At 42.9% G+C, this 105,620-nt stretch overlaps 3 protein-coding genes across 3 annotated transcripts; all 3 read right to left on the minus strand.

The window, feature by feature from the left end:
• Window positions 1–9,101: 9,101 nt before the first annotated feature.
• On the minus strand, window positions 9,102–11,366 carry tmem70 (transmembrane protein 70). The gene is made up of 3 exons (XM_041897008.2): window positions 11,056–11,366; window positions 10,530–10,641; window positions 9,102–10,408 (listed from the first exon to the last, which is right to left on the minus strand). Exons 1-3 carry the CDS (start codon window positions 11,230–11,232, stop codon window positions 9,960–9,962), a joined length of 738 nt encoding a protein of 245 aa, XP_041752942.1. The 5' UTR covers window positions 11,233–11,366; the 3' UTR covers window positions 9,102–9,959.
• A 27,509-nt stretch (window positions 11,367–38,875) lies between these two features.
• Window positions 38,876–42,020, minus strand: LOC121580952 (retinol dehydrogenase 10-B). Its single transcript, XM_041896177.2, has 6 exons — window positions 41,589–42,020; window positions 40,316–40,551; window positions 40,012–40,110; window positions 39,762–39,907; window positions 39,501–39,632; window positions 38,876–39,235 (listed from the first exon to the last, which is right to left on the minus strand). Exons 1-6 carry the CDS (start codon window positions 41,851–41,853, stop codon window positions 39,064–39,066), a joined length of 1,050 nt encoding a protein of 349 aa, XP_041752111.1. The 5' UTR covers window positions 41,854–42,020; the 3' UTR covers window positions 38,876–39,063.
• Window positions 42,021–45,324: 3,304 nt separating this feature from the next.
• LOC121580951 (potassium voltage-gated channel subfamily B member 2-like) lies at window positions 45,325–85,811 on the minus strand. Its single transcript, XM_041896176.2, has 3 exons — window positions 85,431–85,811; window positions 83,311–84,009; window positions 45,325–48,433 (listed from the first exon to the last, which is right to left on the minus strand). The coding sequence occupies exons 2-3, from the start codon at window positions 83,887–83,889 to the stop codon at window positions 46,580–46,582; spliced, it is 2,433 nt and encodes an 810-aa protein (XP_041752110.1). The 5' UTR covers window positions 83,890–84,009; window positions 85,431–85,811; the 3' UTR covers window positions 45,325–46,579.
• Window positions 85,812–105,620: the final 19,809 nt, after the last annotated feature.

A 105,620-nucleotide genomic window follows, 5' to 3' on the forward strand; every position in this document is an offset into this window, starting at 1 on the left:
TGATCAATCATGTATTTTTCTTGTCTAAACTGTATTTGCACACAGCTATGTATAAGGCTATTTTCTACTAATTTTACCTGATGCTCCATACATTTTTTGCCCAAAATTATGAGCTGTTATTACTGTTTAAAGGCAAAGTAACAGTATTTTTATGTATGATTGTATTTTTCTAAAATGTTCTAAACTGTATTTTGGAAAACTAGCCTGGAAACTTTTGGAAAAAGTAACTTACAATTTGATAGATATTTTTAATTAGTAATTTTAATATCAATTCAATATTTATGAACTGCTGCCAGGCTTACAAAGAATATCACTGAATACAAAATAAACAACATTAAGCTATATTGGACAACTCGTTTTGATATTTATGATCTTCTGATCACAATGACTTTAATAGATTTTAGGGCAGTTGTATCTGTCCAATTTGATGTGTGATCTTGTGTGAGTGGGGGCCAGGTTTCTTCTGTCCTTTATCAGAAGTTGGATCAGTGAAGGTAAGGAGGCTATCTGAAAAGAGACACATCAGATTTGACCATAGAGCTACAGGTGTTAATACTCAAACGGCAATGATATTCAAATCAGTTGTTGACGTACGTTTTATAGTTCTCTCCGACACCCTGACATAACACTTTGAATTGTCTATTGTTTTCACTCAAGCATACGGATGTAATACTTCAAATGATTAAACTTCTTATTAACGTTGGTGGTGAGAGGAACGGGGGAAATCCCCTTCGCTTAAATTGATCTGCCATAGCAGCAGGCATACTATTTTATTAGGAGCAGTCTAACCTCCCAGAGTGTGAAAAATTGGCCCTTGTCTGAGGGATTTTGGCAGTTATCCTGAGACTAAAATAGTGTACAACAGCTGCTGCTGGTAGAGTGTCACATTTGAAAGCACTAGAAGAGGTTGTGGATCTCTTTCTGTATGTACTCTGCTCACATCGCAGTGTGTATGAGCGAATGGAAGGAACGTCACTGACAAACTGTTTTTGTTCCATTCTCTTTGTGTTTCCAAACAACCTCTGTAATTTACAGTGGTTCAGAGGAAATGGCCCCAAATAATGAATGTATTGCAGCCATGGCAACTCATAATGTTCCTCTAGGGGAGAGAGCCTACCAAGAGTCCATAAGCTTTGAAGCACTACAACGTTTCCCACTTGAGAATAGTATTCTATTTTTCATTCAAGTCCCCATTATGTCTCCAATTTTCTCAACAGTTATTACGCCATTACTCCAAGCATAAGCCTGGACTGGTAGAGCATACTGATATCACAACAGGAGTAATATTAAAAATACATTTGTCCATACACTAACCATAAGGAAAATGTTAGAATGTGAAATTACACATGGAAACTGGAAAAAACAAGTAGGATTCTAGCAGATTCTGGCATTGCATCAATTAACTTATGCCAGAAACAGAATTGCATATTGCATTTACACTTTGTTGGAAGGAGACCTGTTTCAGACAATAAATCCTATGCAGGTGTTATATTCTTCCCAGATGCACTCCTAACCAACAATATCTTAATGAATCTACTCTATAGTACTGCTCTCATCAGATCTTTGGTCTCGACTGAGGTCTCGTAACGTATAGTCGTAAACGTATAGTCCGTGTGCAATTTCAGATATATTTTAGTGGGAATAGCCAAGGTTAAACAGCGTTGGTTACAGGCGTATTGCTGGCATGTGAATGTGAGACAGTGTCAAATCCCAAACATCTCCAACTATACACACACTCTCATATTTCAAGTTAATATATACATATTAAAAGGAAATAAGTGAATATCAACACACACATTTCACATGTATTCATTAGTTGGTGTTCCATGCTCGGAAAAAGTTGCATCTACTCCGCCCTGGTCAAAAGGGCAGCCGTTACACCTGTAATACATGTAGGAGCTGCTCAGCAGATTCCCCCCCATTAGAGCTAAATTGATAGGCCACGGGGGTCAACGCTCTGAGGTCGTCCCGTCCGCCCGGTGGCAGCTGCTCTTCCCCATCAGCAGCGCAACATTGCACCCACCCAACGACTGCCTGCGGGCTGCTTGCTGCCACTTCAAACCCAGCTAGACTGTCAAGTTTCTCACAGCCAAGGCCCACTTATATATAGACCACCTTGTTGGATTGCCCCAACCAAGTACGTCATTCAGTTACATATGGTTTCACCTGCCAGGCCAGGGCTCTAGCCCTGCAATTAAATAAACACTGAATATCATTATCATTGTTACTAACAAGAGGAAGGAGCTGCAGCTACTGCTTAATTCAAATCATGTCATAACACAAGAGCACAGATATGTTAGCCCTTAAATCAGATCTCAAAATCATTGTTGAATTAAATCAATGATCCATTTGTGGCAAGGTTCCCTAGCAATCACACACAACATAGCAAATATTGCAGTAACATATAAACAGCCAATTTAACTGATCATTACAATTATATCAATAAGGTCCAAAACAGTAGTGTGTCCTGGAGTTTTTTATATATCTGAGTATTGCTCCATCCTTTCATGTTTGGTTAGAGCAGTGCATACAGAAATCAGATCTGTATCAGGTCAGTTCCTCAATGAATGACAATACTCAGCAGCTGAAAATGTGCATCCCCGTGAGTTACAGCGGAGGACCAAAATGGTCAGCTGGTGGGCTTGGGTGGGGAGTCAAGGAGTAGGTAGTGTCTCTGGGCTTTCCTTTCTGGCTGATCCTCACAGGCTGAAAATACAGTGCCTTCAGAAAGTATTCACACCCCTTGACTTTTTCCATGTTTTGTTGTGTAACAGCCTGAATTTAAAATGGATTAAATGTAGATTTTGTGTCACTGGCCTACAGACAATACTCCATAATGTCCAAGTGGAATTGTGTTATTAGAATTTTTTACAAATTCATTACAAATGAAAAGCTGAAATGTCTTGAGTCAATAAGTATTCAACCCCTTTGTTCAGGAGTAAAAATGTGCTTAACAAGTCACATAATAAGTTGCATTGACTCACTCTGTGTGCAATAATAGTGTTTAACATTGTTTTATGGCTACCTCATCTCTATACCCCACACATACAATTATCTGTAAGGTCACTCAGTCGAGCAGATTCAACCAATAAGACCAAGGAGGTTTTCCAATGCCTCACAAAGGGCACCTATTGGTAGATGGGTAAAAAAAATATTCATTTAAGCATGGTGAAGTTATTAATTACACTTTGGATGGTGTATCAACACACCCAGCACTACAAAGATACAGGTGTCCTTCCTAACTCAATTTTCGGAGAGGAAGGAAACCGCTCAGGGATTTCAACATGAGGCCAATGGTGACTTTCAAACAGTTACAGAGTTTAATGGCTGGGATAGAAGAAAACTGAAGATAGATCAACAACATTGTAGTTACTCCATAATACTAACCTAATTGACAGGGTGAAAAGAAGGACGCCTGGACAGAATACAAATATTCCAAAACATCCTGTTTGCAACAAGGCACTAAAGTAATACTGCAAAAAATGTGGCAAAGCAATTCACTTTTATAAAGTGTTATTGTCAGGGTGTAAAATGTGCAGCGGTAGGACGGAGTCAGGCGCAGGACACAGAACTGAGTACACAACGTACTTTACTCTGAAAAACAAACACTAATTTCTACCCAGGGAAAACATACCAGCTCACAAAAGCGTATGACACAACACAACGAACAAACACACACAAAACCATGTGGGAACCAGAGGGTTAAATAGGGAAATAATCATCATACAATGGGAACCAGGTGTGTACAAACAAGACAAAACCAATGGAAAACAGAAACGCAGATCGGTGGCAGCTAGAAAGCCGGTGACGACGACTGCCGATAGCCGCCCGCACAAGGAGAGGCACCAACTTCGGCGGAAGTCATGACAGTTATGTTTGGGGCAAATCTAATACAACACATAACTGAACACCACTCTCCATATTTTCAAGCATAGTGGTGGCTGCATTATGTTATGGGTATGCTTGTAATCTTTAAGGACTGGGGAGTCTTTCAGGATAAAAAAGAAACGGAATGGAGCAAAGCACAGGCAAAATCCTAGAGGAAAACCTGGTTCAGTCTGCTTTCCACCAGACACTGGGAGATGAATTCACCTTTCAGCATGACAATAACCTAAATCACAAGGCCAACTATACACTGGAGTTGCTTACCAAGACAACATTGAATGTTCCTGAGTGGCTTAGTTACAGTTTTGACTTAAATCGGCTTGAAAATCTATAGCAAGACTTGAAAATGTCTGTTCAGCAATGATCAACAACCAACTTGACAGAGCTTGAAGAATTTTTAAAAGAATCATGTGCAAATATTGTACAATCCAGGTGTGCAAAGCCTAGAGACTTACCCAGAAAGACTCACAGCTATAATCGCTGCCAAAGGTGATTCTAACATGTATTGACTCAGGGTCGTGAATACTTATGTAAATTAGACATTTCTGTATTTCATTTTCAATACATTTGCTAAAATTTCTAAAAACATGTTTTCACTTTGTCATTATGGGGTATTGTGTGTAGATGGGTGAAAAAAAGAAAAAAAATGTAAATGGGTATGAATACTTTCTGAAGGCACTGTATGTCCATGATTTGTCCTAACAGTAAAAGGCCATTTTTGAATGAAACAAGATTACATTTCCTGAATGACTAATTCCATAGCTAAATAGTCCTATAAGATATTTTGTTGTTTGTTTCATGACTATGGGATACCACACTGGCTTGTTTCTCTTTTCACTCCTTTCACTGGACTTACAGTGCACCCTAGTGGATTTAGTCATCACAAATATTATTGACTCAATATCCTGACACAAGTATATGACGTTTGTTGGCATGTTAGGTTGGATTTGCAAAATTAGAAACTTTGAAAGCTTGAGTTACTTTGTCTTAGTTGTCTCTGATCAGGAATAGCATACATTGTAATGCAGTAGTATTTTAAAAGCTTTGCTGGACGCAAAAGTTTTTCACAGTTTGGGTGTCGTCTAAATTCCACAGTTCGAAGAAAACCTCATAATTCACCTGTAATGAGACAAGATAATGGGACAACATATTAATAACTCACATTCTTATTAATAACATGTCTCAAAACCCTTCACAGGGAGGTGTACCGTGGGAGGGTAACTAACCATGGAGGCAAAGCTATTTGTGTCTGAGAAAATATGTACAGTCAGGTCAAAAAATATTGGCACCCTTGACAAAGATGAGCAAAAAAGACTATAAAATAAATAATACAAATAATGAGCTATATTGTATGCACATTTTTATTTAATTATTATATTCTTTTATTATTTTATGGGGTTATGTTCTGCATATGCATCTTTGTTTTGAGGCAAAACCCAACACTGGTGTGCATGGCCAAAGAGCTCTATTTTCATGTCATCCAACAAATGTAAACACCTGTAGTTTGCTAAATGGCCTTGGCACTTGGATTGGAACCAGTGCTATCATCAGATTACATGAAAATAGAGCTCTTTGGCCACACACAACAGTGGTGGGTTTTGCATCGAAAGAAAGATGCATACTCAGAAAAGAACCCCATACCTACTGTAAAATATGGTGATGGATCTTTAAGTCATACCACAGATTCTCAATTGGATTGAGGTCTGGGCTTTGACTAGGCCATTCCAAGACAGTTAAACCACTTGAGTGTTGCTTTAGCAGTATGCTTAGGGTCATTGTCCTGCTGGAAGGTGAACCTCTGTCCCTGACTCAAATCGCTGGAAGACTGAAACAGGTTTCCCTCAAGAATTTCCCTGTATTTAGCGCCATCCATCATTCCTTCAATTTGACCCGTTTCCCAGTCCCTGCCGATGAAAAACATCCCCACAGCATGATGCTGCCACCACCATGCTTCACTGTGGGGATGGTGTTCTCAGGGTGATGAGAGGTGTTGGGTTTGCGCCAGACATAGTGTTTTCCTTGATGGCCAAAAATATACATTTTAGTGTCATCTGACCAGAGTACCTTCTTCCATATGTTTGGGGAGTCTCCCACATGCCTTTTGGCAAACACCAAACATGTTTGCTTATTTTTTTCTTTAAGCAATGGCTTTTTTCTGGCCACTCTTCCGTAAAGCCCTGCTCTGTGGAGTGTACGGCTTAAAGTAGTCCTATGGACAGATACTCCAATCTCTGCTGTGGAGCTTTGCAGCTCCTTCAGGGTTATCTTTGGTCTCTTTGTTGCCTCTCTGATTAATGCACCCCGTTGCCTGGTTCGTGAGTTTTGGTGGGTGGCCCTCTCTTGGCAGGTTTGTTGTGGTGCCATATTCTTTCCATTTTTTAATAATGGATTTAATGATGCTCCGTGGGATGTTCAAAGTTTCAGATATTTTTTTATAACCCAACCCTGATCTGTACTTCTCCACAACTTTGTCCCTGACCTGTTTGGAGAGGTCATTGGTCTTCCTGGTGACGCTTTTCTTGGTGGTGCCCCTTGCTAAGTGGTGTTGCAGACTCTGGGGCCTTTAAGAACACGTGTATATACAGGTGCAGCTCAATACATTAGAATATTGTGGAAAAGTTAAGTAATTTCAATAATTCAATTGACAAAATGAAACTCATATATATCGTGGATTAATTACACAAAAAGTGAAATAGTTCAAGCCTGTATTTGTTTAATCTTGATGATTACGGCTTACAGCTCATGAAAACACAAAATTTAGTATCTCAGAAAATTAGAATATTGTGAAAAGGTTCAATATTGTAGACTCAAGGTGTCACACTCTAATCAGCTAACTAACTCAAAACACCTGCAAAGGTTTCCTGAGCCTTTAAATCAGGGTTCTTCAATTCCGGTCCAGGAGGGCCGAAACACCTCTGTTTTTCATCCTCTCCTTCTAATCAGGGGCTAATTCAGACCTGGGACACCAGGTGAGTGCAATTAACTACCAGGTAGAAATAAAAAACAGAAGTGTTTCGGCCCTCCAGGACCGGAATTGAAGAACCCTGCTTTAAATGGTCTCTCAGTCCAGTTCAGTATGCTTCACAATCATGGGGAAGACTGCTGACTTGACAGTTGTGCAGAAGACAGTCATCAACACCCTCCACAAGGAGGGAAAGCCTCAAAAGATCATTGCTAAAGAAGCTGGCTGTTCACAGAGTGCTGTATCCAAGCATATTCATGGTAAGTCGAGTGGAAGGAAGAAGTGTGGTAGGAAAAGGTGCACAAGCAACAGGGATAACCGGAGCCTTGAGAGGATTGTCAAGCAAAGGCCATTCAAAAATGTGGGGGAGCTTCACAAGGAGTGGACCGAGGCAGGAGTCAGTGCATCAAGAGCCACCACGCACAGACGTATCCAGGAAATGGGCTACAACTGTCGCATTCCTTGTGTCAAGCCACTCCTGAACCAGAGACAACATCAGAAACTTCTTACCTGGGCTAAGGAGAAAAATAACTGGTCTGTTGCTCAGTTGTCCAAAGTCCTCTTTTCAGATTAATGTAAATTTTGCATTTCATTTGGCAATCAAGGTCCCAGAGTCTGGAGAAAGAGTGGAGAGGCACATAATCCAAGTTGCTTGAAGTCCAGTGTGAAGTTTCCACAGTCAGTGATGATTTGGGGAGCCATGTCATCTTCTGGTGTTGGTCCACTGTGTTTCATCAAGTCCAAAGTCAACTCAGCCGTCTACCAGGAAATGTTAGGGCACTTCATGCTTCCTTCTGCTGACAAGCTTTATGGAGATGCTGATTTCATTTTCCAGCAGGACTTGGCACCTGCCCACACTGCCAAAGGTAGCAATACCTGGTTCAATGACCATGGGATTACTGTGCTTGATTGGCCAGCAAACTCGCCTGATCTGAACCCCATAGAGAATTTATGGGGTATTGTCAAGAGGAAGATGAGACACGAGACCCAACAATGCAGACGAGCTGAAGGCCGCTATCGAAGCAACCTGGGCTTCCATAACACCTCAGCAGTGCCACAGGCTGATCGACTCCATGCCACGCCGCATAGATGCAGTGATTCATGCAAAAGGTGCCGCAACCAAGTACTGACTGCATGTACAAGAACATACTTTTCAGAAGGCTGACATGTCTGTATTAAAGTTCCTTTTTTCACTGGTCTTATGTCATATTCACATTTTTCTAATTTTCTGAGATACTGAATTTGGGGTTTTCATGAGCTGTAAGCCGTAATCATCAAGATTAAAACAAATACAGGCTTGAACTATTTCACTTTTTGTGTAATTAATCCACGATATGAGTTTCACTTTGTCAACTGAATTATTGAAATTACTTAACTTTTACACAATATTCAAATTTATTGAGCTGCACCTGTATACTGAGATCATGTGACACTTAGAATGCACACTGGTGGAGTTTATTTAACTAATTATGTGACTTCTGAAGGTAATTGGTTGCACCAGATCTTATTTAGGGGCTTCATAGCAAAGGGGGTGAATACATATGCACGCACCACTTTTCCGTTATTTATTTTTTAGAATTTTTTGAAAAAAGTTATTTTTATCATCCCACCACCAATTTGGACTATTTTGTGTATGTCCATTACATGAAATGCAAATAAAAATCAATTTAAATTACAGGTTGTAAGGCAACAAAATAGGAAAAATGCCAAGGGGGTTGAATACTTTCGCAAGCCTCTGTAGCTCAGTATTTGTCATATTTATTTTATACAGTCTTTTTTTAATCAAGGGTGCCAATCATTTTGGACCCGACTGTATATTTTTACAATACACAGAATGTGGTTTTCCACAGTAAGAACTGTACTCACTTTTGGGAACCCATCATAGGCCCTGAGATAAAAGGGAATGGTATCATGTAGGGATTCTGCAAAGGGGTATAGATCTACAGTATCTGTTACTCACACGCAATCACCAGAAGTTAAACAGTATACCATTTCTAAAAACTGGAATAGATTATCAATATACATCTTAGTATTTCTGATACATACCTCCTTTGAGAATGTTACATATTTTCAGATCCCGCAAAAGTAATCCGTCTTGGAAAATTCTAGGTACTTCCAATTGTTATACCGGACACATACCTTGAAACCAATGTGGCTCAACTGAAACACTGAAAGTTAAAATAAAGGATATTGTGTGTTAGCTATGGGTAAGGTCCAAGGCTGATTGAACTGTCAAGAATGCAACAAGACTAGAGAGTGTTTACAATGTGTATTGAAAATTAAATCAACTTAAATTCTCACTTGAAATCACTGAGTAGGTAACTACATTCCATTGCTGCAGGGTGACATTGTCATAGAAAAATCATACATTGCCCCTGGTAAAAGAGCGTCAGATTAAATACAGCAAACACAATTTCCAGACACCTAGTAGTTCCTATCTAGTAACAGCAATATACTAGCTTTATCTAAAACGTTCTGATTAAATTCCGTATAAAAAGTTTTACATTCTTCTCTATTTGGTCACACTAGATAAGTAAATAGAAAGGGCTGTCCTACCATGCCAAGTATACCAGGCTTCAATACTTTCTGAAGAGCAAAGTAATCTTCTCTGTCCACAAGCAGCCAAAACACTTAAAACAATACTCAGGATTTGAAACATCATGGTAATTATGTAAAATGTAAATTTATTGCAACTGACATTGATAGATACTCAGCAATGGTTTGACTGACTGCCGGTCTCCTGTTTTCATGCAATATACAAACTGCTCGACAGTGCCCAAACTTCCTCAAACAATGAGTAGGATCTTGTCATTTTTCCAACAGAATACTGGCAGTGTTACTCTGAAGCAGAAGAAAGGGACATTACCACTCAAACCACAGTCTTGTCAGAGGTGAAATGTACTTTTCCATAAGCTTTGTTCAAAACCTTTTTTTCTCCATAATACTCCTCTACATCTGTACATTACCTTTTCCTAGTCACCAACATTTCAATGGTCTTCTCTTTAATATGCTATTGTGACTACACTTTAAGTTAGTCGTACATATACACACACACACTCACAACCATTCCATACAGCAGTTGACTGCCATTGGCATTATCTGTACAAATCAATTAACTTTTATTTGGATTACCATCCAAGTCTTCCGTATCAAATGAAAAGGGCTGGTCGTAACCCATGAGGTGGTTATAGTCATGAGGAAGTGGGAACAGCATCGGGTTCACAAGCATCGACTTCTTGTCGGCATAGAATGTGGTGAACATTTTGCTGACACCCGGTATCTTGACCTCACTCTGACGGAACACAGTCTTTTTCTCCATCAGGAGGACATTGTAAGTGACAGCTGTGTACGTGTCAGTGTCCTGGTTGTGGTACAGGCGGACCACGTAGCCTTTGGTGATGATGTGGAGGAGGATGGGAGTCAGGAATGTAAAGAAACCGATGACACCGCAGAAGGCACCTTTCAGCACCAGACCATGAACGCTGATGCCCGTCTTCAGAAGTATGTATGGCATCACGCACAGGCTGGCCCCGCTACTGGTGTAGGAGAACATCTTCACCCCTGCAACAAACAGACAGAAAATACAGTATTATTAAAAGGTGCAATTTATGTTTAGTTATGCAATTATATCAACGATGTTGATGATGGTGGTGATAATGAGATGAGGGTAATAACGTAATACCTCGAACAGCGTTGCCGAGGTTCCCTGAATAGATCAGCTTCCCCTCTTCAGAGTGGCAGGTGGAGGATGTACAGAAGCTGCGGACCATCCGCTGTATAGAGGTTAACTGTACCTGGGCAGAGACGGACACAAATGGGAAACTATTTATTTCCATTCAATGTATGCTACAATTTATAACAAATAATGTATCAGTTTAAAATAACCTCCATTCATGAATTACTTTTTAGAATGAGATCTTGAAGAATTGGTTATATTATTGCATCATCCAATCATGCATGGGAGTTGTAGAGATTAATTGAATACCTAATGCATTTTTTAAAAGTTAACGCACTTGCCTGTACAACCAGGCTAATCTGCAGAGCAAGAAATCAGACATAATTTATAAATTGCAGCACTATCGAACGCAGAGCCAATAACTAGCTAGCTAGCTAACATGACATTATCGCTAATAGGACATCTATTCCTTGAATGGAAGTAGTGTTATCTAGCTGATAAATGTGTGAGAGGACAGTATAAAGCCAAATACCTCGTTAGACACATTGTTGAGAAACGACCTTTCGACAGTGTGATGCTCTTGGGTCTTCAATGGCAGCCTTCTGGACGCGTAAGTAGCAGGCCTCCCAATTCGGAGGGCAGCAAGTTGGATACTAAACGTTTGCGAAATACCAGTACGTAATCCACGTGCAAAGTGAAGTTGAACCATTATAAAATCATAAAGTTAAGCCACCTTGGCTAGCTTCTTTGCTAACTGAAGCTAACATACACAACAGAAGACGACTAAACCAGCCCACTTTCTTATTCTGTCCGGGAGGCTATACGGACACGTGACCATAGAGGCCGCTAGTGACCTTCTTCGATGAGGTTTAACGGCAGTTGGCATTCAATAAATGTTGCATTACCGCCACCTACTAGACTGGAGTACAACTCCCTTAAACTTTGCTTGAAAAAATAAATAAATAAACAAATACATTTTTTACATTTTTAGTCATTTAGCAGACGCTCTTATCCAGAGCGACTTACAGTTAGTGAGTCATTATTTTTTAAAATTATTTTTATACATATTTTTTTTACTGGCCCCCCGTGGGAATTGAACCCACAACCCTGCCGTTGCAAACGCCATGCTCAACCAACTGAGCTACATCCCTGCCGGCCATTCCCTCCCCTATCCTTGACGACGCTGGGCCAATTGTGCGCCGCCCCATGGGTCTCCCGGTCACGGCCAGCTACGACAGAGCCTGGATTCGAACCAGGATCTCTAGTGGCACAGCTAGCACTGCAATACAGTGCCTTAGACCACTGCGCCACTCGGGGGACAAATACCCTACCATCTAACACTACACTCACAAAAAAAAAAAAATAATAACAACACCACCCTACTCAACTATTTCAATCTATTTAGTCCTACCTCAGGCCAACAACCTGAAAGGATGGGACACCACCACTTAACACACCCTGTAACTCTTCTGATGTCAAGTCTCGCACACCCAAATACCTCTCTGCAGCTCCCACCACAACCTACATTTTCGGAGACTTATATTCCATCCCTGCAGTACAGTTGATAACCATTGCTATAAATGCTAAAAATCCAATCTTACTGAAACATATATCAGTTGTTGGTTTATCCATCTGTACTGGTACAGATCTACTATTCACACCACTCCTCTCAGGATCCCTCCCCGTTGACCCATCCTCCTCTACTTTCTTCACTGCCTCAGCATATGACAACTTATGCACTACTCTAACACTGGAAACCTCAACCTGCATCTCTCGCACGGCACATTTCTGATCCCGAGCCCCATGGCCACCCCTACAATTAACACATACCACTACTTTCCCCAATGCTACACACTCCTTTGTCTCATGCCCTTCTGCACACTTCTCACACCTAGGAACCTCCCTCCTACACACTGCTGCCACATGCCCATAAGCTTGACACCTGTAACAACGTAATGTATTCGGCACAAAAGCTCGTACAGGATAACTTATACATCCTAACACGTCTTTGTCGGGCAAAGACTCAACATCAAAACTTGAAAGAACAGACAATGACTCTTTTGTTTCACCACTCGCGCCACCCTGTCTGCGTCGCACCAAACAACGAGCATCACAAACCTCGGGAATCTTCCCCTTCAGTTGGTCAACTTTTACATTTACTGCTACCCCAGTTAATCACTCCTTTCAATGGTACCCTTTTCTTGAGCGCAAAACAATTCACATCTCTTGCCCCCATTCGTTTAACGCGGAGGGCCTGCTCCCTCTGATGAGCAGAAACACAAGCAATTATCACAAGACCACTTCTGGTTACCCTCACCGATTCCACAGCACCCAACTCTGTTTTCACCCACCCTGAAACCACAAATGGATCAGCCAAAAGACAAGGTTCCACTTTTTCCAAAAACTTCACTCCTACGGTCACAGACTCATCTTTATCCTGACCCTTGGTGCAATCCTTTGGCTCCAAGAACTTCACCACACCTACCACCTCCGATACTTCGCCCTCATTCACTTCCATTTCTCCTCCTGTCTTCAGCTCACTCTGCTTATACTTTCTACCATTCTTCTTTAACAAACCATCTCCCTTTTTTCCGCCATTTTTAACCGACTCAATCTCACCCTCTTCCTCCCTCTCTCTCTTAGACCTCCTAGGCCTCTCTTTTTCCCTCCATTCCTCCACCGTATTCCAAGTATACGTCTCCTTATGATAATATTGCACTTCTCCTGACATACATCTTGTTCTTGCCTTCTCAAGGGACACCATTTAACTAGCTGTCACAATCTCCGTACAATCAGCACGAACCCCTCGGGATGTAGCACTCAACAGTGCATCCCACAGAGCGCGACTTGATGTTCTTCTTTATCAATATCTACCGCAACGCTTTTCCATTTCAAATAAGCGCGCTCTTCCAACCACCATCCACCGTCACTCGTTGCGCTCTATCCGGACTATTTGCATTGTCCCCCCCCACCCCACCCCACCCCACCCCCTCTTTTACGCTGCTGCTACTCTCTGTTTATTATCAATTTTTTTATTTTTTTTTAACCTTTATTTAACCAGGTAAGCCAGTTGAGAACAAGTTCTCATTTACAACTGCGACCTGGCCAAGATAAAGCAAAGCAGTGCGATAAAAACAACAACAACACAGAGTTACATATGGAATAAACAGAACGTACAGTCAATAACACAGTAGAAAATCTATATACAGTGTGTGCAAGTGTAGTAAGTTATGGAGGTAAGGCAATAAATAGACCATAGTGCAAAATAATTACAATTTAGTATTAACACTGGAGTGATAGATGTGCAGAAGATGATGTGCAAATATAGATACTGGGGTGCAAATGAGCAAAATAAATAACAATGTAAATAACAATATGGGGATGAGGTAGTTGGGTGGGCTAATTACAGATGGGCTATGTACAGGTGCAGTGATCAGTAAGCTGCTCTGACAACTGATGCTTAAAGTTAGTGAGGGAGATAAGTGACTCCAGCTTCAGAGATTTTTGCAGTTCGTTCCAGTCATTTGCAGCAGAGAACTGGAAGGAATGGCGGCCAAAGGAGGTGTTGGCTTGGGGATGACCAGTGAGATATACCTGCTGGAACGCAAATACCTGCATACTACGGGTGGGTGTTGCTATGGTGACCAATCAGCTAAGATAAGGCAGGTATTTGCCTAGAAGTGATTTATAGATGACCTGGAGCCAGTGGGTTTGGCGACAAAAATGTAGTGAGGGCCAGCCAACGAGAGCGTACAGGTCACAATGGTGGGTAGTATATGGGGCTTTGGTGACAAAACGGATGGCACTGTGAAAGACTACATACAATTTGCTGAGTAGAGTGTTGGAAGCTATTTTGTAAATGACTTCGCCGATGTCAAGGATCGGTAGGATAGTCAGTTTTACGAGGGCATGTTTAGCAGCATGAGTGAAGGAGGCTTTGTTGCGAAATAGGAAGCCGACTCTAGATTTAACTTCGGATTGGAGCTGCTTAATGTGAGTCTGAAGGAGAGTTTACGGTCTAGCCAGACACCTAGGTATTTGTAGTTGTCCACTACCCGCTGAGAGTAGTGATTCTAGTCGGGCGGGCGGGTGCAAGCAGCGTTCGATTGAAGAGCATGCCTTTAGTTTTACTAGCGTTTAAGAGCAGTTGGAGGCCACGGAAGGAGTGTTGTATGGCATTGAAGCTCGTTTGGAGGTTTGTTAACACAGTGTCCAATGAAGGGCCAGATGTATACAAAATGGTGTCGTCTGCGTAGAGAGTCACCAGCAGCAAGAGCGACATCATTGATATGCACAGAGAATAGAGTCGGCCCGAGAATTGAACCCTGTGGCACCCCCATAGAGACTGCCAGAGGTCCAGACAACAGGCCCTCCGATTTGACACATTGAACTCTATCTGAGAAGTAGTTGGTGAACCAGGCGAGGCAGTCGTTTGAGAAACCCAGGCTATTTAGTCTGCCAATAAGAATGCGTTGATTGATAGAGTAAAAAGCCTTGGCCAGGTCGATGAAGACGGCTGCACAGTACTGTCTTTTATCGATCGCTGTTATTATATTGTTTAGGACCTTGAGCGTGGCTGAGGTGCACCCATGACCAGTTCGGAAACCAGATTGCATAGCGGAGAAGGTACGGTGGGATTCGAAATGGTCGGTGATCTGTTTGTTAACTTGGCTTTCAAAAACTTTCGAAAGGCAGGGCAGGATGGATATAGGTCTGTAACAGTTTGGATCTAGAGTGTCACCCCCTTTGAAGAGGGGGATGACCGCGGCAGCTTTCCAATCTCTGGGGATCTCAGACGATACGAAAGAGAGGTTGAACAGGCTAGTAATAGGGGTTGCGACAATTTCGGTGGCTAATTTTAGAAAGAAAGGGTCCATACTGTCTAGCCCAGCTGATTTGTAGGGGTCCAGATTTTGCAGCTCTTTCAGGACATCAGCTATCTGAATTTGGGTGAAGGAGAAGCGGGGGGGGCATGGGCAAGTTGCAGCGGAGGGTGCAGAGCTGGTGGCCGGGGTGGGGTAGCCAGGTGGAAAGCATGGCCAGCCGTAGCAAAATGCTTATTGAAATTCTCGATTATCGTAGATTTATTGGTGGTGACAGTGTTTCCTAGCCTCAGTGCAGTGGGTAGCTGGGAGGAGGTGCTCTTATTCTCCATGGACTTTACAGTGTCCCAAAACTTTTTGGAGTTAGTGCTACAGGATGCAAATTTCTGTTTGAAAAAGCTACCCTTTGCTTTCCTAACTGATTGTGTATATTGGTTCCTGACTTCCCTGAAAAGTTGCATATCGCGGGGCTGTTCGATGCTAATGCAGTACGCCACAGGATGTTTTTGTGCTGGTCAAGGGCAGTCAAGTCTGGGGTGAACCAGGGGCTATATCTGTTCTTAGTTCTGAATTTTTTTGAATGGGGCATGCTTATTTAAGATGGGGAGGAAAGCACTTTTGAAGAACATCCAGGCATCCTCTACTGACGGAATGAGGTCAATATCCATCCAGGATACCCGGGCCATGTCAATTAGAAAGGCCTGCTCGCTGAAGTGTTTTAGGGAGCGTTTGACAGTGATGAGGGGTGGTCGTTTGACCGCAGACCCATTACGGACACAGGCAATGAGACAGTGGAGGTGTATTTAGAGGGTCAATTAGTCAGGATGATATCTATGAGGGTGCCCATGTATACACATTTTTGGGTTGTACCTGGTAGGTTCCTTGATAATTTGTGTGAGATTGAGGGCATCTAGTTTAGATTGTAGGACGGCCGGGGTGTTAAGCATATCCCAGTTTAGGTCACCAAGCAGAACGAACTCTGAGGATAGATGGGGGGCAAGCAATTCACATATGGTGTCCAGGGCACAACTGGGGGCTGAGGGGGGTCTGTAGCAAGCGGCAACAGTGAGATACTTATTTCTGGAAAGGTGGATTTTCAGAAGTAGAAGCTCAAACTGTTTGGGCACAGACCTGGATAGTATGATAGAGTCTGCAGGCTCTCTCTACAGTAGATTGCAACTCCGCCCCCTTTGGCAGTTCTATCTAGACGGAAAATGTTGTAGTTTGGGATGGACATTTCTGAATTTTTGGTGGCCTTCCTAAGCCAGGATTCAGACACTGCTAGAACATCAGGGTTGGCAGAATGTGTTAACGCAGTGAATAACTCAAACTTGGGAAGGAGGCTTCTGATGGTAACATGCAAGAAACCAAGGCTTTTACGGTTACAGAAGTCAACAAATGATAGCGCCTGGGGAGTAGGAGTGATACTAGGGGCTACAGGGCCTGGGTTAACCTCTACATCACCAGAGGAAAAGAGGAGGAATAGTTTAAGTATACGGCTAAAGGCTTTAAGAACTGGTCTTCCAGTGCGTTGGGTACAGAGAATAAAAGGGGCAGATTTCCGGGCGTTGTAGAATAGATTCAGGGCATTATGTACAGACAAGGATATGGAAGGATATGAGTACAGTGGAGGTACACCTAAGCATTGGGTAACGATGAAAGCAATAGCATCACTGGAGGTACCGATTGAGCCGGTCTCCACTTGTATGGGGGGTGGGGCAAAGGAGCTATCTGAGGCAGGTTGAGCGGGACTGGGGGCTCTACAGTGAAATAGTACAATAAGAACTAACCCAAACAGCAATAGGCAAGGCATATTGACATGGGAGAGAGGCATAACACAATCACAGGTGTTATTCGAGAGGGCTAAGACAACAACTGGTAATGGCGCCGAAAGTTTGGGCTGAGGCTAAACAGATAAACAGTATGGGGTACCGTGTAAAGGAACAGTCCAGCAGGCATCAGCTGTGTAGCTGAGTGATCATAGGGTCCAGTGAACAGCAATAGGTAAGTCCGGGAGCAGTTCGTAGGCTGCTACAGCACAGGTGAGCAGGAGGCACGGCTGTTGATTGCGCGTACTAGCGGGCCGGGGCTAGCAGATGGATCTTCGTGGTCATCACAACGGGAAGTCTGTTGAAACCACATCAGACGATTATGTCGGCAGACCAGTCGTGATGGATCGGCGGGGCTCCGTGTCGACACTAGGAGTCCCGTCCGGTTGACAGAGAGGTAGATAGCCGGGAGATGGGCCTGGCTCGAGGCTAGCTCAAGGCTAACTGGTGTGTCGGGACAGTGGTGATTAGCCAACAACAGCCATTCGGTTGCAGCTAGCTAGTTGCGATGATCAGGTGTTAAGGTCCAGTGATTCAGTGATTCCAGCAGAAAATCCGATATGCTCTGGGTCGATAGCACGCTGTGCAGACTGGCCGATAATTGTCCAGGCTAGAGCTGGCTGGTAGGTAGTGCAGGCCACGGACAGTGGTGAAGACCGCTAACGGTGGCTAATAGCAAGTAGCTAGTTAGCTGGCTAGTTTCAGCCATAGGTTCTTGATAAAAGGTATAAAGAAATAATAGAATCCGTTCCACATTGGTTGAGGCGGGTTGCAGGAAAGTATATTTAGTTAAAGGATGGAAAGTGAGATAGAGAAATATATACGAAAAAAAGACAAAAAACACGAATATTTACACGAGGACACAACAGAATTCACGACCGCACTGCTACGCCATCTTGGATCAATATGCATAGTCACTTTAACTCTACCCACATGTACATATTACCTCAATTACCTCGACTAACCTGTGCCCCCGCACAATGACTCTGTACCGGTACCCCCTGTACAGTGGGGGAAAAAAGTATTTAGTCAGCCACCAATTGTGCAATTTCTCCCACTTAAAAAGATGAGAGAGGCCTGTAATTGTCATCATAGGTACACGTCAACTATGACAGACAAAATGAGAAAAAAAATCCAGAAAATCACATTGTAGGATTTTTAATGAATTTATTTGCAAATGATGGTGGAAAATAAGTATTTGGTCAATAACAAAAGTTTCTCAATACTTTGTTATATACCCTTTGTTGGCAATGACACAGGTCAAACGTTTTCTGTAAGTCTTTCTGTAAGCAGTGATGTTTTGGGGCTGTCGCTGGGCAACACGGACTTTCAACTCCCTCCAAAGATTTTCTATGGGGTTGAGATCTGGAGACTGGCTAGGCCACTCCAGGACCTTGAAATGCTTCTTACGAAGCCACTCCTTCGTTGCCCGGGCGGTGTGTTTGTCAGAGTGACCAGGAGTGGTCTTATTTTGATTAATTGTATTTCTGAAGAACATAGGAAGATTGCAGTGAGCCTCAAAAGAATCCGGACAACAGAAGTTTTGTGTTTTGAACTTCGGAGTAGAGCACCCGTCAAAGGAGTCATCTCAGGGGTGACGACGGATGTTCAGGTTGAATACCTGAAGAGAATTCCTGGTGTGGATCTGGTGTGGTTGGTGCCCGGCATCTGACCCGCTGGTTGAATAAAGAAAATGAGCTAATACCTATGCATTTGAAGCTTGGTTATGTAAGATACGCTGTAAGATACGCTGTCCTCAAACCATTGCAGTGTAAGAATTGTAAAAGATTTGGCCACGTTTCAAGTGTGTGCAGACGGACAGAGTATACTGAAGAACGGTGTGTAGAAGGACGACGGTGTTGCAATTGCAGTGGGGATCATGATCCCGAATTCCTGGAGTGCCCTGTAAGGGTGAAGGAGATTGAGATGGCAAAAGTTAGAGCGGTCAATTGAATCTCGTATGCGGAGGCGATTAAAATAATTGATAAAACAAGTGATGCTATTGAAGATATGGTAGTGGATGCACCACAGCCTGTAGTAAATGTTTACTGCCAGTCAAAATATACCCTGTGTGTTAAAAAGGTAGATTTGGTGGTGTTCATTGCCACAGTTATAAACTGTATGGCACAAGTCTCAAAGAAGTCTAAGAAACTGGACATTATTGTGGATTTTACATCTGAAGACTTGCAAGGGGTACTGGCGCTGGAAGACCCGCCCTCCCAGGTTCCCCTTGAGCCTGTGTAGGGATCAGATCTGTTTTATTTTATTATTATTATTATTATTATTATAATTATGAATTATTATATATATTTTGTTAAAATATATTTTACCCCCTTTTTCTCCGCAATTTTGTGATTTCCAATTGGTAGTTACAATCTTGTCTCATCGCTGCAACTCCCCAACGGACTCGGGAGAGGCGAAGGTCGAGAGCCATGCATCCCTCGAAACATGACCTGCCAAGCCGCACTGCTTCTTGACACACCGCTCGCTTAACCTGGAAGCCAGCCGCACCAATGTGTCGGAGGAAACACAGTCCAACTCAAATCAAGTCAAATTGTATTTGTCACGTACACGTGTTTAGCAGATGTTATAGCAGGTGTAGCGAAATGCTTGTGCTTCTAGCTCCGACAGTGCAGTAATATCTAACAAGTAATATCTAACAATTTCACAACATATACCTAATACACACAAAAAAAGTAAGGAATGGAATTTAAGAAAATATACATATATGGACAAGCAATGACAGAGCGGCATGGACTAAGATACAATAGAATATTATAGAATAGAATGCAGTATATATATGAGATGAGTAGTGCAAGATATGTAAACATTATTAAAGTGACTAGTGTTCCATTTCTTAAAGTGGCCAGTGATTTCAATAGGCAGCAGCAGCCACTAATGTGCTAGTGATGGCTATTTAACAGTCTGATGGCCTTGAGATAGAAGCTGTTTTTCATTCTCTCGGTCCCAGGTTTGATGCATCTGTACTGACCTCGCCTTCTGGATGATTGCGGGGTGAATAGGCAGTGGCTTGGGTGGTTGATGTCCTTGATGATCTTTTTGGCCTTCCTATGACATCGGGTGCTGTATGTGTCTTGGAGGGCAGGTAGTTTGCCCCTGATAATGCGTTCGGCAGACCGCACCACCCTCTGGAGAGCCCTGCGATTGCGGGCAGTGCAGTTTCCATACCAGGTGGTGATACAGCCCGACAGGATGCTCTCAATTGTGCATCTGTAAAAGTTTGTGAGGGTTTTAGGTGCCAAGCCGAATTGGCTCTGTTGCGCCTTCTTCACCACACTGTCTGCGTGGGTGGACCATTTCAGTTTGTCGGTGATGTGTACACCAAGGAACTTGAAGCTTTCCACCTTCTTCACTGCGGTCCCGTCGATGTGGATAGGGGGGTGCACCCTCTGCTGTTTCCTGAAGTCCACGATCATCTCCTTTGTTTTGTCAGCTTGCAGGCTCCTGGTCCTGTTTTATTGTTTAACAAAAATGTTGTTTTATTTAGTTCTGTTTATTTACTAATTTTTTGGTATTTTTTTGTAGTTTGTTAAATTTTTGGGGAATCCTGTTTCCATCCCGCACAGTAGGTGGCGGGATGCACATTAAATTGTGCGATCGCTAATATACCATAGAAGAAGAAGAAGATGGCGCTGCCCATGCTGTCACAGACGCCATAATGGCACGCATACAATGATTAGGCCTCTTTCCATCTCTGACACACTCTTTTCACACCATTTCCCCCGGTGAGCGGTTCTATACATCACGGTGGGCGTAGATTTAGGCGCACATCTAATGAGGTCGAGAACGAGCCTAGCACAGTGAGGTCGAGAACGAGCCTAGCACAGTGAGGTCGAGAACGAGCCTAGCACAGTGAGGTTGAGAACGAGCCTAGCACAGTGAGGTCGAGAACAAGCCTAGCACAGTGAGGTCGAGAACGAGCCTAGCACAGTGAGGTCGAGAACGAGCCTAGCACAGTGAGGTCGAGAACGAGCCTAGCACTTGCTCAAATACAGATCGTGGAATCTATTCAACACACTGCTAAGCCATAGACTAGGCAACAGGTTGGCATTTACTACCGCAGGGATGGGCAACTGGCGCCACCCCCTTTTGAAGGTTCTCGGATCAATTCCCCCCCCCACCCCCACCCCCCCCTGTTGCGAGTTATAATAGTAGAATACACAAGGTGCAATTTAGACATTTGGTTGTGCATCAGCAGTTTTCTGTTGTTATGTCAGTCACTGATAGTCAGTCAATTAGCCAATGTCAGCAAAAAAATATGGATTGCTAAATTCGTTTATAGCTATCTAAACTTGTTATCATGGTCGAATTACCGGCCGGGGGGCCCCATTGATTTTCTTAGTTAGTCTCACTCAGATATTATATTAAAAACTGCAAACATTTCTCTCCATCCTATGGCAAAATGTGTAGAATTGCAGTAAACTTGCTTTAAAACTGCAACATTTTCTCTACACCCCAGGGCAAAATGTGTATATTTACACAAAATGTACTCTAAAACTTTGTTGTCAAGAGGAGGGCCACTAAAATGTTTTGCTCTGGTGTGTGTGTGGGGGGGTATGGATGTGGGTACGCAGACCCGCGAGCAACTGCGGCCCCTCATGATGAGTTCAAAGATGAGGTAAATAAATGTCATCGCTTAATTCACGTTATGTTTGCTATTTCATGCAGTGACAGAAGAGAATTTCTAATTTGGCATTGTTTAAAGTTGAGAGATTATCATTCACGCAAGGTAATGAGACTGGTGTGTAAGTACAGTTGAAGTCAGAGGTTTAAATACACCTTAGCCAAATACATTTAAACTCAGTTTTTCATAATTCCTGACATTTAATCCTAGTAAACATTCCCTGTTTTAGGTCAGTTAGGATCACCACTTTATTTTAAGAATGTAAAATGTCAGAACAATTGTAGAGAGAATGATTTATTTCAGCTTTTATTTCTTTCATCACATTCCGTGGGTCAGAAGTTTACATACACTCAATTAGTATTTGGTAGCATTGCCTTTAAATTGTTTAACTTGGGTCAACCGCATCAGATACATGGCCTACATATAGTAAGACAGAGCAGTGCTGTCTAATAGCTCGGATGCTATTTTGGACCAATTATGTATATACAGTGAGGGAAAAAAGTATTTGATCCCCTGCTGATTTGTATGTTTGCCCACTGACAAAGACATGATCAGTCTATAATTGTAATGGTAGGTTTATTTGAACAGTGAGAGACAGAATAACAACAAAACAATCCAGAAAAACGCATGTCAAAAATGTTATAAATTGATTTGCATTTTAATGAGGAAAATAAGTATTTGACCCCTCTGCAAAACATGACTTAGTACTTGGTGACAAAACCCTTGTTGGCAATCACAGAGGTCAGACGTTTCTTGTAGTTGGCCACCAGGTTTGCACACATCTCAGGAGGGATTTTGTCCCACTCCTCTTTGCAGATCTTCTCCAAGTCATTAAGGTTTCGAGGCTGACGTTTGGCAACTCGAACCTTCAGCTCCCTCCACAGATTTTCTATGGGATTACGGTCTGGAGACTGGCTAGGCCACTCCAGGACCTTAATGTGCTTCTTCTTGAGCCACTCCTTTGTTGCCTTGGCCGTGTGTTTTGGGTCATTGTCATGCTGGAATACCCATCCACGACCCATTTTCAATGCCCTGGCTGAGGGAAGGAGGTTCTCACCCAAGATTTGACGGTACATGGCCCCGTCCATCGTCCCTTTGATGCGGTGAAGTTGTCCTGCCCCTTAGCAGAAAAACACCCCCAAAGCATAATGTTTCCACCTCCATGTTTGACGGTGGGGATGGTGTTCTTGGGGTCATAGGCAGCATTCCTCCTCCTCCAAACATGGCGAGTTGAGTTGATGCCAAAGAGCTTGATTTTGGTCTCATCTGACCACAACACTTTCACCCAGTTCTCCTCTGAATCATTCAGATGTTCATTGGCAAACTTCAGACGGCCCTGTATATGTGCTTTCTTGAGCAGGGGGACCTTGCGGGCGCTGCAGGATTTCAGTCCTTCACGGCGTAGTGTGTTACCAATTGTTTTCTTGGTGACTATGGTCCCAGCTGCCTTGAGATCATTGACAAGATCCTCCCGTGTAGTTCTGGGCTGATTCCTCACCATTCTCATGATCATTGCAACTCCACGAGGTGAGATCTTGCATGGAGCCCCAGGCCGAGGGAGATTGACAGTTCTTTTGTGTTTCTTCCATTTGCGAATAATCGCACCAACTGTTGTCACCTTCTCACCAAGCTGCTTGGCGATGGTCTTGTAGCCCATTCCAGCCTTGTGTAGGTCTACAATCTTGTCCCTGACATCCTTGGAGAGCTCTTTGGTCTTGGCCATGGTGGAGAGTTTGGAATCTGATTGATTGATTGCCTCTGTGGACAGGTGTCTTTTATACAGGTAACAAGCTGAGATTAGGAGCACTCCCTTTAAGAGTGTGCTCCTAATCTCAGCTCGTTGCCTGTATAAAAGACACCTGGGAGCCAGAAATCTTTCTCATTGAGAGGGGGTCAAATACTTATTTCCCTCATTAAAATGCAAATCAATTTATAACATTTTTGACATGCGTTTTTCTGGATTTTTTTGTTGTTATTTCTGTCTCTCACTGTTCAAATAAACCTACCATTAAAATTATAGACTGATCATTTATTTGTCAGTGGGCAAACGTACAAAATCAGCAGGGGATCAAATACTTTTTTCCCTCACTGTACATTGCCTTCGGAAAGTATTCAGACCATTTGACTTTTTCCACATTTTGTTACGTTACAGCCTTATTCTAAAATTGATTAAATAGTTTTTTTCCCGTCATCAATCTACACACAATTTTAGAAATAAAAAAATCTGGAAATATTGTAGTATTGAGACCAGTACTTTGTTGAAGCACCTTTGGCAGCGATTAAAGCATTGATTCTTCTTGGGTATGACACTACAAGCTTGGCACACCTGTATTTGGGGAGTTTCTCCCATTATTCTCTGCAGATCCTCTCAAGTTCTGTCAGGTTGTATGGGGAGCGTTGCTGCACTGTCACGATCGTTGAGAGACGGGTCGGACCAAGGTGCAGCGTGAAAAGCGTACATGTTTATTAACTAAATAAACATTCAACAAAACAAGAAACAACGTAACGTGAAGTGAAGTCCAAAGGGCTATACACATACCAGCCTAACAGGAACAAGATCCCACAATACACAGTAGGCAATAGGCTACCTAAGTATGATCCCCAATCAGAGACAACGAGCGACAGCTGCCTCGGATTGGGAATCATACCCGGCCAGACATAGAAATAGAAAAATAGAACATCAACATAGAATTTCTAACATAGATTTCCACACCCTGACTCAACAAACTACAGTTCTATAGGTCAGGGCGTGACAGTACCCCCCCCTCCCAAAGGTGCGGACTCCGGCCGCACAAACTTGACATGACAGGGGAGGGTCCGGGTGGGCTTTCAGCCTCGGAGGCGGATCCGGCTCCGGGCGTGACGACCTCTTCCTCTCTGCCTCCCCGTTGCACCCCTGGTCTGGTCTGGACCTCGGCGCGATGCTTCCCCTCTCCTTCCTCCCACGATGCACCAAGCCCTGTCTGGACCCTGGTGTGGGAGACCCCGAACCTGGAGAGGGGCTGACGTCTGGGCCTGGATCGGCAATCCTCCCGCAATGCACCGAGCCCTGTCTGGACCCTGGTGTGGGAGGCCCCAACCCTGGAGAGGGGCTGACTTCTGGGTCTGAAGTGGAGCCGCTGACCGGAGCTGAACTGGCCCCCGGTGGAAGGGAACAGGACTCGCACCGGTGGAGCGGACTACTCTGGCTCCGGAGCGGAGCCGGACTGGGCACCGGTGGAGCGGACAGCTCTGGCTCCGGAGCGGAACCGCTGACCAGAGCTGGACTTGGCACCGGTGGAGCGGACTGCTCTGGCTCCGGAATGGAGCCGCTGACCGGAGCTGGACTGGGCACCGGTAGGGCGGACTGCTCTGGCTCCGGAGTGGAGCAGCTGACCGGAGCTGGATTGGACCCCGGTGGAGCGGAATGCTCTGGCTCCGGAGTGGAGCAGCTGACCGGAGCTGGACTGGACCCCGGTGGAGCGGACTGCTCTGGCTCCGGCGTGGAGCAGCTGACCGGAGCTGGACTGGACCCCGGTGGAGCGGAATGCTCTGACTCCGGAGTGGAAAAGCTGACCGGAGCTGAACTGGACCCCGATGGAGCGGACTGCTGCGAGGAGCAGGAACGGGCCGGGCCGGACTGGAGACACGCACTACAGGTCTGGTGTGAGGAAAAGGAACGGGCCGGGCCGGACTGGAAACACGCACCACAGGTCTGGTGCGAGGAGCAGGAACGGGCCGGGCCGGACTGGGGACACGCACCACAGGTCTGGTGCGAGGAGCAGGAACGGGCCGGGCCGGACTGGGGACACGCACCACTGGTCTGGTGCGAGGAGCAGGAACGGGCCGGACTGGAAACACGCACCACTGGTTTGATGCGAGGAGCAGGAACGGGCCGGACTGTGGACACGCACCAATGGTTTGGTGCAGGGAGCAGGTACGGGCCTTACAAGACTGGATACACGCACCACTGGTTTGGTGCGAGGAGCAGGTACAGGGCTTACCAGGCTGGCGACACGCACCACTGGTTTGGTGCGGGGAGGAGGTACAGGCCTTACTGGACTGGATACATGCACCACTGGTTTGGTGCGTGGAGCAGGTACGGGGCTTACCGGGCTGGCGACACGCACCACTGGTTTGGTGCGGGGAGCAGGCTCGTTCCGCACTGGAGGTCTGGAGCTTAGAGCTGGCACAACCCGTCCTGGCTGGATGCCCACTTTCGCACGGCACGTGCAGGGCGCTGGCACAGAACGCACTGGGCTGTGAACGCGCACTGGCGACACAATGCGTAGGGCTGGCCCAGGATATACTGGACCGTGGAGGCGCACTGGAGAACAGGAGCGTTGAGCCGGCACAACCCGTCCTGGCTGGATCCCCACTTTCACACGACACGTACGGGGCGCTGGCACAGGACGCACTGGGCTGTGAATGCGAACTGGCGACACAGTGCGTATCTCTGCATACCTAGGTTCCTCAATGAACACACGCTCCTTCTGTTGCCTGACCAGCTCCTCTCTCCGTGCCTCCACTACTTCCTTCGCCCTTTGAGCTTCCTGTAGCGCCTCCCTCTGAACGAATAACTCCTGCTCCCTCTGAGCTAACAGCCCCCGTAACATGGTGGCCTCCTCTCTCAGGCTGCTCCAGTCCTTCTCTCTCTCTCGCCAATTCTCCTTCAGTGAGGACTCCTCCGGGAGCCCCCACGAGTTAGGGAACAGAACCTCATCGTCGTCGTCATCCTCCGACTCCTCCGTGTAAAACGGTTCCCATTCCTGTTCCCATGGTCGTAGGGACTCCAACTGGAACCCCACCGGGTGCAGTGGTCAGAGCTCTTCTCTCTCGATCCCCGACCACCCCTCTAGCCCCCCCAAATTTTTTTAGTGGGGTTGCTTCTCGGGCTTCCTCAGCGGTTGGTCCCGTTGGCATTGTTGTTGACCCTCTCTTGCCAGGGCTTGTACCTTCGCCCAGGGTCCTTTCCCAGCGAATATCTCCTCCCATGACCACCATTTGCCCACCTGTGACAAAGCTATTCGCTCCGCCTCGGCACGCTGCTTGGTCCTTTTATGGTGGGATCTTCTGTCACGAACGTTGAGAGACGGGTCAGACCAAGGTGCAGCATGAAAAGCGTACATGTTTATTTACTAAATAAACATACAACAAAACAAGAAACAACGTAACGTGAAGTCCTCCGGCTATACACATACAAGCCAACACGGAACAAGATCCCACAATACACAGTAGGCAATGGGCTACTTAAGTACCGGTATGATCCCCAATCAGAGACAATGAGCGAATAGATGTCTCTGATTGGGAATCACACCCGGCCAAACCTAGAAACACAACCTAGCACTGCAACATAGAAATAGACTAACTAGATCATAAACATAGAATATATAACATAGAAACTCACGCCCTGACCAAACCAACTAAGACAACAGGCCTCTCAAGGCCAGGGCGTGACATTCTCAGCTATTTTCAGTTCTTTCCAGAGAAGTCCAGGCTCTGGCTGGGCCACTCAAGGATATTCAAATCAAATCAAATGTTATTTCCCACATGAACCGAATACAACAGGTGTAGACTTTACAGTGAAATGCTTACTTACAAGCCCTTAACCAACAATGCAGTTTTTTAAAAAATTAAAAAAGACTTAAGTAAAAAATAGATAAGTAAAAAATAAAAAAGAGCAAATAATTAAAGAGCAGCATTAAAATAAAATAACAGTAGGGAGGCTATATACAGGGGGTACAGAGTCAATGTGCGGGGGAACTGGTTAGTCAAGGTAATTGAGGTAATATGGACATGTGAGTAGAGTTAAAGTGACTATGCATGAATAATAAACAGAGTACAGAAGCAGCGTAAATTGCAATACAAATGGTCCGGGTAGCCATGATTAGCTGTTCAGGAGTCTTATGGCTTTGGGGTAGAAGCTGTTAAGAAGCCTTTTGGACCTAGACTTGGCACTCCGGTACTGCTTGCCTTGCAGTAGCAGAGAGAACAGTCTATGACTAGGGTGGCTGGAGTCTTTGACAATTTTTAGGGCCTTCCTCTGACACCGCCTGGTATAGAGATCTGGATGGCAGGAAGCTTGGCCCCAGTGATGTACTGGGCCATACGCACTGCCCTCTGTAGTGCCTTGCGGTCGGAGGCCGAGCAGTTGCCATACCAGGTGGTGATGCAACCAGTCAGGATGCTCTCGATGGTGCAGCTGTAGAACTTTTTGAGGATCTGAGGACCCATGCCAAATCTTTTCAGTCTCCTGAGGGGGAATAGGCTTTGTCGTGCCCTCTTCACGACTGTCTTGGTGTGTTTGGACCATGATAGTTTGTTGGTGATGTGGACACCAAGGAACTTGAAGCTCTCAACCTGTTCCACTACAGCCCTGTCAATGAAAATGGGAGCGTGTTCAGTCCTCTTTTTTCCCCCTGTAGTCCACAATCATCTCCTTTGTCTTGATCACGTTGAGGGAGAGGTTGTTATCCTGGCACCACATGGCCAGGTCTCTTACCTCCTCCCTATAGGCTGTCTCATCATTGTCGGTGATCAGGCCTACCACTGTTGTGTTGTCTGCAAACTGAATGATGGTGTTGGAGTCGTGCCTGGCCATGCAGTCATGGGTGAACAGGGAGTACAGGAGGGGACTGAGCACACACCCCTGAGGGGCCCCGTGTTGAGAATCAGCATGGCAGATGTGTTGTTGCCTACCCTTACCACCTGGGGGCGGCCCGTCAGGAAGTCCAGGATCCAGTTTCAGAGGGAAGTGTTTAGTTCCAGGGTCCATAGCTTAGTGATGAGCTTTGAGGGCACTATGTTGTTGAACGCTGAGCTGTAGTCAATGAATAGCATTCTCACATAGGTGTTCCTCTTGTCCAGGTGGGAAAGGGCAGTGTGGAGTGCAATAGAGATTGCATAATCTGTGGATATGCAAATTGGAGTGGGTCTATGGTTTCTGGGATAATGGTGTTGATGTGAGCCATGACCAGCCTTTCCAAGCACTTCATGGCTACAGACGTGAGTGCTACGGGTCGGTAGTCATTTAGGCAGGTTATCTTAGTGTTCTTGGGCACAGGGACTATGGTGGTCTGCTTGAAACATGTTGGTATTACAGACTCAGTCAGGGACATGTTGAAAATGTCAGTGAAGACACTTGCCAGTTGGTTAGCGCATGCTCGGTGTACACGTCCTGGTAATCCGTCTGGCCCTGCGGCCTTGTGAATGTTGACCTGCTTAAAAGTCTTACTGACATCGGCTATGGAGAGCATGATCACATAGTCATCCGGAACAGCTGATGCTCTCATGCATGCTTCAGTGTTGCTTGCCTCGAAGCGAGCATAGAAGTGATTTAGCTCGTCTGGTAGGCTTGTGTCACTGGGCAGCTCATGGCTGTGCTTCCCTTTGTAGTCTGTAATAGTTTTCAAGCCCTGCCACATCCGACGAGCGTCAGAGCCGGTGTAGTATGATTCAATCTTAGTCCTGTATTGACTCTTTGCCTGTTTGATGGTTCGTCGGAGGGCATAGCGGGATTTCTTATAAGCGTCCGGGTTAGAGTCCCACTCCTTGAAAGGGGCAGCTCTACCCTTAAGCTCAGTGCGGATGTTGCCTGTAATCCATGACTTCTGGTTGGGGTATGTACGTACGGTTACTGTTGGGACGACGTCATTGATGTACTTATTGATGAAGCTAGTGACTGATGTGGTGTACTCCTCAATGCTATCGGAAGACTCCCGGAACATATTCCAGTCTGTGCTAGCAAAACAGTCCTGTAGCTTAGCATCTACTACCACTTCCTTATTAACCGAGTCACTGGTGCTTCCTGCTTTAGTTTTTGCATATAAGCAGGAATCAGGAGGATAGAGTTATGGTCAGATTTGCCAAATGGAGGGCGAGGGAGAGCTTTGTACGCGTCTCTGTGTGTGGAGTAAAGGTGGTCTAGAGTTTTTTCCCTCTGGTTCCACATTTAACATGCTGGTAGAAATGAGGTAGAACGGATTTAAGTTTCCCTGCATTAAAGTCCCCCGCCACTAGGAGCGCTGGCTCTGGATGAGCGTTTTCCTGTTTACTAATGGCCTTATACAGCTCATTGAGTGCAATCTTAGTGCCAGCATCGGTTTGTGGTGGTAAATAGACAGCTACGAAAAACATAGATGAAAACTCTCTTGATAAATAGTGTGGTCTACAGCTGATCATGAGATACTCTGCAGAGGGGTCATATACTTATTTCCCTCATTAAAATGCAAATCAATTTATAACATTTTTGACATGCATTTTTCTGGATTTTTTTGTTGTTATTCTGTCTCTCACTGTTCAAATAAACCTACCATTAAAATGATAGACTGATAATTTCTTTGTCAGTGGGCAAACGTACAAAATCAGCAGGGGATCAAATATTGTTTTCCCTCACTGTACCTCAGGCGAGCAAAACCTCGAGACTTCCTTAGTGTTAGATTTTATGCACCAGCTGTTGTTTAAAAATAGACACAGACCGCCACCCCTTGTCTTACCGGAGTCAGCCGTTCTATCCTTTTTATTTATATATACATATATATATATTTTTTTGAAGTCGGAAGTTTACATACACTTAGGTTGGAGTCATTAAAACTTGTCTTTCAACCACTCCAAAAATGTCTTGTTAACAAACTATTGTTTTTGCAAGTCGGTTAGGACATCTACTTGTGCATGACACAAATAATTTTTCCAACAATTGTTTACAGACAGATTATTTCACTTATAATTCACTGTATCACAATTCCAGTGCGTCAGAATTTTATATACACTAAGTTGACTGTGCCTTTAAACAGCTTGGAAAATTCCAGAAAATGATGTCATGGCTTTAGAAGCTTCTGATAGGCTAATTTACATCATTTGAGTCAATTGGAGGTGTACCTGTGGATGTATTTCAAGGCCTACCTTCAAACTCAGTGCCTCTTTGCTTGACATCATGGGAAAATCAAAAGAAATCAGCCAAGACCTCAGAAAAACATGTGTAGACCTCCACAAGTCTGGTTCATCCTTGGGAGCAATTTCCAAATGCCTGAAGGTACCACGTTCACCTGTACTAACAATAGTACGCAGGTATAAACACCATGGGACCACGCAGCCGTCATACCGCTCAGGAAGAAGACACATTCTGTCTCCTAGAGATGAACGTACTTTGGTGCGAAAAGTGCAAATCAATCCCAGAACAACAACAAAGGACCCTGTGAAGATGCTGGAGGAAACAGGTACAAAAGTATCTATATCGACAGTAAAACGAGTCCTATATCGACATAACTTGAAAGGCCGCTCAGCAAGGAAGAAGCCACTGCTCCAAAACCGCCATAAAAAAGCCAGACTATGGTTTGCAACTGCACATGGGGACAAAGAACGTAGTTTTTGGAGAAATGTCCTCTGGTCTGATGAAACAAAAATAGAACAGTTTGGCCATAATTGTTATGTTTGGAGGAAAAAGGGGGCTGCTTGCAAGCCGAACAACACCATACCAACCGTGAAGCACGGGGGTGGCAGCATCATGCTGTGGGGGTGCTTTGCTGCAGGAGGGACTGGTGCACTTCACAAAATAGATGGTATCATGAGGAAGGAAAATTATGTGGATATATTGAAGCAGCATCTCAAGTCAGGAAGTTAAAGCTTGGTCACAAATGGGTCTTCCAAATGTTCAATGACCCCAAGCATACTTCCAAAGTTGTGGCAAAATGGCTTAAGGACAACAAAGTCAAGGTATTGGAGTGGCCATCACAAAGCCCTGACCTCAATCCTATAGAAAATGTGTGGGCAGAACTGAAAAAGCGTGTGCGAGCAAGGAGGCCTACAATCTTGACTCTGTTACACCAGCTCTGTCAGGAGGAATGGGCCAAAATTCACCCAACTTATTGTGGGAAGCTTGTGGAAGGCTACCCAAAATGTTTGACCCAAGTTAAACAATTTAAAGGCAATGCTACCAAATACTAATTGAGAGTATGTAAATTTCTGACCCACTGGGAATGTGATGAAAGAAGTAAAAGCTTAAATAAATAATTCTCTCTACTATTATTCTGACATTTCACATTCTTAAAATAAAGTGGTGATCCTAACTGACCTAAGACAGGGAATTCTTACTAGGATTACATGTCAGGAATTGTGAAAAACTGAGTTTAAATGTATTTGGCTAAGGTGTATGTAAACTTCCGACTTCAACTGTATGCCGATAGTTGACAACCTTGTTTTACTCCTCTTGACAGTTTAAACTTTCTGAGAAATAGCCATTATTTACTATTTTACAACTAGGGTTACTATAAATGAGTTTAACCCATTTTATAAAAGAGATTCTCCTAAATTGAAATGCTCCAGGCATTCATATGTAAACTCCAGTTCTACTCCAGTTCAGCCATTCTATCCTGCCGATGTGGCGTTTATCCTGCCAGCTGAATGTTATCCATGTCGTCATTCAGCCATGACTCGGTGAAACATAAGATATTACATTTACATTTTACATTTTAGTCATTTAGCAGACACTCTTATCCAGAGCGACTTACAGTTAGTGAGTGCATATGCTCTACCCACTGAGCTGCACGGTTTTTAATGTCCCGTTGGTAAGATAACCTTAATCTTAGGCCGTCCAATTTATTTTCAAATGATTGAACATCGGCTAATAGGATTGATGGAAGAGGTAGTTTACTCGCTCGCCGTCGGATCCTTACAAGGCACCCCGACCTACGTCCACGATATCTTTGTCTCTTTCTCATGCGAATGACGTGGATTTGGGCCTAGTCGGGTGTCTGTAGAATATCCGACTCGTTGAAGAAGAAATCTTCGTCCAATACGAGGTGAGTAATCGCTGTCCTGATATCCAGAAGCTCTTTTTGGGTCATAAGAGACAGTGGCAAAAACACACATTATAGTACAATTGGTTAGAGGGCTGTAAAACGGCAACCATCTTCTCCGGCGCCATTCTCAGAGACTTGTCCCGACGCCACTCCTGCGTTGTATTGGCTGTGTGCTTAGGGTCGTTGTCCTGTTGGAAGGTGAACCTTCGCCCCAGTCTGAGGTCCTGAGCTCTCTGGAGCAGGTTTTCATCAAGGAGCTCTCTGTACTTTACTCCGTTCAGCTTTGCCTCCCAGTCCCTGCAGCTGAAAAACATCCCCACAGCATGATACTGCCACCATCATGCTTCACCGTAGGGATGGTGCCAGGTTTCCTCCTGACGTGACGCTTGGCATTCAGGCGAAAGAGTTCAATCTTGGTTTCATCAGACCAGAGAATCTTGTTTCTCATGGTCTGAGAGTCTTTAGGTGCCTTTTGGCAAACTCCAAGCGGGCTGTCATGTCCCTTTTACTGAGGAGTGTCTTCCATCTGGCCACTCTACCATAAAGGCCTGATTGGTGGAGTGCTGCAGAGATGGTTGTCCTTCAGGAAGGTTCACCCATCTCCACAGAGGAACTAGAGCTCTGTCAGAGTGACCATCAGGTTCTTGGTCACCTCCCTGACCAAGGCCCTTCTCTTCCGATTGCTCAGTTTGGCCGGGCGGCCAGCTCTAGGAAGAGTCTTGGTGGTTCCAAACTTCTTCCATTTAAGAATGATGGAGGCCACTGTGTTCTTGGGGACCTTCAGTGCTGCAGAAATATTTTGTTCCCTTCCCCAGACCTGTGCCTCGACACAATCCTGTCTCGGAGCTCTACAGACAATTCCTTCGACCTCATGGCTTGGTTTTTGCTCTGACATGCACTGTCAACTGTGGGACCTTATATAGGCAGGTGTGTGCCTTTCCAAATCATGTCCAATCAATTGAATTTACCACAGGTGGACTCCAATCAAGTTGTAGAAACATCTCAAGGATGATCAATGAAAACAGGATGCACCTAAGCTCAATTTTGAGTCTCATAGCAAAGGGTCTGCATTCATATGTAAATAAGGTATTTCTGTTTTTTATTTGTATTAAAGTAGCAACAATTTCTAAAAACCTGTTTTCGCTTTGTCATTATGGGGTATTGTGTGTAGATTGCTGAGAAAAAAATAATATTTAATCAATTTTAGAATAAGGCTGTAATGTAACAAAATGTGGAAAAAGTCAAGGGGTCTGATTACTTTCTGAAGGCACTGTAGACATGGAATAACTGGCCACTTTAATAATGGAACACTAGTCACTTGAATAATGTTTACATACTGCTTTACTCATCTCATATGTATATACTGTATTCTATTCTATTGTATTTTAGTCAATGCCACTCCGACATGGCTCATCCTAATATTTATATATTTCTTAATTCCATTCTTTTACTTTTAGATTTGTGTGTATTGTTGTGAACTGTTAGATACTACTGCACTGTTGGAGCTAGGAACACAAGCATTTCGCTACACCCGCAATAACATCTGCTAAAAATGTGTATGTGACCAATACAATTTGATTTGTTAGAGCCTATTTGTTCCTATTCAAGAAATAAGAGGTAGGCCTACCTGTTTGACAGACAAAATTATAGTCTACTTATCCATAGATTTTGTCAGCCAATTCCTTCAGTCACCATGCACTCCTTAAATATCTCAGTGTCAGTGAAGGGCTTGGTGTGTTAAGTTAAAACCAGGGCTGTTGTTAAAGAAAATGGCTAAAAGCATAGCCCTACCCCTTGTTAGCTTAGGGGGAAAAAATTGACCTGATTATATAAAGTGATCTATAATGACACTTTAGTCCACAATGATTTATGCTAGAAACAAGCTGTAAAATGCCGGGGAAAGATGTGACTCCGATTTATATGGAATATCTTTGGTTTGTCTCTATGACATTCAGTGGCTGCGCTGAAACCTTATATAGCCAAGGATAAAAAAATATGGACTCTGCTTGGGAAGTACTGTCTGATTATGTCACTACCAATTGACGTTCAACATGCTATTAAACAACTTACTAACTCTAAATCAGTCAAGAGCAAGACAGGTAGCCTAAGAAAGAACGAAAATGAATTGTGACTCATTTCAGGAAACGAGTCGCGTGTCACTACTTCACAGGAGAGGCATTTTTTTAATCAAAATGCGTTTTTGGCAGAAATGCCTTCTGGAACATGTGAACTTTCATGTGCCTTGATAACAGACTTGTTTGCCATCTGTAAATACAAATCAATTGTTAAATTACAAGCCTAGTTGGTTTAGCCACGGAAAAAGGCAGGAACCTTCCCACTAGCCATGATTGGCTGAGATAATGGATGGGCTGGACATGCCGAGAGATGAGTTCGGATTGGTCTGCCATGTAGCACGCTTCTGTCTATATGGTGTGTTTACCAGAGTTGGTAATGTGAAGAACAACATGACCTGCACCAAAGCCAAATTAGGATATAACGTTAGGCCAACGAGACAGTGTCCAAGTTCTAAAATTATCCGGTAGAATGCCCTGCTTTTTATTTTGTCACACTCACAACCATAAGCTATTTTGTGTAATTAGCTTGCCATTAACTTGTAAATAATGCTCTTGTTGTGAGTTTATTTTCCTGTAATAATGAATACAAATTCGCTGAAGTTAAGATGTTGTCAGCTATATGCTATCGTCATTATTTGAACTGGCTAGCCAGCTAACTTAACGTTAGCTAGCTAGCTAACAGGCTAGAAACGAACCAAACATTGTTAAGAAAGTTACTTTTAGTTGCCTGGTTTGCTAGATTTACATATATTAAATTCATTTTTAAACGGATGGGTTTATTGGTGTTAAAATACACCAGTTATGCTATTTTGGACTACCAGGCTGCTGATGTCAGGCAGCCTGTCGTTTTTGGGTTTATACTTTTTCATAACGACAACGCAAAGTTTGATATCGGACGACAATAGAATGTCACTGCGACAACTGTCTACAGACATGTCGATAGACTTAGTATAAACCAGCCTTTAGTCTTGAAATATTTGGTTGTTTAGTACACTACCATACTCACTCTGTTTAGCACATTGCCTCACATGTGAATCCTTAAAAAGATGGGTGGGGTTAAGGCTTAAGAGGGTGTGAACGATGCTGAATGGGTGTAGACAAAGGAGAGCTCTCCAGTAGGTGTACCAAAACATTCAAGGGCCATTTCAAAAGTGGGGTTACAAGTTTATCAACTTTCAAAGCAGAATTACCTTCCCATTGTTCCTCAACTGTAGTGTATGATATACCATTTTCTAGCTCTGAGTCTCTACTTTTATCCAATGTAAAAAATAAAAAATAAACATTAAAATAAGACCGAATCGAGCCAGTCGGTCACAATTATTTAGGCTATATTATTATTTCAAGGCTATAGCCTGCCATTTAAGAAATACATTGTGAAACATTTGTGACACACTACAGGCTGTCAGGAGCACTCAGCATTTCAACAACACATCAACAAGAGCATGTGAACAACATGCCTATAAAGAAAATGAAATGTAAAAAACGTCTTACATAGAATTAAAAAATAATGAAACTAAAAATGCCTTATTAGACAATACAGTCATTCTACAATGCCTTTGAATTAACTTTTAGAAACAGGAGTTTAGCCAGTTTTTGGTTTGAGGATCATGAGGTGAGCTATGCATGCCTAGTTTGTGAATTTAGCCTAGCAGATGCTCTTATATTCCCATGCCCTAATCACAGTCAACATAAATCAGTTTTGTAACAACATTATCATGGAATAAAATAAAATAGATTATAAAATTATAGTTTCACAAATGAAAGAAAAGTTACAAGGGAATATAGGCCTACCTGATGATATGCGGCTGCTGTGTTAAAAAAAAGAAGAAGAAGGCTTTTCTTGAATTTATTGATGATCAGACACTTCAGTTGTAACTGGTTCAGTTGAGCTCAATTTTCCAGACTTTAACTATGCTCTTTTTTAACAATAGTCTGTATAGAAATCGAAATGTATCTGGTGCTGCAGCATGCGCCCATTCTTTGTCAAGCTCTATTGTGGTATTAAGAAAGATTCTGCTTGTATCCAGTAATGTAAAATGACGTAGAATTGCATGAAATGCGTTTATAAAAGAAACATTTTTCTCAGACCACAAATAAGATGATAGATTCATGCAGTGCTTTTATTATAATGGTATGCATTTTCTCTGCTAACCACTTTATGTTTTAAATATTATTTTGGGTATGTGGTGGAGGGGATTTTATTTTTTTCAAGCCTTCAGAAAGGGTCGGCTAAAAATATATTTTACTTAAGGGAAGGCCATCCATTTTCATTTCAGAGAGGTACGATTTTCTCAAGGTATCCCTCATTTTACACTGAGTCTTTCCATGACATAGACTGACCAGGTGAAAGATATGATCCCTTATTGATTGTTGCCTATCCTCACAATATGTGTCCAGGATCCAATTACCGAGGGTGGTGTCCAGACCCAGGGCTCTGAGCTTGGAGGGAACAATAGTGTTGAATGCTGAACTGTAGTCAATGAACAGCATTCTCACATAGGTGTTCCTCTTGGCCAAATGTGTTACGGCCGTGTGAATAGCGATGGAAATGGCATCTTCCTTGGATCTTTTAGAGCAGTAGGCCAATTGGAGTGAGTCCAGTGTGCCTGGCATGCTGGCCTTGGTATGCCTGGCATGCTGGTCTTGATTGCCAACCTGTTCATAATGACCAGGGTGAGTGCTATGGGCCGATAGTCATTTGGGCAGTTACCTTGTTTTTCTTTGACACTAGGACAATGGTTGTCTCCTTGAAGCAAGTAGGGAATTCTGCCTTGGACAGGTTGAAGATGTCAAAGAAGACACCAACCAGCTGGTCAGGGCATACTCTGAGGACACGGCCAGGGATGCCATCTGGGCCGCCGGCTTTGTGAGTATTCACTCTTTTGAGAGTTTTCCTCACACCAGCCTCTGAGAGCAAAATCACCTGGTCGTCCAGAGCAGCGAATGTCTTCCTGGATGGCTCGGTTTTGCGAGCATAGAATGTGTTAAGCTCGTCTGGGAGGAAGGCTTCAGTGGGCACCACACAGCTGGATTTGCCTTTGTAGTCCGTGATAGTCTGTAGCCCGTGCCACATGCATTGCGAGTCGGAGTTGTTGAACATCAATTCAAGTTTCAGTTTGCATTGTCTTTTTCCGTCCCTAATGGATTTGCGGAGCTCGTACCTGCTTGCGTTGTACACGTAGCGTGCCACCAAGTCATTGGGGTTCGTTCTGCTATCATTGAATGCTGCAGTACGGGCTCTCAGCATTGTACGGATATTTTTGGTTGGGGTATGTCCAAATTAACATTGTGGGTACAACATCATCAACACATTTCCTAATGAAGCCTGTGATTGACAATGCATATTCCTCAATGTTGATGAATGAGTACAGGGTGGATGAATCTTTTAACATATTCCAATCGGTATTCTCAAAACAGTCCTGCAGCATCGAGTCTGCCTCCTCTGCATATTTATTGTAGGCTAGTGATTTTCACCGAAAATGTAAAACTACGGCATTAACGTCTACATTAAAAATAAGTCCCAGCTTTGGCAGACGAGTTTCAAATTCTTGCTGAAGTTTCTTGCCACAAACAGAAACTAGCTAGCTGGGAAGGGCTCATCAGGATGACGAATAGGGTTTTGGAATAAATGCCGAAAATAAGGTCTGAGATTAACACAGGGTTAGGAGATCTTATACGTTTTGTTCTATGAGATAATAGCAGTCAGTTAACATGACCTTTATGAATTGTGAAGCCTTGTGATTTGTTTTTTATTAATACAATCTATATTTTTAGTTCTAGCCCAAAGGGGTTACTTTGGAGGAATTTTGCAATTTGTATGATAGGATTGGAGACTATTGATTGCAACTTTGATCGTTTTATGTCAAGGACTGATGAAGTCTTGAAAAGGTAATAATAGAGTTATTCTGTTTAGGTTAGTGACAGTGCTGTCACATCCTCACCTGCAGACATGTGCAGTATCTCTCTGTTGTTAATTGCTTATCTCGTGTTTCTCTTTCTTAGCCCAAACAGATATATTACTTTCAGCCACGTCGTAGTCTGGAAGGATCCCCAGAATGCAAACAGAGGCAGCATTCTAGGAAGTGTCCACATTCAAAAACATGTGGCACTTCCGAGTGAAAGGACTTCTTTCCCAAAAATCTGTTTTCTAAATTAAGACATTCTACACAAAACTCATTTATAAAGAGCGGGATGGGGATACACAGTGAGTGTCTACAAAACAATGAAATTTACTGTGAATTATTATGTTTGCGACAAATACAAAAACTGGTCTCAAGAAAACAAAAGAACCAATGTGAACCCTTAATAAAGTACACAGCATATGTAGTTTGTTCCAGAGGAACAATGTGCTGAACATCTCCATCTGATCAATCTGAGTGTCAAAGGGTATATGTTAACATTCTTTTTTTCCCAGTGGCAGCTGCTGGATGGCAGGCTGCTGGATGGAAGGCAGCTTGGATTCATTGTTGTTCATGGCCTCCTTCCGGTGAGCCAGGAACGGGTACATGCATTTGTCTGCTCCAAGAAACTGGTACATGCAAACGATGGCGTCAAAGGGCAAGACACTGCAATAGCCAGGGATACAGAAATGAATAAATGATCAGTAAGCACATAAAGCTATGGCTCCCATGATATACATTTGATAGTGGCACAATCCCTGCAAGAGGGGGGAAATCAGAGAATATACAATAATAATATAATATAATATGCCATTTAGCAGACGCTTTTATCCAAAGCGACTTACAGTCATTGGATGTCATTAAGTTTACCTAAGAGATAGTTGTTTGACAAAACCTGGGTATCTGGATATTCAGGTTGTGTACTACTTACGTCTTCATGAAACAGACTATGTACATAATCCGAGGTGTACAGATCATGGGCTGGTCTGTTAGGATAGCCCTCATTGCCTGCTGCACACACTGCTCTGGCTTCAACGGAGGGAAGAGTGGGGCAATCTCTTTCCTGATGGGACAAAAATAGTCATCAATTAGTTTGTGGTGTCTTTGCATGATTTCATATTTGATGATGCCAAGAATAAATTAGCACTGTGTTCAGATATGAATACACTTGTTAATGTAACACTTTACCTACTTGATTTTACAACCTTTGAACATGTCAGTATCAACTAAGAAAGGACAGACCAGCGTCATCTTTATCCTGTCTTTCTCAGCTGCTTTCAGCTCGTGGCTGAGGGACTCATGAAAGCCTATAGCACCAAACTTGCTGGCACAGTAGTCCTGGTAAAAGACAGAATTTGAGATAGAAATTGGTTTGATAAAATACTCTTGTATACTGTAAGAAGGTATACTGTAGTTTTATCAGTGGAGAATATCCTGCTAACCTCAACACCAGCAGTGGTGAACAGACCCAGGGAGCTGGCTACCGTCACAATGTGTCCATGGTTCAGCTCAAGCATCTTGGGAACAAAAGCCTTGGTAGTCTGAAATTGAAAAACATGCCAAAAGCATTCTTATGGTAAGAATACAAACATTGCATGGCAAGTGACAACTGATATTACTGTAGAAAAATGAGTCCTAAGCAGATATTCATATAGGTCTATCCCATCTCCTTTGGAAATACACTTCAGTGTCACTGGAGTAGTCCATGTGAAACTAAGTGATCAGGTTGAGTGCAATGCAACTGACCCAAAAGTGAGCGTGGCAGTTGACCATCATGGTGCGCTCTAGGAGTTCATCTGGACACTCCAGCAGGTGATGTCCTGAGACCACCCCAGCATTGTTGATCAGGATATCAATGTTGCCCACTTCACGTTGCACCTTATCTGCAGTCAAGTACACCTCCTCTCTCTTGCTTACATCACACAGATAAGTGTAGACCTTGGGCTGAATCTGAGATACATCTCCCTCACCATCCACTGGACCTGTAGAGCAGGGGAGATGGTCCTTGTCTGGTTTAGTGGAACAATATTTCAAGGTGCATTCCATAACATTTGCAAACACAAACAGCAATTTATTTTCTGATATCCCTCAATCTTTAGTGTTAAAGGAATTATATTAGAGATACATATTTGTCCATCATATCATTTGAAACGAAATAGTGTAGGCCTACCTAAGTGTCCTATGACAACACAATAACAATGGATTATGTCCTAGTTTTTGGGTTATAATGTAAATCATAATATGAATCATAGGCTACTCTTTTAAAAAATCAATAGGTCTACATATAGTCCCGTGTAGCTCAGTTGGTAGAGCATGGCGTTTGCAACGCCAGGGTTGTGGGTTCGTTTCCCACGGGGGGCCAGTATGAAAAATGTATGCACTCACTAACTGTACCTCGCTCTGGATAAGAGCGTCTGCTAAAATGTACATTGAAATGACCAACCCTAGAAATATTGGATTGCACCTTTAAAGGGCAATTTAGCAGTTTCAGTAAAAAGCCGAGGGATGGGGCTGGAGAAATGTAATCACTCAAATTCATTGAGCTAGGGATGCAAGGATCGACCATCCATGATAGAAAAATTATAGTTTTAACCATGTTTTGATTCTATACAGTGTTACTTTACATTTATTTTTGGGATTCTGATGGGGCACAACAGTTAAACTAAGCTCATTAAGCATTTATCAGTTATATTATTCAAGAATCAATGGGTACATATTAATTTATATGTCCAAACATTCATGTAACAACTCATGATTTGTGGGGCGGCAGGTAGCTTAGTGGTTAAGAGCGTTGTGCCAGTAACCGAAAGGTCGCTGCTTCTAATCCCCGAGCCGACTAGGTGAAAAATCTGTCGATGTGCCCTTGAGCAAGGCACTTAACCCTAATTGCTCCTGTAAGTCGCTCTGGATAAGAGCGTCTGTTAAATGACTAAAAGTGTAAAATGTAATGATTTCCCCTTTAAAAGTAAAGTAGTATAATTTCAGAAAGCAGCAGTTTGCCAACTTTCAGGGTTCCTACTGGTAATGTCGCTGTAGATTTGTCGCACGATCTCAGCAGTCTCCTCGTTACTTTCCCAATTGATGTCCCAAAGGACGACCGTAGCACCTCTTCTCGCAAACTCCTTGGCAAAGTGTCTTCCAAGGCCGCTTCCCGCCCCAGTGATCACACAAACCTGACCCATTACATTCTTCTCTTTAGGACGCACAAGCCATCTCGTTCCAGCCAACACAAAAGTCCAGAGAACTTTGCACGACACTAAGCAGAATTCAACAAAAATATTCATGGTAAGAAATAGGCCTTCAGAAAGATTTCCAGACCATGACAATTTTGAGGAAAGATCAGACAACAAACTTCACTTTGATAGCCTATTGTGCAGCTGTTGTACTAATTGTTGCTAGTTGCTACTTTGTTGATAGTACTACTGCTTGTTCACGAGGATCAACTTGCACAAAGCACTGCGCATAATTCTTATTTTCTTCTTCTTTGGAGTTTAACGGCGGTTGGCATCCAATGTGTTGCATTACCGCCCCCAAACTGGAGTATGCTATAAATCCATTATACTTCGTAATACAAAAGGAGAAAAGGACACACACACACACACACACACACACACACACACACACACACACACATATATATATATATATATATATATATATATATATATATATATATATACACACACACATACAAAAAAGTATATATATATATTATTATTATTTTTAAACACCACCCCATTCCACTATTTAACCCTATCTAAGCTTACTCCAGGCCAACGGTCTAGGAGGACAGAACACTACCACTCAACATCCCCTGCCAATCTTCTCCAGTAAAACCTCAATCCCATGTACTTCTCTGCAGCTGCCACCACAACCTCTATTTTCTGTGACTTACATTCCATTTCTGCAGTACAGTTGACAACCATGGCTATGAATGCTAAGAAACCCACCTGACTGAAGCACATATTATTCCCATCCCTCTCTATTGGTCTCTGCCTACTCACAGGAATCGTCTCAGGATCCCTCACCCTGTACCCATCTTACTCTACCACTCTCTTCACTGCTTCAGCATATGGCACTTTCTGTACTACTCTGACCCAGGCAACTTCAACCTGCCTTTCTCTCACCTGACACCTCCGGTCTCCAGTTCCATGGGCACCCCACAGCTAACACACACAACGTTTTCCACTGATACTACACATTCCTTCGTCTCATGCCCTCCTGCACACTTCTCACATCTAGGAATCTCCCTCCTACACACTGCTGCAACATGGCCATAAGCTTGGCTCTCACTGGATAACTAACACATCCAAACTTGACCTTGTCGTGCAAAGACTCTGCATCAAAACTCAACAGGACAGACAATGTCTTCTCCGTTTCACCATGTTTTCCACCGTGTCTGCATCACACCAAATGGCAGGCGTCACAGACACCAGGAATCTTCAATTTCAGCTGAGCCTCCTCAACACTTAATGCCACCCCGTTATCACTCCTTTCAACAGCACCCTGTTCCGGAGAGCAAAGCAAGTCACAGTTCTTGTCTCTAGTCGCGTCGTCCGAAGTGCCTGCTCCCTCTGGACAGAAGCACACTAAATCATCACGAGTCCACTTCGCGTTACTTTCACCGACTCAACAGTCCCCAACCTCTTCTCCACCCAACCAGACACCACATATGGATCAGTCAGAATACAAGGATCCATTCTCTCCACAAATCTCACTCCTACTGGGCCAGAATCATCCTTGTCATCATCGGGACGAGGCTCGAACTCGGCGGTCCTCACCGCAGGTAATTCATCCTCACTTTCGTCAGGTTCCATCTCTGAACTACTGGAGCACGTATCCCTCTTTTTGCACTTGACACCAACCTTCCTCATCACACCGCTTCCCTCTACACTCAGCTCCTTTTCAGCAGCCATCACTGCACCTGCCACCACATTTAATTCATCCTCACTCTCGTCACATTCAATTTCCTTCTCTAGCTCTTCCAAAAGTTCTGTGTGATCCTCCATTCCGTATTCACTCAAAACATATTCCACTTTTCTTTAACCTCACTCCTCCGACTTCCAAGTGTAATGATTAAACCTATCCTTATTGTTAGAAGACTAGCGTGTGTAAATCAGTCCCGCCTTCTTCCTAAAATAAACAGAGAATTCTGGACATTAGGTACAAGTGTAAGGTAAATCTATTGCTGTTGCATTATCATTCAATCATCACTATAGCACTTCCCCTAAACATATCCCTGGTTCAATGCTTTTTTATTGAAGTTCATTTGACAGCCAGGGATTGACTGATTATCACTGAATTGAGAGCTCCCTGATGGACTTGGTTGGACGGTTCCTAGATAGGGGCTACTACAGTGCCATTCAATAGAAGGGAATGTAGCACATTTGCCCCAGAAAATGTGTTTTTGTTCTCTCCTCTCATACTGTATATGTCTGGTCTATTCACCTTATTTTTGAAAATGTCCATGACATGTAAAGAGAGAATCTTGAAGACCCCTCTGTAAGCACACAATCACAAAGGCAGGGTCACATGAGCACATTTTATTTGTCTTGCATATGGTAATCAACTTATTGGAAACAATAAGTTACTATTCATTCACTATCAAGTTATGTTGACTTACAATTAAGATTACTATGGTCACATACCTTTAAAACAACCAAAGAAAATGGGGTATGGAAGGAACATCACAAAAAGCAGGCAGATGAGGAATTGACCCTATAGTTACCTACATTACGCTGTGGTTGTAAGTATTGATTTGAGGATATGAGTATGATAGAGCTAACTGTACAAAATAATGTAAGATAATTACAACCAAAATACAAATGGACATTGAGGTTTTACAGATGACTTGGTGAATGAGGTGGTGTTATATCAGGGAGTGTCACTGCAGTAACTCTTCCTGTTGCCCTGACATCTCAATTATGAACTAATATAAGCCTACTGTACTGTACTGTACATTACTGACAACAAATGGTACTTTGAAAGGAGGACGTAAGCCATGATATGACAAAGCTTTCAAGTTATACAAAACATGATAACTCAGTACAATAGCTATTTGCATATCATCACCTCATATATCTCCCTACTAGAAAGACATTATTTATAGATCTCTATGAACCAGCCAAATTATGTAGGTTTTCGCCTTCTCATAAATTTATATTTATGAAAAGGCACACAATTCATACATTTACCAGGAATTATTACAGTCCTGATCCATTTTATCTTAGAAAAATGGAATCAATCATACAAGCAAACAAAACATAATATGGTAACATGATCTACTTTAAATAGAATATAAGCGCAGTAGTTGATATAGTTAATATACTGTATTATTCAGATTGTCTGCAGATGGCCCTCCTGATTCAGTTCAGATTTATAAGTATAGTTTTTTTTTTAAGCTGCAACAGTTGAGATGTGCCATGCAATACTTGAAAATGCACAATTAATTCAATAAAGATGTTACTTTCTTCAATATTAAGATGCATTCCAATCAGAGATATGCATGAATTCTTGGATTAATTAAAGTGCCTTAAAATCCTCCGTCTTTAGAGGGCAGTGTTACACTTTCTTCCTAAGTGCTGTACTGTATTGCAGGGTTTCCGAAAATCAGTCCCAGGGCCCCCCTGGGTGCACGTTTTGGTTTTTGCCCACAGCTGATTCAAATAACCAACTCATCATCAAGCTTTGATTATTTGAATCAGCTGTGTAGTGCTAGGGAAAAAACCAAAACGTGCACCCGGGGGGTATTAGACCTACTGTGACCACAATCATCCCCATACAATATAAATTAAACTTGACACATCAAACATACACAGTAATTGTTCCAACTAGCATACATACATGTACATATCCAATACATTTTCTGCACTTCTCTATGCAAAAGGCAGCATTACAACAACATAAATACAGTGAGGAGTGTAACAACACAGATTTCCTTTGATCACAATGGATCTGGTACTCAGTAATAATACATGTCCATTTTAGTGAAGAACCTGAAAAACCATTCAGTTGAAATGATCTGTATCTCAGTGAATGAATTGCTGCTGTATGATAATATTTTCAATAGTATAATGCCATTATCTAATCACTTTTGTCATAGTGTAAATACCGGTACATGAGGTGCCATGCAATACTGATGTGGCTTGTCCATTTCCCATTCCATCGATGCAGGGTTGCACCACAACAATGCTAAACATATAAATGAGGGACATAAGCTCATTCACATGAACAGAATATAACATAGTAGAATATAAAGTATTTAAAAGCAATCATAGATAGTCATGTATAGGCTATTTTTAAAACTGTATTTTCTTATTGGTCTATTTCCATATAGGCAGATGTTTAACAATTGCTATATAATATGCTGCACTTTCTTTTCTTTTTGCTTAGTTTCATTTCTCATTTCCCTGAACTAGGAGGCCCTTGCTTGTTCCATATACAATATATCTCTCGGTTGACTTGATTGAGAACAATGCAAAATCTAAACAGATACAATAACATGAGATGGAATTGAAACTTTGCTAATTAATGCAAGTCATATCAAGTAACAGAATATGATATGACATTGATACTGCTCGACAAATGATGAGGCCTTATATAAAAATCCCAGTCTTTCCACATTCCCCTCTTCAGTCGATGTCCTTGTCCCACCACACTTCAGAAAAAAATATTCAGCAAGCTACAAAAAGAAACTTGCAATGTACAGCTAGCTACGTAAAAAGTCCAGGACCATAATGTACAATTTGTTCATAAATGTCCTCATTCATACTAGTTTTTTTTTGTTGCTCACATTGGAGCCTTATAGTAAAATCCACTGTTATAAGTTCAATGTCTGCAGCAAGCAGCAGCTCTCATAGGTCTTCAGAAACAGTGATGTTATCAGAAAAAATAATTGTCAAGCCATGCAGACAACTTATTGTTCAATACATTAGTGTGCTTCATCTTTTTGTTCTTCATAGACAAATAGAGAGTCTGTTTCATCTTTCCTTGACCTTCCACCTATACTCGTCACATGCTTGTTTCACAAGACGGAGACAGACTTCCATCCAGAACTATGTGATTTTCCATTTGGCTGTTGCCTGCCTCTCCTTCAACGTTGCCGGCAACAACCACTTCCTGAGTAGTGCAGTTGGGTGATTTAGGTGACAAAGGGCTGAAGACGGCGGCCCTGTCCATGTGATTTCCGCTGTGGCTTAAGCTGGTAGGCTGACCTTTGCCCTCTAAGCCCTGGGCTGCATCCTCTCCTTGCCCTGACTGTCCTGCCCGTGGGCTGGTCACCGGGGCCTGGCCTGGGGGTGGGGAGGGCTGGTATTCTGGTGGAGACAGAGTAGCACTGGGAGGCGTTGATGGTATCTCTGCCTGAGATTCAATGAAATTCACTTTTAGAGTTTTCGTCTTCTGTGGGTTGCCTCTGAGAGAACTGCGGATGCTTTCAACACTCATGTCAAAGCTTTGATTATCCTCCCCCTGTGATGCCCCCTCTGGATTACTTGAGACAAACTCATAAAGACCCTCCTTGATGATGGTGGCTGGCGGAACTTTCTCTTGGGTTTTTGGTTCCATAGAGGTGATCTGGCTGAGGTCGAGGGGAGGAGGAGCCTTCCGTCCTGCTACGTTAGGGAGGAGGGCACTGCTTTCTGCCACACTGAACTCTGTAGTGCAGCTGGCGAAGCTGTCCACACTGGATGGGCTCCTGAGGTCACCGCTGGCTCGTTCCCTAATTAGGGGGGGCTTTAGTCCGGAAGACACCACCCTCATTTCCATGTTCTCCTTAAGCTTCTGTCCTTGTTCATGTGGAGCTCCCGAGCCAACGTTGGCAGTGGTCGTCATCTTGTTGTACATCTCCTCCAATATCTGGGCATTCAGGTGCTGTGGGCTGGTTCTTGGAGGATTTACCCTATCTGGAGATCCCAGTTGAGCAACCTCTTTATACCTCGCCTGGGATTTTGGACTAGCCTCAGCGTTGCCGTGCCTACTGCTCCACCTACTTGGTGAGAGATGGTTATCCATTGGCTGTTTCTCGTCACCTTTCTCCACCATAACGTCCGTCAGCTCCATACTGCGAGCGAACGCATCCTTCAGATTCATAGACACAATACTGCCATTCCTCTTGGCCCGCTCCAAGGCCTCTCTCCTCTTGATGGCTTTCTCCTGTCTCTTCTGCTCCCTGTAGAACTCTGAGAAGTTGTTCACAATGATAGGGATGGGCAATGCAATGACCAACACACCTGCAATACAGCAGAGCCCACCGACTATTTTACCAAGAAGAGTTTGTGGATAAATGTCCCCATAACCTACAGTTGTCATGGTAATGGTAGCCCACCAGAATGAAGCAGGAATACTAGTGAATTTGGTGGCATCTTCGTCTTTCTCTGCAAAGAATACCAGGCTGGAGAAGATCATGATGCCCATAGCCAGAAACAATATCAACAGACCCAGTTCATTGTAACTGCGCCGAAGGGTGAACCCAAGGGACTGCAGTCCAGTGGAATGTCTGGCCAGTTTTAGAATTCTTAAGATTCTCATGATACGGAATATCTGGACCACTCGTCTGACATTCTGGAACTGCAGAACACTTTTGTTGGATTCGGTCAGGAAAATAGTTACATAGTAGGGCAGGATAGCTAGTAAATCAATGACATTCAGTGGGCCTTTGCTGAACTGCCACTTGTCAGGAGAAGAGAGGAAGCGTAGGAGGTACTCCATTGTGAACCAGGCGATGCACACAGCTTCAACATGCGCTAGGCTGGGATTGTCATTGACCTGTCCAAACTCATCAACGACTTGTAGCTCTGGCAAGGTATTGAGTGATAATGAGATTGTTGATAGAACGATGAAGAAGACAGAGACAAAGGCCAGGAACTGAAAGACAAAGAAACAAAAAAATAGAAAATGAGTCATGATCAGATAGCTGAGACAACTCTTATTACACACAAACATCAGTGTGTGTGCATGTGTGTGTATGCATACTAGTTACTTATTCTAGTTAACCAGGTATGATGATGTGAGCAATACCAGAAATGGTTTTGTAAGGCACAGATGACAGAGCAGAGTGCAATATTTCCTCCCATCCATCTAAATGTGGCCGGCAGCAGAGGCTCTATTATGGATTGATAATCAATGTTTTAAAGCAGATATCCTCTCAACTCTGCAGCACATTGGCCACTCCTTCCTTAACCCAAGAAACACTCAAATCAGAGATATATGATACAGGAAACAAACAAATCACCACTTATCACATCAGTTAATTAACAGCATATAGATTTCTGTCTGCTATTTCCTGTATGTCATGGTTCTAAGAATTCTTTGTCAACGGCCATCTTGCTCAAGTTAAATTAGCACTAACATGCGCAAACACCAAAGGTTGTTGTAGGTCAAACCTGTGAGGTGTGTGTGTGTGTGTTTGCATGTGTATGTTCACTTCTTCATCAAGACAAGGGCACAGGTTTAGTGCCCTGTGGAAATAGACAAATTCTTATTATATCTCTCTTAGCTATCCCTGGTCGGTCCAGCCACCCTCCCTCCCTGGGTCCCCAAGGCCTGTGACGCTGTCATCGCATGGGCCTGACCTCCCTGCAACTCTCTCTTAATCACGGCTATAGAGGAGAATTAACCCCAGGTTAGAAAAGCCTCAGACACCAAAATAGATCTGCATCTCCAACTCCCCCGTAGAAATACAATCAGTTGTGATTAGCAGACAGAGCCCAAAAACTATGACATGAGAATACAGTATCTGTGGGATATTCAGTCGCACAGACAGCGAAGGACAAATAAAAAGTTGCCGGTTTAATTTCAACTCGTCTAAAGGATGCACAGGTGTTTGAATGAGATAACTAATTAAATAAAAAGACAGATCCCTCATTGCAGATAATACTGTTAGGAGTTAGCAGTAACAGTTCAAGATGGGATGATTACTTTGCAAATAAAATGTAAGGATACATTTGCCTTCACAAGGTATATCCAAACAGGTCAGGCCATACTGTAGTATTTAGCACAGTTGATTTTCACATGACAACCTTGCTGCAGTGCTGCAGGACGTAACATGACTAATTGACATAACTGTGACCACTCTCTGCATCTCCAAGTGTTTTATGTGAACAAGCCCAATTTTCATATTGTCAAATGAGCAATACTGTATGTGTGCAACATAAAATGTGACAGTATGGGCTTAAGTCTCAATATTGGCATAGCAGGCTGTATTGGCAAGCATCTGTAGTGTTTCAGTGTCATTAGTCCTTTAAAATATGAGTGCAATGAAAGTGAAGGGCAGTCTTGCCAGGGACAAGTGGGGGAGCTCAAATGACTGGCTTAGAGAGCTATTGATAGGACTCTTGGCCTTGTGGCTACACAGAACAATCCCTTTCTGAAGGGGTTTCCCACATCCCATGAAGCAAATGCAATTATAGAGTTTATAAACTGTCATGGATTCTCTTATCATTTCAAACATAAATATAATATTTGTAGGCTAATACTTGCTAACTTTAAAAGTCCCTGCACATAGCCTATAGCCATACATACACACTGTGTTGCATTGATCAATGATTATGCACAATCAGCTTTCTATACACAATATCCTGTCTGCGGCTTGCATTTTCCGTGGGGGTGTTTAGAATGACAATGTTGACTGAAGAAGAAGTATCAGATTATTTTGGTTGATTCTTCCTGTTGAGGAAAGAATGAGTAACCACTTCTAACCTCTCTCTATCCTTACTATAGATAGCCACCAAATCCTATTACAATTATCCTGAAATGTCCTCCTCACAGAGACAAGCACATGCTGAAGCTCCTATACTTATGGCCCTCAGGAGAAGGGGGAGGGTTTATACCGACTTATTATACCCGCATCTACATATTAAGTGAATAAATCACAGATTTGTTGAAGAATGAAAAATGTCCAGAAGAGCACATAAGGTGATTTACAGTGAAAGTGGCCATAGGTGTGACAGCCTGTCGATGCCACGTGAGTCACTGAAAACTGCCTGCATCTGTTGCCAGCTACTTCTGAGAAAGCCTCCTGCCAAGACCGAGCCAAGGACTAGCTAAGAATCTACTGTATCACACCTGAGCACTGATCCATGAGGCAAATGGACACTCTATAATCATGATATACTGTAGAGTAGTTTGGCTCGTAAAAATTAATAAAAATGATGCTTAGAATGAGCCACAACTAGTGGGAAAACATATCTGTTGGTTCCAGTAATAAAGTACCATGATCCATACAAGTATTGGTAATGCTGATTCTTTTGAGCAATTATGTGGTTAGTAGCAATTGGTAGGCCTACTTCCTGGTATTTTGATAGTTCTATAGTTGTCATGGCGCCTAGTGGCAGCCTAGGCAGAGAGCTCATATACATTCTGTACATACAGTACCAGTCAAAAGTTTGGACACACCTACTCATTCAAGGGTTTTTCTTTATTTTTACTATTTTTTACATTGTAGAATAATAGTGAAGACATCAATACTATGAAATAACACATATGGAATCATGTAGTAACCAAACAAGTGTTAAACAAATCAAAGTACATTTTATATTTGAGAATCTTCAATTAGCCACCCTTTGCCTTGATGACAGCTTTGCACACTCTTGGCATTCTCTCAACCAGCTTCACCCGGAATGCTTTTCCAACAGTCTTTAAGGAGTTCCCACATATGGTGAGCACTTGTTGGCTGCTTTTCCTTCACTCTGCGGTCCGACTCATCCCAAACCATCTCAATTGGGTTGAGGACGGGGGATTGTGGAGGCGAGGTCATCTGATGCAGCACTCCATCACTCTCCTTGGTCAAATGGCCCTTACACAGCCTGGAGGTGTGTTGGGTCGTTGTCCTGTTGAAAAGCAAATGATAGACCCACTAAGCCCAAACCAGATGGAATGGCATATCGCTGTAGAATGCTGTGGTAGCCATGCTGGTTATTTCTATTTCAAGATGGCGCCGGATAAGATGGCTGCTGTTTTACAGCCCTCTAACCAATTGTACTATTACGTGTGTTTAATAAAATGTGTTTTTTCGCATAATGTTTCTGCCATCGTCTCTTATAACCAAAAAGAGCTTCTGGATATCAGGACAGCGATTACTCACCTCGTATTGGACGAAGATTTTTTCTTCAACGAGTCGGACGCGAAGGATATCCTACAGACATCCGACAAGGCCCAAATCCCTGTCATTCGCAGGAAAAAGAGACGGCGATATCGTGGACGTAGGTCGGGGTGCCTTGTAAGGATCCGACGGCGAGCGAGTAAACTGCCTCTTCCATCAATCCTATTAGCCAATGTTCAATCATTTGAAAATAAATTATATGACCTAATATTATGGTTATCCTACCAACGGGACATTAAAAACTGTAATATCTTATGTTTCACCGAGTCGTGGCTGAACGACGACATGGACAACATACAGCTGACGGGATATATGCTACATCGGCAGGATAGAACGGCTGACTCCGGTAAGACAAGGGGTGGCGGTCTGTGTATATTTGTAAACAACAGCTGGTGCACAAAATCAAATACTAAGGAAGTCTCGAGGTTTTGCTCACCTAAGGTAGAGTATCTTATGATAAGCTGTAGACCACACTATTTACCAAGAGAGTTTTCATCTATATTTTTCATAGCTGTCTATTTACCACCACAAACCAATGCTGGCATTAAGATTGCACTCAATGAGCTGTATAAGGCCATAACTAAACAGGAAAACGCTCACCCAGAGGCAGCGTTCCTAGTGGCCGGGGACTTTTTAATGCAGGGAAACTAAAATCTGTTCTACCTAATTTCTACCAGCATGTTAAATGTGCAACCAGAGGGAAAAAAACTCTAGACCACCTTTACTCCACACACAGAGACGTATACAAAGCTCTCCCTCGCCCTCCATTTGGCAAATCTGACCATAACTCTATCCTCCTGATTCCTGCTTATAAGCAAAAACTAAAGCAGGAAGCACCAGTGACTCGGTTAATAAAAAAGTGGTCAGATGACGCAGATCCTAAGCTACAGGACTGTTTTGCTGGCACAGACTGGAACATGTTCTGGGATTCTTCAGATAGCATTGAGGAGTACACCACATCAGTCACTGGCTTCATCAATAAGTGCATCGATGACATTGTCCCCACAGTGACCGTACGTACATACCCCAACCAGAAGCCATGGATTACAGGCAACATCCGCACTGAGCTAAAGGGTAGAGTTGCCGCTTTCAAGGAGCGGGACTCTAACCCGGACGCTTATAAGAAATCCCGCTATGCACTCCAACGAACCATCAAACAGGCAAAGAGTCAATACAGGACTAAGATTGAATCGTACTACACCGGCTCTGACGCTCGTCGGATGTGGCAGGGCTTGAAAACTATTACAGACTACAAAGGGAAGCACAGCCGCGAGCTGCCCAGTGACACAAGCCTACCAGACGAGCTAAACCACTTCTATGCTCGCTTCGAGGCAAGCAACACTGAAGCATGCATGAGAGCACCAGCTGTTCCGGATGACTATGTGATCACGCTCTCCGTAACCGATGTGAGTAAAACTTTTAAGCAGGTCAACATTCACAAGGATGCAGGGCCAGACGGATTACCAAAACGTGTACTCCGAGCATGTGCTGACCAACTGGCAAGTGTCTTCACTGACATTTTCAACATGTCCCTGACTGAGTCTGTAATACCAACATGTTTCAAGCAGACCACCATAGTCCCCGTGCCCAAGGACACTAAGATAACCTGCCTAAATGACTACCGACCCGTAGCACTGACGTCTGCAGCCATGAAGTGCTTTGAAAGGCTGGTCATGGCTCACATCAACATCAATATCCCAGAAACCCTAGACTCACTCCAATTTGCATACCGCCCCAAGAGATCCACAGATTATGCAATCTCTATTGCACTCCACACTGCCCTTTCCCACCGGGACAAGAGGAACACCTACGCGAGAATGCTATTCATTGACTACAGCTCAGTGTTCAACACCATAGTGCCCTCAAAGCTCATCACTAAGCTGATCCTGGGACTAAACACCTCCCTCTGCAACTGGATCCTGGACTTCCTGACGGGCCTCCCCCAGGTGGTAAGGATAGGTAACAACACATCTGCCACGCTGATCCTCAACAAGGGGGCCCCTCAGGGGTGCGTGCTCAGTCCCCTCCTGTACTCCCTGTTCACCCATGACTGCATGGCCAGGCACGACTCCAACAACATCATTAAGTTTGCCGATGACACAACAGTGGTAGGCCTGATCACCGACAACGATGAGACAGCCTATAGGCACGCCCCCATTCTCATCGACGGGCTGTAGTGGAACAGGTTGAGAGCTTCAAGTTCCTTGGTGTCCACATCACCTACAAACTATCATGGTCCAAACACACCAAGACAGTCGCGAAGAGGGCACGACAAAAAGTATTCCCCCTCAGGAGACTGAAAAGATTTGGCATGGGTCCTCAGATCCTCAAAAAGTTATACAGCTGCACTATCGAGAGCATCCTGACTGGTTACATCACCGCCTGGTATGGCAACTGCTCGGCCTCCGACCGCAAGGCACTACAGAGGGTAGTGCGTACGGCCCAGTACATCACTGGGGCCAAGCTTCCTGCCATCCAGGACCTCTATACCAGGCGGTGTCAGAGGAAGGCCCTCAAAATTGTCAAAGACTCCAGCCCACCCTAGTCATAGATTATTCTCTCTGCTACCGCACGGCAAGCGGTACCGGAGCGCCAAGTCTAGGTCCAAAAGGCTTCTCAACAGCTTCTACCCCCAAGCCATAAGACTCCTGAACAGCTAATCATGGCTACCCGGACTATTTGCACTGCCCCCCCACCCCCACCCCATCTTTTTATGCTGCTGCTACTCTGTTAATTATTTATGCATAGTCACTTTAACTCTACCCACATGTAGATACAGTGAGGGAAAAAAGTATTTGATCCCCTGCTGATTTTGTCCGTTTGCCCACTGACAAAGAAATGATCAGTCTATAATTTTAATGGTAGGTTTATTTGAACAGTGAGAGACAGAATAACAAAAAAAAAATCCAGAAAAACGCATGTAAAAAATGTTATAAATTGATTTGCATTTTAATGAGGGAAATAAGTATTTGACCCCCTCTCAATCAGAAAGATTTCTGGCTCCCAGGTGTCTTTTATACAGGTAACGAGCTGAGATTAGGAACACACTCTTAAAGGGAGTGCTCCTAATCTCAGTTTGTTACCTGTATAAAAGACACCTGTCCACAGAAGCAATCAATCAATCAGATTCCAAACTCTCCACCATGGCCAAGACCAAAGAGCTCTCCAAGGATGTCAGGGACAAGATTGTAGAGCTACACAAGGCTGGAATGGGCTACAAGACCATCGCCAAGCAGCTTGGTGAGAAGGTGACAACAGTTGGTGTGATTATTCGCAAATGGAAGAAACACAAAAGATCTGTCAATCTCCCTCGGCCTGGGGCTCCATGCAAGATCTCACCTCATGGAGTTGCAATGATCATGAGAACGGTGAGGAATCAGCCCAGAACTACACAGGAGGATCTTGTTAATGATCTCAAGGCAGCTGGGACCATAGTCACCAAGAAAACAATTGGTAACACACTACGCCGTGAAGGACTGAAATCCTGCAGCGCCCGCAAGGTCCCCCTGCTCAAGAAAGCACATATACAGGGCCGTCTGAAGTTTGCCAATGAACATCTGAATGATTCAGAGGAGAACTGGGTGAAAGTGTTGTGGTCAGATGTGACCAAAATCGAGCTCTTTGGCATCAACTCAACTCGCCGTGTTTGGAGGAGGAGTAATGCTGCCTATGACCCCAAGAACACCATCCCCACCATCAAAAATGGAGGTGGAAACATTATGCTTTGGGGGTGTTTTTCTGCTAAGGGGACAGGACAACTTCACCGCATCAAAGGGACGATGGACGGGGCCATGTCCCGTCAAATCTTGGGTGAGAACCTCCTTCCCTCAGCCAGGGCATTGAAAATGGGTCGTGGATGGGTATTCCAGCATGACAATGACCCAAAACACACGGCCAAGTCAACAAAGGAGTGGCACATTAAGGTCCTGGAGTGGCCTAGCCAGTCTCCAGACCTTAATCCCATAGAAAATCTGTGGAGGGAGCTGAAGGTTTGAGTTGCCAAACGTCAGCCTCGAAACCTTAATGACTTGGAGAAGATCTACAAAGAGGAGTGGGACAAAATCCCTCCTGAGATGTGTGCAAACCTGGTGGCCAACTACAAGAAACGCCTGACCTCTGTGATTGCCAACAAGGGTTTTGCCACCAAGTACTAAGTCATGTTTTGCAGAAGGGTCAAATACTTATTTCCCTCATTAAAATGCTAATCAATTTATAACATTTTTTACATGCATTTTTCTGGATTTTTTTGTTGTTATTCTGGCTCTCACTGTTCAAATAAACCTACCATTAAAATTATAGACTGATCATGTCTTTGTCAGTGGGCAAACGTACAAAATCAGCAGGGGATCAAATACTTTTTTCCCTCACTGTATTACCTCAACTAGCCGGTGCCACCGCACATTGACTCTGCACCGGTACCCCCCTGTATATAGCCTCCCTACTGTTATTTTATTTGACTTCTGCTCTTTTTTTCTCTCAACACTTTTTTGTTTTTATTAAAAAATAAATGCTTTGTTGGTTAAGGGCTGTAAGTAAGCATTTCACGGTAATGTCTACACCTGTTGTATTCGGCAAATTAAATTTGATTTGATTTGATTTAAGTGTGCCTTGAATTCTAAATAAATCACAGACAGTGCCACCAGCAAAGCACCCCCACACCATAACACCTCCTCCTCCATGCTTTACGGTGGGAAATACACATGCGGGGATCATCCGTTCACCCACACCGCGTCTCACAAAGACACAGCGGTTGGAACCAAAAATCTCCAATTTGGACTCCAGACCAAAGGACTAATTTCCACCGGTCTAATGTCCATTGCTCGTGTTTCTTGGCCCAAGCAGGTCTCTTCTTATTATTGGTGTCCTTGAGTAGTGGTTTCTTTTCAGCAATTCGACCATGAAGGCCTGATTCACACAGTCCCCTCTGAACAGTTGATGTTGAGATGTGTCTGTTACTTGAACTATTTAGGCTGCAATTTCTGAGGCTGGTAACTCTAATGAACTTATCCTCTGCAGCAGAGTTAACTCTGAGTCTTCCATTCCTGTGGCAGTCCTCATGAGAACCAGTTTCATCATAGCGCTTGATGGTTTTAGCGACTGCACTTGAAGAAACGTTCAAAGTTCTGGAAATGTTCCGTATTGACTGATCTTAATGTAATGATGGACTGTCGTTTCTCTTTGCTTATTTGAGCTGTTCTTGCCATAATATGGATTTGGTATTTTACCAAATAGGGCTCTCTCTGTATATCCCCCCTACCTTGTCACAACACAACTGATTGGCTCAAACGCATTAAGAAGGAAAGAAATTCCACAAATCAACTTTTAAGAAGGCACACATGTTAATTGAAATGCATTCCAGGTGACTACCTCATGAAGCTGGTTGAGAGAATGCCAAGAGTGTGCAAAGCTGTCATCAAGGCAAAGGGTGGCTATTTGAAGAATCTCAAATATAAAATATATTTTGATTTGTTTAACTTTTTTGGTTACTACATGATTCCATATGTGTTATTTCATAGTTTTGATGTCTAAACTATTATTCTACAATGTAGAAAATAGTAAAAATAAAGAAAAACCCTTGAATGAGTAGGTGTGTCCAAACTTTCGACTGGTAGTGTATATAATCATATTTAATGCATGCAGAGTTTGCACTGGGACAGCTTTTTCATTACTTAGGAGGATACTTCTGAACAGGGCTTTAACCAGGGTTTGAGTTTTAGTTAGGTCCAGAAGGGGGGAGGGGGTTTACGTTGAAGCTCATTTACTGCATTTCTATACAATAAAACACTTTAAAATGCTATTTGGACAACAGCAAAAACAAGCAAAAATGACCCCAGCCATTTTCACCTTGGCTGCTGTAGGTTCTTTGATCTCAGTCAATCTACAAACGCCTATTAGTTATACAATTGTAATGTTATATCCCTGAAAGAGGGTAAATATGAGAAATGATTCACACTGACATGTAGCATCAGCGACTGTTCAGTCAGTTGTAATGATTAATTGCTTTTTACATAGATATCTATTTTTTCAAATTGCATAGGGTTCACATTTGTATTTCTAGGCATTATTAATAAAGCTCCGCACAAACAGACATCAATGGAGCACACAGATGACTGTATTACCACGTTCACATGAATTATTACAATATTACTTAAGATTCTGTATTAATATCAGTGATGTAATGGTAAAAAATTGTGGGTAATGGATAAGACAAACAACCACCGATATAAACCAAAACGTGTGACATTTTTAGAACTGTATTGTTTGCATTTTGATTACATTTTAATGTAGGCCTATTGGGAAGATAGGCCATGTGGAGATGTTCATATTGAAATATATCTTATTTTTTAAAGTTCCTAACAGGGGACCCCACATGCGGCCCTGACCCCAAGCTTGGGAACCATTGTACTAACCTCTCTCTCTGCTTGCTTCCTCCTTCTCTCTCTCCTATGCTTCCTCCTGCATGCATTGTAGCCTGCCTCAGCCTCACCACTGAGCACCACATCACTGTCTGTCTCAGTAGCCCATAGCTACTCTCTGTAAAGCAAAGTTATTACGAGAACTTAATAGCCTATTTTTTGCTCCTGCTGAGGTAGGCTTTGTTTAACGTTAGCTTACTTACTTACTTCATCCTTCTAGCTGGCTAAGTAATACTAGCCATAGCCCTTCAATGTTACTGCAATAGAAGTCTCTGCCTGTAGCTAGCCACCTGACTGATTGACATACCGTGCCTTCAGAAAGTATTCATACCCCTTTACTTATTCCACATTTTGTTGTGTTACAGCCTACATTCAAAACACACAATACCCCATAATGACAAAGTGAAAATATGTTTTTAGAAATGTAAGCAAATTTATTGAAAATGAAATACAGAAACATCTAATTTACATAAGTATTCACACCCAATATATTGTAGAAGCACCCTTGGCAGTGATTTCAGCTGTGAGTCTTTCTGGGTAAGTCGTTAAGAGCTTTCCACACCTGGATTGTGCAACATTTAGCCATTATTCTTTTCAAAATTCTTCAAGCTTTGTCAAATTGGTTGTTGATCATTACTAGACAATCATTTTTAGGTCTTGCCATAGATTTTCAAGTAGATTAAAGTCAAAACTGCCACTCAGGAACATTCACAAGCATACCCATAACATGATGCAGCCACCACTATGGTTGAAAATATGGAGAGTGCTACTCAGGTTGTATTGGATTTGCCCCAAACATAACACTTTGTATTCAGGACAAAAATGTAATTGCTTTGCCACATTTCTTGCATTATTACTTTAGTGCCTTATTACAAACAGGATGTATGTTTTGGAATATTTAAGTAACTACAATGCTTATCATTCTCAGTTTTCTCCTATCACAGCCATCAAACTCTGTAACTGGTGTAGAGTCACCATTGGCCTCATGGTGAAATCTCTGAGCGGTTTCCTTCCTCTCCAGCAACTGCGTTAGGAATTTTTATTCCTGAACTTATTTAGGCTTGCCGTAACAAAGGGGTTGAATACCTATTGACTCAAGACATTTCAGCTTTTCATTTTTAATTAATTTGTAAACATTTAGAAAAACAATTTCACTTTGACATTATGGGGTGTTGTGTGTAGACCAGTGACAAAACATCTCAATTTAAGCCATTTTAAATTCAGGCTGTAACACAACTAAATGTGGAAAAAGTAAAGGAGTGTGAATACTTTCTGAAGGCACTGTATCTATAAGCGACTACCAGTTCTCTGAGAGTCGTTTTTTGTTTGTTCAGGGAACGTCTGTAGACACGGCAGAAGATGCGGGATGGTTTTAAGATTGCCTTTGGTCCGGCATCTCGCAAACACACTGTCAGCAGCATCTCTACTTTTCCCTACTTCTCTAGCGAGCCATCTCTGAGGTAGGGTAGTTCATTTCATGTCTCAGGCGTGAAAAACCCTTGAATGAGTAGGTGTGTCCAAACTTTTGAGTGGTACTATATATACAGCTGTGGAAATAATTAAGAGACCACTGCAAATTGTTCTTAAATCAGCATCTCTACATGTATGACAGCCATTCTATTCCAGTGTCTGTTGAATTCCAACACAGGCACACCTCATTCTACTGAATTAGGTACTGATTAGGTGATCACATGAACCAAATCTTATTTAACGAGGAAAAGTATAAAAACCACTGCTGTGGTCATCACTATCCTCTTGCAATAGGACCAGCTGAATGGCAAAAACAGTGCTAATAGTACCTCAAAAGTAATATTAATCAAAAAATAACTATAGACCATGCCAAAAGAGTTGAGAAGGAAAGTTTTGAGTGAGGAAAATAAGGGTTCAATTCTGGCTTTACTGGCAGAGGGATACAGTGAGCGTCAGGTTGCTTCCATCCTTAAAATTTCAAAGACGGCGGTTCATAAGAACAAGGTCAAGCAGCAGACATTGGAGACAACAAAGCTACAGACCGGCAGAGGGCGAAAACGACTCTCTACTGACCGGGATGACCGCCAACTCATTCGAATGTCACTCAACAACCGTAGGATGACATCAAGTGACCTACAAAAAGAATGGCAAACGGCAGTTGGGGTGAAGTACGCGGCGAGGACAGTTCGAAACAGGCTCCTAGGGGCAGGGCTGAAGTAAAGCTAGAAAAAAGTCCTTCATCAATGAGAAGCAAAGAAGAGCCAGGCTGAGGTTTGCAAAAGACCATAAGGATTGGACCGTAGAGGACTGGAGTAAGGTAATCTTCTCTGATGAGTCCAATTTTCAGCTTTGCCCAACACCTGGTCATCTAATGGTTAGACGGAGACCTGGAGAGGCCTACAAGCCACAGTGTCTCGCACCCACTGTGAAGTTTGGTGGAGGATCAGTGATGATCTGGGGGTGCTTCAGCAAGGCTGGAATCGGGCAGATTTGTCTTTGTGAAGGACGCATGAATCAAGCCACGTACAAGGTTGTCCTGGAAGAAAACTTGCTTCCTTTTGCTCTGACATTGTTCCCCAACTCTGAGGATTGGTTTTTCCAGCAGGACAATGCGCCATGCCACACAGCCAGATCAATCAAGGTGTGGATGGAGGACCACCAGATCAAGACCCTGTCATGGCCAGCCCAATCTCCAGATCTGAACCCCATTGAAAACTTCTGGAATGTGATCAAGAGGAAGATGGATGGTCACAAGCCATCAAACAAAGCTGAGCTGCTTGCATTTTTGCGCCAGGAGTGGCATAAAGTCACCCAACATCAATGTGAAAGACTGGTGGAGAGCATGCCAAGACGCATGAAAGCTGTGATTGAAAATCAGGGTTATTCCACCAAATATTGATTTCTGAACTCTTCCTAAGTTTAAACATTACTATTGTGTTGTTTAAAAATGAACATGAACTTATTTTCTTTGCATTATTCGAGGTCTGACAACACTGCATCTTTTTTGTTATTTGACCAGTTGTCATTTTCTACAAATAAATGCTCTAAATGACAATATATCTATTTGGAATTTGGGAGAAATGTTGTCAGTAGTTTATAAAATAAAACAAAAATATTATTTTTACCCAAACACATACCTATAAATAGTAAAACCAGAGAAACTGATAATTTTGCAGTGGTCTCTTAATTTTTTCCGCAGCTGTATCTATATATAAAAAACAAAAGTTTTAGAACACCTACTCATTCAAGGGTTTTTCTTTATTTTTACTATTTTTTACATTGTAGAATAATAGTGAAGACATCAAAACTATGAAATAACACATATGGAATCATGTAGTAACCAAAAAAAGTGTTAAACAAATCAAAATATATTTTATATATTTAAGATTCTTCAAATAGCCACCCTTTGCCTTGATGACAGCTTTGCACACTCTTGGCATTCTCTCAACCAGCTTCATGAGGTAGTCACCTTGAATGCATTTCAATTAACAGGTGTGCCTTCTTAAAGGCAGGGGGGTATACAGAAGACCAAAGTCCATATTATGGCAAGAACAGCTCAAATAAGCAAAGAGAAACGACAGTCCATCATTACTTTAAGACATGACGGTCAGTCAATACGGAACATTTCAAGAACTTTGAAAGTTTCTTCAAGTGCAGTCGCAAAAACCATCACGCGCTATGATGAAACTGGCTCTCATGAGGACCGCCACAGGAATGGAAGACCCAGAGTTACCTCTGCAGCAGAGGATAAGTTTAGAGCCTCAGAAATTGCAGACAAATTCAATGCTTCACAGAGTTCAAGTAACAGACACATCTCAACATCAAATGTTCAGAGGAGACTGTGTGAATCAGGCCTGGTCGAATTGCTGCAAAGAAACCACTAATAAAGGACACCAATAATAAGAAGAGACTTGCTTGGGCCAAGAAACACGAGCAATGGACATTAGACCGGTGGAAATTTGTCCTTTGGTCTGGAGTCCAAATTGGAGATTTTTGGTTCCAACCGATGTGTCTTTCTGAGACGCGGTGTGGGTGAACGGATGATCTCCGCAGGTGTATTTCCCACCATAAAGCATGGAGGAGGAGGTGTTATGGTGTGGGGGTGCTTTGCTGGTGACACTGTCTGTGATTGATTTAGAATTGAAGGCACACTTAACCAGCATGGTTACCACAGCATTCTGCAGCGATACGCCATCCTATCTGGTTTGGGCTTAGTGGGACTATGATTTGTTTTTCAACAGGACAATGGCCCAACACACCTCCAGGTTGTGTAAGGGCTATTTTACCAAGAAGGAGAGTGATGGAGTGCTGCATCAGATGACCTGGCCTCCACAATCCCCCGACCTCAACCAAATTGAGATGGTTTGGGATGAGTCGGACCACAGAGTGAAGAAAAAGCAGCTAACAAGTGCTCAGCATATGTGGGAACTCCTTCAAGACTGTTGGAAAAGCATTCCAGGTGAAGCTTGTTGAGAGAATGCCAAGAGTGTGCAAAGCTGTCAATGGCAAAGGGTGGCTATTTGAAGAATCTCAAATATAAAATTTGTTTAACACTTTTTTTGGTTAATACATGATTAAATATGTGTTATTTCATAGTTTTTATGTCTTCACTATTATTTTACAATGTATAGTAAAAATAAAGAAAAACCCTTGAATGAGTAGGTGTCCAAACTTTTGACACACACACACACACACACACACATATACACACATATACAGTGGGGAGAACAAGTATTTGATACACTGCAGATTTGGCAGGTTTTCCTACTTACAAAGCATGTAGAGGTCTGTAATTTTTATCATAGGTACACTTCAACTGTGAGAGACGGAATCTAAAACAAAAATCCAGAAAATCACTTTGTATGATTTTTAAGTAATTAATTTGCATTTTATTGCATGACATAAGTCTTTGATCACCTACCAACCAGTAAGAATTCCGGCTCTTACAGACCTGTTAGTTTTTCTTTAAGAAGCCCTCCTGTTCTCCACTCATTACCTGTATTAACTGCACCTGTTTGAACTCGTTACCTGTTTAAAATACACCTGTCCACACACTCAATTAGACTCCAACCTCTCCACAATGGCCAAGACCAGAGAGCTGTGTAAGGACATCAGGGATAAAATTGTAGACCTGCACAAGGCTGGGATGGGCTACAGGACAATAGGCAAGCAGCTTGGTGAGAAGGCAACAACTGTTGGCGCAATTATTAGAAAATTGAAGAAGTTCAAGATGATGGTCAATCACCCTCGGTCTGGGGCTCCATGCAAGATCTCACCTCGTGGGGCATCAATGATCATGAGGAAGGTGAGGGATCAGCCCAGAACTACACGGCAGGACCTGGTCAATGACCTGAAGAGAGCTGGGACCACAGTCTCAAAGAAAACCATTAGTAACATACTATGCCGTCATGGATTAAAATCCTGCAGCGCACGCAAGGTCCCCCTGCTCAAGCCAGCGCATGTCCAGGCCCGTCTGAAGTTTGCCAATGACCATCTGGATGATCCAGAGGAGGAATGGGAGAAGGTCATGTGGTCTGATGAGACAAACATTGTGGTTTTTGGTCTAAACTCCACTCGCCGTGTTTGGAGGAAGAAGAAGGATGAGTACAACCCCAAGAACACCATCCCAACCGTGAAGCATGGAGGTGGAAACATCATTCTTTGGGGATGCTATTCTGCAAAGGGGACAGGACGACTGCACCGTACTGAGGGGAGGATAGATGGGGCCATGTATCGCGAGATCTTGGCCAACAACCTCCTTCCCTCAGTAAGAGCATTGAAGATGGGTCGTGGCTGGGTCTTCCAGCATGACAACGACCCGTAACACACAGCCAGGGCAACTAAGGAGTGGCTCCGTAAGAAGCATCTCAAGGTCCTGGAGTGGCCTAGCCAGTCTCCAGACCTGAACCCAATAGAAAATCTTTGGAGGGAGCTGAAAATCCGTATTGCCCAGCGACAGCCCCGAAACCTGAAGGATCTGGAGAAGGTCTGTATGAAGGAGTGGGCCAAAATCCCTGCTGCAGTGTGTGCAAACCTGCTACAGGAAACGTATGATCTCTGTAATTGCAAACAAAGGTTTCTCTACCAAATATTAAGTTCTGCTTTTCTGATGTATCAAATACTTATGTCATGCAATAAAATGCAAATTAATTACTTAAAAATCATACAATGTGATTTTCTGGATTTTTCGTCTCTCACAGTTGAAGTGTACCTTTGATAAAAATTACAGACCTCTACATGCTTTGTAAGTAGGAAAACCTGCAAAATCGGCAGTGTATCAAATACTTGTTCTCCCCACTGTATATACAGTGAGGGAAAAAAGTATTTGATCCCCTGCTGATTTTGTACATTTGCCCACTGACAAAGACATGATCAGTCTATAATTTTAATGGTAGGTTTATTTGAACAGTGAGAGACAGAATAACAACAAAAAAATCCAGAAAAACGCATGTCAAAAATGTTATAAATTGATTTGAATTTTAATGGAGGGAAATAAGTACTTGACCCCTCTGCAAAACATGACTTAGTACTTGGTGGCAAAACCCTTTTTGGTAATCACAGAGGTCCGACGTTTCTTGTAGTTGGCCACCAGGTTTGCACACATCTCAGGAGGGACTTTGTCCCACTCCTCTTTGCAGATCTTCTCCAAGTCATTAAGGTTTCGAGCCTGATGTTTGGCAACTCGAACCTTCAGCTCCGTCGACATATTTTCTATGGGATTAAGGTCTGGAGACTGGCTAGGCCACTCCAGGACCTTAATGTGCTTCTTCTTGAGCCACTCCTTTGTTGCCTTGGCCGTGTGTTTTGGGTTATTGTCATGCTGGAATTCCCAAAGATCTCGATTTTGGTCTCATGTGACCACAACACTTTCACCCAGTTCTCCTCTGAATCATTCAGATGTTCATTGGCAAACTTCAGACGGGCCTGTATATGTGCTTTCTTGAGCAGGGGGACCTTGTGGGCGCTGCAGGATTTCAGTCCTTCACGGCGTAGTGTGTTACCAATAGATTTCTTGGTGACTATGTGTAACAGTGTTGCTTCCGTCCCTCTCCTCGCCCCTACCTGGGCTTGAACCAGGGACCCTCTGCACACATCGACAACAGTCACCCTCGAAGCACCATTACCCATCGCTCCACAAAAGCCGCGGCCCTTGCAGAGCAAGGGAAACAACTACTTCAAGGTCTCAGAGTGAGTGACGTCACCGATTGAAACGCTACTAGTGCGCACCGCTAACCAGCTAGCCATTTCACACCGGTTACATATGGTCCCAGCTGCCTTGAGATCATTGACAAGATCCTCCCGATTAGTTCTGGGCTGATTCCTCACCGTTCTCATGATCATTGGTTCGATTACAGGATCAAAATGGCCAGAAACAAATAACTTTCTTCTGAAACTCGTCAGTCTATTCTTGTTCTGAGAAATGAAGGCTATTCTATGCGAGAAATTGCCAAGAAACTGAAGATCTCAGAGAACGCTGTGTACTACTCCCTTCACAGAACAGCGCAAACTGGCTCTAACCGGGATGCTGATCTTCTAGGCAGAGTTGCAAAGAAAAAGCCATATCTCAGACTGCCCATCTTAATATTTTCTTTTTATTGGCCAGTCTGAGATATGGCTTTTTCTTTGCAACTCTGCCTAGAAGGTCAGCATCCCGGAGTCGCCTCTTCACTGTTGACGTTGAGACTGGGTTTTTGCGGGTACTATTTAATGAAACTGCCAGTTGAGGACCTGTGAGGCGTCTGTTTCTCAAACTAGACACTCTAATGTATTTGTCCTCTTGCTCAGTTGTGCACCGGGGCCTCCCACTCCTCTTTCTATTCTGGTTAGAGCCAGTTTGCACTGTTCTGCGAAGAGAGTAGTACACAGCATTGTACGAGGTCTTCAGTTTCTTGGCAATTTCTCGCATGGAATAGCCTTCATTTCTCAGAACAAGAATAGACTGACGAGTTTCAGAAGAAAGTTATTTGTTTCTGGACATTTTGATTCTGTAATCGAACCCACAATTGCTGATGCTCCAGATACTCAACTAGTCTCAAGAAGGCCAGTTGTATTGCTTCTTTAATCAGCACAACAGTTTGCAGCTGTGCTAACATAATTGCAAAATGGTTTTCTAATGATCAATTAGCCTTTTAAAATGATAAACTTGGATTAGCAAACACAACGTGCCATTGGAACACAGGACTGATGGTTGCTGATAATAGGCCTCTGTACGCCTATGTAGATATTCCATTAAAAATCAGCAGTTTCCAGCTATAATAGCTATTTACAACATTAACAATGTCTACACTGTATTTTTTTATCAATTTGATGTTATTTTAAATGGACAAAAAAAATGCTTTTCTTTTGAAAACAAGGACATTTCTAAGTGACCCCAAACTTTTCAATGGTATATAGTACACAGCGTTCTATATATATATATATATATATACACACATACACACACAGTACAGTATTTTATTACAATTCTAAGTAAATACCAAATAACCCAAATAATTGGAAAGATACCAGATGTAAGAACATTTTAAACACTTTTAAACAACAAATGTTCAACTGAAACCACTTTAAAGAATGGTGGCTTACATTACATTACAGAGAGAGACGTAGAGAGGGAGTCTGTCATTGTGTGATGAAGAGGGATGGATAAGACAAAGCCTCTGAAAAGCCTTGACTGTAGCCATCGCGTGATGCAGGGATTGTCTCGGGCATGTCAGGATGAACACCCAGTCTGGCCACAGTCATGGCAGCTGACGTCAAGTCAATGGTCATGCAGCATTATGCCTATTGGCTGTGATGGCAGAGCTGCTGGAGTTCTCATTGGTCAACTGTTACCTGAAATAATCACCCACGCAGGTAGGTCAAAGGGCAATTGGGATCGAGTTATGTGAATGTCCATTTTGTCAACACTAACTAAAGTGGCGTAATAGTTGCCAAATGGTATGACCTTTGCACCTTTCCACCTAGGCCTAATCTAAATCCATGCTGCGTCACATAGAAACTTGCACAGGGTAATTAGTAATAACCTTGAGTGACTTGAGTTGCTTTGTACATGAAGAAACAACACAAAAGGCAAAGACTACGCTGAAAAGTTTTACTATTTCACAGGCAGGACACTGGAGGCCAACATTCATCATTATACGCTTACACATATTTTCTGTGAAAACCACACTAGTGGGCCACTACCATGTGTCTTTGTCTTCTCTATGAAACCACATGGCATTTATGTCATTGAGACCACTGTGCCTTGTTCAGCAAACGCTCTATAGATTCTACCCTCACATTGCTATGTGATAGACTACCAAAGCACTTAATACAGAGTAATTCACTCATGGGCCTTGCGTGCATGTGGTGCATTTAGATATAGTCAAGGTAGACAGAGATCAGTGGTGAGGTTGTGGGGGTGGAAAGAGCAGGATTAACTTCCTTCTGACCTGATCTTTAGATCTGCACAAACGTAATTACGTGAACAGTGATCTGGATACAGAGAAATCGCTAGCCCACGTCTTGAGATGATTCCAGGGCATGCGTGTGCAAACAGGGAGCGAACGCCAAAGGATCAGCAGATACTCAGCCACAAGACACCTTTGTGGCTCAAGTGTAAGGGTGTTCTTTGATACGCTGTGAAACAGTTAAAAAACACCTGTATTGTTCTTCTCCTGCAATACATCCTGGATGGATTTATCCTCCAACAGTCCTGACAGACAATCTTTACCCACTAAAAGAGCAGTCTGTTGCTGCCAAATCTCTCATTAAGCACTGCAAATGACAAGAGTTTCCTCTTTGGCCCTGGAGCGCTCAGTGGAGTTGAACAATTACCATTGAGACACATTTGCTGTGTTTTTATTGAATTTACAAAAAGGAAATAATAAGGTGAATTATAGACAACATACAGTACATGTACAGAATGTTACAGTACTTCATTACTTTCTCAAACCAGATATGTTATATCTACAACAGTTATTGTACAGTATTACAAGATCCATCCGTAGTCTTATACATGAAATACCTTTTTCACAGCAATAACAATTTACAATGTTCAATATAGATTACATATATATTCATATAACACTACAGATTTAAATTTTTTTGTTGTTCCCTCAGGGGACAATAAAGTAATTTGAATTTGAGATCAAATAGATGTAGCCATGTTCTGTATTTAGAAAAGATAAAGGAATCCATTCCGGAGACCCAGTCTAAGACCTTAGAGTATTATACTATGCTAATCCACATTTTCATTCAAATATGCTGCAACACTAAAGCCCTTTATTCATACACAGAAATCCCTCAAAACAAAACCAAGAGTATGATGATTGATCATGACTCAATCTGAGCATGATGCTCTATGGTTATGAGTGGCGGAGGTGTCCGATACATTAGGTGAGAGGTGGGACTGCGGGACAATGTGGCTAGTACACTGGCTGAGCTGCCTCTGCTGTGTGTCTCTCTGTCCCCACCAGGCTGCATGCATGTGTGACCTGGACCTGCATGTTGCAGTCCTTGGGAACATCTGGCTACTGAGAGGTAAGCAGATTAATTGAAAGATCTGGATTTCCCTCATTAAGCCCTGGCCAGTGCCTTCCTCCCACTCAGTTATGTTTAGTGCTTGGTTTGCTGCTAAACTTCAAACAAAGGCTCTCAGGAAACAGACAAAAATAATTCCAGGGAAGATTGTTTGTAGAGGTTCAATCTGGCAGAACACAGGGATTTGTTCCAGCTATAATCTGTAAAAAGAGTTTGGATTTACAGCAACATCTGAGAGGAAATGAACACGTGTGGAAGGCAGAGAACTGTGGCTTAACATCACAAATGTTATGGTTATGACATCAAAGAGAATCACCACTTGTAAAATTTCATTTAAAGAAGAAATGTGCAAATTACAGTAAATCCATCAGTCAAACAGTATTACGGTTCCACACTCGCCTCAAACTGACTTCACCTCAAGTCCAGTAGCAATATTGTGATCTGACTGCCAAAGGCGAAATGTAATCAACGAAAATAATTGAGATGAAAGTATGCCTGTAAAATGTATGCCAGTACACAGCCAGTAAAATGAATCGTATATAAAATATTTATTCTGAGCCAATAGCAAAATGGCTGACATTCAGAACTTACTTCCTCTGGGGTATACAGGCCATACAGCAAAGAGATCGCAGTTTATAGATCTGATAGACAACAAGACAAAAAAGCAACGAGACAAACAACACGCTGTAAAATTCCCAAGGAAAGAAAAGGAAATACCACCTCAACGCAAAGGATGTAAGGCTTGAAGGTTAGATTATTTCTGGCAAACATTATCACTGCTGCAGGCCGGCCTCGGAGGGGAAACTAACTCGGCAAGGAAACCCAAGAACGTCTTGATCAATATCAGGAGGTATTTATGGAAAAATGACATTGGCTGTGTTTTTATATGGGTGATGTAGCTGGAGCCAATCCACCACATTTTTCAAGGAGCTTCTGCTGAGTAAGGGACACAGTGGAGGAGTGCCATTTAATTTTACAGGCCATTGTACAGCAATAGCAACTAGAATATGGTTATATAGCCTACTAAAGACCATAACTAAACCAATATCAAGCCTTATGTGTTTGTATGTGTGTGTGTGTGTGTATATTTTCACTATTGATTAGGGATGTACCACTGGATCGTAATTTAAACCTAAAATATGACACTTTCTTAGCAACGCAATGACACAATTTTCAATTATCAATAGACAGTGAAACTGCATACAGACACTCAAAAATGTATCAATATAACATTGCAGCATCAAGACAATTTGCATAGATTTCACAGTTCATTACTATGGTGACAGACACCATGCTATTACCCCCCAAAACAGGCTTTATTTAGACCATGTTGGCTCAGGCTTTTGTTTCTGACTGTGATCCATGTAGACCAGAGCCCGCTGGATTGTGTTCAGTGAGTTGGTGATGGTGGGATGGTTTCTCTTTGTGTGAGGGGAAAAGGGAGAAGTCCATGATTATAGTAATTAGTCAAATACATGCGCCTGATTGGTCATCACAATATACAGGCCAACCACAAGCTTGGTAATTAAGGTGACATGACCATGTGACAGATTCAGACGACGTGATGAGTGGGCAACCCGTAATTAAACACAGTGTGTAAACTGAACTGATATCTAACCAAACAAACTAAACCAAATGTCCAAGGTATTCTGTTTTAGGGACAAACATTGGACGCTGCAATGGCCACGTGCACGCCACACACTATTACATTGCATGGAGAAGAACAGACTGACACAGCATATCTACACGTTTTTTTAATGTGATGTTTATGTCATCTGCTAATGCAGAGCTAATTTGCATATTAATACTTATTCGATTACTACCCACTCCACAAATAGACTAGGCCTACTCAACTCAGGGCAATGATTTGCAACTATAGTATTTTGGTAACTTTATTAGGATCCCCATTAGCTGTTGCGAAAGCAGCAGCTACTCTTCCTGAGGTCCACACAAAACATGACATAATATATAACATTAATAGACAAGAACTGGACAGAACTACATACATTTAAAAATGGCACACATAGGCTACATATCAATACATACACACAATATCTAGGTCAAATAGGGGAGAGGCGTTGTGCCGTGAGGTGTTGCTTTATCTGTTTTTTTAAACCAGGTTTTCTGTTCATTTGAGCAATATGACATGGAAGGGAGTTCCATGCAATAATGGCCCTATATAATACTGTGTGCTTTCTTGAATTTGTTCTGGATTTGGGGACTGTGAAAAGACCCCTGGTGGCATGTCTGGAACAGATTACCCTGTTCCTCTCATGTGCTGTAGGCCTACATACAGCCTGCTGACTGCTGTCAAATAAATCATATTACACTCACCACCCTCAAGCCATGCAATCAAATTGTACACTCTTAGAAAAAAAGGGTTCTTCAGCTGTCCCCATAGGAGAACCCTTTTGGATTCCATGTAGAACTCTCTGTTCAACATGGAACCCAAAAGGGTTCTACCTGGAACCAAAAGGGTTCTACCTGGAGCCAAAAATAGTTATTCAAAGGGTTCTCCTATGGGGACAGCCGAAGAACCCTTTAAGGAAGAACCCTTTAAGGTTCTAGATAGCACCTTTTTTTCTAAGTGTATGATTTTGCAAATAAACACGAAAAATCTGCAGATATAGGATGTTAATTTGACCAAATTCTCAAAACAGGAAAAGAATCCTGCAGCAACAGGAAATGTGAATTATTGTATGGATTATAATTATTTGACATTTTTGTAGAGGTTGAATTTTTTTTTGTTAGGACAAATCAAATTTGAAAATGTTAAGTGGATATTACAAACTTTAGAAGCCTTTTTAAACCTTGAATACACTACAACCCGCTGGGCACACAAAGTCATTTCAACATGGAAATGTGGGTAATATTTGGTTGAGACGTTGATCAATGAGATTTCAACCTTTATTAATCCACTCAAAAAGACAGCCAGAAGTTTGTTGAATTCCCAATGTGTTATCACTATGCTTTCAACCATCTATAGTGCCTTCAGAAAGTATTCATACCCCTTGACTTATTCCACATTTTGTTGTGTTACAGCCTGAATTCAAAATGGATTAAATTGTTTCTCACCCATCTACAAACAATACCCCATAAATGACAAAGTGAAAACATGTTTGTAGAAATATTTGCAAATGTATTGAAAATGAAATACAGAAATATCTCATTTACATTAGTATGCACACCTCTGAGTGACTACATGTTAGAATCACCTTTGGCAGTGATTACAGCTGTGAGTCTTTCTGGGTAAGTCTCTAAGAGCTTTGCAGACCTGGATTGTACAATATTTGCCCATTATTATTTTTAAAATTCTCCAAGCTCTGTCAGGTTGGTTGTTGATCATTGCTAGATAGCCATTTTCAAGTCTTGCCATAGATTTTCAAGCCGATTTACACTAAGCCCAGACTGTAACTAGGCCACTCAGGAACATCTTGGTAAGCAACTCCAGTGTATATTTGGCCTTGTGTTTTAGGTTATTGTCCTGCTGAAAGGTGAATTCTTCTCCCAGTGTCTGTTGGAAAGCAGATTGAACCAGGTTTTCCTTTAGAATTTTGCCTGTGCTTAGCTCTATTCTGTAGTCCTTGCCGATGACAAGTATACCCATAACATGATGCAGCCACCACCATGCTTGAAAATATGAAGAGTGGTACTCAGTGATGTGTTGTGTTGGATAACGCTTTGTATTCAGGACAAAAAGTTAATTTCTTTGCCACATTCATTTCAGTTTTACTTTAGTGAGTTATTGTCCACACAACTTATTATGTGACTTGTTACCATAACAAAGGGATTTAATAATTATTGACTCAAGATATTTCAGTTTTTTATTTTTTAGTCATTTGTAAACATTTCTAAAAACATTATTCCACTTTGACATTATGGGGTATTGTGTGTAGGCCAGTGACTCAAAATCAAAATGTAATCCATTTTAAATTCAGGCTGTAACACATGTGAAGAAAATACTTTCTGAAGGCACTGTAAAAGCACAACCAAATTCCAATAAAAAAAACAATGTCTGATTTTTGGATTAGTTGTCATCTAAATGTGTTATCACTGCACTTTCAACCATTCAAAAGCAAAACAAAGTTCAAATCTGAATACAACGTCAGATATTTTGTATTTATACAACAACTTAATGTGTTATCACTGTGCTTCATCTAATAGCACAACCAAATGACCTGAATTGCAGTTGAGATTACATTAAAAGTACATGGTGCAAGTTACCAATGCTGTTCAAGATTCAGTGCAGATTATTGCAGCAATTGGGGAAATCTACACAGACCTGCAACTTTTGCATGCTATCTTGAACATGCACGCTTTCTATGATTACATAACAAGACATGTATAGTTACAGTAGGCTAACCTCAAAATGTGGCCATGAATGTGTTCATCATTTTAAGGTTGAATAACTACTGTTACATTAGCCTTAACTTTAGGCTATTTACTGTATTACAAAAAGATTATTGAATTGTGTTTGGTTGACAATATAATAATAATAATAATAATAATAACAACAACAATAATATACCATTTAGCAGACGCTTTTATCCAAAGCAACTTACAGTCATGTGTGCATACATTTTTACGTATGGGTGGTCCCGGGGATCGAACCCACTACCCTGGCGTTACAAGCGCCATGCTCTACCAATTGAGCTATAGAGGACCACAACACAACCAAATATCAACATTTAAAGGATATACAGTGGGGAGAAAAAGTATTTGGTCAGCCACCAATTGTGCAAGTTCTCCCACTTAAAAAGATGAGAGAGGCCTGTAATTTTCATCATAGGTACACGTCAACTATGACAGACAAATTGAGAAAAGAAAATCCAGAAAATCACATTGTAGGATTTTTTATGAATTTATTTGCAAATTATGGTGGAAAAAAAGTATTTGGTCACCTACAAACAAGCAAGATTTCTGGCTCTCACAGACCTGTAACTTCTTCTTTAAGAGGCTCCTCTGTCCTCCACTCGTTACCTGTATTAATGGCACCTGTTTGAACTTGTTATCAGTATAAAAGACACCTGTCCACAACCTCAAACAGTCACACTCCAAACTCCACTATGGCCAAGACCAAAGAGCTGTCAAAGGACACCAGAAACAAAATTGTAGACCTGCACCAGGCTGGGAAGACTGAATCTGCAATAGGTAAGCAGCTTGGTTTGAAGATATCATCTGTGGAGCAATTATTAGGAAATGGAAGACATACAAGACCACTGATAATCTCCCTCGATCTGGGGCTCCACGCAAGATCTCACCCCGTGGGGTCAAAATGATCACAAGAACGGTGAGCAAAAATCCCAGAACCACACGGGGGACCTAGTGAATGACCTGCAGAGAGCTGGGACCAAAGTAACAAAGCCTACCATCAGTAACACACTACGCCGCCAGGGACTCAAATCCTGCAGTGCAAGACGTGTCCCCCTGCTTAAGCCAGTACATGTTCAGGCCCATCTGAAGTTTGCTAGAGTGCATTTGGATGATCCAGAAGAGGATTGGGAGAATGTCATATGGTCAGATGAAACCAAAATAGAACTTTTTAGTAAAAACTCAACTCGTCGTGTTTGGAGGACAAAGAAAGCTGAGTTGCATCCAAAGAACACCATACCTACTGTGAAGCATGGGGGTGGAAACATCATGCTTTGGGGCTGTTTTTCGGCAAAGGGACCAGGACGACTGATCCATGTAAAGGAAAGAATGAATGGGGCCATGTATCATGAGATTTTGAGTGAAAACCTCCTTCCATCAGCAAGGGCATTGAAGATGAAACGTGGCTGGGTCTTTCAGCATGACAATGATCCCAAACACACCGCCCGGCAACGAAGGAGTGGCTTCGTAAGAAGCATTTCAAGGTCCTGGAGTGGCCTCAGCCAGTCTCCAGATCTCAACCCCATAGAAAATCTTTGGAGGGAGTTGAAAGTCTGTGTTGCCCAGCGACAGCCCCAAAACATCACTGCTCTAAAGGAGATCTGCATGGAGGAATGGGCCAAAATACCAGCAACAGTGTGTGAAAACCTTGTGAAGACTTACAGAAAACGTTTGACATGTGTCATTGCCAACAAAGGGTATACAACAAAGTATTGAGAAACTTTTGTTATTGACCAAATACTTATTTTCCACCATAATTTGCAAATAAATTCATAAAAAATCCTACAATGTGATTTTCTGGATTTTTTTTCCTCATTTTGTCTGTCATAGTTGACGTGTACCTATGATGAAAATTACAGGCCTCTCTCATCTTTTTAAGTGGGAGAACTTGCACAATTGGTGGCTGACTAAATACTTTTTTTCCCCACTGTATAATGCTTGGATAGTTTCATCTGAGGCACTGGCTTAAACCTATTCTTTAACTTTTATTCTTGGTTTAGTTGGAGACGTGAATCCAACATATCATTTATTAATTTGTTGACAAGTTAATAGGCTATTTACTGTATTGCAAAAGTTATATTGAATTGTGTTTGGTTGTCAACAAATTCCAGTTTGTCTACATATTAATAATTGATACAGTGCATTCGGAAAGTATTCAGTCCCCTTTACTTTTTCCACATTTTGTTCCGTTACAGCCTTATTCTAAAATTGATTAAATCGCTTTTTTTCCTCATCAATCTACACACAATACCCCATAATGATGAAGCAAAAACAGTTTAGACATTTTTGCACATTTATTAAATATAAAATACAGAAATATCACATTTACATAAGTATTCAGACCCTTTACCCAGTACTTTGTTGAAGCACCTTTGGCAGCGATTACAGCCTTCTTGGGTATGACGCTACAAGCTTGGCACACCTGTATTTGGGGAGTTTTTCCCATTCTTCTCTGCAGATCCTTTCAAGCTCTGTCAGGTTGGATGGGGAGCGTTGCTGCACAGCTATTTTCAGTTCTCTCCAGAGACGTTCGATCGGGTTCAAGTCCGGGCTCTGGCTGGCCCACACAAGGACATTCAGAGACTTGTCCCGAAGCCACTCCTGCATTGTCTTGTCTGTGTGCTTAGTGTCGTTGTCCTGTTGGAAGGAAAACCTTCTCCCCAGTCTGAGGTCCTGAGAACTCTGGAGCAGGTTTTCATCAAGGATCTCCCTGTACTTTGTTCCGTTCATCTTTACCTCGATCCTGACTAGTCTCCCAGTCCCTGCCGCTGAAAAACATCCCCAAAGCATGGGGCTGCCACCACAATGCTTCACCGTAGGGATGGTGCCAGGTTTCCTCCAGACGTGACGCTTGGCATTCAGGACAAAGAGCTCAATCTTGGTTTTATCAGACCAGAGAATCTTGCTTCTCATGGTCAGAGTCCTTTAGGTGCCTTTTGGCAAATTCCAAGCGGGCTGTCATGTGCCTTTTACTGAGGAGTGGTTTCCGTCTGGCCACTCAACCATAAAAGCCTGATTGGTGGAGTGCTGTAGAGATGGTTGTCATTCTGGAAGGTTCTCCCATCTCCACAGCGGAACTCTGGAGCTCTCTCAGAGTGACCATCGGGTTCTTGGTCACCTCCCTGACCAAGGCCCTTCTCCCCCAATTGCTCAGTTTGGCCGGGCGGCCAGCTCTAGGAAGAGTCTTGGTGGTTCCAAACTTCTTCCATTTAAGAATGATGGAGGCCACTGTGTTCTTGGGGACCTTCAATGCTGCAGACATATTTTGGTACCCTTCCCCAGATCTATGCCTCGACACAATCCTGTCTCGGAGCTCTACGGATAATTCTTTCGACCTCATGGCTTGGTTTTTGCTCTGACATGCACTGTCAACTGTGGGACCTTATATAGACAGGTGTGCGCCTTTCCAAATCATGTCCAATCAATTGAATTTACCACAGGTGGACTCCAATCAAGTTGTAGAAAAATCTCAAGATGATCAATGGAAACAGGATGCACCTGAGCTCAATTTCGAGTATCATAGCAAAGGGTCTGAATACTTATGTAAATGAGGTATTTCAGTTTTTTATTTTTTCATACATTTGCAAAAAAATCTAAAAACCTGTTGTTTGACTTTGTCATTATGGGGTAATGTGTGTAGATCAATGAGTAAATTGTTTTATTTAATCAATTTTAGAATAAGGCTGTAATGTAACAAAATGTGGAAACAGTGAAGGGGTCTGAATACTTTCCGAATGCACTGTATGTTGGATTCACGTCTCCATCTCAACCAAGAATCAAAGTTAAAGGACAAAATCTTATTAAACTTTATTTAAAGTGCATTTAAAGCTTAATTTCATTTGATTTAGTCCTATTCTTTAACTTCGATTTTTGGTTGAGATGGAGTCGTTAATCCAACATATCAATTATTAATTTGTAGACAAACTGGAATTAAAGCCAGACTAAGTCAGTGGCACAGATGGAACTATCCAAGAAGATACATTTCCTTCAAATGTTGATATTTGGTTGCGTTGACAACCAAACACAATTCAATATCCAGTTTGTCTACAAATTAATAATTGATATGGTGGATTCACGTCTCCATCTCAACCAAAAATCTGATTTAAAGAATAGTACTAAATCTAATCAAACTTTAAATGCACTTTAAATAACGTTAGACTTGATTTACTCCTATTCTTTAAATTAGATTTTTGGTTGAGATGGAGACGAACATATTAATCATTAACTTAAATTATGAAATCAACCAAAGCTCGAAACCCTTGGCCTATGTTTATTGTCAATTTTTTGTTGAACACCGGGTTGTTGATGTCTTTGCAAATGCCATATAGGCCTAAATAGTATCATTGATGATATTTGACTTATACAGTATGGTTACATTTCATTTGCTCTGTTAAACCTACTCTTTGGAATGAGTTCGATAGCAACAGTAAATATATTTAAGTATTAAGAGGTCTCTCAATAATCATTCTCACAATAGCACATTGGTAGTAGTCAGTGACAAATATAAAATCTGGGCTTGGTTAAAACCCTAGATGGGAGACCAAATGAATAGCTGTACATCAACTCTCCAGAAGGAGGTGCTGCCCAGCCTATAGTTTTTTTTTTTTAAATAGTGGATATAACGTTGAAGATCTGACGTTGTTTCAAAGGTACAAATTCAAAATATTTTATTTGTCTATGTTGAAAATTGGTTACAATGATGACATAATCCTGTGGTTTAAATTTCACCCTTAAAACAACAGTTGATAACTTTTTTTAAAAATCCAATGTATTTTCTGTGTAGATTCCACGTCACAATACGTTGACAAATAACGTTGGTTCAACCAGTTTGTGCCCAATGGGAAGTTTGCATTTCCAAATTAAGATCCTACATTTGTACATTTAAAGTACATTTATCGATCGCATTATCTTGACTTTCCAGTGTTTACTGAAGAGGATCATCTCTGACTCATTCAATCTGCACCCCTCCAAAAAGTAGGAAGATCAAATTTACAGTAGGTCAAACTACTGTACAACAAATCAAGTCGCCTTTGTTTGGCATCTGAGTAATATTGAACAACCTCACCCAAGAGCGTAACTGATAATTAACACTAGCTCTAAAAAGGTCCAGATGGACCACTGCCATGATGGAATGAAGGAATGAATTTCTCTCAAATTTGCTATAAATCTGGGATAAAAAGGGAGTCATTATTTGAAAGGTTTAACCAGCAGTTTCTAAAAAGAAACGGGAAGGCTCATGCTTAGAATTTTAACAACTGGCTACTATAGTGGAATGTGAAGGGCATTTTAAATTAAATGACTTAACAACACAATGTATCCTGTATATGAAGTGACACATAGTATGAGAAGTGATGGGCTTATTGCTTCCCTGGCGATAGAAAATCAACTAGTTGTGGCTTTTAATATCAAGGTAGTTGCAGATAGAGGAGAGGGGAGGAGGGATGAGAAATGGTTATATAAAGGGCGGCAAATTACCACACATATGCCTGTGGCATTTTCCTGCGCCTCGCACTGCCATGCTTGGGTATACGATCTGAAGGTAAAATGGATTATGCTGAGAGGTGCAGTTTCCTTGCCAAGACTCAAAATCCCTCATCCAATATATCAATAACAGGATAACATCCTTGGTGTGAATATACTCCCATTTATACAGTAAATGCCCAAAATATCAAGAGCACTTAAGTTGGGTATTGTGACAGCAAATCAATCAATTTCCATTTGAAAATTGATAATAAAGTATTGCTCTGAGTTGACCAGGTCCCCATGTAAATTTTGTTGACCTTTTCTATCCAGTGGGTAAATTGAGGTGGATTGAAAGATGTCTCTCAATTTAGAATGAGAGGCAGACATCACTCAGTGGGAGATAGATTTTCTGTTCAAAACAATCATGGGGAAGCAAAAACTTTGGGGTACAATTTCACCATGCACACAATTCCAATCTAGTCAAGGCTAAGATAACCCTATACTACTATAGTGCATGTCCAGATTGCAACAATTGAGCCATATGAGCTACAGGTGAAAAACCTGTACCTCTATTTGAGAAAAATGCCCTATGACCTTATAACATATTCAGCTCCAATTGAAGGTCAATTGACATAAATGGGTGAAAGAATAGAATTTTAAAAAAAAGGCAACACATCAAGTACAGAATTGGGAAAAACGATTCTGGTATCCAAGCATTCTGTCTAACCTGGCAAATGGACAAATGAATCTCACTCAAGCTTTTTAATCATTCGTCAAGAGTAAATTGAGCGTGATAAGGAGACAAGCTCCTGCCATCTGCACTATCTCACAGTCATTAACTCAAATTAACCAGTGGGCACTCAACCTGTATCTATTCAACAAGTACTGAACAGGAACTCATCATGAAGAGAGGAGACTGCTTGTACGTCATTTGCTAATCTTATAGCAGCAGCAAACCCAACTCCAGTAATTGCTTAACAGCTCTACCGCACACGTGACCCCCGCCCGGGCCGGCCGGCATATTGCAAACCCAGCTAGCTGTGAGCAAGACGGTGTGCAGCCTTCGCAACAGTCTATTTGCAGAAGCAGCCTGGGTAAAACCTGCAAAGGAGATTAAGTCTCACTTCCATCACTCCCTACAGTACTGAGCCGTACAACCAGGCCTCAGCAAAACTAGGAACACATACCATTATATAGTAGGCCTACCTGTATGATAACCTGATGGCTTTTATAGCATATAGAAGTATGTTAAAACTGACTGAAGTGTAAGAACTGTGTGTAATTAAGGAGTTGGTGACCAGTACGGGCAGGACACAGCAGGTTGTATGCAGCTGACACTCACATGGAAGTTACACATGCTCTGTGTCAAGGAGTTACTCACATTTGCTTAAGTTTCTAATGTTTGTTTGTATCATTGGAAAATCACACAAAAATATTTTGAGACCCGTTCCAAAAATGTCATAATAAAAAATTGCGATTCTATAGATATACCAAATCAAATACTGTACTATAGGTAATAAACTGGAAATAATATTTTACAGTATTGAACATCCATTGAAGCCTCACGAAATTGTGACTGACACTCCTTCTGGAGTAGTAATTTGATTTGGTCAATGCAAGGCTCCTTTCTGTTCCTGTCAGCAGTTGTGTGTGATGTAATGACAAGAGCCTTGAGTGGATGCTGTGTCATTGTGCTGACCCATAAAATATGATTGACTGGGAGCCAACCATAACATACTGCTCTGTTGTGACAGGCCGGGTATACCCCATGGCCGCTCCTCCAGTATCTCAAGTTGGCGACGCACACAGCTAGTGTCCTTCCTTGTGCCTTATGCTTTTCCATGTCCTTTCTCAGGCCAAATGAGGCAACACACCCTGGCATTACCCCTGTGCTTTAAGCACTCCCTAAGCTCCATGTGCTTCCTTCCGCAAGCCAACGGGGGCTTAGTGTCCGTCATTGGGGGGGTAAGGGATGCCCTATCTTACTTCACTGTTCACTCAATCGTTACAAATCACCAAGTTCATTTCACAAAGACCTTTGATCTGATGGTACTGCACCAATCTCTGGGTAGTCAGGTTTCAATGTTACAGTTGAAATAAATACAGTACACGTATGTGAAGTGGAACATGTTTCAGGGTTTGGAACCCGTCAGCTTGAATTACATGATGTCCATAGTGACTCAAATATTGCACAAGGACAAAATGAAATTAAAAGGATTGCCCAGTCGGCATTTGCCCATCTGATTGACAAAATCAACTCAGCATTTGTCTCCATTTATCCATGTTTCTCCATGCAGGCCTATTTCAAAGTCACATGCTGTGACCACTGGTACAACTACTGCCTTGCCTAGACAAGGAGCGACCTGTGATGTCACTCTCTGATGAATGCGAGCAGGAACTGACTCCAACCCTTTGAGCAGAACCTAGACAACCACTACATAACACGTGTAACCAATGTTCATAGAACACAGTGCAGTCTGTTGAGTGTCCTGCCGGTTTACTGAAGCAGGATAATGGGGACTGACCAGTGTGTGAGCCAACAGTGGGTTCCCCTGACCATCTGTCACCTCCACCACCTCCTCCTAAAACCTTTTCCTATCAGGCCTACTCCTAAAACTCCTAACAGACACTCTGCACCTCCTCTCGAATTAGGTGACTAAATGTTATTAAAATAAAATAAAAACTTGCACACTGCGCTTGCTGGTATCATGTGTGTTTATTAGCTGAACTAAATCTACTCTCCCTAAAACTCCAGCATGGTTCTTCAGAAAACCTCCTGTTTGTACCATTTGAGGTTGGCAGTGGTGTGAACCGTTAGATGTTTTAGATTCTGCCCATAGAGAGGAAAATTTGTGCAATTGTGGGAATACAATGCATTACACTTCCCCACTCTAGTAAAAACAAAGATAAAAGCATGCACATTCAACCGTTACTAATGGGTCAATTGACTGCTTTTCTTGGCCTGAATTCTGGGAAGCACAGTACACATGGTGTACCATTGGGATTGTGTATGCAAGACAAGAAATGAAGCTGCTGTCTGCAAAATAATATGTAACACTTTATCACATTAGACAGATTCATATAAGACCTTAATCCTGGAGACATAGATCCAAGAACTAACTTGAACATAAATACCAAACCATAATACCTAACCTTACACTACAGGCATTTGGTGCCCGAGTTCATATTTGTCCCTTATTAAGCAACTGATCAGCCTATACTGAAATTAACTACACTGAACAAAAATATAAACGCAACATGTAAAGTGTTGGTCTCATGTTTCATGAGATGAAATAAAAGATCCCAGAAATTTTCCATATGCACAAAAGGCTAATTTCTCTCAAATGTTGTGCACACATTTGTTTACATCCCTGTTAGTAAGCATTTTTCCTTTGCCAAGATAATACATCCACATGACAGCTGTGGCATATCAAGAAGCTGATTAAACAGCATGGTCATTACACAGGTGCACCTTGTGCTGGGGACAATAAAAGGCCACTCTAAAATGTGCAGTTTTGTCACACAACACAATGCCACAGATTACGTTTCGAGGGAGCGGGCAATTGGCATGCTGACTGCAGGAATGTCAACCAGAGCTGTTGCCAGAAAATTGAATGTTAATTTCTCTACCATAAGCCTCCCCCAGCATCGTTTTAGAGAATTTGTCAGTACGTCCAACCGGCCTCACAACCGGAGACCACGTGTACGGCATCGTGTGGGCTAGCGGTTTGCTGACGTCAACGTTGGGAACAGAGTGCCCCATGGTGGCAGTGGGGTTATGGTATGGGCAGGCATAAACTACAGACAACAAACACAATTGCATTTTATCAATGTCAATTTGAATGCACAGAGATACTGTGACGAGATCCTGAGGCCCATTGTCGTATGATAATGCACTGCCCCATGTCACAAGGATCTGTACACAATTCCTGGAAGCTGAAAATGTCCCAGTTCTTCCATGGCCTGCATATTCACCAGACATCACCCATTGAGCATGTTTGGGATGCTCTGGATCGACATGTACGACAGCGTCTTCCAGTTCCCGCCAATATCCAGAAACTTTGCACAGCCATTGAAGTGGAGTGGGACAACATTCCACAGGCCACAATCAACAGCCTGATCAAATCTATGCGAAGGAGATGTCGCGCTGCATGAGGCAAATGGTGGTCACACCAGATACTGACTAGTTTTCTGATCCATGCCTCTACTTTTTTTTTTACAGATGCATATCTGTATTCCGAGTCATGTGAAATCCATAGATTAGGTCCTAATGTATTTATTTCAATTGTCGGATTTCCTTATATGAACTGTAACTCAAATTGTTGCATGTTTGTGTTTATATTTTTGTTCAGTATAAATGCATTGGTTAAATACTGTGCATCAATATACAGTATGTGTGATATTATTCATATACTGTATTTGTTTAATGTATCATACCAACTGTACAACACACAGAGCAGTATGCACTAAGCAACCATGAACGATAATCTTCCGGGTTCTTTCTTATCTGATTACTTCATAGGTTAAAAGAGGATTAAGCTGCTGGTGGCACAATATTCTCCTCTACTGTTTTGATTGAGTTGGAAGTAAAGAGATATCTAAAGACACATTCAATGTGGGACACAAGATCTGTTAATAAATTAATTGATCAAATTCCATATATCTGATATATTGAGATTCACTTCATACAGAGTTTTTCCAGCAAATGCGCTGAAGTTGGAAACGGGTTAAGAGGTCTAGCCCCCCCCCCTCTAGTACTCCCCTACTTTACTGCAACCAAGATCATAAATTATGTTTAAATGGCGCAAATAGAGAGATTCCTGCAGCAGCTATGACACCGTGGGATGGGATGGATTTGGACTGACCCATAGTCAGTACGCCTAAACTCAATGCTTTGGTCTTACCTTAGCAGCAAGAGAAGAGCTAGGCTTCTCAAGGAGGTCCCACAGCTTCTGTCTCTTGTCTGGACAGCAGCCTTCTTCCGGCTCCTCCCCGTCCTTTTCTCTGAGAGACTCAGCCTCCCGCCTCAACTCCTCGTTCATCTGCTCCTTCTTCTGGTGGTACCTGGCCTGGCAGCAGGACTCCAGGTAGATCTCATCTATACCCCAGTAGTCGAGCTCCTGGCCGAAGGATAGGGCGCACATCTCCTCCATCATGTGCAGCTTCCCTGTTCTGTAAAAGTTCAGAATGGAAGAGAACGCCCCTGGGTGCCTATCGAAGAAGTATTCATTATCAGTCAAGCTGTAATCGTCACAGATCTCCATTAAGGTTTCGTGGGTATTGCAGTCTCTGAGTTTACCCAGCCTGGTCCTGGGGAGACGGTCCAGGGTCCTCCATAGGACCTCGTGGACCAGCCCCCCAACATTGATGCGGACTCTTCTGGATCGAGCCTTGGTACGGATGATGTCGATAGGCTCTGGTGGGAGTGAGCCTACAGGACGTGAGTTGCTTTTGGGGATTCCAAAGCTAGCTCTCTCCGCCATGATGGTCACAGTTCAGGTGTTATGCTAGGTTAGGTCAAATCCACTGACCTCTCAATTAGGAATGGGCCCAACAACTTTGAATGTGAGATCAACTTCAAACCGGTTTCTCCATGGCTTCAACTGAAAAAATATATATATAAAAAAACAGGGACACAAATTTTACCATTAGTTGAGGACAAATGTGCATCTGAATGCATTATCATTTTTGAATACCTGTTTTTTAAAAGATCCACATCAGTTTATAATGACTACATCCAAGCAGTGACATAATATACTTACTAGTACTCATCAATCCTGGTCATGGGTACCCACAGGGTGTGCAGGCTCGTTGTGGCCCAGTAGGCCTCAACTAATCAACACGCCCTTGACTAGTTGAATCGGGTTTGTTAGTATAGCATGAAAATCCAGACTGAATTCAGCTCCTTAGCGTGACTCAGTCTAGATTTCCAGGCAAGTGTTAGTACATTGCTGGAACAAAATCCTACACACCCTGTGATTCCCCAAGACCAGGATGGAAGAACAATATAGCCAATCCATTAAATAAATGTTATGTGAGCTCACGATATTGCAGAACCACCCTAAAAAGTTATTATTTATCAAATCAAATAAAGATTCAAGTGCTCTATGCATTGAAGGCAATAGCCCTAAGCATTAATGTGATTGTGTTGGCTAAAGTTAACCATAAATCCCACTGCAAGTAGCCTATTACACTTAGCTACACTCTTAGAAAAAAAAGGTGCTATCTAGAACCTAAAAGGGTTCTTCGTCTGTCCCCATAGGAGAACCCTTTGAAGAACCCTTGTTGGTTCAAGGTAGAACCCTTTTGGTTCCAAGTATAACCGTTTTGGGTTCCATGTAGAACCGTTTCCACAGAGGGTTCTACCTGGAACCAAAAAGGGTTTTACCTGGAACCAAGAAGGGTTCTCCTATGGGGACAGCCGAAGAACCGTTTGGAACCTTTTTTTCTAAGAGTGTAGGCTACTGTTCATGACTTCATAATAGCCTCCAGGCTATTTATACAGGAAATTCTAGGGCACTCGTTTGAACCAATTTACAGTAGATGTGTCACTTGGAGGGTAAATTTTACCCAACTATCTTGATAGGTCTTGATAATAAGGCTGGGGTTGCACTTTATGATTATAGCCTAGGGTAAATTCTGATAGAGGTCACATAGTTGTACTTTATCACCCCAAGGTTACTTATGTAATACACAGAAAACCTCTTTCAAGATCAAATGGAACCAATATATGATTGGGTATCCTACCCAATATACCATATAAATTCAGTAACCTGAACTTTTCAAGCATCTTATCTTGTAATCAGATCCTTACTGATCCTGTATTTCACTGTAATCAAACATAATCTATTTCACATTTAGGCTATTATTAACGTATTTGCATTTTACACAACCTAAACAATAGAGATGTAGATAGGCTAAAAGATAAGACGACATTATTTTTAAACATTTCAGGAAGAAAAGTTAACATTTCAGAAAAAAAATTAAACAGTCTAATATAGGCTAATAACAATCCGTGGCCTACCTTTTTGTATCACTCTATCTTTCAAGCCAAACTCCTCTCCCCCGAAGAGAATTGAAGAGGCAGGTTATCCGTGATTAGGCTACCCTCCCATCCGACTAGTACCGCAAGCCGTCTATAACTGGAGTAGAGGATGTCTTCCACATTTTATCTTTGTCACATTTAGAAATAAACAGAGAAATATCGTCCTCGTAGTGAGAAAATACTACTACCAGTAGTAAAACTGCAAATGGCACACTCCATGGGGATATGGTAAAAGAGGTTGTCCTCGGATATCGAACATGTAAAAATAAACGGATGAGCGCACCATGGGGCTATCTGTATAGCAAGACGCATAGGATCGAGTAATAGGGGGAAGCTTTTTTTCAACCCGCTGGCTGCAACACAGCCCGGAGGTGAAAACTAATTGGATTGAGCTGTACATCACCAAGAACAGCTCCAGATCAACGAGAGCGAGCCCGGGTAGATCTACGAACTCTCCTCAGTGCGAGACCTGTGTCAACGAGGGAGGTTGCACGTTGTAATCTTCTAGTGTCTAGTCAAGCATGCAAAGTTTTTCTGAAGACTGATTAGAAAAAAGACAAAAAAACACTTGCGGTTGATTGAAAATGTTAGGCTATACATTTCGACTTTTGGAATAGAATAGAATAGAACCGAATAGAATAACTTCCTTTTCCCCATATAGTTATGTAGTGTTACATTATTCAGAAATGGCTAGTCTTGCCCAGACAAAAATAAAGCATAAAGTATTACAAAGAAATCAGTAAAGTACATTTTTTATATAGAAGTCGTTCTGGGAGCAAGAAGACTAGAGAAGAACCAAACCAACATTATCAGTCAAATCTAACACATTGTGTGGGGAACAATGCTGTTTTCATACTAGTAGTAGCCTACTGTAGCCTTTGCTGGAAAAACGGTCGTGCCTTGTCATTTGGCTTAGGGAAGCATGACCTGTCCGTATTATCTTGCCAGCAACCTGCTACAGAGGCAGGGTAGGCCAACACTGGATGCCTAAATCTAATTTGGTCATTTAAGAGAACATAACACTGAAGAAAACTAAAGAACGAAACAATCCACCCACTGGGCACATACTGGTTGAATCGACGTTGTTCCCATGTAATTTCAGTGGGCACTGACTAATGGTACTGAAACATAGACATACTAATAACATGCTTCCCAAATATTATTGTCACAGTGTTGTCATGTTTCCCTGTAAAGCGTTTCATACTAGCCTATACTTTGCTATCAAGAGGAATTAAAGGCTACTAGCTATGAGGTGAGTGAGAATGTGCGGCTGACAGGCTCCTCCCACCAGTCAGTCATATTAATGAGACTGCAGCCTGACTCTGCCCAAACACTAGGGTCCTGCCAAGTGGCAAAGAGTAGCCTACAGCATGGGGCCTTTTCTACTCTGGGAGTAATCACAGCAAGGATTAGTTGATGAACGCTCACCTCCGTTCTCCTATATCAAGGTGGAGTGGAGTTTTGATAACTGGTCGCGGGATTTGCTAGCAACAACATTAAGTCACCATCAGTCAATTCTTGTAAAAATGTCAATTCTGAAAACGCTTACCTGTACCAATGTTTGTCCTGTACAACTTCGGTCCTGAAATTCATACTTCTAATAAAAACTTTTATCGAATAGCCTATAACCACCGACTTTCGTGATTTGTGTTGCTCGTGCTACTTACCACGTAAGATGAGACTCAATTGGCACATGCACATTCGCGGTGAGTTGAGCAACACAAATGAGGAAAAAATCGGTGGTTGGAGGCTATTATATACAAGTTTTTATTAAAAGTATTAATTTCAGCACCCTGCAGAAGGACCGCAGGTTTACAGGAAAAACATAGGTACAAGTTAAATTATAAAAAAACATTCTCTGAAGATGGTAATTACTCATTGCAGGAACAAAATATAGTGAGGAGAGAGCCTCATTCCGGTCCGCCCTCATTTTTTCAGTGCGTACTTTTTTGTTGTTATTGCAGGCCATTAATAATTTGGTCAAAAATGTATTTTAACTCACATTACACGATCTGACATAATGGTAGGCAACGTTTTAGGCTTTAAATGAGAGATTTACCACAATTACCGCGACCAGTTATCAAAACTAAACTCCGTCTCGATAAAATAAAACGGAGTAGATGGATCCTCAGCTAAGCAGTGATGGGCATTCCGAGTATTTGCTGTGAGCCGTCTCATTTGGCAACTAAAAGAGCCGTTAATTTGGCTCCCAAACGGCTCTTCGTCCAGTAAGGCTTCGAAAATAGTACATATCTCATTTAAAGCCTAAAACGTTGCCTACCATTATGTCAGATCGTGTAATGTGAGTTAAAATACATTTTTTACTTCACCAAATGTTTAATGGCCTGCAACAACGAGGCTTACTTGGTTGCATTTTGCATAAAGATTTTCCATTCAGTATCATTGAGTGGCGCAGTGGTCTAAGGCTCAGCTGGTAGAGCACGGCGCTTGTAACGCTAAGGTAGTGGGTTCGATCCCCGGGACCACCCATACACAAAAAAAAATGTATGCACGCATGACTGTAAGTCGCTTTGGATAAAAGCGTCTGCTAAATGGCATATTATTATTATTATTAAGGCACTGCATCGCAGTGCTAGCTGTGCCACTAGAGATCCTGGTTCGAATCCAGGCTCTGTCGTAGCCGGTCGCGACCGGGAGACCCATGGGGCGGCGCACAATTGGCCCAGCGTCGTCCAGGGTAGGGGAGGGAATGGTCGGCAGGGATGTAGCTCAGTTGGTAGAGCATGGCGTTTGCAATGCCAGGGTTGTGGGTTCGATTCCCACGGGGGGCCAGTATGAAAAAAAATAAAATAATGTATGCACTCACTAACTGTAAATCGCTCTGGATAAGAGCGTCTGCTAAATGACTAAAATGTAATTGAGGTGCATACGTAGTTAACATTTCCATGAAGCCAAGAAGATCCTGTTCGCCCATGGGGACATTGATGACTTCATAATGGGGAAGAGAAATAGCTGTATCAAAAGTGACCACAAGATGGGGTAGGTTGCTTATTCAGAGAACAAAATATGATACAGTATAAGCATATAAGCTACTACTGTTTTCTGTAAGAACATGATTTTGCATTGACAAAGTTTGACGTTCAATCCAGTGGCGTACTTACATTACCACTAAACAAATCTGTCTGATTTTCCATTGACTCTTGCCTTGCCCCAATAAAATATGAAATGACAGTAGAAAATGCCACTAAATTAAATACCTTCCTACCCTATCATCAATTGAAAAGCAATGTTTCATGACATTTATGACTAAGAACTCTATACAGATGCAGGTTCCTAATTTGATCACCCTGTTGCAGGAGAACTTTCCTGCAATGCAGGACATTTAAAACTTGTAGTGTATTTGAAGTTTAAAAAGCCTTCTGAAGTTTGTAATTTCCACTTAGAAATTTCAGACTTGATTTTCCATTACGAAAAATGTATCAACCCCTAGAAAAATGTCCATTAATTATAATCCACATAATAATTCACATTCCCTGTTGCTGCAGAATTATTTTCCTGCTGTAGCAAACTGGCTGAAGTTAAGATCCTACATGTGAATGTGTTGGGACATTTATAGCTAAACTATATTGGCAATCAATCAAACATAGTAACACATTTCTAATTAAAAACACAACAATAAACCAGATGTTTATCAGATGATGGCCAGGGAGCATTATGAAATATAACACCATGCTAACCAAACAAATATTGACTGTGATTTGACTTAATAATGGAGGTCCCTATCTTTATTGAACATATAAATTGTGCATTGCCCAGGTTCCCACAGAGCATTGTATCAAGAGAAAACCTTAACGCCTTATGAAAGCCATCTTATAAAATAATTTTTTTTTAACTATGAAGCCGAAAACGAAAGGAAATTCACCAGAATCAAAATGTGTACTTTACCCATGCTCTACCAAGGTTTTCCAGCACACAGCTTCTGTAATGGTCACTAAAAACAGACACCCCTTTATTATTATTATTTTAAACCAATTTGTTTATGTATTTGTCTTAATTAATCTAAATAGTATATTCTACATGCTTTAGCATTAGTTGTCCATCAGGCCAATAGATGGCGATGTTGCACTGTGGTAGTAGGAGAAACAGCAAGTTCTGGCCAAGCGCGCGCACCATTCTTCAGAATAAAGAAAGCGCCAGAACTTTGCAGACGTAAACTTGTCCGTTCTTTTTACTATTACAGGTATGTAACAGAACTTCCAAACTTTCTAATATCGAAAGAATATGTAATAACATGCTATCTAACAACTTTGTCAAGGTATTATCACGTTAGGAAAGGTTTTGTGTTGTTTTTGTGTCGAACTGAGTGAGAGAAGAACGTGATTTAAAATGAGTGAGAGTATATGTTAGCTTGATGCTAGCTGAGGTAAAAAACGATTTACAAGTCACAGAGACTATGTTTACTGAGTAGCTTACTTGTACTGGATTTTGTCTAGGAGATTTTATAAATAATCAATTTGTTAGGGATTTCTGAGTTTGTTTTACATGTTATTGGTTTAGTGTAAAATTGTGCTCACGAGCTGGTAAACTGTCCGCGCACGCTCAGTCTGGAGCGTAGACTTTTAGTGCAGTGTCACGGTTTCGGCCGAGGCTGCTCCTCCTCCTGGTTCGGGCAGGCTTCGGCGGTCGTCGTCCCCGGAGTACTAGCTGCCACCGATCTATGTTTCATGTTCGTTTGGTTTTGTCTTGATGTTGTACACCTGTGTCCTGTTAGTCCTCGTTAGTGTCCTATTTAGTTCTCGTTGTGTGTGTTTGTCTTTGTGTGTGATTGCTCTTCTGTTTCGTGTTGGAGCTACGTACTTCCCTCCAGTGTTTTGGAGAGGTTTTTCGCACATGTTAGTGCGCCGTTTGATTGACGCCTGTGTGCGCCGTTATTTCGCCTTCGGGCTTATTGTGCTTATTTTCTACGTGAATATTGCACTAAAATCTTTTGGACTGAGCTTCTGCGTCCTGCGCTTGATTCATGCACCACACCCACCTTCAGCACCCCTTGACAGAATCACACACCAAAATGGAATCAGCAGGATCTGCAGTTACGTCTGAGTCGCTCGAGGAGCATGTTCGCGGCCAAGATGACCAGATACGACAACTGGGGACCGCTCTACAGGACGTCATCAACACCCTGCACCGATGGGAGGCCAGCGGGGTACCCACACCTCCACCTACCCTGCCAACCCCATCGGCCGGTCCACCAGTCCAAGGTCCGGAACCCAGGGGGATTCGGCTCTCGCTCCCGAGGGCGTATGACGGTACAGCTGCCGGGTGTCAGGGGTTCCTCCTGCAGGTGGAGCTCTACCTGGCCACTGTACACCCGGTGCCCTCGGGACACGAGAGCGTTTCCGCCCTCATCTCCTGTCTCACGGGCAAGGCGTTGGAGTGGGCTAACGCCGAGTGGAGGAAGATGGACGCCAACACCATCTCCTACGCCGAGTTCTCCCGCCGCTTCAAGGCCGTGTTCGACCATCCACCTGAGGGCAAAGCGGCGGGGGAGCGTCTAGTCCACCTGAGACAGGGGAGGAGGAGCGCACAGGCGTTTGCTCTAGAGTTCGGACTCTAGCGGCGGACGCAGGGTGGAATGAACGGGCCCTCATCGACCATTTTCGATGTAGCCTACGGGAGGACGTTCAACGTGAGTTGGCCTGCAGGGATACCCATCTCACCTTCGACCAGTTGGTCAATATGTCCATCCGTCTGGACACCCTGCTGGCCACCCGTGGACGTCCCGAGGGGGTCCGTCCATTCCGCCCTCAGGCACCTCTGAGCCGAGCCCTATGGAGCTCGGGGGTGCCGGGCGCTAGAGAAAGGAGGAGGAGGAGCCCGAGGGGCCTGTCTCCTGCACCAAGTGCGGTCGTGGAGGGCACACTGCGGCCAGGTGCTGGGGAGGGTTCTCCGGGGAGAAGACAACAGGCCACGCACTGGGGGGGCCTCCCAGGTGAGTAGACATCCCACTTACCCAGAGCTTTCTGTTGCGCACTTTTGTATACCTGTGTGTTTTCCACAGGTTGCACCTCATTCCCAGCACAAGGCGCTAGTAGATTCAGGCGCAGCTGGGAATTTTGTTGATCGGAAGTTTTGTTTAGATTTAGGGATCCCTCTCCTACCTGTTGACAAACATTTTCCCGTTCATGCCTTAGATAGCCGCCCGTTGGGGTCGGGGGTTGATTAGGGAGATCACAGCACCACTTAGGATGTGTGCGCAGGGGGTCATGAAGAGACTATACAGCTGTATCTGATCGACTCTCCTGCGTACCCAGTGGTGCTGGGAATTCCCTGGTTAAGCACCCATAACCCTGCTATTTCGTGGCAACAGAGGGCTCTCGATGGGTGGTCTGCTCAGTGCGAGGGGCGATGTCTGGGTGTTTCTGTGGGGGCGACTTCGGTGGAAAGTCCAAACCAAGTGCCCGCACTGCACATTCCGCCTGAATATGGGGATTTAGCTCTCGTGTTTAGTAAAACTAGGGCGACGCAGTTGCCTCCTCATAGACAGGGGGATTGTGCGATTGATCTCCAGGCAGGAGCAGCGCTCCCACGGAGCCACGTGTATCCTTTGTCTCAAGAGGAGAGAAAAGCTATGGAGACTTACATAGCCGAATCTTTGAGACAGGGATACATTCGGCCCTCCACTTCTCCCGCCTCCTCGAGTTTCTTTTTTGTGAAGAAGAAAGATGGAGGGTTGCGCCCGTGCATTGATTACCGTGGTCTCAATCAGATTACTGTGAAATACAGTTATCCACTCCCTCTGATTGCGACCATGACAGAGTCATTGCATGGAGCGCGGTTTTTCACAAAATTGGATCTCAGGAGCGCGTATAACTTGGTGCGCATTAGGGAGGGCGACGAATGGAAGACAGCGTTTAGTACCACGTCAGGTCATTTCGAATATCTCGTCATGCCATATGGGTTGATGAATGCTCCATCAGTCTTCCAATCCTTCGTAGATGACATTTTCCGGGATATGCAGGGACAAGGGGTGGTCGTGTACATTGATGACATTCTGGTGTACTCGTCTACCCGAGCCGAGCATATAACCCTGGTGCGTCGTGTATTGAGGAGGCTGTTGGAGCACGACCTATATGTCAAGGCAGAGAAATGTCTGTTTTTCCAGGAGTCGGTCTCCTTTTTGGGTTATCGGTTGTCCGCGTCAGGGGTGAGAATGGAGGTGGATCGTGTGTCCCGCTGTGCGTAATTGGCAAACTCCAACCACTGTAAAAGAGGTGCAGCAGTTCTTGGGCTTTGCGAATTACTACCGGAGGTTTATCCGGGGTTTTGGACAGGTGGCAGCTCCCATCACGTCCCTTCTGAAAGGGGGTCCGGTGCGCCTGCAGTGGTCAGCTGATGCGGACAGGGCCTTTAGGAGACTGAAGGACCTGTTTACGTCGGCTCCGGTGCTGGCGCATCCGGATCCCGATTACCCTTTCAGGTTGAGGTAGACGCGTCTGAGGCTGGTATAGGGCCGTTCTCTCTCAATGGTCCGGCACGCCACCCTAAACTCCGCCCCTGTGCCTTTTACTCAAAAAAGCTCAGCCCGGCGGAGCGTAACTATGACGTTGGGGACAGGGAGCTGTTAGCTGTAGTTCAAGCCCTTAAGGTGTGGAGGCATTGGCTTGAGGGGGCTCAACACCCTTTCCTAATTTTGACTGACCATCGGAACCTGGGTACATCCGGGCAGCGAGGAGACTGAACCCTCGCCAGGCTCGATGGAGTATGTTTCTCACCAGGTTCGTATTTAAAATCACGTACATCCCTGGGTCCCAGAATGGTAAGGCAGATGTGCTGTCCCGGCGGTATGACACGGAGGAGAGGTCCGTTGAGCCTACTCCCATACTACCGGAGTCTTGCCTTGTGGCACCGGTGGTGTGGGAGGTCGATGCCGAAATCGAGCGAGCGTTGCGTACCGACCCCAGCCCTCCACAGTGTCCTGAGGGTCAGAAGTACGTTCCGCTCGAGATTCGGGATCGACTCATTTACTGGGCTCACACGTCACCCTCCTCTGGACATCCGGGTATTGGCCGGACAGTGCATTGCCTTAGCACTAAATACTGGTGGCCCACTTTGGCTAGGGATGTGAGGGTTTATGTCTCCTCCTGCTCGGTGTGCGCCCAGTGTAAGGCGCCCCGACATCTGCCCAGGGGTAAGTTACAACCCCTGCCCGTTCCACAACGACCATGGTCCCACCTCTCGGTGGATTTTGTGACAGACCTTCCCCTCTCTCAGGGGAATACCACCATCCTGGTCGTTGTGGACCGGTCCTGTCGTCTTCTCCCTATGTCGGGTCTTCCTACTGCCCTACAGACCGCTGAGGCCCTATTTACCCACGTCTTCCGGCATTACGGGGTACCCGAGGATATAGTGTCTGATCGAGGCCCCCAGTTTACCTCCCGTGTTTGGAGAGCGTTCATGGAGCGTTTGGGGGTCTCGGTTAGCCTTACCTCAGGGTACCACCCGGAGAGTAACGGGCAGGTAGAACGTGTCAACCAGGATGTGGGTAGGTTTCTGAGGTCGTATTGCCAGGGCCGGCCGGAGGAGTGGGCACGGTACATTCCCTGGGCCGAGATGGCCCAGAACTCTCTCCACCACTCCTCTACCAACCTAACCCCCTTCCAATGTGTGTTAGGTTACCAGCCGGTTCTGGCACCTTGGCAGCAGAGCCAGATCGAGGCCCCTGCGGTGGATGATTGGATGAGGCGCTCGGAAGAGACGTGGAACGCTGCCCACGTCCACCTGCAGCGGGCCGTCCTTCGTCACAAGGCGAGCGCCGATCTCCACCGCAGTGAGGGGCCGGTGTACGCACCCGGAGATCGAGTCTGGCTCTCTACCAGAAACCTACCCCTCCGCCTGCCCTGCCGGAAGCTGGGTCGGCGGTTTGTGGGGGCCCTTTAAAGTCCTGAGAAGATTGAACGAGGTGTGTTATAGGTTACATCTACCTGTTGAGTATAAGAATATTAACCCCTCGTTCCATGTGTCTCTTCTCAGGCCGGTGGTAGCTGGTCCACTCCAGGACAATGAGATAGGGGAGACTCCTCCGCCCCCACTGGACATCGAGGGGGCTCCGGCGTACACCGTTCGGTCCATCTTGGACTCTAGACGCCGGATGGGGGGTCTCTAGTATCTCGTGGAGTGGGAGGGGTACGGCCCGGAGGAGCGGTGCTGGGTGCCGCGGAGGGACATCCTAGACCCATCTCTCCTGTCGGAGTTCCACCGGGACCATCCCGCGCGCCCTGCTCCGTGTCCTCCTGGTCGTCCCCGAGGCCGGGGTCAAGGGGGGGGGTACTGTCACGGTTTCGGCCGAGGCTGCTCCTCCTCCTGGTTCGGGCAGGCTTCGGCGGTCGTCGTCCCCGGAGTACTAGCTGCCACCGATCTATGTTTCATGTTCGTTTGGTTTTGTCTTGATGTTGTACACCTGTGTCTTGTTAGTCCTCGTTAGTGTCCTATTTAGTTCTCGTTGTGTGTGTTTGTCTTTGTGTGTGATTGCTCTTCTGTTTTGTGTTGGAGCTACGTACTTCCCTCCAGTGTTTTGGAGAGGTTTTTCGCACATGTTAGTGCGCCGTTTGATTGACGCCTGTGTGCGCCGTTATTTCGCCTTCGGGCTTATTGTGCTTATTTTCTACGTGAATATTGCACTAAAATCTTTTGGACTGAGCTTCTGCGTCCTGCGCTTGATTCATGCACCACACCCACCTTCAGCACCCCTTGACATGTAGACAGTGCGGGTGCATGAGAGAGAGACGATTTTACGGAGGTGCTACTATCTTAAAGCTGAATGTATTGTTGTCAGTTTTCTATATCGGTAGCGGTATATAGAAAAACATTCAGTTATTTTTGTCTTCATATATAAGTGTTTCTATTGTATGAATGTGAAATACATTTTGGTTTTCATGTATAATCATACAGTAAGACAAGGTTATTTGTGGAACATTTTTGAATTCTGCTTTAGGTAAAGTGCATTTATGTTGTGTAATTTAAAGAGTGCACTTGTTTGATGTGAATGTTTTTTAAAAGTACGAACAAGAAAATAGACAATTGAACAAGAAAAAAAAAAAACTGAACTTTGCAGACGAAAACTTGTGTCCGTTCTTTTTACTATTACAGGCCACCTCAGCTACAGACTGAGGCCGGTAATGCTCTACGAAGGTTTTCCAGCACACACTTTGACCTACTACAGTAGCTATGTTAGTCTATTGTATTTCCAACAATGTGCAGGCAGGTTGCTTAGGATTCAAACCTTCTCAAACAGCCTAATTCATACTCTTCGGAGGGATAATGGACGTTAGTGTCATGCTATTATAATTAAATATATATATATATACAGTGGGGAGAACAAGTATTTGATACACTGCCGATTTTGCAGGTTTTCCTACTTACAAAGCATGTAGAGGTCTGTAATTTTTATCATAGGTACACTTCAACTGTGAGAGACGGAATCTAAAACAAAAATCCAGAAAATCACATTGTATGATTTTTAAGTAATTAATTTGAATTTTATTGCATGACATAAGTATTTGATACATCAGAAAAGCAGAACTTAATATTTGGTACAGAAACCTTTGTTTGCAATTACAGAGATCATACGTTTCCTGTAGGTCTTGACCAGGTTTGCACACACTGCAGCAGGGATTTTGGCCCACTCCTCCATACAGACCTTCTCCAGATCCTTCAGGTTTCTGGGCTGTCGCTGGGCAATACGGACTTTCAGCTCCCTCCAAATATTTTCTATTGTGTTCAGGCCTGGAGACTGGCTAGGCCACTCCAGGACCTTGAGATGCTTCTTACGGAGCCACTCCTTAGTTGCCCTGGCTGTGTGTTTCGGGTCGTTGTCATGCTGGAAGACCCAGCCACGACCCATCTTCAATGCTCTTACTGAGGGAAGGAGGTTGTTGGCCAAGATCTCGCGATACATGGCCCCATCCATCCTCAACTCAATACGGTGCAGTCGTCCTGTCCCCTTTGCAGAAAAGCATCCCCAAAGAATGATGTTTCCACCTCCATGCTTCACGGTTGGGATGGTGTTCTTGGGGTTGTACTCATCCTTCTTCTTCCTCCAAACACGGCGAGTGGAGTTTAGACTTAAAAGCTCTATTTTTGTCTCATCAGACCACATGACCTTCTCCCGATCATCCAGATGGTCATTGGCAAACTTCAGACGGGCCTGGACATGCGCTGGCTTGAGCAGGGGGACCTTGCATGCGCTGCAGGATTTTAATCCATGACGGTGTAGTGTGTTACTAAAGGTTTTCTTTGAGACTGTGGTCCCAGCTCTCTTCAGGTCATTGACCAGGTCCTGCCATGTAGTTCTGGGCTGATCCCTCACCTTCCTCATGATCATTGATGCCCCACGAGGTGAGATCTTGCATGGAGCCCCAGACCGAGGGTGATTGACCGTCATCTTGAATTTTTCAATTTTCTAATAATTGCGGCAACAGTTGTTGCCTTCTCACCAAGCTGCTTGCCTATTGTCCTGTAGCCCATCTCTTCCTTGTGCAGGTCTACAATTTTATCCCTGATGTCCTTACACAGCTCTCTGGTCTTGGCCATTGTGGAGAGGTTGGAGTCTGTTTGATTGAGTTTGTGGACAGGTGTCTTTTATACAGGTAACGAGTTCAAACAGGTGCAGTTAATACAGGTAATGAGTGGAGAACAGGAGGGCTTCTTAAAGAAAAACTAACAGGTCTGTGAGAGCCGGAATTCTTACTGGTTGGTAGGTGATAAAATACTTATGTCATGCAATAAAATGCAAATTAATTACTTAAAAATCATACAATGTGATTTTCTGGATATTTGTTTTATTTTATATATATATATATATATATATATATATATATATATATATATATATACAGTGGGGAGAACAAGTATTTGATACATTGTCGATTTTGCAGGTTTTCCTACTTACAACGCATGTAGAGGTCTGTAATTTTTATCATAGGTACACTTCAACTGTGAGAGACTGAATCTAAAACAAAAATCCAGAAAATCACATTGTATGATTTTTAAGTAATTAATTTGCATTTTATTGCATGACATAAGTATTTTATCACCTACCAACCAGTAAGAATTCCGGCTCTCACAGACCTGTTAGTTTTTCTTTAAGAAGCCCTCCTGTTCTCCACTCATTACCTGTATTAACTGCACCTGTTTGAACTCGTTACCTGTATAAAAGACACCTGTCCACAAACTCAATCAAACAGACTCCAACCTCTCCACAATGGCCAAGACCAGAGAGCTGTGTAAGGACATCAGGGATAAAATTGTAGACCTGCACAAGGAAGAGATGGGCTACAGGACAATAGGCAAGCAGCTTGGTGAGAAGGCAACAACTGTTGCCGCAATTATTAGAAAATTGAAAAATTCAAGATGACGGTCAATCACCCTCGGTCTGGGGCTCCATGCAAGATCTCACCTCGTGGGGCATCAATGATCATGAGGAAGGTGAGGGATCAGCCCAGAATTACACGGCAGGACCTGGTCAATGACCTGAAGAGAGCTGGGACCACAGTCTCAAAGAAAACCATTAGTAACACACTACGCCGTCATGGATTAAAATCCTGCAGCGCACGCAAGGTCCGCCTGCTCAAGCCAGCGCATGTCCAGGCCCGTCTGAAGTTTGCCAATGACCATCTGGATGATCCAGAGGAGGAATGGGAGAAGGTCATGTGGTCTGATGAGACAAAAATAGAGCTTTTTGGTCTAAACTCCACTCGCCGTGTTTGGAGGAAGAAGAAGGATGAGTACAACCCCAAGAACACCATCCCAACCGTGAAGCATGGAGGTGGAAATATCATTCTTTGGGGATGCTTTTCTGCAAAGGGGACAGGACGACTGCACCGTATTGAGTTGAGGATGGATGGGGCCATGTATCGCGAGATCTTGGCCAACAACCTCCTTCCCTCAGTAAGAGCATTGAAGATGGGTCGTGGCTGGGTCTTCCAGCATGACAACGACCCGAAACACACAGCCAGGGCAACTAAGGAGTGGCTCCGTAAGAAGCATCTCAAGGTCCTGGAGTGGCCTAGCCAGTCTCCAGGCCTGAACACAATAGAAAATATTTGGAGGGAGCTGAAAGTCCGTATTGCCCAGCGACAGCCCAGAAACCTGAAGGATCTGGAGAAGGTCTGTATGGAGGAGTGGGCCAAAATCCCTGCTGCAGTGTGTGCAAACCTGGTCAAGACCTACAGGAAATGTATGATCTGTCGATGTGCCCTTAAGCAAGGCACTTAACCCTAATTGCTCCTGTAAGTCGCTCTGGATAAGAGTGTCTGCTAAATGACGTAAATGTAATGTAAATGTAATGTAATTGCAAACAAAGGTTTCTGTACCAAATATTAAGTTCTGCTTTTCTGATGTATCAAATACTTATGTCATGCAATAAAATGCAAATTAATTACTTAAAAATCATACAATGTGATTTTCTGGATTTTTGTTTTAGATTCCGTCTCTCACAGTTGAAGTGTACCTATGATAAAAATTACAGACCTCTACATGCTTTGTAAGTAGGAAAACCTGCAAAATCAGCAGTGTATCAAATACTTGTTCTCCCCACTGTGTATATATATATATATATATATATATATATATATATATATATATATATATATATATATATAAATAGCATGACACTAACATCCATTATCCCTCAGAGTATGAATTAGGCCAGTGGTCACCAACCGGTCAATATCGAGGCATTCCTAGTTGATCACCAAACATTTCTGTAAAAAAACCAACAATAAAGCTTTGTGTTCCTATTTTTTAAAATTAGTTCCCATTTTGAACCATTTCATGTGTCTGAAGGTAGAACTCCACCTACCCGGCAGGCCCAGAGAGCAAATCAAGTGCACCTATAATCCTACAGCTGGCCAATCAGATCACTGTGTCTGCACAGTTTCCTCGAGCCATAGACTGTAAAAAGAAGCCTCGAACACTGAGCAATGTTGATACTGCGAGATTTCAAAACTTTTAAAACCACGACTAGAGAGACTCAACGAATACAGCAAAGAGCTGCTGTTTTTATAAGTTCATGTTTAAGTTATTCACCACTGTCAACATTTTTATAAGCCATAAAATGTGTGTTCTCCCTACTTCCGCTCACGCTACAACCAGCACTGCAGCTGCAATGAATGAGTATAGCAGTGTTCCGATAAGCTTGCATTATTATTAGCTGCTTGTGTTTAATAGAGGAATATTTCACTTACTCTGGTCATAGGAGCAGTGGCGGCTCCTGAAAAAATTCTCAGGAGGGGCAATTTTTCTGATGATTTAGGTGACCTACACACATTTAAAAAAAGATATGTCCAGCAACAACATGAAGACAGGGGCAGCATATAAGTCAATACCAGAAGCATTTATTGACTGATCTCAAAAGTGTTGGCTTACCAGGGTTGGTGGAGCCCTCAGTTTCATCTTTGCCTCGCAAAGCTAACTCAAACACTCCGCAAAACTTCACACACTGGATTAGCCGGCTGAGGATGTGGCGGTTCTTGCTAATGTCGTAGTAAATATATTTGTTATAGTGAATATGGAATATGATATGTTGAGTAAAATGTTGTGCTAAGATCTATTTAGGTCAGGAGCTGGTTATAAGTTCTGTTCCTATACAATAACAATGGACAAAAGGGTCCTATCTTGTCAGCCTTGTCAGCAGGTGGCCAAGGACAACACCCACGCCATAGGCCTCTCAGTTCTTCCAACTCACGAGTTCTTGCTCTGAGGACACACACACACACAAACACACACACACACACATCATCACTGTTAAACACACACACACACACACACACATCATCACTGTTAAACACACACACACACACACACACACACAAATCCCCTCTCTTAGGCTGAACATTTGAAGACAGAGAACCCGACTCAGAGCCAATGCAACAGTGACAGTAGCCTGCAGGGGACCTCGCCCAACTCATCAGGACCAATCAGAAGATCAGAACTACTAGATTGAACCTACTTCATTTATTGCATAAAATGTCTGCACACAATGTTTCGGGGCTCTCTTCAGATAATAATAATAATAATAATAATAATAATATGCCATTTAGCAAACGCTTTTATCCAAAGCGACTTACAGTCATGCGTGCATACATTTTTGTGTATGGGTGGTCCCGGGGATCGAACCCACTACCTTGGCGTTACAAGCACCATGCTCTACCAGCTGAGCTACAGAAAGTGGATACTCATGGATGCGCATTGCAATTGTAAAATGTCAACACAATTGGAGACACCACGTCATTTTTGGAGACATGTTATTGACAGTAAACTATTGTAGATGCGACTGCTAACTAACTAAAACATTTTAGCTGGCTAGCTAATCATCTTAGCTAAATGTGGGGCAAACAATTCAGTTATTTACCGTTAATTTGAGGGATTGGGGTGAAAGAAATCGAGTTACATAGTGATACTTTACGATATACTGTATTGACAATATCGCAATATTTTAGCGCTAGTTGGCTGTACCTGCACCAAAACACCATTATTGTTCCTTCATAGCTTGTTCTCAATCTTTTCACATTGGGAGCCAATTTGTTTTCAGCACTTTTATTTCCATGACTGATCAAAACTCGTTCTCATGGCTTTCTGATCCCTCTGCAACAGACATATGGTGCGCAATAAAATCACAGTATCGAATCGCAATACGTATAGAATCATGAGACTCGCAATGCTGATGCATATATCTTATCGTGAGGTTCCTGGCAATTCCCAGCCCAAGTTCATTTGCCACAACAAATCTCTTCGCTAGCAAACGCGATGTCTTCTCCAAAACGGCAATGTGTCTCCAGCAATGTTTACTTTTTTTGACGTTCTATGGCATCTCCACTTTCCAAGCATATATGACCACATGTAATATTTTGGTAAGTGATGCAAATAGTGAACTATGTAGGGCCAGGATGTAAAATATATGTAGCTGCAGCAATTTCTCTTATCTGATATGGTAAGTAATGGGGCTTAATTTATAGCTCCCTAAGAGTTTGACGAACGGGTCCGTGAACGCGATTCCAGATATATTTACCTCTGAATAAACTGCCTTTATTACACCATATCCACATCCAGTAAACTTGTGAGTATCAACACTAACCTCATCGTTGTGGCGGCGGACAGCTAGCCTGTATCCCTCGTCATCCAGTTGAGTGAGTGGCAATGTCTTTTTTCGTTCGTACCAATTTTTTGGAAAATCCTCGGGTGTAGGACTTTCCGCCTTTAGTAGAAACCTGTTGAATTATTAAATTTGGTCTGGGAGGTCCTAATTGTTTCGTTGCCAATTTATCTTCATTTGTTCGCCGACAAAAAGGAACTTCTTTCAAACAATCCACTCTTTTCTCAGTTACGTTCATGGTTACGTAACGTATGACACAGCGTAAGTGCAAGCCCACAGACACCCATTGAGATTGTATTGAAGGCTCTGAAATTTGAAAAAAATAGATTTTACATGGGAGTCTATGACAGAAGTTCTGGGCGATTTTCAATCTGACTGAAATCGCCCCAAAAGGGGGTGGAGCCATTTGAAGCACGACTTTAGCCTGATTCGACATTTAGTGGCAGTGTGGCACTGTGGCAGATCAGACGTATAGATTACAACACTGATAACTACTGTTGCCGTGATATAATTGATTAGAAAAAAAATCCCTTCCTTTTCCCGTTTGGCAGTGCGTCGCCCATATCGCCCTATTGAACAGGCCGTCCCTGCATAGGAGTAACAACATGAATTGGTGCATGAGGCAGAAATAATGCAGTGCGACTTGAGTTTCGCCATCAGCTGGAAGACGGTGTACCCTTTTCTCAGCAGAGGGATGGTGAGAGGCAGCCTCACCACTGCTCCCTTCCACCCCTCAGACTGACCATCAGATGCAGGCCATCAGTCCAGTAATAAAAAAAATTAAAAAACATTATGCTCACTCAGCTGTGCCTCAAGAAATAGAAATCACCTACTTTAAATATAATTTCAATATGGTCTAAGAACAACATTGACAGGCATAGCCAATATGCAGTGATAATGTATTGGGCCTATAGCACAAACCTCATTGTTACAGTATTGTTTTTAATTGAGTAATGTTGTTTAGGCTTACAGTGAGGGAAAAAAGTATTTGATCCCCTGCTGATTTTGTACGTTTGCCCACTGACAAAGACATGATCAGTATATAATTTTAATGGTAGGTTTATTTGAACAGTGAGAGACAGAATAACAACAACAAAAATCCAGAAAAACGCATGTCAAAATTTTTATAAATTGATTTGCATTTTAATGAGGGAAATAAGTATTTGACCCCTCTGCAAAACATGACTTAGTACTTGGTGGCAAAACCCTTGTTGGCAATCACAGAGGTCAGACGTTTCTTGTAGTTGGCCACCAGGTCTGCACACATCTCAGGAGGGATTTTGTTCCACTCCTCTTTGCAGATCTTCTCCAAGTCATTAAGGTTTCGAGGCTGACGTTTGGCAACTCGAACCTTCAGCTCCCTCCACAGATTTTCTATGGGATTCAGGTCTGGAGACTAGCTAGGCCACTCCAGGACCTTAAAGTGCTTCTTCTTGAGCCACTCCTTTGTTGCCTTGGCCGTGTGTTTTGGGTCATTGTCATGCTGGAATACCCATCCACGACCCATTTTCAATGCCCTGGCTGAGGGAAGGAGGTTCTCACCCAAGATTTGACGGTACATGGCCCCATCCATCGTCCCTTTGATGCGGTGAAGTTGTCCTGACCCCTTAGCAGAAAAACACCCCCAAAGCATAATGTTTCCACCTCCATGTTTGACGGTGGGGATGGTGTTATTGGGGTCATAGGCAGCATTCCTCCTCCTCCAAACACGGCGAGTTGAGTTGATGCCAAAGAGCTCGATTTTGGTCTCATCTGACCACAACACTTTCACCCAGTTCTCCTCTGAATCATTCAGATGTTCATTGGCAAACTTCAGACGGCCCTGTATATGTGCTTTCTTGAGCAGGGGGACCTTGCGGGCGCTACAGGATTTTAGTCCTTCACGGCGTAGTGTGTTACCAATTGTTTTCTTGATGACTATGGTCCCAGCTGCCTTGAGATCATTGACAAGATCCTCCCGTGTAGTTCTGGGCTGATTCCTCACTGTTCTCATGATCATTGCAACTCCACGAGGTGACATCTTGCATGGAGCCCCAGGCCGAGGGAGATTGACAGGTCTTTTGTGTTTCTTCCATTTGCGAACAATCGCACCAACTGTTGTCACCTTCTCACCAAGCTGCTTGGCGATGGTCTTGTAGCCCATTCCAGCCTTGTGTAGGTCTACAATCTTGTCCCTGACATCCTTGCAGAGCTCTTTGGTCTTGGCCATGGTGGATAGTTTGGAATCTGATTGATTGATTGCTTCTGTGGACAGGTGTCTTTTATACAGGTAACAAACTGAGATTAGGAGCACTCCCTTTAAGAGTGTGCTCCTAATCTCAGCTTGTTACCTGTATAAAAGCCACCTGGGAGCCAGAAATCTTTCTGATTGAGAGGGGGTCAAATACTTATTTCCCTCATTAAAATGCAAATCAATTTATAACATTTTTGACATGCGTTTTTCTGGATTTTTGTTGTTGTTATTCTGTCTCTCACTGTTCAAATAAACCTACCATTAAAATTATAGACTGATCATTTCTTTGTCAGTGGGCAAACGTACAAAATCAGCAGGGGATCCAATACTTTTTTCCCTCACTGTATGTTTCTTAAGTCATGTTTTTTTTTACAAATCTGAGTGCTTGCATTTTGACTCAGAAAAAAAGGTTAGTGACCACTGAATTAGGCTGTTTGAGAAGGTTTGAATTCTAAGCAACCTGCCTACACATTGTTGGAAGTACAATAGACCAACATAGCTACTGCAGTAGGTCAACACTGTGTGCTGGAAAACCTTGGTAGAGCATGGGTGAAGTACGCATTGTGGTGCTCGTGAATTTCCTTCAGACCAACACCTACTTCGCACTTAAAATGTAGTTTGTTTTTAATTGCCATGGTTTTTACACCAGAAGGTGATTATACAACATAGTACAGCAAAACAAAGCAATAAAAGTAAAGTAAAAGTACACAATGACAAATGGCAACAGAAATGTATTTAATATTACCGCTGATTTTCCAGAGGAAAGCAAAAAAACTGAAACCCATATACGGGTTTTTCCCCCCCCTAAGATAATTGAGAAAGCTCCTGGAAATTACACAAAATAATCAACATGTACCCATTAACTACTTACATTAAAATTTACTTTACAGTTCACTGAAAGCCTAGTACTACATTACCTGTAAACAAAAGTGAGTTATTACAAAATATACAATTTACCATCAAACGTGCATTCATCAGATATAGTAAACTTTGTACATACAATTCAGGGATGGCCATAATTGCTCTTGAAGAGATAAGGGGTAATGCAGGCTCTCTTTTTCAAGCCCAGTTCTACCACACCTGATTCTACTATTCAAAGTATCAATGAACAGCTGAGGTTTTTATGAACAGCTGAATAATAGAACCAGGTGTGGTAGCACTGGGCTTGAACAAAAAATCCTGCATAACCCTAGGCTCGTCAATAGCAATTTTAGTAACTCCTGATACAAACTGACAAATGGCAAACTGAGAAACACATCAAATACAAAGTCATTAGACAAAACACTTAATACATATTTACAAATCTGACATTGATAGATGCTCTAAATCCTTCAAGTACTGTACAAATGTTCTTAGTAATGCTGTACACAGCTGTCCAACTCCAGTAAAAGAGCACACATTCCCACATTTATAAATGGCAATACAAATATGAAAACAGATTGGAGTACACAGATTTGGAACAGAACATACATAATAATATAATAATATGCCATTTAGCAGACGCTTTTATCCAAAGCGACTTACAGTCATGTGTGCATACATTTTTACGTATGGGTGGTCCCGGGGATCGAACCCACTACCCTGGCATTACAAGCGCCATGCTCTACCAATTGAGCTACAGAGGACCACATAAGAGCTACTGATAGTGTGCGATGTACTGTGTGCATATGAATAAGCGCAAGTCGTTTGTCAGCTCCACATGGGCCAGCTTGACAAATTTCTTATCTTCTGTTAAGTTCCCCAGCAAGGAAACAAAAAACGTCAAACAGAAGAGGGAACTAACAAAGAGTCACTGACCAACAACCAAAATGAAACAGGTGGGGGT

Source organism: Coregonus clupeaformis, chromosome 14 (assembly GCF_020615455.1).
Source record: "Coregonus clupeaformis isolate EN_2021a chromosome 14, ASM2061545v1, whole genome shotgun sequence".
Lineage (NCBI taxonomy): Eukaryota > Metazoa > Chordata > Actinopteri > Salmoniformes > Salmonidae > Coregonus > Coregonus clupeaformis.

What these genes read in the sequence shown, in the direction of transcription:
- tmem70 (XM_041897008.2), bottom strand. Translation starts at nt 11,232, where the DNA reads ATGGTTCAACTTCACTTTGCACGTGGATTACGTACTGGTATTTCGCAA. An exon ending in TCAACAATGTGTCTAACGAG is followed by an intron (nt 10,642 to 11,055) that starts GTATTTGGCTTT and finishes GTCTCTGCCCAG; the next exon opens with GTACAGTTAACCTCTATACA. An exon ending in CCTCGGCAACGCTGTTCGAG is followed by an intron (nt 10,409 to 10,529) that starts GTATTACGTTAT and finishes TGTTTGTTGCAG; the next exon opens with GGGTGAAGATGTTCTCCTAC.
- LOC121580952 (XM_041896177.2), bottom strand. Translation starts at nt 41,853, where the DNA reads ATGAATATTTTTGTTGAATTCTGCTTAGTGTCGTGCAAAGTTCTCTGG. An exon ending in ACTGCCACGCTCACTTTTGG is followed by an intron (nt 40,111 to 40,315) that starts GTCAGTTGCATT and finishes TTTCAATTTCAG; the next exon opens with ACTACCAAGGCTTTTGTTCC. An exon ending in TCACCACTGCTGGTGTTGAG is followed by an intron (nt 39,908 to 40,011) that starts GTTAGCAGGATA and finishes GTCTTTTACCAG; the next exon opens with GACTACTGTGCCAGCAAGTT.
- LOC121580951 (XM_041896176.2), bottom strand. Translation starts at nt 83,889, where the DNA reads ATGGCGGAGAGAGCTAGCTTTGGAATCCCCAAAAGCAACTCACGTCCT. An exon ending in GCTCTTCTCTTGCTGCTAAG is followed by an intron (nt 48,434 to 83,310) that starts GTAAGACCAAAG and finishes TTTGTCTTTCAG; the next exon opens with TTCCTGGCCTTTGTCTCTGT.